Source organism: Pelmatolapia mariae, linkage group LG14, assembly GCF_036321145.2.
Source record: "Pelmatolapia mariae isolate MD_Pm_ZW linkage group LG14, Pm_UMD_F_2, whole genome shotgun sequence".
Lineage (NCBI taxonomy): Eukaryota > Metazoa > Chordata > Actinopteri > Cichliformes > Cichlidae > Pelmatolapia > Pelmatolapia mariae.
Genome location: NC_086239.1, coordinates 1646786 through 1790964, shown reverse-complemented (window position 1 = coordinate 1790964; position 144179 = coordinate 1646786). Strand labels below are relative to the sequence as shown.

At 43.2% G+C, this 144179-nt stretch overlaps 2 protein-coding genes and 1 non-coding gene across 4 annotated transcripts; 1 reads left to right on the top strand and 2 right to left on the bottom strand.

Annotated features, from left to right (window-relative positions):
• The first annotated feature begins 1993 nt into the window (after positions 1-1993).
• On the top strand, positions 1994-2076 carry trnal-gag (transfer RNA leucine (anticodon GAG)). The gene has a single exon. It is a non-coding gene; the product is annotated as a tRNA-Leu (tRNA).
• Positions 2077-26999: 24923 nt separating this feature from the next.
• On the bottom strand, positions 27000-110355 carry sorl1 (sortilin-related receptor, L(DLR class) A repeats containing). 2 transcript variants are annotated; one of them, XM_063493010.1, is made up of 48 exons: positions 110012-110355; positions 87056-87172; positions 82321-82455; positions 81189-81350; positions 80202-80269; positions 71746-71926; positions 60923-61024; positions 59440-59609; positions 57819-58011; positions 56399-56516; positions 51840-51913; positions 51198-51286; positions 50361-50539; positions 49041-49227; positions 48587-48715; positions 47897-47982; positions 47054-47226; positions 46779-46910; positions 46521-46612; positions 45635-45881; positions 45408-45546; positions 45152-45325; positions 44929-45042; positions 44714-44836; positions 44421-44540; positions 42798-42923; positions 42596-42706; positions 42302-42433; positions 41694-41825; positions 41337-41471; positions 40801-40953; positions 40285-40455; positions 39377-39505; positions 39079-39205; positions 38782-38951; positions 38034-38149; positions 36560-36664; positions 36422-36488; positions 36001-36083; positions 35816-35906; positions 35548-35738; positions 34485-34604; positions 32993-33157; positions 31817-31991; positions 30875-30981; positions 30509-30698; positions 29894-30106; positions 27000-29356 (listed from the first exon to the last, which is right to left on the bottom strand). In XM_063493010.1, the coding sequence occupies exons 1-48, from the start codon at positions 110330-110332 to the stop codon at positions 29289-29291; spliced, it is 6702 nt and encodes a 2233-aa protein (XP_063349080.1). In that variant the 5' UTR covers positions 110333-110355; the 3' UTR covers positions 27000-29288. The 2 variants fall into 2 exon arrangements, with proteins under 2 accessions (XP_063349080.1, XP_063349082.1); XM_063493012.1 differs by having other exon boundaries at positions 40285-40452.
• Positions 110356-128811: 18456 nt separating this feature from the next.
• Positions 128812-137123, bottom strand: bco2b (beta-carotene oxygenase 2b). Its single transcript, XM_063493655.1, has 12 exons — positions 137087-137123; positions 136798-136996; positions 136499-136710; positions 136305-136420; positions 136077-136179; positions 135873-136001; positions 135504-135664; positions 130496-130663; positions 130234-130371; positions 129815-129997; positions 129093-129203; positions 128812-128928 (listed from the first exon to the last, which is right to left on the bottom strand). Exons 1-12 carry the CDS (start codon positions 137121-137123, stop codon positions 128812-128814), a joined length of 1674 nt encoding a protein of 557 aa, XP_063349725.1.
• Positions 137124-144179: the final 7056 nt, after the last annotated feature.

Below are 144179 nucleotides of genomic sequence, written 5' to 3'. Positions count from 1 at the left end.
TCAGTAACTAGTAGACTTTACAGTTATTCTGTTTGGTGCTCCAAAATGGTTAAAAACGATGAAAACAGCAGCTGACATTAACCAAACCGTACCCGTCACTCTCACATTAGTCCTCAGTCATCAGTGATCTCATGGATGCTAAGAGGCTAACTGTAAAATGCTGACAGTATGTGACAGAGGATTTACACAGCGTAATGCATTTAAAAATACTGTAATCACTTTACTGTTCTAAATTCAGTAATCAGATTACAGTTATAAATCATTGAATATTGTCATTACTTAAACTGCACAAGAAGCCTCGTGTGGAGGCATAACGAAAATGGCAGAGCACTCTGCAGCTTTGGAGAAGTAGCCATATAAACATTACGTTCATGCTTATTACACAAAAAACAAGAATGTGACCTTGAAGTGCAAAATATGCCCAGGCCAGAAGCAATCTGCTGCTGCTAAAATGGTATCAACACATCACCTACAAACACAGCATGCTAATGAATAGCATCAGTACAGACCACATGCTAACACTTAGCTAGTAGTGAAGAACCTAGAATGATGCCAAAGCTGACTGTATGCTGATCCTGCCAAATACTTAAAGCAGTCAGGCATGTTGTTTTGTAGTATCTGTTTCTACAAATACTTGTTTTTACAATCATACCGCTAAAACCAGTAATGTTTCTCCCACTGAAAACGCTACGTCCAGATGAACACAATCAACCTTTTTGCAGTCTACAGACACAGGGTTTAGCAGACATGTGAGTGCTAACCGTGTGACATTAACTTGTCAGCAACCCGAGCTTGCTCAATAGGGCTGTAAAGACTTTTTAAATGTCTTAAAACTATGTGGGAAGCCTGTTTTCATTAGTAACCCACTCCCAACGCAGGATGCTTCAGCACTCCTTAGCCTCAATACCTGGTATCAGAGCGATAATGTAGTTTTTATAGACAATTTTAATGTAATAATGTATACTTTATTAATCCCTATAGGGAAATTACTCCTCTGCATTTAACCCATTCACTCAGTGAAGCAGTGGGCAGCCACCAATCCAGCGCCCGGGGAGCAGTGTGTGGGGACAGTACCTCGCTCAGGGGTACCTCAGGGTAGCCGTTCAGTGGATTAGAACACTCGACCTTGCGATCATGGGGCGACCACTCTACCTACTGAGCTGTCCCTTCAGAATTATGCCTTCCTTTTTAGGAGTGATGAAATCCACCCCAATTGGTCAGGCAGCTGAATCTTAACTGCTTCGTGTAGTACACTGCGCCATGCAACTGATGTTTACATCCTAAAACCTCTCTCTGAAGTCTTTTTCTTCATTTCCATTTATTGTGGCAGCAAACAGTTCTGTTTTAACTACAGTTCTCACCAACTGAGTAGACTCTCTGGACCTCAACTACATGTAAGTTCTTATAGTAATTTCCAAAGTTCTCCCTGAGGTTTTAGAAAAGACCGTTTCTGAAGAATAAAGTTTTTAAAACAAAAATGAGCTCTAAAACATTAGAGTTGGGTTTTAGAGCAAACCGTAGGTCAGAGACATCACTGCTCAGAGTGATACGTGATGTCCTTTCAGGCTTCTCTTCTGGAACCAGTTCCCAATTTGGATTTGTGAGCCAGACACCCTCTCTACCTTTAAGTTGAGAAACTTTCCTTTTTGATAAAGCATATATTTAGAGCTGGATTGGGTGATCCAGAATCCTCCTTTAGTTACTCTGCAATGGGTCTAGGCTGCTGGAGGATTCCCATGATGCACTGAGTGCTTCTTCTTTGCTCACCTTTTCTACTCACTCTGTAATTATACACCTCTCTGCATTCAATCATTGGTTATTGTTAATCTCTGACTCTCTTCCACGGTGTTCCTTCATCCTGTCTTTCTTCCATCACCCCCAGCTGGTCATGTCAGGTGGCCACCCCTCCTTGAGTCTTGTTCTTCCTGTTTAAAGGGAGTTTTTCCTTCCAAGTGTCACCAAAGCGCTTAGTTATGTCATTTTAGTGACCAGTGTCAGGATGGCTGAGCGGTCTAAGGTGCTGTGTTGAGGTTGCAGTCTCCCCTGGAGGCGTGGGTTTGAATCCCACTTCTGACATTGAGTTGTTACTCTTGGCTGTCAAACATGCCCTACCTCCACCCTGATTGGAGGATAACTGCACTGCCAACACCCATGGACATTACACTTTATTTATAAACCGTATCTCTATGTATACTTTAATGCAACCAACATCCCTACCTCTTTAAACTGTATTTATTATACCACTGTTTATTATAGTTGCAACAGCACCCCCCCCCCCAATGTGCAATATCACTGATCACACTGCACCTCACAATGCACCTGCTGTCACGACCTGCAGGATCAGCAAGGCGCTGATCATAATATCCCTGCTCCTGGCTCTCTCTCTCTTGTTTTGCCGGGGCGGAACTCATGGTGGGTTCACGCCCTCGGTCCACGCCTTCCTGGATTGGGAACACCTGGGCCTCATCAGACCAGCTGGTATTTAAGGGAGGAGGTCAGCTGTTCAACGCTGGATTGTTGTGAAGACTCTAGTCAGTACACGTCAAGCCGAAGTTTCCCGTGCCTCCGTTTCAGAAGTTAACGTGTGTTTCTGTGTTTCTAGATTCCCCGGACCCATCCCCGTGTTTCCCCGTGTGGAGTGTGGAAGGAGTGACTGGTCGCTAGTGGAGAGAGAGAGGTTGGAGTGAACGTGTGTGTGATTCCCCCGTTTTCCCTGGAGCCCTGGAACCCTGCCCCACATATGAAAGTGATGGAGCAAAGATTGCCTTTTTGTTCAGTTACTCCGTGGTCAAGCCTTAAACTGGGCTCAAGCAGTGTTGCGAACCGACCCGGAGATTGCCTATGCTGATTTCCTCTCAAAGTTTAAAAGTGTGTTTGAAAGGGGCACCGGAGCAGAGGCGGCGGGCCATCATTTGCTGAACTTAAAACAAGGAAGACGGTGTATGGCAGACTTTTCTGTGGAGTTTTGGACACTGGCTGAGGAGACTGGATGGGGGCAGCCCGCTTTGATAAGTACTTTATTAAACAATGTTTGTGATGAACTCAAGGGTGATTTACTAATGAGAGAATTGCCCAAAACCCTGTCGGAAGTGATAACCTTATGTGTGAACGTAGATGAACATTTGAGGGCGCGTCGCCGCGCTGGCAACTACAGTTCCCAGAGGCCCGTGGGGCGAGCGAAGACAGCTTCCGGCGGAAACGGAAGTAGCGATTGGGATGTGGATCGCGGCGACGAGCATGAGCAACCCATGCAGATCGGACGCTCCCAAATCTCCCCGGAGGAAGGAGCCTGCCGATGGAGGGCCGGTGAGTGCTTTTACTGCGGCCGCAAGGGCCATATCGCCATTGTCTGTCCAGCACGGCCAAAAGATCACGCCCGCCGGTAGAAAGGAGGGTACGGGTGGGCGAGGTCTCCTTTTCACATTCTCCACCACGTTTCATGCTAGCTGCTAAAGTGACTGTCCACTCTGCCTCCCTGATTGACTCCGGGGCGGAGCAGAGCTTCATGGATGCTTCCCTGGCTCTCAAACTCAAAGTTGACACACAAGCATTGCCCCACTCATTGCAGGTCACCGCTTTAAATGGTCAGCGTCTCCCCAATATAACTCATGTTACAGAACCCGTGTCCCTAACTCTATCTGGTAATCACACTGAAATGTTACAGTTTTATGTTTTTCAAGCTCCTCTCACACACCTAGTGCTGGGATTTCCATGGTTGCGCCAGCATAACCCTGTACTCGACTGGAAAGAGGAGAGGGTTCTAGGGTGGGGAGAGGAATGCCACATGACCTGTTTAAAAGCGGCTACTCCTGTAAAAACATCATCTAACCCAAAACCACATGAGCCCCCTGACCTTTCAGCCGTTCAGTCGGAGTGTCATGATCTCAAGCAAGTGTTTTGTAAGGACCGAGCCCGCTCTCTTCCTCCTCACCGCCCGTACGATTGCAGTATTGATTTGCTCCCAGGTGCACCTCTTCCCACTAGTCGCTTATACAGCCTCTCTCAACCTGAACGTGAATGCATGGAGAAGTACATCAATGAATCCTTGGCTAATGGACTGATTCGCCCCTCTTCATCCCCCGTGGCTGACGGGGGTTTTTTTTTGTAACTAAGAAAGATAAAAGCCTTCGGCCATGTATTGATTTCCGGGGCCTCAATAACATTACCATTAAGAATAAATACCCTCTGCCACTCTTATCATCCGCTTTTGAACTCCTGCAGGGGGCGACCATTTTCACTAAGCTCGATCTGCGAAATGCTTACCACTTAGTCAGGATAAGAGTGGGAGACGAGTGGAAAACAGCCTTCAACACGCACCTGGGCCATTTTGAATACTTGGTCATGCCGTTTGGACTAACTAATGCTCCTGCTGTTTTTCAGGGTCTAGTCAATGATGTGCTCCAAGAATTCATCAATCGTTTTGTGTTTGTGTACCTTGACGACATCCTCATCTTCTCCTGCTCTCTCTCTGATCATGTACGCCACATCAGACAAGTCCTGCAACGTCTCCTGGAGAATCGCCTGTTTGTTAAAGGAGAAAAGTGCAAGTTTCATGTGAGTACTGTGTCATGCTTGGGCTACATCATTGAACGGGGCGATTTAAGAGCCGATCCAGCTAAGGTACAAGCAGTCTTGGACTGGCCCACTCCACCTAATCGTAAGCAGCTTCAACGGTTCCTGGGTTTTGCCAACTTTTATCGGAGGTTCATTCATGACTACAGTAAGATTGCTTTGCCGCTAACCCGTTTAACTTCCCCTAAGGTACCTTTCTGCTGGGATGATCGAGCTCAGGAGGCCTTCACGCAGCTAAAGAAACGCTTTGCTTCGGCTCCCATCCTCAGGCAGCCGGATCTCAAGCGGCAGTTTATTGTAGAGGTGGACGCCTCGGATGTAGGAGTGGGAGCTGTTCTCTCCCAACAACAAGAGGGTAAGCTCCACCCTTGTGCTTACTTCTCCCGTCGTCTCTCTCCCGCAGAGCAGAACTATGACATCGGGGACCGGGATCCACATTACCCCTGCTAGCAATCAAACTCGCCCTGGAGGAGTGGCGCCACTAGCTAGAAGGCGCAGCGGAACCCTTTGTAGTATGGACAGACCACAAGAACCTCGAATACATCCGGACGGCTAAACGCCCGACAAGCCAGGTGGGCTCTGTTCTTTACCAGATTCTGCTTCACAATCACCTACAGGCCCGGTTCTTGGAACGTGAAACCCGATGCTCTTTCCCGCCAATTCACCGCCTCAGAGGATCAGGCCCGTGAGTCTCCTGTTCTCCCTCCCACATGCGTAATCCGAGTCCTGTCGTGGGAGATCGAGTCTGCCATACGGGAGGCCCAGCGGGCGGAACCGAATCCAGGGACTGGTCCCCCTGGATTGCTCTTTGTTCCCACATCTGTTCGGTCACGAGTGCTACAATGGGCCCACGGGGGCAAACTCACCTGTCACCCGGGCATTCATCGCACCATCACCTTCATCCAGCGGTTCGCCTGGAGGCCTACACTGGCCAAGGACGTCCAGGAATACATCACCGCCTGCCCAACCTGTGCCCAGAATAAAACGGTCAACCAGCCCGCTGCCGGCCTACTCCATCCCCTACCTACGCCAAGTCGCCCATGGTCCCACATTGCGGTTGACTTCGTCACTGGTCTTCCGCCGTCATCAGGTAACATAGTTATCCTCACCATTATCGACCGTTTTTTCTAAAGCCGCCCACTTTGTTGCTCTCCGCAAGCTCCCTACCGCCCTAGAGACCGCCCGGCTTCTGTCAACCCATGTGTTTCGCCTCCACGGGATCCCAGCGGAAATAGTCTCGGACCGGGATCCACAGTTCACTTCGCGCGTTTGGAAGGAGTTCTGCACCTCCTTAGGGGCCCAGGTCAGTCTCTCGTCAGGTTTTCATCCACAGACCAACGGTCAGGCAGAACGGGCCAACCAAGAACTCAAAGCTGCTCTCCGCTGCTTGACATCCACTAATCAAACCACCTGGACCCAGGACCATGCGTATCCATAATGTGTTTCATGTCTCGCAAGTCAAGCCCCATTGTTCCAGTCCTCTGTGCCCTCCTTCCGGACCCCCTCCACCCGCCCGAGTCATCGCTGACCGTCTGGCCTTCTCCGTGTCTCGGATTATGGACATCAGGTACCGGGGTCGTGGCCTGCAGTATCTTGTGGACTGGGAGGGCTATGGCATCGAGGAGCGTTCCTGGATTCCGCGGGCGGCGCTGCTGGACCGAGGCATGGTGCGGCGGTTCCATGACGCTCACCCTGAGAAGCCTGGGGGTCGCCGGGAGGCTCCCGTTGGGGGGGTACTGTCACGACCTGCAGGATCAGCAAGGCGCTGATCGTAATATCCCTGCTCCTGGCTTTCTATCTCTCTCTTGTTTTGCCGGGGCGGAACTCATGGTGGGTTCACGCCCTCGGTCCACGCCTTCCTGGATTGGGAACACCTGGGCCTCATCAGACCAGCTGGTATTTCCGAAGTTTCCCGTGCCTCCGTTTCAGAAGTTAACGTGTGTTTCTAGATTCCCCGTGTTTCCCCATGTGGAGTGTGGAAGGAGTGACTGGTCGCTAGTGGAGAGAGAGAGGTTGGAGTGAACGTGTGTGTGATTCCCCCGTTTTCCCTGGAGCCCTGGAACCCTGCCCCTCACGTCTTGTAAATAGCACAATCCTCGCACTGCCTGTAAATACACTTGGTGAAGAATTTGTGTGTGTGTGTGTGTGTATATATATAGATAGATAGATAGATAGATAGATAGATAGATAGATAGAGAGATATCTCTCTATCTATCTATCTATCTATCTATCTATCTCTCTATCTATCTTGTACATATCTTTCTTGTGTAAATGTAAATTTGTCTGTGTTATTGTGTACTTCACACACATGGATAAATGCCAAACTGCCTTTCATTGTTTTTGTAACAATGACAATAAAGAGCTATTCTATCCAAAGTCCAAAGATCCTGAACACCAGATTGCTGTTATGAATGTGATGTGTAATGACAACTTTGATTGCTCATCAGAGCATCAAGCACTAGATAAAAACTAGTCTATTTAGCCTATTTCTCATTCAGCGCCCCGAGGTCTTTATTCATGACAGTGTTATCCACTGTTATTTTAGCACAGTCCTATGGTCAATCTTTTAACAATATGGAAATCATGCAGGAGGTAGTGACTGGAATGTCACGAACCCATTTGGAAGTATCGCCATTAGATTTAGTTAAATAACCTCAAAATGTGAATGTCGTAGCAACGCTGCGTTTTCAAATGTGTCATGTAAGCAGAAACATTTTAGGAAGTGTGAAGCAGTAAGCTGTCATGACATGGAATCAATCTCAGCAGTATTTGGATTTCATTATTATTATGACATTATTGCAAAGAGAATAATATGCACACTGCTGGCTGAATTCACAGCCCGTCTGAAATATTAGTATGTTTGATTTTTTCTTAAAACAGTAAAATAAAAATGTATGTTTGCTTCAGACTATAGGGGGTGGCTGTAGCTCAGAAGGTAAAGCAGGTCAACTATTACTCCATGGCTGCTCCCAGTCTGCATGCCACATATCCTTGGGCAAGACACTGACCCCAAGTTGCTCTCCAGTGCATCCATCGGGGCGTGAATGTGTGTGATGAATGTTAAATAGAAAGCAGTTGTGTGTGCTTGTGTGAATGAGGGAAGTTGTGTAAAGTTCTTTGAGTGCTCAGGTAGAGTAGATAAGCACTTTACAAGAACCAGTCCATTTACCACTCAGGAGCTAATATCTTAACATTTATTGTCCACAGCTTGAACTGAGCCTTGAGGCATACTGGCTACAGCAGCAGACCACATCAGGACTTCTGTGAGCTAAGAACAAGAAACTGATGACACATTTCACCTGGTCTCACCAAAACTAGAAAATAGAAGATTGGGAAAAGATGGTACGACCATGCAGCAGTCGATGGTAAAGTCAGAACTTGGTTTAAAAAAATCCTGAAAGCATGGATCCTGTCTCGTATCAACATTTCAGGTTGGTGATGTAACAGTGGAGGCTGGGGGTCTCACGTCCCACATAAGTACTGCTGCTCGCCGTGTCCATTCCTTTATGACTATAATGTACCCAACCTCTGATGGCTGCTTCCAGCAGGAAAACGCCACCACAGCTGAAAGCATTGTTAACCGGATTAGTTAATATGTTTCCATTTCAGCTGCTGATTGGCTCTTTGGGGAGTACACCTTGCCATTAGAGAATTCTCCTATGGAGAAACTCTGGGAGCCACGCCTCCTCTTTAGACTCTCTGTGACGTGATAGCGTCGCTCACTGAGGTGTTTTGGCACAGAAGTGTTTTATAAACTCTATTTGGAAGAATTTAGAAATAAACGTAGCCATTTCTATTTGATCTAATCGTATTTTGCACACATCATCTCCTTCAGGTCAAACCAGTGTCATTCTGCTTTACTTTGACTAACTCTAACTGCTCTTCAGTGGAGCACGATGCTCCAAGGACCGTCTGACAGGAATCTCTGCTTTGTTCACCTCTCTCCTGTGCTGTACTGTTGTTCTCTCTCGTAGCCATCCACCTGTTCTCGACCCCATGCTGTTGGCCTCCAGTCTGATGAACTTTGACCCTGGTCAATCAGTAACAGTCAGGAACCTCTTGACCACCTCTTGACCTCGAGAGTGAAATTGGTAATTTATTTTAATGTGTGTGTGTGTGTGTGTGTACGTTTGTATTTAAGCTACAGTCTGACCCTATCTGACCTCTGACTAGTGGCTGGAATAGTAACCAGTTGCGTGTGTGTGTGTGTGTGTGTGTGTGTGTGTGTGTGTGTGTGTGTGTGTTACCTCACACTGATCTTTGTTCCCAGGTTTAATAAAGCATACATCCTACAGACACATACTCAGTATACATCCTCTCTACCAATCCTTTGGTCGTGCCGGCTGTGTTGATATTTTTAGTGTCTGTTTGTCAGTTGGTCCCCTCTCTGGTTGAGAGCAGGGTGGAAATATTCTGAGAGGCCTCCTTAATTTCAGCTCTCTCCTTCAGCACCACCAGCAGGTCAGAGTTGTCATTTTTCATATCTTCTTATTTCCCTTAAAAATAGTTAGGTAGAAATATTCACAGCTCCTAATAGATCCTAAAATATCTCGTAGATACATCCCATATTGTGCTCTTCAATCTGCATCAAACCGTTATGCCCAGGTGTGTTATGGTGGCATCCTGTGACACACCAACAGTGCGCGTCATGTTTGGACCGTGTTTTTGTGTGCATGTTCACATGCCCATCAAACAAAGTTTGGAAGTCTGGTCGTGCAGTTCAGATGTTTCCACATAAAACAGAGGTGCAGTCTGAGCTTCTCTCACACAGCCACAGATATTGTTCACATTATCACAACGAAGAGAAAATCCAGGCGTCGTTTTTGATTATCAGGTAATTTAGTTCCTAAATGGTAAAACCACAGAACAGCTACTTTACATACACAGATTCATATTACTGGATGCCTTACTGAAAAATATAGATACATTAAAAAAAACAAACACTTATGACATTATTGTATTATATATTATATTACATATTATTGTAGTGCAATCACTGCCTCTCTGCCCCAGTTACAAACATGTGCTGCTGTTTTAGGTGTTGGTCGGTTATCTCTGTAGGATAACGACAGGAAGACGTCACAGGACTGAGCCTCCAGCCTGATGTCAAATCTGTGATACCATACCCACTACTGTGGACTCACAACTTTACTCCTTTGCTTTGGCAGCTGGTTACAGGTTTCACCTTCCCTTCAGCTCTGGCTGGATGATAGGAAACTGTAGGGATCAGCAAAATTATCACAGTTAATGATATAATATGACAGTTGTGCAATAGTACCAAGTGCAATTTTTCCTGCTATAACAAAGCATTTTATCCTATTTTATCTTATCCTATTCTATTGTGTTTTTCCTCATTTTTACTGCTCTTAACTTTACTTTCTGCCGTGACCCAAAAATTTCCCACGTGTGGGATCAATAAAGGTTTATCTGATCTTAATCATGAAGGATTCATGAGCGTTTTAGTCACATTCCAGTTAATCAAATTGTTGTCAAGACCTTGAATTAAACCCAAAAAAGGCAAATTTTGTGGAAGTGCTACAGGTATCATGGTCTTGGTCACTTTGTGAACTCGTCCTCATTATTTGTGTTGCATTTAGTTTGTTTATTGGTGGTTGGCACTTAAACTTCTTCAGTTCTTGCTTTCAGTTTATGTTTGTTCCAGTTAGGATTTTGTTTCAGGTCTCATGTGTTTCTTTTCTCAGCTTTTCCCTTCTGTGTGAAGTTTATATGTTTAGGGTCTGTGTTGGTGTTCAGCTACTTCCTGTTTTATTTTGATAGTCTCGCTGTCACTGACTAGCTGTAGTTTTCCACAGTTGTGTCAGACTCTTTCCTTCATGTCATGTCCGAGATTTATGAAGATTTAGGAGTTTAATTTATATTATATACATATTATTCTTCTTTGCCAATACAAAGGTTATTTTTTCTTTATTTACTCCGTCATTCGAGCTTTTCACTATGCCAGACGACAGGAAGCACAAAGCATCACAGCATCCACATGATTTAGATTTACACAGTGTTTCTTTGAAACTGGACACATTTGTTCAGCTGAATTTTATTAATATAGCACCATTTCACCTACACTCCATATTAGGACATTAGACAGAAAACCCCAATGATCCAATGATGTAATGCATTAACGCTCAAAGCACTTTAGACAGTCCCAGTTTAACTTTGCATTCATGTAGAACTTTACTCTGTACACAAAACTATTTATCTGCCTCAGTTCAACAGCAAATTTAGAATTACCTCCTAATGTCATGCATGTCTTTAGGCAGATGCCTGAGTACACAGGTTCAAACCACTAATGTTGCTGTGAGGCAAAAGTGCTGACCGCTCCGCCATCTTTGATGTTCTATGAGGAAGCACAGGGAGGAAAAACTCCTTTTACCAGGAAGACACCTCCAGGGAGGAGCAGTCATGTACCAGGACCAGGTGGGTTTGAGGAGAAAGAGCGCACAAGTAGAGCACAGACAGACGTACGAGGTCATTTTTCTAGTGGTTTCTTCATTTTAGACAATGTTTTATTGTTGTACAATAGTTCAAAGTGGTTAAAGTTCATAATGATTTTATTTTCTGCACCAAAACTCTGGAAACTAATTAATTTCTTTTGTTTATAAAATATCAGAAAGATTGAAATTTCATCAATATTCCCTGAAGCATTCAGGAGGATTTCAGGTGTTTTTGCTTCAAAACATTAAATTAATTAGCAAATGTTCTTTTCACCAAATTACCTGAGGTGGACTTTAGTAAATAAGCTGTGACCCAGCACTACATACATGGCCCACAACCCCCTCTGTGGGGTTTTTCTGGCCATGGTCAAGAACATGTTTTGCAACTTTTGTATGGACACAAATGTGCCACCAAAATACTCACTTTACTTGCACACAAACATTCTCACAGACTGTCTTAAACAGTATGTAGGGTTCTGTGATTCAACTGGAAAAGAAATCAAATTTAAATTAAGAATCTCTTTTAGTTTTGGCATCTGCTGTATGGATGTGGTGCACATCTGCGCATCAGTTTAGCATCTATATGAGTGCAGACAGATCTAATCCCATCACAGTGATGCTGTTACTGAGGGTCCCATCTCCATCAAACATCTGTTGATGTAACACAATCCTCATTCACTTCAGTTAAGTGCAAACGTTCATTTTACATTTTCCCACAAACATAAACTCCTCTACCCCGTTAACACTGAGCTGCAGGCGCCAGTAAAATGACTTCGAGGCAACAGACTGAATGAAATGCATTTTAAAACTAACGACAGAGCTGCTGCAGAGTCACTCCTGCCCCCTGGTGGTTGTCCCTGACACTGCACACACACACAGCTGAGATGTGCGTTTGTTCCTCAGCAACCCGAGGCCCGTCTAAGGGGCCCGATGAGATGAGCATAGCCCAGCTTCAGCTCCAGTGCCAGCAGCATTAACACAGTCTCATCTGTGACCTCCACACTGAGTCGACTGGGCTGTGAAGAGGTCAGGTGGTTTTGTGCGAGTTCCTTTTATCCAGCAGTTTGCCCTGCAGTTTTTGAGCGGTCCCTGACCTCCACCTCCAAACGGTCAGTCTGTGTTGGGTAGATAAGCTCTCGGCAGTAACATTGTTCTGCAGGACAACTGTCAAAGCATTGCTTAAAAATCAGTTACACATAGGAAATGAAAAAGAAATGTTTACGTTTAACACATAAGCTTAAATCCAAATATGAAAAGTTATCATTAAAAGGGATCATGGTTTCAGTTTATCAGTTATTTGAGAAAATCCATCTGTTCCTGAAAGACAATCATCCTTCCTCTCTGTTTCAAAGTTGACAGATGTGTGCAGTGTTAAGGCTGGGCCTTTTTGAGAAGTCATTCAGATCAGACTGCAAAACCAAGAGACGCTGCACACTCATTGGCTAAACTCGGGTTTATTGTCCATTTGTGTCTCTAATGGGGGATGATAATTAATAATATTGTATTCAGTAGGAAAGTGCTGCATAAATGCAAGTATACTACATTATATTACATCTGGAAACTGTTTCCTGGGGTAATCGATCCGAGAGCAGATGTCTTTTCCTCATAGATTTCCATACAGCCTGTTTTGTGGCCTTTAACAGGAACGCAGTGATTCCTGCAGTGACTTCACTCTTTCAGCCCAGAAGCTACATCCATCTTTTCTCTACAGTCTATAGTTTGAGTGGCATTTTAGCAGGCTGCAGCCCACAGTGACAGATGTGAGTGTTCATCACGAAGAGGTTTGCAAGTCATAAAGACGTTTTTTTAGGTTTGGCTTTAAAATCAATTAACTGTTAAGTCTGTGTAAACTGCTTATTAAATCGGCCCGTTCATCTGCACCATGCCAACAGTCACTGGCATTTCTGCCAAAGGTAAGTTGTGGGTCTGTCTGAAGTCACCAGATTTCCGAGTGATGAAGAATAAAAGGTCTGTTTCTGTGTTCATTTGTCTCTAATAACTTGAGCTTCTTTGGTTAAAAGTTGAACAGTTCAAGAGTTCACTCTGAACTTTGTGTGATGACTAAAACGTTATCTGTCCCAAGTGATAGGCCTGTCAGATGTGAACACTGTGGACAATCGTGTATTGCTGTGCTTTTCTTTTCAATTACAGGAATCAATACAGACACGTCTTTGTTCTAAAACAAAGGACTGGACTGGAAAGTTAGCCAGAAGCTCACCAAGCCATCGCTGAGTCACTTGTGTTGTTCAGTAATCCTCTCAGCTCTTAGTCATGCTTCCACCCAGAAAACTGACATTAAAGCTTCTCTGATCAATATGTTCGTTTGAGCAATGGAGCAGATGACTATGTATAACGTAACAGGGGTTAGTTGTAACGGTGAACTCACTGAGAATTATCGCCCGAGTCCGTGGTTCCCGTCAGTCCTGTTGACAATTTTGATCCTGTTTGGCTTTCCTGGACAAGCTTTGGATCTTTTATTGCTGCACTGTACAGCTGTATGTTACCATAACATCTATCCATCATATGATAGCATTCTTAAATGTTACTTCACGTGGTGATTTTCATTTAACTGAAACACATTTTCTCATGTCTCAGACTTCTCATGTCTTCACTCTGTGGTTCAGTGAGGAAACACCAGCAGGCCGACTGTTCTGTTACATCTTTATTGATTATTAGAACTTTCATACTGCAGTATTTCTACACATCAGCTCATTGCTGTGCTGAAATAGGGCCTTCAACAGAAATAATCATGTAAATCATTTAAGTAGATTATGTTGAACGGCAACTGTAAAATATCATATGCAACTCTAAATTTGGACAATCAGCATTTTCCATAAAGCCTGCCATCTGTGGAATAGACTGATTACAGATATTAAATCCGTTACACTGAAGGTCAAAGGTTGGTTAAAGCTAAATCAGAGCTGTAGTCATTTTAATTTTTTTACATTGTTTATTAATTGTAGTTGTATTCATGGTGTATTTTGGTTTCATGTAACTGAACCTTGTAATGTTGTGTGCTGTGAACGTCAGCCCAATAAGGGCCAATGGCTGGAAATTAACAATAGCTATAAACGTATGTGCAGTACATCAGTTTCATGTTTTATATTTGGACTAATTTAAACTGTCCTGTCCCTTTGAAATCAAAAATGAATAATATACACTCACCAGCTGGTACATCTGTTTGACTGCTTATTAACACAAATATGTAATCAGCCAATCACACGACAGCAATTCAACACATTTAGGCACACAGACAGGTCAAGATGACCTGCTAACATTCAAACTGAGCAGAAAGTTTAAGTGACTTCATGCCATGGTTGTCGGTGCCACATAAGTTAGCCTGAGTATTTCAGAAGCTGCAGCTCTGCTGGGATTTTCCTGCACGATCATCTCGACTGATGCACAACATGTCAGACCCTGAAGCAGAGAGGCTACAGCAGCAGGAGACCACACTGGGATCTACTCCAGTCTGGAGGAAACTGAGCCCATTTTGCACAAACTGGGCAATAAAAGATTAGAAAACCTTTGCTGGTCAGACGAGTCTCAAGTTCTGCTGAGACACTTGGCTGGTTGCTGCTGGTGCAACATTAATTGAGCATCATTTAAATGCCAACCTGAGTGCTGTTGTTAACCATGTCCATCCCTTTCTGACAGCGGCCCCATTCTCTGATTGCTGCAAAGATGCTCAGGTAGGGGCTACGTGTCAAAGTATCATCACACTGCCTTCTACCCACAATGCATCCTGGTGCCAGGTGTTCCCCGGGTAAGCGACACATGCATGGTGACTAATCAGACCAGGCCACCTTCTTCCATTGCTCCATGGTCCAGTTCTGATGCTGATCATTGGTCATCATATTCTCTATATATATGTTACACCTTGGTCGTATTATTGAAAACTGCAAACTCTCTTATCATTGCTACGCGGATGACATTCAAATTTATTTTGAATTGACTGAGGATGATACATCATCGATGCTTCGCTTCTTTGAGTGTATAAGTGAAGTTAAAGGCTGGCTGCTGAGCAATTCCCATATCCTTAATGACAAGAAAATGGAAATTGTAATCTTTGACAGTCATACCCCTAGAGCCCATCTAACTGGTGTCCTCGGGCCCTTCGCTGATTATCTTTCCGATTCTGCGAGTAATTTGGGTGTTTACCTGGACGGCTCCTTTAAGCTTGACAAGCATGTGTCCTCTGTTATTAAATCTTGTTTCTATCAACTTTGTTTAATGTCTAAGGCCATGCCATACTTACCATGTGGGGATCTAGAAAAGCTTATCCATGCCTTTGTCACATCCAGGTTAGACTATTGCAACCCCCTATACACTGGGCTTCATTCTGCCATTCTTCATAGATTGCAATTTGCCCAAAACGCAGCGGCTCGCCTTCTAACTGGTACTAGTAGGTTTGAGTCTATCACCCCAATTTTCACTGGCTTCCAGTTAAATACTGCATTGATTTCAAAATCCTACTGCTTACTTATAAAATCATAACATCGCACCTAGCTACCTTATTGATCTCCTTAGCGTGTATACTCCCAGTAGAACACTGAGATCGTTTTTGCTTTTGGTGCAACCTGGGTCACGGCTGAAAACCAGAGGTGACCGTGCCTTTGCTTCAGTCGCACCTAACCTCTGGAATAACCTTCCTCATACTGTTCGCACGTCTGACTCGATCCAGACCTTCAAGTCTCGACTGAAATCCCACCTTTTTAGCTTAGCCTTCCCGGCTTCCTAGAGCAGGCCTTTTAAGTGCACTTTCTTGCCCTCCCCTTTCCTCTCTCTTGCTTATTATGTGTGCCTATGCCAAGAGGCACACATATTACTATTCGTCGGATTTATTATGTGTGCCTATGCCAAGAGGCACACATATTACTATTCGTCGGATTTATTATTATGTGTGCCTATGCCAAGAGGCACACATATTACTATTCGTCGGATTTATTATTATTATTATTATTATTCTTCAGTTTCCGCCTGAAATTTTGCAGCGAATCTCGCCTCGCAGTTTTGAGACAAGATTCATATATGTTACCTCATTTTGTGCGGCTGGATCAGGAATGGTGTGCTATGACTTTTGGTGTTTATGACTATTATAGTTTTTTAAATATTAATATTTTAGTGAAAATTTTCCCGCGCTTCTCTGCCAAACAGTTTTGACAATAGGGTTACATATGTTAGATCATTTTGTGCGGCTGGAGCTGGACTAGTATGGTATACACTTTTGGTGTTTATGACTTTTATAGTTTTTTAAATATTAATATTTTAGTGCAAATTTAGAAAGATTCTTCTTTTGGCGCCATAGAAACAGACTTCATTTGTGGTGTGTTGGCTCCATCTTTTGGTCCCACTGATACAAATTTCAAACTTCATTTGTGGTGTGTTGGCTCTCTCTAGTGGTATGCCGGGAGTAGTACGGCCTGTCTACCCTTATTTGGATTACCGTAATGATGACAATATCAACGGTGCGCACAGCGTCGCTGCTTTCAGGAGCCATTGGAATTTTTAAGGTTGCGCAAATCATTCAAAAGTTACGGTAATGCTTGGTGGAAAACTCAATATCCCACAATTCATAGCACGCCTCTGCCGAGTCAAACAATGGCGGCCATCACTTAGTTTTTATTTTCCTCTTAATACTGTTTCTAGGTCACAAAATAAACTTTTAAGATATTTTCAGGCGAGAATATAGGTGTGTAAACTTCAAATATCTGCTCATTTTGTCAAAACATCCCATATTAGCGACAATGTTCTGACGATGTCGTTTCTGCTTGAGGCTAGCTGGCTAGTGTGGCTAGCGCGGCTTTGCTAACAAGCTACAGCCGGCCTGGATGACAGTGAGAGCGGCTTACTCTGGTTTCACACCCGGTCCTTCGTAAAGTCTCGTGGTCACAGCTGGACTTATTTTAAATAAATAAATGATTTATTTATTTATTCATTTTAGTAACGGTATAAACAGTGAAAGGTGGTGGATTGGCCAGATGTAAACTTCAAATATGTGCTCGTGTTACCAAGACATCCCATATTAGCTCTGATGGTTTCGGTGCCTGCAAAGAGCTAGACAGCTAGCTAGCTAACTGGCTGTCTTTTTGACTCAGGGTCATAGCTGGACTTATTTTTCGTTTTTATGAGCCGATGAGGGTTTTTTTTTAGTAACGGTACAAACAGTGAAAGGCGGTGGATTGTCCAGATGCTGGTCGATGTGGAAAAAATAACTGAGTTGTTTGGTGGTCGCTGACGCGGAGCTACAACCGAGGGCAGCTATCCACCGGTGTGTGTCAGACAGAGCATGCAGGGAACGAGGCGGCGAGGCGACCGCCGATCAACCGGTGGTAGATCGTGGATCAGGGAAACCGAAGGCAGGAGAAGCAGGCGGCTGCCGGTCAGAGCGTGAGGTGAACTGAATTTCAGGTAAGAAGTTATGAACTGCACTCTATTTGGGTCAGATATAAACCGAGTTTAGGTGTAGTTTGGTGGAAACCAGGAGATGACCTTACCGAATCATCAGAGCTGAACTGGTGATGGAGAAACAGGTTTACCTTTTTTTTAGGTGACATGAATGAGTTGAAGGGAAGTTATGAACTGTTTCTGAGAGAAATAAACACCAAGCTCCTTTTTTATTTAGCTGACAGCTGGTAACTGTGCAGGGGCGGATCTAGCAAAGCTTTTGCCAGGGGGCCAGGTAGGGCATCTTACAACCAAAGTTTGTATAATAATACACAAGATTGGCTGTAGACCATTGTTAATCATTCAGAACACTGTGTAAAAATAACAAAAAACAAAAAGTGAATGCAAAAGTGCATAAATATTTATTTTACGTGATTGATGTGTGTGGCGGGGCGTGGTCTGCAGTGCCGCTGCAGGGGAGGTGGACCCACCTGAGCGGCATCTGCAATCACGCCTCTCTGGCGTAGTCTGTGCTCTCTCGGCTGTTTTTTGGGTGTGTGTCAGGCTGTGAGTTGAAAAGCTACAGCCGGCTGTGTGGGTACACCAACCACGTGTGAAAAGTGGTCCATAACGTAATGCTTCAAAGCGTGTTCATGCAAACATTGTCGGGTCTGCCGTGGTACAATGGGACTTCTGCTCATGAAACTATGTGCACAGCGTCTGCAAATCGGGGCTGTACAAAGTCACTTCATCTTTACCCAAAATTGTAAGCTGTCATCTGTGAGGTGCGAGCGGTGTTTGTTTTTACCATAGTTCATGGTGGAGAATGGCTGCTCTGCTGAGTTTTACTCTCTGTAGCTGTATGAATGGCAAACTACACTGTTTACCAGCGGCATAGGCACACTTAAAATTTCTTCTGAAATTTTCGCTTTCTAGTTATTATTATTATTCTTCAGTTTCCGCCTGAAATTTTGCAGCGAATCTCGCCTCGCAGTTTTGAGACAAGCTTCATATACGTTACCTCATTTTGTGCGGCTGGATCAGGAATGGTGTGCTATGACTTTTGGTGTTTATGACTATTATAGTTTTTTAAATATTAATATTTTAGTGAAAATTTTCCCGCGCTTCTCTGCCAAACAGTTTTGACAATAGGGTTACATATGTTAGATCATTTTGTGCGGCTGGAGCTGGACTAGTATGGTATACACTTTTGGTGTTTATGACTTTTAGAGTTTTTTAAATATTAATATTTTAGTGCAAATTTAGAAAGATTCTTCTTTTGGCGCCATAGAAACAGACTTCATTTGTGGTGTGTTGGCTCCATCTTTTGGTCCCACTGATACAAATTTCAAACTTCATTTGTGGTGTGTTGGCTCTCTCTAGTGGTATGCCGGGAGTAGTACGGCCTGTCTACCCTTATTTGGATTACCGTAATGATGACAATATCAACGGTGCGCACAGCGTCGCTGCTTTCAGGAGCCATTGGAATTTTTAAGGTTGCGCAAATCATTCAAAAGTTACGGTAATGCTTGGTGGAAAACTCAATATCCCACAATTCATAGCACGCCTCTGCCGAGTCAAACAATGGCGGCCATCACTTAGTTTTTATTTTCCTCTTAATACTGTTTCTAGGTCACAAAATAAACTTTTAAGATATTTTCAGGCGAGAATATAGGTGTGTAAACTTCAAATATCTGCTCATTTTGTCAAAACATCCCATATTAGCGACAATGTTCTGACGATGTCGTTTCTGCTTGAGGCTAGCTGGCTAGTGTGGCTAGCGCGGCTTTGCTAACAAGCTACAGCCGGCCTGGATGACAGTGAGAGCGGCTTACTCTGGTTTCACACCCGGTCCTTCGTAAAGTCTCGTGGTCACAGCTGGACTTATTTTAAATAAATAAATGATTTATTTATTTATTCATTTTAGTAACGGTATAAACAGTGAAAGGTGGTGGATTGGCCAGATGTAAACTTCAAATATGTGCTCGTGTTACCAAGACATCCCATATTAGCTCTGATGGTTTCGGTGCCTGCAAAGAGCTAGACAGCTAGCTAGCTAACTGGCTGTCTTTTTGACTCAGGGTCATAGCTGGACTTATTTTTCGTTTTTATGAGCCGATGAGGGTTTTTTTTAGTAACGGTACAAACAGTGAAAGGTGGTGGATTGGCCAGATGTAAACTTCAAATATGTGCTCGTGTTACCAAGACATCCCATATTAGCTCTGATGGTTTCGGTGCCTGCAAAGAGCTAGACAGCTAGCTAGCTAACTGGCTGTCTTTTTGACTCAGGGTCATAGCTGGACTTATTTTTCGTTTTTATGAGCCGATGAGGGGTTTTTTTTAGTAACGGTACAAACAGTGAAAGGCGGTGGATTGTCCAGATGCTGGTCGATGTGGAAAAAATAACTGAGTTGTTTGGTGGTCGCTGACGCGGAGCTACAACCGAGGGCAGCTATCCACCGGTGTGTGTCAGACAGAGCATGCAGGGAACGAGGCGAGGCGACCGCCGATCAACCGGTGGTAGATCGTGGATCAGGGAAACCGAAGGCAGGAGAAGCAGGCGGCTGCCGGTCAGAGCGTGAGGTGAACTGAATTTCAGGTAAGAAGTTATGAACTGCACTCTATTTGGGTCAGATATAAACCGAGTTTAGGTGTAGTTTATTTCCGTTGTGCTGACTTTTTACAATCAGTTATAATAACTTGTACTGCGTGCTAGCTAGCACGACGGAGTTTCTATACAGCTGTGTGCGCGCTAAGTTACTGATGTTGAACTTTATGACAGCCTCCCCTGTCATTCTCTCGCCTGTTCAAACTTCAGTCATGAAACTGATCAATGATCGGCTTTTCTCTCTTGTTTGTTTATCGCGCTAAACAACAGCAGCACGTTTAAGCTTGATCAGCTGTTGTTAGAATTCATTTGATTTTAATTTCTAGTATCAGCTGATGTTTGCTGGAGCCACAGCTGTAGAAGCGGCTGGTGGAAACCAGGAGATGACCTTACCGAATCATCAGAGCTGAACTGGTGATGGAGAAACAGGTTTACCTTTTTTTTAGGTGACATGAATGAGTTGAAGGGAAGTTATGAACTGTTTCTGAGAGAAATAAACACCAAGCTCCTTTTTTATTTAGCTGACAGCTGGTAACTGTGCAGGGGCGGATCTAGCAAAGCTTTTGCCAGGGGGCCAGGTAGGGCATCTTACAACCAAAGTTTGTATAATAATACACAAGATTGTCTGTAGACCATTGTTAATCATTCAGAACACTGTGTAAAAATAACAAAAAACAAAAAGTGAATGCAAAAGTGCATAAATATTTATTTTATGTGATTGATGTGTGTGGCGGGGCGTGGTCTGCAGTGCCGCTGCAGGGGAGGTGGACCCACCTGAGCGGCATCTGCAATCACGCCTCTCTGGCGTAGTCTGTGCTCTCTCGGCTGTTTTTTGGGTGTGTGTCAGGCTGTGAGTTGAAAAGCTACAGCCGGCTGTGTGGGTACACCAACTATGTGTGAAAAGTGGTCCATAACGTAATGCTTCAAAGCGTGTTCATGCAAACATTGTCGGGTCTGCCGTGGTACAATGGGACTTCTGCTCATGAAACTATGTGCACAGCGTCTGCAAATCGGGGCTGTACAAAGTCACTTCATCTTTACCCAAAATTGTAAGCTGTCATCTGTGAGGCGCGAGCGGTGTTTGTTTTTACCATAGTTCATGGTGGAGAATGGCTGCTCTGCTGAGTTTTGCTCTCTGTAGCTGTATGAATGGCAAACTACACTGTTTACCAGCAGCATAGGCACACTTAAAATTTCTTCTGAAATTTTCGCTTTCTAGTTATTATGTGTGCCTATGCCAAGAGGCACACATATTACTATTCGTCGGATTTATTATTATTATTATTATTATTATTATTATTATTCTTCAGTTTCCGCCTGAAATTTTGCAGCGAATCTCGCCTCGCAGTTTTGAGACAAGCTTCATATATGTTACCTCATTTTGTGCGGCTGGATCAGGAATGGTGTGCTATGACTTTTGGTGTTTATGACTATTATAGTTTTTTAAATATTAATATTTTAGTGAAAATTTTCCCGCGCTTCTCTGCCAAACAGTTTTGACAATAGGGTTACATATGTTAGATCATTTTGTGCGGCTGGAGCTGGACTAGTATGGTATACACTTTTGGTGTTTATGACTTTTATAGTTTTTTAAATATTAATATTTTAGTGCAAATTTAGAAAGATTCTTCTTTTGGCGCCATAGAAACAGACTTCATTTGTGGTGTGTTGGCTCCATCTTTTGGTCCCACTGATACAAATTTCAAACTTCATTTGTGGTGTGTTGGCTCTCTCTAGTGGTATGCCGGGAGTAGTACGGCCTGTCTACCCTTATTTGGATTACCGTAATGATGACAATATCAACGGTGCGCACAGCGTCGCTGCTTTCAGGAGCCATTGGAATTTTTAAGGTTGCGCAAATCATTCAATAGTTACGGTAATGCTTGGTGGAAAACTCAATATCCCACAATTCATAGCACGCCTCTGCCGAGTCAAACAATGGCGGCCATCACTTAGTTTTTATTTTCCTCTTAATACTGTTTCTAGGTCACAAAATAAACTTTTAAGATATTTTCAGGCGAGAATATAGGTGCGTAAACTTCAAATATCTGCTCATTTTGTCAAAACATCCCATATTAGCGACAATGTTCTGACGATGTCGTTTCTGCTTGAGGCTAGCTGGCTAGTGTGGCTAGCGCGGCTTTGCTAACAAGCTACAGCCGGCCTGGATGACAGTGAGAGCGGCTTACTCTGGTTTCACACCCGGTCCTTCGTAAAGTCTCGTGGTCACAGCTGGACTTATTTTAAATAAATAAATGATTTATTTATTTATTCATTTTAGTAACGGTATAAACAGTGAAAGGTGGTGGATTGGCCAGATGTAAACTTCAAATATGTGCTCGTGTTACCAAGACATCCCATATTAGCTCTGATGGTTTCGGTGCCTGCAAAGAGCTAGACAGCTAGCTAGCTAACTGGCTGTCTTTTTGACTCAGGGTCATAGCTGGACTTATTTTTCGTTTTTATGAGCCGATGAGGGTTTTTTTTTAGTAACGGTACAAACAGTGAAAGGCGGTGGATTGTCCAGATGCTGGTCGATGTGGAAAAAATAACTGAGTTGTTTGGTGGTCGCTGACGCGGAGCTACAACCGAGGGCAGCTATCCACCGGTGTGTGTCAGACAGAGCATGCAGGGAACGAGGCGGCGAGGCGACCGCCGATCAACCGGTGGTAGATCGTGGATCAGGGAAACCGAAGGCAGGAGAAGCACGCGGCTGCCGGTCAGAGCGTGAGGTGAACTGAATTTCAGGTAAGAAGTTATGAACTGCACTCTATTTGGGTCAGATATAAACCGAGTTTAGGTGTAGTTTGGTGGAAACCAGGAGATGACCTTACCGAATCATCAGAGCTGAACTGGTGATGGAGAAACAGGTTTACCTTTTTTTTAGGTGACATGAATGAGTTGAAGGGAAGTTATGAACTGTTTCTGAGAGAAATAAACACCAAGCTCCTTTTTTATTTAGCTGACAGCTGGTAACTGTGCAGGGGCGGATCTAGCAAAGCTTTTGCCAGGGGGCCAGGTAGGGCATCTTACAACCAAAGTTTGTATAATAATACACAAGATTGGCTGTAGACCATTGTTAATCATTCAGAACACTGTGTAAAAATAACAAAAAACAAAAAGTGAATGCAAAAGTGCATAAATATTTATTTTACGTGATTGATGTGTGTGGCGGGGCGTGGTCTGCAGTGCCGCTGCAGGGGAGGTGGACCCACCTGAGCGGCATCTGCAATCACGCCTCTCTGGCGTAGTCTGTGCTCTCTCGGCTGTTTTTTGGGTGTGTGTCAGGCTGTAAGTTGAAAAGCTACAGCCGGCTGTGTGGGTACACCAACCATGTGTGAAAAGTGGTCCATAACGTAATGCTTCAAAGCGTGTTCATGCAAACATTGTCGGGTCTGCCGTGGTACAATGGGACTTCTGCTCATGAAACTATGTGCACAGCGTCTGCAAATTGGGGCTGTACAAAGTCACTTCATCTTTACCCAAAATTGTAAGCTGTCATCTGTGAGGTGCGAGCGGTGTTTGTTTTTACCATAGTTCATGGTGGAGAATGGCTGCTCTGCTGAGTTTTGCTCTCTGTAGCTGTATGAATGGCAAACTACACTGTTTACCAGCGGCATAGGCACACTTAAAATTTCTTCTGAAATTTTCGCTTTCTAGTTATTATTATTATTCTTCAGTTTCCGCCTGAAATTTTGCAGCAAATCTCGCCCCGCAGTTTTGAGACAAGCTTCATATATGTTACCTCATTTTGTGCGGCCGGATCTGGAATGGTGTGCTATGACTTTTGGTGTTTATGACTTTTATAGTTTTTTTAATATTAATATTTTAGTGAAAATTTTCCCGCGCTCCTCTGCCGAACAGTTTTGACATTAGGGTTACATATGTTAGATCATTTTGTGCGGCTGGAGCTGGACTATTATGTTATGACTTTTGGTGTTTATGACTTTTATAGTTTTTTAAATATTAATATTTTAGTGCAAATTTAGGCCAATTCATCTTTTGGCGCCAAATAAACAGACTTCATTTGTGGTGTGTTGGCGCCATCTTTTGGTCCCATTGAAACAAATTTCAAACTTTATTTGTGGTGTGTTGGCTCTCTCTAGTGGTATGCCGGGAGTGGTACAGCCTGTCTACCCTTATTTGGATACCGTAATGACGACAATATCAATGGCGCGCACAGCCTCGCTGCTTTCAGGAACCATTGGAGGTTTTAAGGTTGTGCAACCATTGAATAGTTACGGTAAGCACAATGGCTTCTATGCTTGGTGGAAAACTCCATATCCCACAATTCATAGCACACTTCTGCCGAGTTAAACAATGGCGGCCACCACTTCGTTTTATATGTCTTTTATTAGTGTTTCTAGGTCACAAAATCAACTTTTAAGATATTTTCAGGCGAGAATGTAGGTGTGTAAACTTCAAATATCTGCTTGTTTTATCAAGACATCCCATATTAGCGACAGTGCTCTGACCACGTCGGTCCTGCCTGACAGCTAGCCGGCTACCTAGCTAGCTGCCGCACTTGGCTGCAAGTGGACAGCGAGGGGACTCTCTCTCTCGTTTCACCTCCCCGGTCTCTCGCAAATGCTCGCACAGAATCGGAGTTACAGCTGGATGTGGAAAAAATAACTGAGTTGTTTGGTAGTGCTATAATGCGGAGCTACAACAGTGGGCAGCTATCCACCGGTGTATGACAGAAAGGACATGCCGCGAACGAGACATACGAGGCGGGGCAGGCGACCGCCGATCGACCGGTGTTTGCTAACGCAGAGGTCAATCGTGGATCAGGGAAAGCGAAGGCAGGAGCGTGAGGTGAACTGAATTTCAGGTAAGAAGTTATGACCTGCACTCTATTTGGGTCAGATATAAACCGAGTTTAGGGGTAGTTTATTTAGCAACAGTTCTCTTACGTGTTGCTGATAGCCGGCTAGCTAGCTAGCGCCGCTAGCTTAGCTAGCTAGCGCCGCTAGCGACCCTTCGTGAAAAACCACCCAGGCTTGGCTGATAGTGAGGTGGCTAAAATTTGTTTCATCGCCGGATCGCTCGGCAAGGGTCTGTGTCTTAGCTGGACTTATTTTTCGTTTATTTGGGCCGATGATGCTGGTCGATGTGGAAAAAATAACTGAGTTGTTTGGCGGTGGAGCTACAACAGAGGGCAGCTATCCACCGGTGTGTGACAGAAAGGACATGCCGCGAACGAGACATACAAGGCGGTGAGGCTACCGCCGATCGACCGGTGTTTGCTAACGTGGAGGTCAATCGTGGATCAGGGAAAGCGAAGGCAGGAGCGTGAGGTGAACTGAATTTCAGGTAAGAAGTTATGACCTGCACTCTATTTGGGTCAGATATAAACCGAGTTTAGGTGTAGTTTATTTTCGTTGTGCTGACTTTTTCAATCACTTACAATAACTCGTACTGCGTGCTAGCTAGCACGACGGAGTTTGTATACAGCTGTGTGCGCGCTAAGTTACCGATGTTGAACTTTATGAGAGCCTCCCTTGTCATTCTCTCGCCTGTTGAAACTTCAGTCATGAAACTGATCAATGATCGGCTTTTCTCTCTTGTTTGTTTATCGCGCTAAACAACAGCAGCACGTTTAAGCTTGATCAGCTGTTGTTAGAATTCATTTGCTTTTAATTTCTAGTATCAGCTGATGTTTGCTGCAGCCACAGCTGTAAAAACGGCTGTTCCAAACCAGATGTCCTTACTGAATCATCAGAGCTAAACTGGTGATGGAGAAACAGCTTTACCCTTAGGTGACATGAATGAGTTGAAGGGAAGTTATGAACTGTTTCTGAGAGACAAATATACACCAAGCTCCTTTTTTTGTGTAGCTGACAGCTGGTAACTGTGCAGGGGCGGATCTAGCAAAGCTTTTGCCAGGGGGCCAGGTAGGGCATTAACAGAGAAAGGTGGACACAAAGATATACTTTTCTTTCTTACTCTCATATAAAATATTTAGCTTTTATTAAATAGTTATCTGAATCTTACAACCAAAGTTTGTATAATAATACACAAGATTGGCTGTAGACCATTGTTCATCATTCAGAACACTGTGTAAAAAATAACAAAAAACAAAAAGTGAATGCAAAAGTGCATAAATATTTATTTTACGTGTTTGATGTGTGTGGCGGGGCATGGTCTGCAGTGCTGCTGCAGGGGAGGTGGACCCACCTGAGCGGCACCTGCAATCACGCCTCTCGGGCGTAGTCTGTGCTCTCTCGGCTGTTTTTTGGGTGTGTGTCGGGCTGTGAGTTGAAAAGCTACAGCTGTCATCTGTGAAGCGTGAGCGGTGTTTGTTTTTACCATAGTTCATGGTGGAGAATGGGTGCTCTTCTGAGTTTTGCTCTCTGTAGCTGTATGAATGGCAAACTACACTGAATAGCAGCGGCATAGGCACACTTAAAATTTCTTCTGAAATTTTCGCTTTCTAGTATTGTTTTATTGTTTTTATCATTAAGTCTTGCTTGCTTACCTGCGTACTATGCTTGTTTAATCAGTGCCTCCCACCTGCTAGCTTATCTGCCTTTGTACTTTACTACTGTTTTATTGGATTATGTGAAGCACTTTAGCTACCTCTGGTTTTAAATGTGCTATACAAATAAAGTTGTATTGTACTGTATCATTGGTGGTTTCGGTGGTGGGCAGCGGTCAGCACGGGCACCCTGACTGGTCTGCAGCAACCAAACTCTTTGAGCTACAGCACTACTGTCCTAATGCTTTCCCCTGCTTCTAATATCTACTGTGAGGACACCATGCTCACTCGCTCCCTAACACATCCCACCCACTACAAGGTGCCACGATCAAGAGATAATCAGTGTTCCTTACTTCGCCTGTGAACGTTTAAAATGTCATGCCTTATCAGTGAATACAGTCACACGTACAGCGCAGCTGGAGAACATGTTCGTCAGTTTGATGTGTTTTAATAACAGTCCACAGGTTTGCTGCACTGAAAGAAACTCGGCCACAGTTTCATTTTCAGCAAGTTTATTTTTTTTCTTTTTTGAAACAGCTCACAATGTTTTCAAAACATTTGACTTTCCTCGCAATCTCCAACACGAGCAAGCAAGACATTAACATCTTCCAACATGGTCAAAGTTGTCGCCGAATGACATTTGGAAGCAAACTATTTCACGAGAGTCCACTTTAAAAGAAGTGAGAAGCAATCGGGCACATAACAACCAATAAGAAGACTTTGTACATGTGTGAAACCTGACTAAAACACTAAGAGGCCGTCTCGCGGCGCAAAGGAGCAGTGATCTGACAAAATTAACCAAATGCCCTAACAGTGAATTACTCCTCAGCCTTGCATGCGGGTCAAGTGTGCGTGTGTGTGTGTGTGTGTGTGACTGTATGCATGCGTGTGCACTTGTGTTCCACTGTACAAACAGTAAATTACATAGAAACCTAACGTGTTCTAATAAGGCATTATGTGGCAAAACAGAGAAACCAGAGAACACCGAGTCCACAGAGCAAAAAACAGCATCGATGCCAGAAAATTTGTCGTTAAGGCCAAGAAACGGAACAAAGTGCCTCATGAACAGGACGCAGAGCTGCGTGAAATCAAGCTCGAGTCTTGAGGAAAAATGTCAGCACAGACACCGTTTGATGATCCGAGCCAGGGACGAGATGACGAAAGGAAACATCGGTTTGTCGCTCTGGGTCAGTGAATGGGAAGGTTTCAGAACAGCTGCAGTTTGCATGCAGAGACATAAAGGCTGTGTTTCCCCCACTGCAGAGGGGCGAAGAGCAGAGTGTGTGCACTGACTTCACAGGTGGGGACAGTAGCATAACGAGCTGGGACCATAAAAAGAACAGATACATAATACATTCATGAAGACGTCTTTACGAACAAAACGAGCGAGGTCAACAAAAAGCAGAACACCATCAGCTCGAAGGCTCCACGGCAACACGCCGACGTCTGCTAACCGACTGCGGCACAGTCAGGCGAGGAGGGCGGGAGCACAATATTTAACGCATCCATAACACATTATACTTTCTGCCCGATGCAACGCCGGGCTGTCGGACGTGAAAGCTCTGCAAACTTTCTCTGCATGGACTGTTTTATTTTCTCATGATAAAATCCACTATAACTGTGTGGGACCACCCACAGGGACACAGTTCTCTCTAAAAAAGATGCCAAATGAACAATAAAATGACGAGATACAAAGTGAGCCCGACTCTCACTCACAGCAGTCTGTGCCCACGGCCGACCCGGTACCTCTTCAGACTTTTCTGTAGGTATTCAGCAGACGGACGGCGCTGCCTCAGCCACGCCCGCGGTGATGGGCTGGTGTCTGCTCCGACACAGTTCCCTGAGAACCCCAAACACGCTTCCTTGAGCACTACAGCTATGGCAAAATGCTGCGGACAATAAATCGCGGTCCTGAACAACACAAACGAAACACAAAAGAACTCAATTTTACCGAACGACGTGGTGCAGCATTACAAGAAGAGGACATTTTAAAAGCCGATATTTACAAATTCATTCAGGTGATCTCGGCGATGCTAGCAGGCTAGGAGGGCGTCAAAGCCAGGAATCGTCCAATCGCGTGCCGCCTCTACTGACATAACACGGTGCTGCTGGTGGAAAAGAAGAGTGTACCTACGTGATGCCACCAGTCAGTAAAGTCACCTGTGTGCGTCCTGATCCGTCAACAGGACAAACAGGAACCACGATCCACAGTTAGCTCCTCCCACAGGGCACCAACGTTACATCTGCCGCCACAGGACAAACTGTACTCTTACCAAAATATGTTTAAACATTGTGTATACAGCGTAAGTCTATATGTTTGTGTGTTTAAATGTGTGTTTTTTGCATTCTATATTCCAGCCTCGGGATGCTTATTTTGGCTTTAAGCAATGGACCCCTCCTATGGACGGTGAGTTTGCGATAGGGTCACGCTTTCCCTGACGAGCTCCACAAACTCAAATCCTTCACAGTTTGCTCCAGCGTCCACCTTTTCCTCCCGCTCCTTTTTTGACCCCCGTATATATTTTTAACATTATAAAAAATAAGTTATTGCGCATCCAAAAAAAGTGCAATGTACATTTGAAAAATATTTCTCTCTCTTTACACGTTTCCGTTTTTTCTCGACGTTTTTCTGCTAATTGGGGTGGATTCCCACGGATGACTTTGGGGTGGTGGCGAGCTTCCGCCCGGTGGCTCTGCGCTCCGTTGTGCCGCACTGCTGACGGAGAGCGAAGGGGACTAAAGGGTTGAAGGAGAGGAGAGAAGGGAACAGAGAGAAATGGGCGATGGGGACGCCACGCTACGCGATAACCATGGGAACGTCGTCTGAGAAGCCGCTGATCATGGGAGCGTCTTCGTCGTCATCACCTGTTAACAAAGGGAAAACGCGTGTTTAGAAAGTTTCGTGGCTGTTGGAATCAATTTGTTCAAACGTCAACATACACCAGAGAGAAGTGGACCTGACTGCACGCTAGTACAGCAGCCATACGGCGGTGCGCCCTGCTTTATTGGCTATTTCACTTTAGAAGAAGTTCACCATATTGAACATCTGCAAGCAGCCAATGAGAAACTCACGTACTGAAGTAAGAATTCAAGTCAGAATTATGGTCATTTTTCACATTGGGCCACGTTTTTATTGCAGTCAGAGCAGGAAGCTAGCTCCAGCTTAGCAGCGTGTGAGCTAGCTATACCAGCTTCATAGGGTGGGGCAGGCTGACTCTTCTATTGCAACCATGCTGAACTGCTAGGGTCAAAGGTCATGCCAAACTGAACAGAAAGGTGAAACTTCGTGGCAGATGATTAAAAACATGTATCCCTCCGCCAACCTAAAATGTAAACAACTTTTATAAATAACCTCGTTTTCCAATTCGTGTCTCGTTTCTCGAATCGATAAGAAATAATTACCCAGTTCATCCCCGGAGGAGAAGATGGCCGAGCCGAGCCGAGAGTTGTAGTGGGAGTTGGCAAAGGCGGTAAAATTGTTCTGCAGCCGCCGGTGTCGGAGGTACAGAACCACCAATCCACCGCAAACAGCCAGCAGCAGCAGGAAGAGGACGGGAACCACCACGGCCGCCGTGTCGCCTGAGTGGGCCTCACTGCGGGATGCATCGCTGGTCCCTGTGCAGGAGGGAAAAAAGCATTTACAGAAACGAAATGAAGTGTTTGTAATCCCTGGAATACTGTTAGGTTTCTCTGGGCTGCATGAAGGCGCTGCTAACAGCCCAGGATTTAGGAGCCGGGATGCTCCTAAATGGCTCCTAATGAAACAACTTAAACTCACATTTGTGGGTAACTTTCATTCATTTGAACCTTTTTTTGTAGTGATTTTATTAAAAACAATGACAGAGCATCAAACTGAATTTAATGCTAAAAAGCTGGTGAGTGCCTCAAGCAGCTCGACACTGTCAGATTCAGTGTTTAGGGTTTCTTTTTATTCATGCTTTAATGGAGCTACACGTGGAAAAGATGTGAATGGCAACAACACAGCTTTAATGCTCATCAGGTGAGTGTGGGCGGTACCTATCAGCTGGTTATAGAGCAGCACTGCAGGCTCCCCGCACAGCTGCCCGTTGAGCAGGCAGCGAGCCTGGACAGAGAACGTGTAGTTGTGTCCCACCAGCAGGCTGCTGATCCTGAAGAAGGTGTCTGTGGTGTTTCCCAGGAACGACGTCTTGTTGGTCACGCTGTCAAACACACGCACTTCGTACCCCTGTGAACAGCGCCCCCGGCAGTCAGAGGAGCACCGCAGCAGCAGAAGAGCAGAGCATAAATCAACACTTGGAAAAGCTCATTCTGCTGTAAGAACAGTGGCACCTCTCACATTATTATCACTCACAGTCACTGACATTTGGTTTCAAAAGCAGTGGTTAGCTGTAGGTATCTCACCCTGCTCTCATTGAAGCCCTTCTCTCGGACAGCCAGGCTCTTCCAGAAGAGATATATGTGATCCTTCTCCGTCAAAAATTTCAGGGCTTCAGGAGCCGCAAGAGGAACTACGAGCACAGGAAATGCAGAGTTTATGATAAGTAAGCACAGGGGAGTAGAATCTGCTCTGCACGAAGCGACATAAGACATCATATTTAGGGATGTGTGCAATCAGCCAGCCAGATGATTAAATGATGCCGAGTTCATCTAGTTGGTAAAAGAATATTTAGATTTGAAACATGCATAACGCCGGTCGGCATCGCCGGCTGCTGCAGCTCTCTGTGTGTGACGGGAGTAGAACCAGAAGACAAATAAAAAAACAGACACGCGCCACTGTGTCAAAGTAATCACAGTACTGAGATTACTGTGATTACTACTCCTTATTTAAAAAACAACAGCAACAAGCTATCAGTCAAATTCAGCTATAAATGTGTTTAATGTAGAGTTCTTTCTTTATTGCTAATGTTTTTATTTTTAATGAAACTAAACTTATTCAAAAGGAACAATTAGACATCTATTTACAGTAGAATCATATCTACATTACTATTTTAGGCCCGTCAATGTGTTTCTGTCTGATCATTTCAAACAGGCCTTTGAACAGTCAGTGTTAACTAGAACCGATATGCACCTCTGTAACAGTAACAGTTTCCATCCAAACAGAAGCTTTGGTCATTTATAAATCACAGGCTAAAAACATTCTGCCATCAGTGAGGTTACACTTCGTAAGTGTCTGTTTCTTGTTTGTTTGTGATGTACTCCATTTATACTCCACGATGCTCATATGGCAGTCACAGCTCAGTCACACTAGAGCAAGAATATGAGGACAACCTCCTTGGATTAGGACAAGTTGGCGGTTGATCAGTGACTGAAGAGTTTGTGAGTTTTGAAGTCACACAGTTATACCTGTGCTGAGGGTGAAGCTGGCCTCCTTGCTCATGTTTCGCAGGCGCACAGAGATGCTGTATCGCCCTCCAGGCTCCAGGCCTTTCAGCACGTATTCCACTGTGTTGTTCTGGGTGGTCAGCTTGTAATCCCGCTCCACCTTACGAATCACATCCCGCATGTGTATTGCATATGTCTAAAGAAACAAGACGGGAATCCAAGATCAGGTGGATGTTAAAAGCTGTGACGTATCAGGTAATAATATATTTGTGAGGTCATTCTTTTTTATCGGCTGAGTTACAGGATTGTGTTTCATACATGTTTGAACACAGCTGGAGCATCTGCTACAGCACTAACTCACTGCCGTGTTATGTGTTGTTCAGGATACGTAAATAGTCACCATCGACATCTCACACTGTTATCTCTACTCAAGTATGAGTATTATTAGAAGGACAACATGGATGAGACAAAGGAACACATACTGCCATAAACATGTTCTGTAGCTAATTTACAGCTAGCTAGCAGCAGTTTACTGTAATTGTAGAAACAAAGGCAAGTTATAGCTAATATTATACATTCATATGTTGTAGTATTGTCTTAAATCAGTACAGTTTGACATGAAAAATAAGTCCATGTCATGAACCAAGTAATTTGGCAGCTAATGTGGTCTGTCTCCTAAGCTAGCCGCTCAGGATTTTCCTAGCAATACAGCTAGCTAGCTGTAGCTTAGCTTCACTGGCTCTGCTTATGTTCTAACATCAGCTGATTAAGTAATTTTAAAAAAGAGCAGATAAGACACCAGATCAACCTTGGATGATCGTATGAATTAGCTGGCTTTACTCACCCAGGACAACTTTTGCTACAATACGTTAGCAGGCATAATCACTAAAACCTATATGAACTGAGTGCCCTACTGATTTCAGGGTCCCTCACTGACACTGAATCTGACCAAAGTGCTTCACAGAAACGTCCCCCACATGCTGGGGCAGGACAAAAAAGCCAGCTGTGGTCACACTATTTAGTTAAAATAACAATCCTTCCAGAGCCTCGCTGTAAAATACATGTTAATACAAGGAAAACGTTACCTACTCTCTCTTCAACTGTAAATATGAACAAGTTAAAAAGTGTGAAATGAGTCCTTTATATTCCCCATGTTCTGATCGTTTGACATCATCACAATAAGAGACAGGAGTGTACCAAAGGTTTGCTCGGGCTGTCATAGGGGGGCTGCCACTTGAGCGTAGCCTGAGTTTTGTCGACTCGCACACGGTGGAGGTTCCTGGGCGGCAGCTTTTCATTGGGAATCATTTTCACCACAGCGTAGTCGGAGGGAGGACCCAGGAAGGGAGCAACAACCCGCACCTGAACAGAGAACACACAGATCATGGCTAGTGACCGAGTCATGTTACCCATACACAATATGGCCAAAAGAGACAAAGCCAATTGTGAAAATGCTGGAGTGCTCTGTAAAATGTAAATAAAAGCAGAATGTAGCGGTCTGCAAATCGCTTAATCCCATTTTTCTTCACATTAGAAGACATCAAGAAAATATCAAATGTTTAAAGTGAGAAAATATGAATTCATTTTCAAAAAGCTGCGATGTGGCCCTGATGGATTCTTCTACCATGAAGCCATGCTGGTAAACGCCTTCCATGAAAAAGGCTTTGGGAGCAGATGTTACTCTAACACTTGTATACTTCTCTATCCCTCTCACCTGTGATGGTGACCTTTGACGGTGACCTCTCACCTGTGATGCACCACCATCATAGATGCAGTGCTGAATACGACGTGCAAGTATCTGGATGTGCAGTGTAAAAAGTTCATTTACAGAACTGTTCGAATAACAGAAATGACCAGTTTCAGCAAATACACGTAAATGAAACTGTGTAATAAATACGATCATTTTCAAAGTGTTTCTTTCTGATTTTCAGTTTCAGTTTGTTTTTTTCCTCCTCTATGAAATCAGCGCAGATGTCTCTCACTGTTTAAATTTTCAGGGACAACATAAATGAGCTTTAAGGGGAAGGAGGCCTTACGGGGTTGAAAGCTCGTTTCGGGTGGAGGATAACCTGAGGGGCTGTACCAAGGCCCAGATCATTCTGCATTCAGGGTTGGTGACTCTGAATGTTCACGTCCATGCTTCGTAATAAGTCTAACGTGTGCCGGGAACATATTCCCCTTCCCTTCACACTGGGAACGGCAGCCTACGCTGCAGTCACTCAGCAGGCTGGCTCCGTGATTCTGGCGTGCCTGCTTTCAACCCTCGTTATTATTCCAGTTTAGTCTGAAAACTGTGTTTGCATTTTAATTTATTCTTCACTACTAAGCTTAGATCACCTGCTCGCGTCACCACCGTCAAGCACAAACGTGACAGCCCAGCTGTGGAGAAGATCGCAGCTGCATTTGCACCTGCGCTCGTTAAACTTAACGCTGAATAATTTCCACTCCTGCGCTGACTTTTTGTGTTTTCAGGTGGGAGATTTCACCCTTCCCTTTACTCTCACATGTCACACTAACTAGTTCTTCTGGAAGTGATCTGGCTTCGTGCCACGAGCAAACGTTCTCAGAGCAACAGCACGGAGTGGCGCCATGTTCAGAAACGGCAGGTACTCAAACACGTGAAACACACGTGTGAGATTCTGGAATGTTCCTTTAGACAGGCGTGTTTAAGAACGGAGGAAAGACTCACCAGGAAGAGAAACTGCTCATCGCTGTCTACGGTCACTGTGAGGCCGACAGAGGGTGTGCGCACCTGACGAGGACTGAGGTAGAAGTCCAGGAAGGAGGTGGCATAAAACACACCGTACACCTGCGCGCACACAGACACACACAGACACACACAGTTACAATGGTCAATACGTACGTTCAACAGAATGTGAAATAACAAATGTAGGAGGATCTGGTTGGATCTGTATGATGTCCTCAGGATCCTTTGTTCATTAATGTGGTTCCATGCACATGCAGCGTGTGTGCAGTAATGCATGAGTGCAGGTCACTGCCTGCCACACTCAGTCTCCTCATCAACTGTCACCATGACAAACACACAGAGCTCCAAGTGAAAGCACACTACTACACACCATGGTATGTTTTTAACATATTTTTGAGCACCTATGATATAATATGATATAAGCTTAGTGTTAAAGGATTTGTTATGATTGCGATATCAGCCAACACTCCACATCATGACTGAGTGACATCATCTTAATGTTAAAGAAAACATAAACCCAGACACTGTTCTGGATCCTGGCACTCAGATTTCAGCCTTGGTGGATGCATCAGCCTCTCTCTCAGTTACAAAGCCAACTCCACAAACATGGGATGTGGTGTAAATATAAATACATGCAGTGGATGCAGTGGATGTCACATCTCATGAAAACAGACCATAGAAAACATATCCAACATTTGAAATGAGAAAATGTACCATTAAAAAGGGTTTACTGCTGTGCACCAACCTCTCTGCCGTTACAGAGGAACTCAGCTGCTGGACTTTTACCAGAGCAACGCTGTCCCGTGTCTGATTTAGGATTGTAGCTGCTCAGTCCAGTTCATATCACATGTTTTCAGTCAGTGGACGGTTACGCCGTCGGTTAATCAGACTCCATTCCCATTATATTTAACTTTTAGCTCCACACTTTTCCAGAATTGTATTTAAAACGTTTTTAACTGCTGGATTTCTCTGATAAAGTCAAAGATGAAACAACAGGCTGCACACTCTTACGTCATTTCCTATGATATTGTTTGTGTGTGTTTACCTGAGCAGGCGATCCACTGACGGTCCAGCTGCACTCCACAGCTGTCTGGTTGACAGCCTTGGCCTTCAGGAGGGGCCGCTCTGGCTGCTGGCCTTTGGTCTGCTGATGTGTCAGCGTGGTGGGGCTGTCTCCGACGCTGGTGTGAGCCCACACAGCCACCTCATACACCGTCCCTGCTGTCAGGTTTGTAGCTGGAAACAGACAGCACACGTCAACACCCACACTGCCAGAAAAATACACGTGTGACAACAACAGTCCGACTCGGTACCTTTGAGGACCCCTGATGTGACCGTGTAGTTTCTGTTCTCCTTCACGTGTGTGTCAAACTGCCAGGACAGAATCACAGTGTACTGTTCCACCTGAAAGAAACAAAGCAGGGCCATCAGAGACGTTCGCACAAACGTGAACCATCAGCTAAAAACACAAGAAGAAAACCTGAAGAGAAGCTCTTACTTTGTACTGAGAGTTTAATGTAAAGGACAGGCTCATGGAGTCGTTGGTGATGCTGTCGACGTTCACAGAGGGCGGAGGCAGGGCTGCAACACAGGAAGGAGTCAAAGGTTTCCCTGGTTTCACACGGCTGATGACGAGACATTTATAGGACAGGCGGTACGATGTACCTGCCCCACTGTTCATTATTTGGGCGCGAGCGGTTGAGGAAGTGATTCTGAAAATATTTACTGCTATTTAAAGTTATTATTTATAATATGTGTTCATTTCTGACAGTTCCAAACACACTTCTCACTTGTGCTCTTACTGAAGGAACTATCACACACAAAGCTTCAGAAGCCTCCACCTGAAATGTTTCCTAAATACCAGTAGATGGCAGCGGTGAGCAGCTTTTCAAACTGCAGTGAGCCTGAGACCAGCGTACCTTTCTTAGGGGTGATGGATTTCACCTCGGACCAGTTTCCCACACCTCGACTGGTCACCGCAGCCACCTGGGGAAACATCAGCGGTTACACACGCTGCACGTGACGCAGATGTTTGTGAAGCGGTGCAGGCGTCTTACCCTGAAATTGTACTGCGTTTCTGGACGCAGCTCGTACACCTTAGTCGTCTCTGATTTGGATCTCGCCGACGTCCAGTCAGCGCTTTGAAACACGCTGTACTCAACCTGTCGACACACACAAATAGAAGGATGTTTAGCCACAAAAATCCACGATTAGTGAATGTGGAGCCTATAAAGAGCCGAGTCATCTCCTGGCCCAGAGGTGGGTCATTTTATTAAAAGAAGCTGGGCTGCACCAATAAGCTGAACTGCTACAGGTACACGCAGATGTTACAGTCACTCAATGAATATGTAAAAACATCAACACTGCATCTGTTTGATCAACAATCTCAAAAACTATTGTAAACAAAATGTGCAAATTTAAGACTTTTAACATTTTGTCTGTAGTGTAATTACTTTGTTAAAGTCAAGTGAATCCCCTCACTGAGAGATCGGCATCATGTTTCCTCACATATGAAGCTAATCAGCATCTTCTGAGCGTGTCTCCTTATCAAAGTCCAGCAGTGATACTAACTTCAAGTCTTTTGTGAGCAAATCAAAAGTGTAACAAACTCTGTTGCTCTGACAAAGTTTGTTAGTTTAGTTACAACATTGTGCTGAGATTTTAGCAGGGACACCTGCTGCTGTAACACAAACAGAACATAACTGTGTGGTTTCTGCGCTCATTTCAGTCACTTTATAAGCATCTGCTTCTCTGTCAGACGTGGATATACATCAGTTGTAACACCTGCCAGTTTACAGCCTTTCTTACCTTCATGAATATATCACTCCCTCTTAAAGTCTGTCTCATTCTGTCTCCTCTGTAATCCCAAACTGTCCCACATACAAGGACAATGATCTGGGTTGTATCATGGACTTCACAGGTCTTGGTTTGTTTTTCAACTAAAGTTCCAGATTTCCTCCAACGTCCTTGATGATTCTTAGTTTGCACATTCTCAAATTCCTCTTTCTTCTTTTTAGCAGTGAACTAAACACTCTTCCATGAATTCTCCAAAACGACTTGTTGCTTCTGCAGCTCTGCTAGCAAAGGTTCAGACGTCCGTTCCTGCGTGTTTAGCTTCATAGAGGCTTCTGAACTTCTAAGCCTTAAACTCTCCACTAACCAATCACACAGCTTCGCTTCAGTAAACAAACACTTGCTAAAAACTCAGTGTTTCTTTCTCTAACGCGAGCCTCTTTCGGACTTGGAAAGCTCACATCTCTGAAAAACATCAGTTCCAGAGTGTTTATAGTGAACCTGCGTTCACATGCACACCTTGAACTGTCTGATGACGAGTTTATCAGAGTGTGTTTGCTGCCTGAGACGAGACAAACTGACGAGGCCGGGTGAAGCCTGCGGCCGCTCGGGTCTGTTTTGATTTCTAGACTCGTATTTTGAACTCTCCGTGTTTGTGCTTTACCTGCCGGGCTATTGAAGCCATCATCATCATCATCATACTGTGTAAAAACAACAGTTGCTTAGAAAGTGACTTACAATGTACTCCCTGATGAGGCCGTTGCTCTTGTCGGGGGGACTCCAGGAGACCACCACTGTCCCATCCACACCATTATTATCACAGGACAGCTGCAGATTCCTGGGAGGGTCAGGCACTAAACCACACACACACACACACACACACACACACACACACACACACACACACACACACTAAGCCACTGGCTGAACTCCATTAACACCAATATTCATATTACTGAACATCACACATATTTAAGAAATTTTGTAAATGGAAGTTTAGCCCAGACAGTCTAGCCCGTCTCTGAGGGGCAACCGCTGGACCACAGTCTCCACCACAGGGTGGACATATGGGGGCAGCAAGAGATCTGCACCATAGTTATGGGGACGGCGATGGAGCGCTAACACGAGCAGGCAAACAGCACCAAAAGCAGAGGGTGAGGGACAGAAGCATCTGGAGGCAACAGTTAATGGCACTCCACAGGTTTAACCACAACTTCAAATTCAAACTTCTACAGAGCTGACCAAAGCCTCCCTCTCCTGGGTGAGCACTGCTGTGAAGGAAAGGAGGTGCTGGGTTTCTAGCACAAGGCTTTATGCAGGTTCTGCGTTATGCAGAATTGCATGCTTATGTATGACTTTTGCTAGCATTGCATCTGAGAGACCACGAGTGTACCACAGTGCGCAAACACATCCAGATTTAAGTTAAAATGAGCAGAAGTCAGAGCTGCTGTTGGAAGCTGGTGTAGGGTGATCACGTGATACTCACATCCCTCTGGTGTCCTGACTGTGATCACCTCATTGGTCTTGTGCAGCTTGCTGAGACACTGAGTGAGCACCTTCACCTGGTACGTGGTGTCGGGCTTCAGCACGGTCAGTTTGTAGCTGGTCTTGTTGCTGTGGGTATCCATAGGGGTCCACGGCAATGTGCCCACAGGCCTTAACACAAACATGAGTTCACAGGTCACACTGGCTCTTTAATACAAACCCTGTTACCAGCTATAGTGGTGTGTAACACAGCTGGCTGACAGCAGCGTGACTCTGGGATTACTGAGCAGCTTCTTACCTGTAGTAGATGAGGAAGGAGCAAGAGTCCTGGGGAAGGTTTTTAGGCCGGGTCCAGGTCAGAGTGATGCCACCCAAGAAATCTGGTGTCCACTGGAGGTTCTGGACTTTATAGGCCAAGGTGTCCGCTGCCAGAGAGAGAGGAAAAATAGATTCTGATGTCTGAATATTTCGACATTAACATAAGCTGCAATAGTCGACAACCGGCAGCAGCTGGCAGTATTGCACTGGACAAGCAGGCAGACAGTTTCTGTCATTTTAAATAAAGCAAACTAAGAATGAGGTTAGAGTGGACCTACCGGTGCAGCCATCTTCATCACTGTGGTCGGAGCAGTCCAGGAAGCCATCGCACTTCTCACTGTCCAGCACACAGGCTTCACCATCAGAACAGCGAGTCCCATTAACACAGGACAGAGGACCGTGGGTGGCTGCAGACACACAGAGGCTTTAGATGAAATGCTTGCTCACTGCATAGCCTGCATGGAAGCATGATGCTCATGCGATGACACTTGAATCTTAAAATCGTGGCAGAAAGAAGAATGACGGCCTCGGCCACATGAGGACTATTTCAAAGTTGTTTTCTTGGTTTAGTTGTTTCTCATTACATTTTTGTTTTGTTGGATTTGGATGTTAATGAAATGTTCAGGCTGAAAATGCAGATTTATCAATTTTTCCATTCAAAACGTATCCATTTAAATCCTTATGAGCACATCTTACATATAAATATGTAGACAAAGGACACGTGTTCTGTTCTGGAAGCTTTCTGCTTTCAGTTCAGTGCACTTGAAGCCCAGACATGAAATATGAACATCTGAGATTTTTTATCACAGCAGAGCTTAAAAGTGCCATTACACAAAACTTTAGTTCCAACTTCCTGTTTTATGTCAGACCTGTGAAATGATCAAAAATGGTTCAGCTCAACACGGAGATTGTCCCATGGTGCATTTGTAGGAGGAAGTATTGAAATGAAACTTCTGTACTCCACAGAGAGGATTACTCTACAGCCACGGAAAAGCCCAACAGAGCGTCTGACAGGCTTGAACTCATGAGCGAGGCTGTGGGTGAAAACTCGGCGTAATCCTGCTAAAAATCCTTTTGATTGTCTTCTTCATTTAAAACGGCGTCTGTTATATGATTGTTCCTCCGTGGTCCGAGTTCTGTGTGTTTGTGAGACAGTATTTTGCAAATGCATCTTACAGATACTCACGGCAGTGTGCTTCATCAGAGCCATCCTGACAGTGGGCGTGTCCATCACAGCGCTGCCAGTCAGGGATGCAGCGGGCGGGGCGCTGACACTGGAACTGACTCCGGCTGCAGCGATCGGGGGAATGAGGGTTCTCAGTGGGTACCAATGCGGGAGTCACAGAGCCATTAACTGCTGTCAGGAAAATGAGAAGCAAACAATGTTACTCAGCATTATTTCCTGTTATATAAAGTGTGGACACACATCTCTAACCGTGGATGCTCATTATTGAGGTAACAATAACTCAAATAAGCAAAAAGTCCAGGCTTCAGACAGTTTTGAGTATTTTCAGTTCGTGGATGTGTGGATGGGATGGGTACATGACAAAATAAGGTTACTTTAAACTCTGAATCGTGCAAAAACAAAGTTATGTGGACTATTTCAGGAAGATGTTCATTCAGTTTGGCCAAAAGCTGTAAAATATAAACTATTATGTCTTCTGCAAGGAAGCTTGAGCCAATCAGCAGCGAGAACCAGTACCTGTCGGACATCCAAACTCGTCGCTGCCGTCGGGGCAGTCAGCATAGCCGTCGCACACCCAGGTGTTGCTGATGCAAGCCCCTGAGCCACAGTGGAAGCGGTTGGGCGCACACGTGGAGGGGCCGGGGGCCACAGTGTGAGGATCAGCACCACCTGCAGCGATAAGGCGCATAAACTGGTTCATTCAAGAAGCAAATTTGAAACCCTGATTTACTCAGATAGAAACCAAATACTAGAAAACAACATAAAACAGGTGTTCATGCTAATAATCAGACAGGATGGTAGTGTGGCTCTTCTCTTGGACCTCCTCAGCCTCCCAAAAACACACATGGGAAACCTAAAGGCAGGAGATTGGCAGGAACAGCCCCTACAGCAAAGAGCAGTGGCAACAGATAAAGATCCTTATACACATTACACATTTTACTCATGTTTATGTTCACTGCTGCCATCTAGTTTTGTTAAATCAGGGGCGGTGAGCTGCTCGAACTCTGATGTTTCTGATGGAGCTCGACTGCCAGAGCTAACGATGTTCGTACCTGAACATATGTATTCATCAGACCAGTCCCCACAGTCATTCTCGAGGTCACACTTCCACCACGTGGGGATACAACGCCCATTTTTGCACTCATACTGGAAATACTTGGAGCAGCCTGGGACCTCGGTCGGAGCAGCTGCAACGAGCAGAGAAACAGTTAGCCTCAGATTTTGCTGAGTAATCATAAATGTACTTGGTCTTTGTGGGAAAACAAAAAGTTTGCAGGAGTACAAATATAACTTATATATTCAGTGTGTGCAATCAGTGCATTTGTTCCACATGATTCGATAGTAAACGTGTGTGTGTGTGTGTGTGGGGGGGGGGTCTGGGCATTTCTCCATAAGCTTTTCATCCTCACCACAGTTGGCTTCGTCGGAATAATCCCCACAGTCATCCATGCCGTCGCACTTCCACTCCAGACTCACACACACTCCGTTGGCACATTGGAAGGTATAGATGTCACACACTTTGCTGAATTCAGACGGTGCGGCTGAAAGAAAACACACAAGGAATCTACTTTCCACCCAGTCCTGCACAAGCTCTTATTTTCTTTGGATCCATGTAACCCATCTGTACTATTCATCTGCATTTATTGTATTTGGTTACAAAAAGCCAGCCTTCTATGTCATCATAAAAATGACACGTCAGAAACAAGGAAATACCTGGAAAAGTTGGGAGTGCGACAGTAATCAAAGCAATGATTAAAGAGCCTGATGCAAAACATAATTGGAGGGATAAACAGATCCAAACACAAAGCACAAATCTAACGATCCACTGTTCAAGTGCACGGGTGAGTGGAAAACAAACTCAGCCTCCTCCTTTCTCCTTTCCCCTTGTTTGGGATGACGATCATACGACACCTCTGCTTTATAAAGTGGCCTGGTCAGGTGTTACAGGGTGACGGGTGGTCGCAGGAGGGCTGCTGCAAACATGCTAAGTGTCACAGTGGAGATGCTTGGTGCTCACCACATTGTGCATACTCGGCGTCCTCATCAGAGCCATCTTCACAGTGTTTGATCCCATCACACACCAGAGACTGAAACAGGCACTGGGCTCGGTTCTGACATACAAACTCCATGTAGCGAGTGCACAGGGGATCTGTGGGTGACACAAGCAAAGAAAACACAAGGACTTTCACAACAAATCAGACATGAGATGGGATCAGCAGAGCAGTCAGATGATTATATTCTCTCTCATAGTTACGATTGCATGTGAGGGTCTGACTGCTAAACTGTCTCCTAAGCCAACGGGATCACTCACCACAGTTGTTCTCATCGGCGCCGTCTGGACACTCCTTGATGCCATTGCAGTGCGCGGAGGCTGGCAGGCAGGTGTGATTGGAGCACAGGAAGCCTTTACACTGAGTTCCCTCTAATAACAAATATCAATAAAGTATTACTGCTAAAAGAAAACCTCTGCTTCCTTTGCAGGGGTGAAACATCAGGTTCTTGTGTGAGCTTACCACAGTGTTGGGGATCTTCATCCGAGTCATCCTGACAGTCATCATCGCCGTCACACTTCCAGCGCTGAGGTATACAGTGACCTGTGTTACACTGGAAACTGCTGGGCTCACAGGTATGGTGGCCCACTGAGGACACACAAACAGAGTTTAAATGAGTGGAGAAGCTTATAAATGTATGACAGATTTAAACGTTGTTAATGTGAAGTTTTCACAGCTACACACACTGTTACTGGCACTACTGATTATGCATTTATGTATGTCAATGTTTGGCACATGTTAATATATGTATTTATATGGGTGAATAAGCTATATAGTAAATATGTTTTCACCCAGCACTTTGTAAATGTCTATTTTTAGCTAAAGTTGAAACCAAACATCAGAATGGGGAAGAAATGTGATTCAAGTGACTCTGCAGCTGGCATGGCTGGTTGGTCTGAGTGTTTTTGAAACTACTGATCTACCGGGATTTGACCACAATACTATGTCTATGGTTTACAGAGAACGGTGAAAATAGTAAAAAACAAGGGAAAATATCCAGTCGGCAGCATTTTCACTGTGTGAAAATGCTCTGTTGATGCTAAAGGTCACAGGGTAACGGCTAACAGGAAGGAAACCGTAACTCAAATAACCAGGCAGTACAACCAAAATATGCAGAAGAGCATCTCTGAACACTAACATAACATGTCGAATCATGAAGAAGGTTGGCAGGAGGAGAGCACCCTGAGCACCACCCACGATTGGAAAATAAATGAAAAATTGAAAAATGTTCTCTGGTCTAATGAGGGTCAGAATTTGGCAGAAACAACATGAAAGCATGGATCCACCCCGCCTAATATCCACAGTTCAGGCTGCTGGTGGTCTAATGCTGTGGTGGGGGTGGGGGGGCTTAATGCAAACTCAGCAACCCGACAGAGCACGTCTGATAAAAAAGTGTGCAGCCAACAAATCTGTAGCGACTGTGTGATGCTGTCATATCAAAATGGACCAAAATCTCAGAGGGATGTTTTTGAACAGGGCTCCAAGCTGGGACTAGCAAGGCGTAGCTAATAAAGTGAGCGTCAAGCATATACAAGCTAGCCTCAAAACAATAATAACCGTTCTCTAATTGTGTGGGTACGACAACAAAACTATTATGAACTGGAGAGTATTACAATAACTTACAATTTACTGGATGTCTGTAATTTAAAAGTAACTATCAAACCCCAAAACTCACTAAAGCAGCCAGTGAGGACCTGCTAAGCTAGTTAGCTTTAGCAGACGTTTAGCCTTTTGTCCTCATCAGGAACTGATTCAGCTGCTACCTCAGTGAATTATGAGGAATAACAAACTGAATATCCAAAATAACACTATGACTATTGTGCTGTACATTTCAGTGACTGCAGCTGAGTCGTTGTGTGTTAGCAGTCATTCTGTGACTTTAACCGTGTGGTTAGCGGTTAGCGGCTGTGTAATTAGCTGTTTTTATGACTTTAAAAAAAAACACTAACTGCACTGTTAAAGGCTGTAGCTTTGTAGTTTTATTTTATGACTGTGAAGTTTACTGTAATTGTTTAGCGCTTACAGCTCACACCTTCTCTGATTTAACTTTGTGGGACATCATGTATGATGCTGAGTCTTCCTCACCAGTGCAGTTTGTTTCATCTGACCAGTCTCTGCAGTCATTGTCTCCATCGCAGCGCCAACTCTTGCGGATGCAAACACCACGTGCACACGTGAACTCATCGGGCCCACACTGATGAGAATCTGAGAAATACATCAAAGTGTTAAACAATGTTGCTAATCTAAACTAAAATATTTGTGTAATGACCATTTTAGACCCTAACCTAATTAACTTTCTAGTCTTCCCAACCAATGAAAGTGCTTTAATAAAAGTCACATTTAACCATACAATCACACAGAGCTTTATTAATGCGTACCACAGTTCTCCTCATCACTGTTGTCTCCACAGTCATCCTCATGGTCACATTTAAAGGCCAGCGGGATGCAGGAACCTGAGGCCACGCAGCGAAACTGGTTGGACGGGTCACAAGTCGTAGTGGCTGGAGAAGGACGCCAGGAAAAAAGAGCTTTGTTTCTATAGCAACAGTTGATTGTTTCTGTCATGAAGGCAGCAACGCTGCTGAGTACTTACGACACTCTTGTTCGTCACTCATGTCCCCACAGTCGTTGTCGCTGTCACACTTCCAGATGCTGCTGATGCAGCGGCCATTGGAGCAGCGATACTGGTTTGGCAGACAGCTGTGCTCTGGAGTCGAAGAAATATGCAAACATGCAAACTGTTAATCGTCGGAGGCTTCGTGTCCGTACATCTTACGACACGGCGTCTTTCAGAAGCAGTACGTGCTTATTCTCACCCGTCTTGATGCAGGTGTTGTTGTGGAGCTGGTAGCCTTGGGGACACTGACACTGCAGCTCTCCGCTAGGTGTCGTTAGAGTCGGGGCGCCGTCTGGGCAAACGCAGGTGTGCCTGTGGCCGGGCTGAGGCAGACACAGCAGGCTGCACGGCTGGTCGGCACAAGCGTTATGGCCTGACGAGAGCAAGAACGCAGTTTATTTCATTTAAACCTGAAGAAGACTGACAGCATCGTCACCTCCCTCCCTGGTCCTCACCTCTGTTCTTCCCCTTATAGAAGATCTTCAGGTCCATGACTCCAGTTAGCCTGCCAACAATCAGCTCGTTGTTTTGGGAACCAGCCTTTGGAGCTTTGAAGATTCCCATTTTAGACCAGTCATCCCAGTACAGGTCATTCTGAACACAGCATACAGCGCAAAAGTGTGAACAATCCACCCAATCCTTCAAGACTGAAACACACACACACTCATAAACATGTTGTTACCTTGAACACAGCTATGGCGTACGGGTGGGGCAGCCCCTCCATGAGGACACGCCTCTGCCCTCCGATGAAGTCGGCCCTCTCGATGCGGTCGCTGTAGGCTTCGGTCCAGTACAGCCAGTGGTCGTCGGCCGTGATGCCGTTGGGCCAGCGGACACCCTCGGACACGATGCGGGACACGTTGGTTCCATCCATGTAGCTTCGGTAAATGCCAGGCGCTTGGTCTCCCCAGTCAGTCCAGAACATCAGACTGGACATGGAGAGGATACAAGATTAGGAATTTGCACCGAATGTGCCCATTGGGCACTCTTTGACTGTGATTGGGCGTCAGGTCAAATATTTAATACAAGCTTAAACTCTAAGAGAGTGACAATGTACACAGAGAAGGGAGGAAGTGAGTGCAGTGAGTCAACCATACATTCATTTTCTGAAAAAGTGGAAAACGAGGTCAGCAGCAGACCACAGGAATCCCGATGTCTGCTACTCAGGAAAAGCAGAACTATGTTTGCAGAAGTGAAGCCAGATCTGTTTCCAGAGATGATCTTGTGGTCAGTTTGTCTGGTCATCCTTTTTAAAGGGTGATCAGAGCATTGTTGTGTTTTTACCTTAAGATCAGGTTTAAGAAAATAGTCAGAACCACTGGTGAATGATGCGTATTTTATGCTCCTGCTCTGCATGTTTGTGTTTGCTGGAGCTTTGCATGATTCACAGTTTCATTTATCTTGTGCTGCCTGTTATGGAGAGGCAATATCAGCAAACAATATATTTATTATAATTTCTTGTTCTTGACTGGAAATGTCAGCTTTTCAAATCAGCCTGAAGCTGCTCATTTCAGATTCACTCTTTTAATCACACGCTGTATAAAACTCGGTTCCTTTAAAGTCTTCACCTCTCTCCGGGCAGCAGAACCAAAGCTCGCGGGTGTTCGAGGATGGAAGAGTTGAGCAGGGTGTGCCGCAGATCCCCATCAGGGTTTGAAACCTTCAAACATAACAGGGTAAAGTCAACGGTAATGAAGCTGTGTCAAGAAAACAGATTATTGTGATTATATGAATATAATCTGACAACCAAAGAGGAGAACTGGGAACCTCGCGACTCTGATGTGTCTGATATCCTGAGTGACAAACACTGACAATGTGTTCTATACCTCAATCTTCTGCGCTCCAGCATCCACCCAGTATAGCAGTCTACTGATGGGGTCAAAGGTCAGAGCCTCCACATTCTGCAGGTCTTTTCTCACGACAACCTCCTGACCTGTGCTGCCATTCAGACACAGGCGCTGCAGGACCAAAAGACAAACGCAGGTCAGTAACAGCTGAATCGTTAAACTCCCTCTACGTCTCAGCCCCACAGTTAGCACCACGCTGTCCTTCTGCTGTGAGAGAGCACACACCGACTGCATCTTCTAGAGGAGCCACTGACCTGTATGGTGTCCAGGGAGATGTCGGCCCAGTACAGGCAGTTGCGGTCATAATCAAAGTCCAGAGCCACAGCCTCCCTGAGGCCAGCCAGAGGCAGAGCCTGGTCAGTGCCCGTGGCCAGGTCGTAGCGATGGATGGAGTTTCTCACAGCGTACAGGATGAACTCATTACTCTCTGCAAAACCACAGGAGACAGCCTGAAGACAAACACTGGGACTACAAACGTGCACTGACACCGAGCTGCACAGCAAAGAACTTGAACGACTGACACATAAACCGATTGGCTGCTTCATGTCGAGAAAATTCATTCATTCGAAAACATGATCCCTTTGATTCATTCAACACGGCCGTCATGTTGTCATACATACAGTCAGAAACGGCCCAGCTGCTGTTACCTCTCAGAGCAGGTCTATAATCGAGACTCTACTACTGACCCACAGCTAGCAGAACATTAAAAGTCAAGTTGAACTGTTGGACATGACGGTCCAAACATCTTGAGCTGCCCCTCATTTCTTTATGTTGTGAAGAAAATGGGCGACAGGTGAAGCAATGCCAGCACAAATGGAAGCTCAACTGTGTCGAGGTTGATCACGATTTTTGCGCAGTGCTGTGCATCTACAGTTTTTTAGGGTCTCTAATGTATTTATATGTAGGAGAAGCAGAAATGTTTAAAATAATGGATGTTTATTTGGATTTCACTTTCTCCCACAAAACCCCCGCAGGTGACCAAGTCTGTGTGCCAGTCAGTAAAACTGGATGGTAACATTTGTTTGGAAACGTGACACCTTGAGCTGTTCCACAGCACGCTCAGCTGCATCTTCGAATGTTTGGAGAAAGCAGATTACCTCCGACAGGACAAGGCAGCATCTCTCCATCCAGCCGGGCCTCCACATCTCCGCCGCTGCAGCTGTCTCCTGGTACCTTCCTGTAGCTGCAAGAGGGAAATAAAAGAGCTTTCATCTGTCAGCAACTCGGCGGCGTCCAAACAAAAACAGTGAAAAAAAGGAAGAATAACCAGGAAGGACACATTCAGTTACGTTGGTGTCGTTACTGGATCAACAAGGTTCTAATTTCAAGTGACCAATCACATTGTAGTGATGTCATAGTTTTGTGATGTGGAAACATTGTCACCCACACTCCCACGACCCCGACCCTAACCCTAACGTCCAGCCCCGACCCTAACCCCCTCCTTTTTGGGATTTTTTCTTGAGTGGACATCGGAAGGTTTTTTTTCCAAGTCGCAAAACTATGACATCATAACAATGACCAGGATCAACATTACACATGACAAATCACAGACGTCACCACGTTGATGCAGGAACAACATGAGGATATCTGACAGAATCACTACAGTGTTCATAGCATGGGAGTTTTCTTCCAACACAGTTTGATTAAAAATATACGGTTTAATAGATTTAGATTCCTCTTTAGCATCCATTACTCCATTACTGCTGTGGACGACGGCATTATGCTAAGAAACTGCAGAAGAAGAACGGCAGGCTCTGCATTCCTGCACGTTAATAACAGCAGTTTACCCTTTGCTGCGGCGGTAGGTAGTACCAACAGGACAAGGAACGGGTGGAGCGTAGAGGTCGCCCAAGAACTCAGGGTCAGGCACGCACACCTGAAGGGACAAGTCCTCACTCAGCTTAAAGCCATAGTCACTGAAAGGAGGAAGAGGAGGGGAAACAAACAATATAGTGAGTTTCAGCACGTCCCAATAAAGAAAAACAACACAGTATTTAACCCACGTATACACAGGGGGGTAGTCCTGCTTTTCTTTTCATTATTCTTGTTAATGCATCCTTTCAAATGAAATTTAACCTCTGCATCATAACATCAAGTCCTGGTGATATATCATTATGAAATCAATCATGAAAAACCTGATATGTTCAGATATGGAGTAGAAAAAGAACTGATTAAAAAATGAAGACTTCTGAAATCAAAGGCCTGGAGAGTTTGTGGACTTTGCAAAGGCGTTCCACTCACCACTCGTAGTCCTGGCGTGTGCAGGAGCAGTTAGAGACGGTGACCGGCCGGTCAAAATCCTCTCCATTAAAACACGTAGCGTGAGGCGCTCGCCTTTTGAACGTTATCTCTCTGCCCAGCAGACACTCATTACCGTGCTCGTCAGATGGGGACCAGTGCTTGTAGTCCTTCTCAGAACAAGGCACGCCTAAAGAAACATCCAAGGAAAAGTAGACATGATGTGGATCTGACAAATGAGTTGAAATAATCTTGATGGTATATTTATAAAGTCAGTATTTCTAGATAAACCTTTCTGCTAGTGTGTGTTGCTAAGTATTTATCCTTTGCCTTTCTCCTAGCTTTCATTGTTTCAAGTTACATATTTACTTTTAGAAGTAAATTAGCATTATAGTTATCTTCTATTATTAAATTGGAATTTTGGTGATTAGAAATGACTTGGCTTGTTTTTGTACGACTTCCTTCTTTGAATTTTATTTAACCTTTAATTTTATTTATTTATTTTTTACACAGTAACACATTTTTAAATGATAGAAACTTTTTAATAGTGTTAGCTGCTACTAGAATTTGGTGATTATACATTAATTTATTCCCAAGTTAATAATCAAGTGTCTCTGTAAACCATTACTCCTTACTAGCCCTAGGGTCTTCTGTAATTAATGAAATGTAGTCCGCTTAGTTAACAAAAGCAAACAGCTAGCATGTGCTTTCTGGCTATTTTAGCTAAAGTACAATCTTTGTAACAAAAATGTAAAGTAAGTTTATTTTTGGTGCATGAACAGTAGTTGTGTGCAACATTGCTACAGTGTATTACATTTTGTTACAGTTCATTCTCCCTAAAAACTCTGGATGCTATGCTATCACTAGCTACTGTCATTATATGCTAACCAAGCGCACGTTGGCTACATACATGAACTTTAGGTGCTACAAGCAAATGTTACAGATCTTATAACAATTTTATGATTAACGAAATTCATTTCTGTCATCTAAATTATTTCATGTAGCTGCTGAGTTATGCTAGTTTTAGCTACAGTTACTACATGAGGTTATTAATCAGCGAACCAACCTGCAAGCATGCATCATCACTCTACAGCCATCTGAAATATCTCTGGACACTTGTTTGGACGATTATACGGAAGCACTATATGAATTGCTTACTTATTTTCGGTTTATATAAGAACTACGTGTATAAAATCAAAAGTTACAGATGACTACAAATCACCCCTACAGTATTGGCTTTAGTCTAAACTTAGAAATAACTGTTTCTGCATTTAGCTGTTGTTGCTAAGAACTGAAGATCTCCATTCTCAATCGTGGACCTACCCAGAACGTCAGAGGTGTTGACCTGCAAGATGAGCCAGCTGTGTCTCTGCTCGGCATACGAGCCAAAAATGGTGAAGATGGTGCTCTTCTCTCCGGGCTCTGTCAGCAGCTGGTAAACGTACACTTCCTTTTCTGAGAACCGAAAGTCGGTCCACGTCTCGCCTTCATTGGTGCTGAACCTGACAGGGGTGTGGTATTATTAATGACCGTATCTTCTAAATGTGTTTGGTAGCAGCCTCTCACGTACTGTCGACTAAACATACTGAGTAATGTTTGATCACCAAGGTTACCAAGTTATCAGCTCATCTGCTGCATGCCCACTCACTCACCGAGGGAACAACAGCAAGACAGAGAAGACGATCAGATGAAACAAACAAACATGAGTTAATATCAAATTAAAGTGGGAGCACGACGTGTATTAAAAGTCGGGCTTAACCCATAATAGTGACATTTGTATGTATGAAGGTAAAATCGGGTTACTGAGTAATCAGGGAAAGATAAAATGAATTATGGAAATGAAGCCAACTGGATACATATTGTTATAATACATCACTTTCATGAATTAAAGTTGGCTGCAAGGTGTTGGCACAGAGGTGTTTTAATCTAGTTCTGTTTATTAGTGGAAGGATTATTCGCTGTTTAACTCCAACAGGCAGCTTCACATTCACACAGTCTGCTCCTGCTGGCTAATGGGCACGACCACACGGTAGGTGCCGTTTATGTGCTCCGCCTGCCAGATTTCTTAAAGCTGTCACAAGTTAACCTCTCTGGGTTTGAAGCTCCTGTCCGATTCATTTCCTCGGCTAGAGGAAGTTTAGGGAAGCCATCTGGACTTACTTCAGTTGTGTGGTGGGGCCTCCTTGTGCAATAGCCATCAGGATGCCGCCATGGTCACCCCAGGTGTAGAAATGAGGGCCTGCCAATGCCTAGATTACCACAAGCAGTGTCAGTGAGACATACTGTGCTTCACAGGGTTGAAGAAATTTAGTGTAAAGACATCAGTGCTGTTGTGTGGACTAAACGGTAGAGCTTTAAGTGATATCGACGTTCATCTAACAAACAAAAGATTCCCAGTTTGATCCTGGAGGGGGAGACACATGTCAGATTCATCTGACACATAAGGAACCTGATTATAGTGATGTGTCTGATGTCAGGCGGCAATAAAACTACTTTAGTGCTACTTCTAAATAATCAAAGTCATAACAATCCCCATCAATCTGCTACTAAAATTAAAGACCGTAGAGTATGAGACTAATGAAGCACTAATTACTTTTAAAAATATCATCGATGTCCTTTGAACACTAAATGAATTAACAGTAACGTCCTTTCATGACATGTGGGCATGAGAACATCAGTCGTCAACGAAAGCTGAATAAAGCTCGACCCTGTCTACAGGACGGAGCCTGAATGTTGACATTTTCTTTGACACACAGTTTAGCCGTCTCCACTGTTCTTGTTGTTCTCAGACTCTGCACTGACCTCTCTCCATTGGGCTCCAGCGCTGCTGGATACATACACATTGGGTTTGTTGGCCAAGTTCCTGCCAACAGATCCTGCAATCAGAAGACAAAAAAGGCCTTTAACACACTCTGACTCCATATGATCGCTGCTTTTGTAACTCCGGAGTTTAAGCCAGAGCATTTTGAATCTTTTCATGCATGTGGCATTTGTATCTGCTGGAAATGAAATCCTCCAGGAACAATCTGCTTAGAACATTTTATAAAATACACAATGAAAATAAAAAATTATAAAACATGAGAGGCCTGCTTGAATCCGCCTACAGATGCTGAGATCCATCTGTAGTTCTGGAAACATCCACTAGGGAGCCAACATTGTTGTCCTGTGTTGGGGCATTGTTCTGATGCTGAGTGTCACATAGAGGCTGACATGTTTTACTTTGTCGTAGCCTACCGTGATGAAACTAAACGTTAGAAAGTTAAAATAATTATCTGCTTAGCTAAAGGCATTAGCTATTATTTAAAATGTAGCATGTTAGCATTATCAGCGACACAAGCAATGTGACAGCTAATACAACCTCACACAGCTGCTACAGCAGCGGCACTTTTTAGTGTTTCTTTAGATAACAACTGCAGCTTTATCACAGGGCTAATAACGAGGAAGCAGAGATTAGAAGTAGAGTAGATTTAGAAAACTTGAATATAGAGCAATAAAAAAAAAAACAAGAGTGTGAAAAAGAAAATGTGAAGCAGACTGAAAAGACTTTTTTACGCTTTTTTACACAACGTTTATTTGCTCCAGCGCTGTTACACATTTGCACGACAGGTAAAATTTACTTTGGAGTTTGGAAGTTGGGAAGAAATTTTTATATCTTAGCCCAAATGCCCTCCAACATGCGTGTTAGTGTATCCCCCCATCTATCAATCAGGAAAAACCGGCTGTGTGGACTGGATCAGGACCATCATTCTCTGTGTTTGACACTCGAGAACAGACAACATCAATCATATTTAACAAATATTTCAGGGTGAATGACAGAAGCACAGATGAGATTGAGAGCAGCATGGCTGATGTGTCTCTGCTCAGGGCTGTAATAATGCCTCTGAAATGAATTTGGTTCTTTCTCCCAGTAAAACGGGCTGATGAAACAAAACATTAAATATCATCACAGAAAGTGTCAGAGAAAAAATAGCTGCCACTAATTACAGCATCCTGCACGTCTGCGACAGAAACACAGTGGGTTTTAAATCAACCAATTTGTGATTAAAGTGCAGATTTAATTAAAACAGTTTTACTAAAGTTTTACACGACCTGTATAAGAATGATAATTTTATACACAGCGCCCCATTTTCACAGGTTCAACATTAATGTGAGAACTGAATGACAAACATGACCTGCTCTCTTTTTGTTCCACAAATGACTTTTTGGTCAGTGCTGCAAAACCAGTGACCTTTGTAGCACCAGTGCTATAAGCTAACACAGTTAACGTACAGTCCTGCGCGCAGACACACACACAAACACACAAACTCATTAATATGAACACAAACCAAACCCAGAAGATAAAACACTCGTGTTATCCTATTAACATCACAAACCCTTTCAAGAAGACAGAATAAAGGTCATTTTTATGCCTTTGTTTAGATTGCATATATATATTTATTTTATTTGACTTTGATTGTACAAGGAGCTGGAGCACTTTGTTATTTTAGCGTGAAAGCACCACGAGGTAGAGGCTTTCCTCGGAGACGGGAGGTTCCCCAGCATCAGTTCTTTGACCCTGACTTCTGTAGGAGACCAGATTATGCCTGGACTCTGGCATGAGCTCTGATTATTATTGCGTAGAAGACAACTGCAATGAAAACCGCTGGAGATTTAAGACAGCAACAACTGAATATGGATTTCAGTCCCACGAAACTTGATACATAAAACCTGAGCGTAACGATGACCTCGAACAACTAATGAAGGTTTTAACAGGACCGCAAAGCGGGACCAGCTGGTCAGCTTGATTAAATTGATACTGGACTTGGCTGCAGACCAGTGCATCACACCCTTGGAGGTTCTCCAGCATCACTTCTTTGACCCTGGACTCTCTAAGAGTTCCCCTTACATGGACGGGAGGACACAGGAATAAAACCCTGTGATCTCTCAGCAATCGTCTTTGTTGTTTGTGTTGCCAACACTCGAGGGGAACCGGCAATTCTAGTGAACATTATTTTAAAAATCTTTAAAGAAAGCCACCAAACAAATACAGTCTTGAACTTCAGTTCGGCACAAATCCATCACCTAATCACTGCGTCGAGGTCTTACTAATATCAAAGGGAACAAATATTCCCGGGAATTACTGTGGGACAGTCAGTCCTTGTACACCATGTTAACAGAGATAAGGTGGATACAAAATATATCTTAAATAAACCAGCCTTCAACATCAACTCATTCTTTAAACATACTTGTTGACGTCAGAGCTACTCGTCAGCCTCTTAGCACTTACACCTGTGGTAGGAGTCTGCGTATTTTCAGAAAAGTTTCAGAATGTTAGTAGCTGCACCTGTGGTATTGATTTGAAAATTCTACATCGCCTTGTTCTGGAGTTATCGCATTCATTGGGTGTCCAAATTAAATCGCGAGTTGTCACAAGATTTTCAGAAAACCTGGCCTCTGTCATCAAGGTCACTAAGATTTGAACACCTGGTGTCAATTTCAAAGTCCTATTTCACCTCACAAACTCACAGATCTGCATGACCACCCACCTGCCTGGCGGAGTGAAAACAACCTGTACTCAGCAGAGACGGTAAAAACGATCCGAGAGTTTTCCAAGGTAAAGAAATGAGATATTCTTCAGTAGCCAGGGTGTTTGTGTACAGCTGCAATGTTTCTGTGTTAACTTTAAAAACGAGGTGACTTTCGCGATAATTTTAAAGAGGAATGCACAACTTTGTCATTTAAAATTCAAACTTGCCAACATTTCTATGTCGTGTTGTGTTTCATCTTGATTTTATCATTTTTTGGTTTATTTAAATTTTCATATGGTGTGTGTTATTCTCTGTGGTTTTTCTTGGTTTCGTCAGTGTTTTAACAGTCTGACTGTTTACTTTGATAGTTTATGCTTTTTCTAAACATTATCGTGTTTTATCTCAGTTTTTTTTTTTTTTGTTCTTTTGGATTCTCTTGATAGTCTTATGTGTTTTGTAGACGTTCTTGTGTTGTGTAAATGTTCCTGCATGCATTTTAAATATCATTACAATATCTTTTCTTGTATTAAATAAATTGAACTACAAAGACAATAACAGACCGACCATAACTGACACCAATCGAAGCCAACAATAAAACAATGAGAAACTTCGACAGTGAAACAGGACGGATGGGGGCGGGATCCAGGTGGGATCTACAGCAACTGAAGGATTTGTTGCCAACATCATGATTCCGTACCAGGAAAACTGCGACGGTTTCATGTGAGGACTTTGGGCTCGGAGACGTACCCGATGTCACTGAGGTGGTTTTAATGTTGGTGTATACTCACAACACAGACTAATCAATGATATTTAATATTTTGTAAATAAGAAGTTAAACTGCATTTAACTAAAGTGTTTCCTGTGGTGGTCGTGCATGTTCATCCCTGCACTCAGGACTGTGTTTGACCCGTCAAGTGCCCGCCGGGTGCTGCAGCAGTAATTAGCCCATCTATCTAAGAGAGCGATAATGAAGCACATGGTGGCAGCAATTGGCAGTGCTCCTTCCTCCTGGTCCGCTCACCCTCCCTTTTTCTTGCATTCTTTCCATGCCCATCATCTAATAAGAATTTAATTAAAGAGACAGGCTGGTTTCAGTCTCCTAAACACTGCAGAGTATCAACAAATCAGTGCTCTCGACCAGCTGTGACGAGGCAGAGACAACTCAAACTGCAGCCATAATTTCTCTGCAGCACTGAGATTGTTTCCACTTCGCTCTGAGGAATTCATCAGAATTCAACATGTGGTAACAGTTTTCACATTATTTATGTCTTTGAGATTTAAATTGCAACTGTGTAACTGTAATGAGAAGCAGGACAGATGTTTCAACAATGACGCATGAAGCAAGTTTCTAGCAGATATGTCACAAGGTGCAATCCTATTTCCTGTGTTTTCAGCAATACAGGAAGTGGCCACATACTAAGAGAGACAGAGGCATCTCAAACATGACAGACTTGTTGCCTTGCACTGGATATTTGTATCAGTGTTATCATAAACCAAGAGGAAGTTACTGAAAAGTACAACAAGCCATCCTCCAACAGATGGCACTGAAACTCTCCTCATCTAGCTCTTAGGCTTTCGTCAAAGCTCGGGGACATTTCTTCCCTGTTCACAACAACCCCAGAGGTTTCTAGTAGTACAACTATAATTTGACTCGAGTTTGAAAGTTTAAGGTCACCATCTGTAAACTGAGTGTGAGACAAAAGTGTTAGACCCATTAAAATCTGTCAATGTTTTACTTCACTGCTTGTAGTCTACGTCCTACACAGGAAGGTCGAATGAGCTGGGGGAAAGAAATCTATTCATAATGAGGAATCCATGAAATCCAAGAAAAACTTTTATTCCGTGTTATCCCACCTGTGGCCATAATAAGTCCAGGTGCAGAATCCTTGGATAAAATGGGTATTCTTCTTAGCTGGATGTTAAACAACTGGCTCCAGCGCTGAGCCAGGTGAAGGGAGCAACCTTTACTGAGCTACAAGGGAAAAGCAGAGGAGAGAAAAGTTAGATGACACTTAGCTGTTCAATTCACAGGATTCATATCTACCCGATTTTAGCTTTTCTGCGACATCAGCAGTTCACTTTGGGGGATTGAATCTTACCCTAAGATTCCTGCTCGTGGTTAAACTTAGCTAACACTAGTATGCCTGCTAACACGAACGATTCAATTCAATTCAGTTTTATTTATACAGCGCTAAATCACAACAGTAACCTCAAGCCGCTTTATATTGCACAGTAGACCCTACAATAATCAATACAGAGACAAACCCAACAATCATATGACCCCCTATGAGCAAGCATTTGGCAACAGTGGGAAGGAAAAACTCCCTTTTAACAGGAAGAAACCTCCGGCAGAACCGGGCTCAGGGAGGGGCGGGGCCATCTGCTACGACTGGGTGGGGAGAGAACAAATTCCAGTTTAGCTCACCAAGCAAGTCTTTAGTGGTTAGCTAACTCCCAGGGCTGACCTGTTAGCTTAACTGGCCTTTTTCAAATTGCTTTATTAACTAATATTAAGAACTAACAATCGGCAAACTCATGCAAAATATATTATAACTAGCTGGTTAATCTTCTTGTTTGCTAACATGTCAATACTGAAATCAAGTGTGAGTGGAAATTTTAGTTGGCTAACCCACCAAACTGTTTCACCAGCTAACATGAGATGTGATACAAACTTGTGTTTACTGATTTTAGGTAGCAGTAACTGGATGCTCAGTCATTCATGTAAGGACATCCCAGAGACTTCAAGCTGTTCCTGCAGTCTGCCATCTGACATGACGTTTGCTCTCATGTACTAGCTTCAGATAGTTCTGGACTGAAGAGTCACTTGGGTGAGTAACAAAACACTGAAGATGCAACGTCCATATAAACAGCTTCAGCTTTCTTGGTTTATGAATGTGAGATTTTGTCTAACTTGGGAAACGAATTGGACTGAGAAAAATAATTTTGTTGCATCAGGTCAAATTCTTAGTTCAAATCATTATCAAGACATACAGAGGACGTCTACAGCCATCTGTAAGACACGGTGGAGGCTCTGTCATGGTTTGGAGCTGTGGTGTTGGAGAGCAAGAGAAAAGTGGAGAAATTATGAACACAAGACGTTCCAGCAGATTTGAGCTTACTGGTTCTGTTACTAGTCAGACAACAAAGTAATGTAGGACTATTAGTGGCAACTAATCAATCCATCAAATGGAAATCTGATGAAGTAATAGAAGTTTATGTTCCGTGCTTCAGTGTGAAAGAAACAACTGAAAGCAATAAGTTAAACTTGGCGTACCTGGCAGTCTATGGTTCCGCCCAGGCTGTCGGTAGCAGGCGACTGAAGCAACTCCCACGTCCCTCCCTTGTCGAACGTGATGACAGATCGCATGTTGTCCTCGCTCACAGAGCCGTTGATGAGCGTGGCGATGTAGACGCCCCTCAGCCCCTCCACACGGTGCAAGTCTGCAAACGGCTCATTGGCAAAATACCTGCGCAGCAAATGCAAACATGGTGGCAGGGTCAGAGAGGATCCAGGAATTCTATCTGAGGTGATTCTGTAATATTTAATGTCAAGGTAATTATCTATTTCTACAATACAAATTATCTACAATATTTAAAAGGAAGGAAGGAAAGATGTTTTTATTCAATGTGATCATATTTTCATTATTTTATTTCAATGATAGAGCTCTGGTTTGCCCCCCACCCTGTCCACTAAACACTGCTGTCAGTTTGTTTTTCTTAACTGTAACTTTTGCACACTTTCTCCTACCAGTCCTCCTAACACCTAATCCCAGGACCACCCTTTGGACCCTTTAAAGATGATTTCAGTCAGAACCACAGAAGCACAGAAAGTAAATTCACCAAGTTGTTCAAACGCAGAACATGAGGCAACTTTTACACACAGCAGAGAGAGGTAAACAGGAAGCATGAAACTCACAGTCTGATGCTTTGTTTCAGAATGAGTCATGAGAAACAGAAGACACAGAGAAGTGTTAACAGCAGACACTGTTGGATAAACAGAAACAATCAGCTTTGGCAGATAGCTAAGCCAACACTGCCTCTGCAAAACTAACACCAGATCTTCCTCGTGATTATGTAGAAGGCAAACAATGACTACAGCTATCAGTTGAATGCACTATTAGAAAAGGATGTACTGCTTTCAAGTGTTTGCAAAACCTATACTGTGACCAAGCATTTGTAAAGAGAACAAGAGGCCTTCCTGTCAGTTGCTGTGGTTTCTATGGGAACAACTCAATTACTGGCAAGGCTGCAGATAGTGCTCGATTTGTCCTGCAGGTACAGACTGCATTCATTTTTATCTGCTGGTACAATTTGGTTCATCATGTGATCTGCTCATTTACTTTTCTAAAGGAAAAGGGAAAAAAATCACTAAAGCATTTAAAGCAAAGAGCCAGCTGAGACGGTCCAGGCGCCTGTAAGGAGGCAGACTGGATGAAGGTGTTCCAGACACATTCAGCTGTGGGACCCAAACCCCTACAATGGTGAGCAAACGCATTCAGACCATTACATTAGTACCTTGTAGAGGCCCAGTTACAACTTTGAGTCTATTTACATCAGTCTGGATATGATTCTGCACACCTGGCTATGGCAAGTTTATCCCTCATGCTGTCCACACACTCTTTGTACTTGTGCAGTGCACAACCAACAGAAACAAAGAGTGGCAGGGAGCGGGTGCAAACAAAAAAAAAAAATGACATGGTTCATATAAGGACCCAGCAGGGACTGAACAGATCTCAATATGTTCCAAATCCACTGCAGTGCCCTCACCAAAGGATTTTATTGAAACTGGATTATGCGTTTTTAGTTAGCCTGACAATTTGTTAACGAGAGGTTTGCCCTTTTGTATCCAAACAGGTGTGTGTGTGTGTGTGTGTGTGTGTGTGTGTGTGCAGTACCTGATGAGTGTGTTGCTGCCAGAGCTCTCAGGACTGTAATACAGCACGTTCTCCAGCGACAGAGAGAAGGCGAGACCCTGTGTGTCTGAGATGTAGAGGTGTGTGACGTTGTTCAAGTGGTTCACACACACGAACACTTGGTCCTCAGATGCATCTGCTATGTAGTACTCCTGTGGGGGGGAAGGGGAGAGGGTCATCTATAGTTCACCGACTTAAAGGTCCGATTAGACTCGATGCTCTGAAATGGGAACGTGTTGTGTAATGTTTTTTTTAGAAATGGGAACAACGAATGCTCAGCTGTTATGTTTCAGTGTTTTTATTGCTGTTGCTGTCTGTGTGTGCTCCTCAAACATATGCTGACAACACGCATTTAGTCTTATATTGCGCCTTGGAAGTCTTTATTTCCAGGAGTTTCACCTTAATGAGTCAGTTTCAAAGTTTTGTGCTTACAGCCTGAGGCCTTTGGGTAATCGGTCACATGGCTCTCTGATGGATCAAATATGCATTAGTATGAATCAGCATCAAAGGCTGCATGCATGTAGCTGCAACCTGGAGCACAGATCACACATCCTGTTTAAAATGACAGAGCTGAAGCTGCTTTCTTAGCAAACCCTGTTTATAGCTGTGAACACACACCGAGTGGAACTCAGTACTTATTCAGGTACTCTCTGTAGCAATACTTTCTAATATCTACAGTTATTTAACCAAAGATCTGATAATAAAACATTTCATGAATAAATAAAGAATATCCTTATGTTTGTTCAAACTGACACTGTTACCATCAGCAGTAACAGCATAAAGACTTTGCACCACAGACTTTATATAAAAGCTGTAGCTACCATGACATCACACATAGTTTCAGGATGCATGTGTTGAAGCCTCAGCAAAAGATTTTGGTTCCCAACATGTTGGTTTTTGAAGTTCCTAGTTATTAGTTAACAGCTGTTTCTACAAACTGTGTCAGGTTAACTAAGTTCAATCAAAAACGTCTGAAACAAACAGTGACTTATGTTATTTATCAGTTTAAATGTTCCAGCACTACAAATACAGTTCAAAGTTACGAGTTGAGTCCAAGCAGCTGCGTGCTCCAGCCCACTGGTCGGTTAAATCAACCACTCCCATAATTTAAGCATGACAAATTTTTGAGCGAGTTTATAAAATGATAAAGCCTGTACACTTGTTATAAATTGGGAAATTAGCTAAAGAGAACTAAATGTTTTTTGTAGCAAGCTGTAAACATGTTAGCTTCTTGGCTAAGGTTGGGTATTTTAACATGACAGTCTAAGGTTTCACTTTAGGCATCAGCCTCCAGTGGCTGCACGTTTGGAAATGACACATTGGCTAACTTCTGCAGTCCTCAGTATTCGCTGTGTGCTTTGTACTACGAAACTGATTTAAGACCATCTGACAGGACTGTACCTTTGCTTTCTCACAGACAAATCTGTTGGGTAAAGCACTTCTGAACACAAGAAAAAACACTCACTGTGATTGGATGGCGGGTCATAAACTGGGCTGCTTTCATTGGCTGGCGGTTGTAGGACACCCAGAGCTGAACAGATGACGGTTCGTGGCTTCCCAACAGTTTCTGGACACAGATACAAATCAAATCACTCAACGTCTCCTCAGATTTAGTTTCTCGGCAGCTACAACTCAGAGTTGGCACACAGGCTTCATTCTAACGTAGAACTTCATGATGAAATCCCAACAGAACAAATGTAAAAAGCTTTGACGGCTTTTGGAAGACTGAGATGAACCGAAGAGGCTCTTCAGACCCCGAGGAACTTTGGACTATTTATTTTGCACGAGTGCCGTGTGTGGGCAAGGCCTGGAAAATGACCTGAAGAGACTCGGGATATGTGGACTGTCCTGATAATGTTTTGCTGCTTTGACATCCCCGCGGTACAGAGCTCAACAGCTGAGAGACAAATCATTAAAACGAGCTGATTTAAAAAGTCTCTCAGTGTAGAGAGAAACTCCAAGGGCACATCTTCACTGTCATGACCGTGTGTGTGTGTGTAGGCGCACACACACTGGATTAAAGTGTAATTGTCCTGACTCCTGTTGTCACAGTTGGTTCGTTATCGATTTGGCCTTTTTTAGGAGTCACACAGAGAAATCAGGATCTTTCTTTCAGTGATTTCTCGTCCGTCTGAAAGGAGAAAATAACTTCATGGACGGACAAACAGCATATTTTACATCCCACATAAAACTACTGGCTGCACTCATATTTCATAGTTTTCAAAATAATATTACTGTGTTAGTAATGTGCACCTCAGGCCTTCTGTAAATGACTCCATTAACATGTGTACAATATTAGGACTCCAGTATGGGCTGCTGCTCCAAACACAGCACTGACAGAACGCTTCACTTCTGGACGTCAGTGCAGATGTCCTATTCAAAATGAACAACTGAAATCTACAATATACATTTCTTCACAATGACACTTTTTCTGCCATCCTTTCCCGACTATCTCAGGTTTCCTGTTCTATGTTCACTAAATCAACTGTCCCTCGATACCTGACGATATCTTTGTTCTTCCAGGAAATACAGATCCTGCTTTGTTTTTCCTCTGGTAGCAAACAGAATGATCTCCTCTTTGCTCTAGTCTATGCTCAGAGATGTTTTCCTTTCTGTTAATAACCCAGCCCTCTGTGCCTATTAACGTTCCACTCTGTACTCCTAATTTCATTGTCTCCACAGCTCATGTACTCTGTACCTTTCCCGTCTCACCCTCCGCTCTCCTGGCTGTAAATTCAGTTTGCTGTTGGATGCAGTTCAAGTTTGCGGAGAGCCGAGCAGCTTCGTTATATTATTTCTGATTAGGCTGGACCACCCGGCTATAAGAGAAACGTCCTCTAGAGAAAGAAGGTTTTAAAAGAATAGTGAAACGAGGTAACTGCAGTAAGAGAGGCAGGGAAAAAAGATTCTGGAGTTGAAGAGAAGAATAGTGGGAGAGAGGAGCGAGCAGGAGCTCAGCTTTAGAAAGCAATAAAGACTGAACAAAGAAGTCAGGATGGAATTTAGAGAGCAGAGCTACACATGCAATATTCGTTTTGTCTGGACTGTCAGAATCCATGTCATGCACTGCTACACGAAAAAAGAGTCAATCCTAGATTTGTACCAGCATGAACGGGATGAGAACCTCTGACATGTTTTTGGGGGCAATAAACACTGAATGACTCATCACACCAAGTTACCAAATGACAGATAACTGTAGCCTAGCTTAATGTTCATAAGCTGGAAATGACATGAGAATCATAAAATATAAGCTTATGCATACAATGTAAAATTTTCTAATGTAAGAGCTAAATACTCAGTTTAGCTCAGCATGAAGATACAAGTAGCAGGAAGCCTGGCTTTGTCTGCAGGTAGAACAACAAAAAATTATAAAATGAATGTGTGCATCTATCAATTATAATAATAATAATATGTAAATAAATGATTCCAATCCATCAAAACTTAGATTTTTGTTTCAATTGTGGGTTTGGAAATGAATTTAGTTTCCTTCTTCACACTCCGTGTAATCACAGTTTTAATGTCAGTTTACTTTGTGAGTCAAGAGGAAAATTGGACTGTAGAACGTATTTTCACATGTAAGTGGCATGGCAACTATATATTTTTCCACTGTAACCACATATTCCCCTCCAGCAGCAGCTGTCAGCAAGCTTTGCATTACACACTGTTCCTGTTCTCTCAGATCCCTGAAACGAGAGATTCTTGGACCTGAGATCAACTCGGACCGGATGGCAGACACTAGGACAGCGTGAAATGGAACACAGTAGTCTACCAGAAGAATAAACTGTGACATACAGGAAGACTAAAATGTTATCCAAAAAAAGCCAAAAATTCACAAGAATTCTATCCTTGTGCCACATGTGTAATGGTGTGTTTTAAGGATGGTGGCGGAGTTCCACAGGGCTCAATTCTGGGTCCTCTACACAACACAAGGACTCGACTGTGTCCATCTACAATGGGTATGCTACCCAGCTATGAGCTTGTTGGGTCAACAAAGGGGGACCAACAATTTTTGTAACTTCAGAAAACCAACAATCCATCATGTACAGATACTCAGCAGTTCTCATGCTTTACCCGACTTTTTAGGTGGTGAGATATTCACCCGCCTTCAAATCCATCTTAATCAGCTGCTGTTAATAATAACAGACCAATAGTCTTGTCTATTAACATGTGTTAGCCCGAATATAATTGTTTTTATATTCTTTATTAACTTTCAATAATTATAAAACCAACATTAAAATGCTGTCAGCTAAATACCATCCAAAACTGCACTGTATGAATACTGATGTAGGTGTTTGTGAGGTCACAGTCTCTATTGTGTTTACCTTATGATCACTTTTACATTTGAAATGTTACGTTATCGTTGTGAAATATTAACAGAGGTTAAATAAAGTAGCAGAGGACAGGATCCTTTTATCCAGGACAGTCTACACGGACAATGTTATTATAAATAAATAAATGGGCAAAGCAATCTACTGACACTCAGACATATATTCAGGTCATGTGAGCCTGACCTTGATGAAGCGATACCCTCAGAATCTCCCCGTCATCAGAAACTACCCTCTGGTATTAAGGAAATCCCAGATGCTGAAAACATGTGTCTGAGTCTCAGTTAAGTTGCAGTGTTTGGCATTTATGTTAAATCTCACAGTTTTTTTCATGAACCTCTCTAAAAATAACACTCAAGTGCAGCCCTAACATGTCCTCGTACTTCCTGTTTGAGAAAACAGCCACAAGGTGACGTTTGTTAAAGACTAGATCAGAGAGAGAGAGAGAGAGAGAGAGAGAGAGCACATGTTCACTGTTGCGCTTTTCGTTGTTGTTTTAAGGCTGATATTTGATTACAATGAAAGCACCTGCACTGGCTGTGAAACGAGCTGGAAATGTCACGAGTAAATCCTCGGAAGCAGAAAACCTTCTGTTTGTTTCTCCAAACGCCGTGCACGAAGGCGACCAAAAACTTTGCTGCTTCGCTGTTATCCCCCCCCCCCATCGCTCAGGGATCACTGTTACATATTCATGATCCTTCACCTCGGGCACCGCCGTTATTCAGATTACACAGTGTAAAGCCAGCATGTTTGTCCTTTTATATCTGCAAATTCTCTGATCGAGATGGTTTTAAGTGTTTCTGTCCTTTTTAATGCAAATGCATGAAAACATCTGCGTGTATAGCATTTTAAAAAAAGATGAGAGAGATGAGCAACAACAACAAGTGCAACAATTAGTGTTTCTTTCATATCAACACCATCTGTGTACAGCTGGACAATATTGTTTATCCCCCTATGAAATCAAAAATCAGTGCTTTTTTAACACAGCAAGGGATTTTTAACATAGCATGAAGGGTTACCAGTTTTTTTTAGAAATCGTAATGTGGACAAAATAACAGAATTATGCCAGAAAGAAAATATGAGGTTCAATATTATTAGCCCCTGTGCAGTTATGTGCTATGTAATGCTCTACGCTTCGATAATAAAGATGAAACTGACGTTTTTTTCCAGTTTACACAATATTAAAACTTCAGCTGTCATTTGGTACAACATGCCAAAAACAAAAGAAATGACGATGCTCACAAAGCAAGAACTGGACGCGTCATCAACAAACTCAAAGCGAGCCGCTCGGTATATAAAACAAGGAAGTGAAAGAATTCAAATTTCTGGCGAAACGTGTTGAAAGACCCTGATGACTGACTTAGCCAAGGCAGGAAATTATAGTCTCAAAGAAAACAATCACAGAGACACAGACTGAGAGGTTACAGATGGAGAAAAACTCTGCAGCAGAGACACTTTCAAGCCAGGCTGAAGTATGTCAAGGACAAGCTGGAGAAAGATCATGACACTGGAAGCACATTGCTTGGTTAGGTGACTACACTAGAGTTTTTTTACTGCTTATTTTTGGAGAAAGAAGGGAGAGGTGTATAACCCAAAGAAGACCCTCCCCACGCGGTGGTGGGAGTATTACAGTGTGGTGCTTCAGTGGTCTGGATCTAGGAATCTTGTCAAGGTGGAAAGAATCACCAGGAAAGGAGCATGTGTGCAGATTTGAAAAGAAAACCTTACGGAAAACTGGTCCTGGGTGGCTGCTTTGTCTTTCAATGTGGCAACAATCCAAAACATCCTGGTAAAAAACTACCTACAGAAGATCAAAATGGGAGCTGTTGACTGGCCTGCACAAAGTCCTGACCTGAAACCAACTGGGATGATCTGAAGGCTAAAGTCTCTGCCAGAAGACCATCAAATCTGGAGGAGAGACTCAAAGAACAACAGGCTGGGATTGCTCTGCGTGAGACTTGTTGACAACTATAACAGCTGACTGCAGGCTGCTGTCCAGCAAAAAGGAAATCCAGCTCTTTGTTTACTGTAACTGGATTAATCCTTATTTATGTCATATTGTGCCTTGGTGTAGCCGCCCATGTAAAACGTTTGGAACAAGCTGCTTTAGCTACTTCCCTTCAAGCTAACTTCCTCCTGATTGGCTCCCCCTCACATACAGCATTTTTGAACAGGTGGGCGGGGCTTGTGTGCTCACAGCCTGAGATACGTGCCTGAGGAGACCAATATCTACTCTGTGCCATCATACAGAGACAGGGGTAGACAGACCAGCCTGAAACAGAGCAGTCTGAGCTCATGGGGGTCATTTGTAAATATACACTGATATTAATCACTCTGTATCAGCCACTGTAACAACTGCACATGACAGAGAGTGAAAAGAAAAGCATAACAGATTTAATTAGCTGGCTTTTGCGTGACGACTCTCCACACTGTCAAACTGAAAGCCAAATAAAATAAACTGATACGACGTATGGAGATGAAGGGTACGGACTAATGTGCAGACACTTAAACATGAGTAATGCCAGTATATTCAGAGGTAACATTAAAGACTGAAACACAGCTCTGAACAGCAGCTCATCTCTTCTGTGAAGTTCCTGTAGCGACTACACTAAATATGAGCTGAAGACTTCAGCAGTCCCAGCTACCACCAGCAGACTGGGTTGTAATGGGAGGCATCATTCCTCCACGAGGCTCCTCTTCCTGTTTCCTCTCTCTTTCGTTCCAGACAGAGTAGCACTATGGTGACCAGATAACCGCGGGCCTTATCGGTACTGCAGTTACATCTGCTAAAGCAGTTATCTTCCATGGCTCTGCTCAATGGGAGCAAAGGCTGAGGGCTCTAAGGTCTGATTAGCACTCTTTTGCTCAGGATCCCTATTGTTAAATAAAACCCTCCATTTCTGCTTCTTCAGTTAGCTAAAGCAGCTTGGTACTGCCCAAAGCACTAGTGATATTCAATTAATTTAATCCTATTAGTCCCAGAAAAAGAGAGACAAGGAGAGAAAGTAACTGAGACAAGACCCAAAGAGCGGGTCTTTTTATAGGTGGAAGATTTCAGATGCTAGCAGCGAGGGGCGAATAGAGCTGATGCTTTGTGACGGATTAGTCTGTATCTCCTCCATCCACATTATCCCCAGGGGTAGTGGCTGTACTCAGACCAGTGCTAGTCTATCTGACAGGTCCCATCAGCTCTGGAGGTCAGATGTCAGATACAGAGCTCGGAGAGGAGGGAGGTCACAGACAGTTCAATCACAACAACACAGCCCACTGTGCTGCTGAGAGAGTTAGTGTGTGATATCTGGTTAGAAGGAACAATAAGGAACAATCTTTAAACACTGCTTTGATTCCATAAAACAGCTGGGTTGTAGAGTTGTTTCAAAGATTTCTCCAACAAAAGCAAATAGTTTATTAATTATTACCATGACCGGTCGCCAGTCACCCAGGGCTAACACAGACACAGACGACTATTCGCACTCACACTCACACCTGTGGACAATTTATTATCACCACCTGACCTTAGCCCACTCGCTGCACGTCTTTGGACTGTGAAGCAACAGCGCTAACCACTGTGCCTAACTCATGATCGTGACTCACTGTCGTCACACCTCTGAACTGTTGGGTCAAACACACCTGAGCTTATCAGGAAGGATATCAGGCACGTTAGTCAGGCAAGTGGTCGAGAACATCGTGAACATCATACTTCAGCAAACACGCCCTACTAGCACTCCGACTGATGGCAACATTATTCTGGCCTGTTGTCCTCAAAGGCTTTCTTATCTTTTCCATGTCAGCAAATCCCACATGGATCAGAGTCGGGTCACAGACTCATTTGAGAAAACTTTGTTCTCCAATCTGAAACATTTTTTGGATTTAATATAATTTCTTTTGTCAGATGGGGAGACGCTGTTAAAACTAGTTCAAATGAGGCATCTGTTGTTGTCACTTGTTGACTTACTGTGTGACCACTAATGCTTCAGACAACACAGCCATCTGCAATCCTGACTTCCTCGTCTGATTTGTTGGTTACATGCAAAGATGTTTCGCATCGTGCGTCAGAGTTCATCCTCGAAACCCTGAGTCTGTGCGATCTGCATGAAATCAAAAGTGAAAACGAGTGACACCGCATCTGTAAAGTGTTTAAAACACTAACTTCTTTTTTAAAATCAGCAGTGGTGGAGATCTTTTTCAGTGGCAGCCACAAGTTTCATTTAGTAGTTTAGGTTAAAAAGAGTAATTGGGGCAATTTTTTTGAAGAAAACCACGTGCGTGGCTTTTCCCCAAACTCCTGTTTCCCATTCAGAACAGTAAATAAACCACAACAGTGTTTGAGGTTAACCCCTGGCCCTAATTGGACCACATCAGTAATTAGGAATAAGCATTAATCATTAGTTTTGACCGTGTTGGCCACGGGGAATTAATAAAGGGACTCCACGCTGCTGTATTTGATCACCTATAATCTGCATCAGCTGCATCTGTAATAACACAAGACACAAACAGACTGCGTTGCTAAGATCGTTTCATTCTCAACCAATCATTAATTTTAATAGCAGAAACCTGCGTACAGCTGCCCACAAGACCGATTCATGCTCACCGCTGCATCGACTGACAATGAGCACGCAGAGAAGTGAGAACACTTAAAACATGTCGGCACCGAATTACAGCAGCAGTGAGGCCTCGTGTAACTCTGGGGTGCAGCTACGAACATGAACTCAGTGTGATGAACCATCTGAAATCCTTCATGCCGACCTCCTTTGACAATCAACAGTTATCTGAACACTGCAGCTACAGGCTGCCGTCAGCCCACGGAGACGACACGGGACAAAGCCAGTCTGTTAGATGCAGGCTGCAAAACTCCAGATCATATTCACCATCTGCTCTGCTATCTGTCAGCAAGGCTTCCACTACACAAACACTGGAGATGAACAATGACAAACATACTGCGCTTCACATGCACCCACAGCCAAATATTGATCGACAGCGTGTCGTTATGCTGAGGTGGGAAACTGGCTGCTTAGTGCTCATTATACTGCAACAATTGTATGCAGGTGCTGAACAAGTAATGCAGCAGCTACCTGCAGCTGATGCACATCTGCCTAGTGTAGCTTGCATAGCTAGATTTAGATGTTAGTTGTTATTGGATATTTATCGATGAGTGACTAGTGTAGTCTGTGGTTTTTACAGTGTTATATGACTGGTTCACATTTCCTGCACAAACTGTAGCATCATTTCCTCCTTTTCTTTCATCTACACTCTGACAAGTACAGAGATGTGCTTTAATCAATACAAATGATCCAAAATGTAGACAAAGGGTAACAAGATCTTAGCATTTATGTCATCACTACCACAAAGGCAGATGTGCATACTATGTGCTGTCAATGTGGGATGAAGGTCTTTAAATTAGAGATATGTCATTCGTGTATCTCTCAGGAGACTGCAAACTTTTAATTATTTATTATTATTATCATTATCAGTAGTAGTAGCAGTGTTATTTCACTCAGAAGCTTCTCACTAAAACTACCACAAGGTTCTGGCTTCTCTCTTTGTGGAGTTTGCACGTTCTCCAGGTACTCTGGCTTCCTCCCACAGTGCACAGACATGCGTACGAGTATAAACTGTACTGTCCATAGGGGTAACTGTGACTATAATGGACTGTCTCTGTGTTAGCCCTGTAATGAACAGGGATCTCTCCAGGGTACGTCATTTTTTGTCCAGTGTGAGCCGGGATGGGACCTAGTCACCCAGCGACTGAGTTAGGAAATCGTTTCACGCCCAAGTTGGTATCCGGCCTCTTCAAAATGAGGTGGCTCAGTATGACACGTGAGAAGAAGGGAGTCAAACAGATTCACTGTGTGATTTAGGGGAGTGACTCACCTATGCTAAAAGGCTTGATAATTAAACGATCACCGTAAGTATAGGTTCTCTGCTTAACTTGTTTAAAGCATCGTTATTAAAGAGACCCACAGCCCTCTGTGTGCAGTAGTAATGAGACAACATTGTTGTATATACTATGTGCTGTACAGTTACTGACATACTCTACATTAAACTAGCCAGCTTATAACATGGGACCTGTCTTATTCTTGATTAGAGTAAAGAAAAAATACTGGAGTTGCCTTATGTAGATCTATGTATGGTATGAATTTCAAAATCCTGCGTCACCTTGTTCTAAATTTATTGCATTCATAAGTTTTTCAGAAAACTTGACCTCTGACCTGTAACCTTGAAGCAGAGGTCATTGAGATTCGAACTCCTCTGAGATTTTTAGCAGATACACCTATGATATCAATTTCAAAATGCTAGATAACTTCCTTCTCAGGTTTTCCATTCACAAGATTTTCAGAAAACTTGACCTCTAACCCTTGACCTTGAGGCCGAGGTCACCGAGATTCAAACTCATCTGAGATTTTGAGTAGATACGCCAATGATATCAATTTGAAACTCCTACGTCACAGCGTCCTCAAGTTATTGCATACACAAACTTGGGTGTTGCCCATCCGACACGTCGACGACATTGCCCCATCAGCCTTTTACACCTTACGGGTACCTGTTAGTGATTTGCCTTTGCTTTGTAGGGTAGCTTATTGAGTCAACTCAGTGTTACACTACAATAGATGGTGTTGTTATCCAAACTTTGATCACCCGGCCGGACCAGTGTTGTTATTTGGATTTCCTCCAGTACCCCCTCCTTAACTTTGAATCTTAACAGATTCTAGTCTGAGTAAGGTTATCTTTCCTGCTGACCCAATCAAGCCACTAGCTACCTAGCACAGCAGCTAACAGGCTAACCTTAGCTTGCTTCCTCTTTAATGGTGTTTCTATCAAAATAAAACCTGAAGCATCAATAATTCTTTTTCTTATAAGGAGTCTGTGTCTGGGTACCTGTCAGGAAGAAGGGCAGTGGTGCATAAATGACAAAATCACACTTCAGGCTGTTAAAAACACCCAGAATCCTCGGGGAAGGTCTCAAGTTTAAGCTAGAACCAGAAGCTTCTGTATTGTTAATGTTTGATGTAAAATGACTCCTTGGTGGAACACTACAGCAAATGATCAACTGTTTTCTAAACAGCATGAAGCCTGGAAACAGGTGGAGCAGCTAGCCTGGCTCTGTCCAGCCTGAAAGACGTACACCAGCCAACTCTTTTAAAGTTGTGCTGTGCCCAGACCTGACTGAGAAAGGATAAGGTGGCAGGAAACAGTATGGCTGTTTTTAGCTGTACCGTCTTACCAGGTTGGCAGCAATACCCGAGGAGCACAGAGCTCCCGCCTGCTGCCGCTCTAACATACTGTCCCCACGGTGAGCCCAAGGAGGGACACGGTTCCACCAGTCAGTTCATTGTTTACGGGAAAAGACTTTTCTACCTCGTTTAGTATTGACATGCAATCTGTATGCACAGATTCAAAACCTTTTATGTGCCCTGGAAAACACCATGTTTGCTCATGTGTCAGCCCTGACCAACTCATTTGTACGTAAAGATTAGATCAGGCACAACTGACCTGGTACAGGCACGTCTATGCTTCTAAAGGGTAATCTGATCTGCCTCTCCACCCCATTATTACGTTTGGTCATGGTTTCACTGCCGTTCCTTTTGTTATATTAATTTGGACACGTTGGGTCTTCTTAACTTGTTTCATTGTAGAGTTATAGTTCTGGTCTCAGAACCTGGAGATTCTGTTCTGTCTTATACATTTGTTATGAATACGACAAATACACATCAGAATGTGGTCAGTTAGCCAGACCTTCTGTGGAGCACGTTTCCTGCCAAACCAAACGAGTATAAGACCATTAGTAGCAGTAAGGCTAGCTTACAAATGGAGGACAGTTCCCTGGATTATATGATGACGTTTGCTGACAGCTGAGCTATACTTTCATCTGGTTTTTATTGTTATTTTAAATATCAAACTGCTATCGCTTCTCTGTCCACTAACAAACCAGTTACCAATCACTGGAACACAATGGTCTCCTTACCCGTGTGGTGGTGGCAAACATGTACTTGTCTCGGAGCTGGAAGCTGTCCACCTGCTCCAGGATCAGTCTGCGGTTCTGTTCACTCTGGAAGAAGTCAGTGCTGCTGAGTATAGTGGATACACCCTGGGGCTCATTTCTCTGGACCAGGACTGTGGTTGGGGGGTCGTAGGGTTCCACACCCCTGGGTTTAGGAGACAAGAGCAGGAGGTAAGAGACAAAGATGTATCAGAGGGAGATATTGAGAGAAAAGGTGAGGATAGGCGGGGAATGGAGAACATGAGAATAACACAAACACTTTTCATACTTAAATATATCCATTTATAATTGTAAATAGGCCTTAACAGATGGACATCAACCAAAGGTTAGGCAGGGCCTGTTCTGAAGCCTCACGCTGAATCATTTATCGATGACAGAATTACAGTTACAGCTGTTTCTGAATCTGAAACAAATTCACGTTCAGGACAACATTACTCTTCAGAGACGTCAATCAGAAAAGCAAGAACTAAACTCAGCTTTCACCCAGTGGTCTCACAGGCTTCACACAGACAAATGATTCCTTGTCAGTTTGTCATTTAATAATCCCGTTTTCAGGATAATAAATGTCAACACAAAACACTCTCAGGCTCTCAGGAAGTTCAAACTGAAAATATCCATCTGTGCGCCAACCTTGAAAAACTGCGTGGTCGAGCTATTTACGGCCGTTTCTGTTCCAGCTCGTGGCACACAGAGCCCGAATGAATGAAGGAGGTTCACTGCATCTTATCGTCTGCCTTCCAAATCAGCGCGTTTCCTGCCAGAGTCTCGAGAACTAAACAGAGAGAGCAGTGTCTCGGCTCGGCTCTGCCTCTGTGGCATTCATTCAAAGGTCCCTGTTCAACTGATGGACACTGTCTGGCCTGAGAGTGCGTGGAGAGCTATTCGTAGTCTGTCTCTGCTCCTTCCTTGGAATTAATCTGTGCCCTTTCTAAACACTTCCTAAACACCATTCTTACCCTGTTTTGGTAGTTTCTCTCTTTGTGTCAGGTCCGTATGGCATTCAAACCGAGCATTCGGAATGACAAGGACACTTTATCTGAGATACGACCACCAACAGCAAAGGTTTCTTTTAATAACAAATCTTTTCTCAGACCAGACATTTAGCACTGCAGGCCCAATTCTCCCACTAACATTAGAAAGCCAAAGTATGATTGTGCACACTGGATATCCCAGGAATGCAGCATGGACACGGACCCACCACATAACCTCCGTTGGCGATATTGCTCAACTCTCAAAAACAATGAATTATGACATGTAGTCAACCAGACTGTCAGGTTTTACAAGTTAACCGTAAAAGAAATTCCACGTCAATCAAAGCTTCATTTGATTTGAAGCCATTAAAAATGCTTCAACATAATCTGGCGTCATAGGTCACCGTGGCTTGTTCTTCAATCTCGCACCGGTTAGATTCCTGAGCGAGTAACAGTCCACATAGTGGTGAACATTTCAGCTGGTCTGTCTCTTAGTTGGTTTTGTTTCACAGGATATACTTTTTGGTTTTGTTCTTGCAGTAAAATTTGCTGTAATTTTACCTCGAGAACTTCAGACAGTTTATGGAGTCTGGCATTGGCCTTTCTCGCACATGGCACACTAGATGCAATTACACTGCAGAAAACACACATCGCAGGTCAGGTGGCTCCCCTGATAAAACTCGCGCCAGCGGGAAATGCACCCGACCTTTAGTTGCACTATTTATCAGCACAACCCGTCATAACAGAGGGGGAGGGCAGGTTAAAGACCATCCCACTAGAGACTGTGGATACCGCTCACCTGGTTGAGCCTGTGACCCACGTAGCAAAGGTACTTTAGGGGTCCAACCCAGACCAGCTATAATCTGCACTACTGTCGGCCTAAAAATGTTCAGAGCTGCAGCGCTTCTATGTGATATCTATTCAACGCCCCCCATTCTCCCACAGATCTTTGGTTTCCCTGTATATAGAGTTGATACTCCTTTTATGTGGGATTTGTATCATTCGTTGTAATCCATATGGCAGAAGAGATTGTACTTCTTATTGTACAAAATGGATTTTGCTTCTCAGTCTGTCTTCTAGCAGTGCGATCATAGGATTACCAGTTATGTGAGATTGTGGGGGGGTCCCACTGGTTTGGGTGGTTCTGAACACACCCAGCAGTAGACTGATAGTCAGGCTCAGATCGCTTTGGCTTACAGAGCCTTCAGACTGATGTGCAGCACAAAAGCAGCAGCCTCTTCTAAAGCCACAACAAACAGGATTAAACCCAAATTGGATGGAGCACCAGGGGCGAGCGTAAGATCAATCCTTATTTGTGTTGCTTTGGTCCTCAGATAATTTGCAGTTTCTTCTGGCCGGTTTGTACCTTTAGCAGCATTTTCAAATCTTATTTTCTGACTTTTAAAGGCATCAGTAGTTAAATACATCTAGAAATCCAGGGACCAGATCATTTGGGCTGTCAATGATAAAAAAGATGACTCAGATAAAACCATTACCTTTAAGTTTTGTATTGTGTTATGAATCAAGCACACTGCTGCTTCTCCTTAAAAATCCAAAATCTATCACAGTTTAGTTCAGCTCAAACTAAAGTGACGGAGGGAGAGCCCTCGGTCAACAGGAAGTAGAAGATATAACAGGATTCAGCATCAGGACCCATGGAAGGAAGCTGGCTTGTTTTCAGTCCATGCAGCACGTGACAGATTCAATTCAACTTTATTTATACAGCGCCAATCACAACAACAGTCGCCTCAAGGTGCTTTATATTGTGAGGTAGACCCTACAATAATACATACAGAAAAACCCAACAATCATATGACCCCCTATGAGCAAGCACGTTGGCGACAGTGGGAAGGAAAAACTCCCTTTTAACAGGAAGAAACCTCCGACAGAACCAGGCTCAGGGAGGGGCGGGGCCATCTGCTGCGACCGGTTGGGGTGAGAGAAGGAAGACAGGATAAAGACATGCTGTGGAAGAGAGACAGAGAGTCGGATGTGTTGGTTTACACCATAACTCTCCCCACAGCTACTGTGCAGCTCTGTTAAGGTTGGCCAGTCCACACCTCCTGGACTCCTGTTGCTCTTACTTACTAACTGACACTCCCTGTTATGGTGGTCCAACAGAAGCTTCAAATGCTTTAACTATTCATACTTCTACTGTAGTGCTGGGCGATATGGAAAAAATATTTATCACGATATGAATTATTTTATATCACGATAAGGATATATATCACGACATACCACCTGACCTGTGGTCATCTGGAAAGTATGCAGTCTGTAAACAGCGAGTGGAGAGGGTGCAGTCTTTGTTTTGAGTTACCGTAAAGCATGTCGCAAATCCGGGTGCACGTAAAGCAGCACCATGTCGCAAAACCACAAGACGGAGTTTCTTTGCGAAAAATATCATTTTTTTATACTTTATTTTCTCTTGCATAAAGTTCAGAGTATGTATAGTGAGAAGACAACACTAATATATTTGTCACAGGCTATTAAACCCTTTAAGACCTACCATAGAACCAAGTCCGCCAGAGTTTATCTTTACATTTTACATGCTGTAGTGCCATTTGTGGGAGCATTTCAAGTTGCTATACATCAATACAACCATTATAGCCCAAATTTTAATAATATGTATGTTTTGTTTTTTTTTTTAACATATATTTCTAGTTAGAGAAATTTAAGAGGCTTATCACTCAAAACTGTAAATACAAAAAAGTTGCACAAAATAGTTTCCAACCATGAGAAATTTATTTTGAGTGTCGTCATAGTTTTATGTTTGAGATACACTAATTTTTATATACTACAGGAAAAATGAAAATAAATAAATGCAAATTTGCAAGAACACAGCATGTGCATCAAAATAAACTATTTCCAACAGTGTAATTTGACTTCTAAGCATCCCAGAAACGATACAGAAAAGCATAAAGTCAAACATGACTTTTAAAAACACCAACATAGGCTTTGAAGGTAAAAAACAAAATTTTCCGCGAAAATGACATCACTTCCGGTTTCGGACGGGTAATGGCGGACATGCGATAGTTCGCGCTGACTTATATTCCAACGTAGGAAGTGCTATGAACAGCTGATCGGATCGGCAAAGCGTGTTTCTGGAATATTATGTTTTTGTTGCTGCAAGTCTGGAATATTATGTTTTTGTTGCTTGAAGTGCTTTTTATGCAATTTTTGCAAAGCTATATGTGGAAGGAAACCGTGACCTAGGGCAAGCTAATGGAATAAGATGTAAGTACAACTCCTCCGGTTTCATAGGCAAAAAAAATTATTGCGCCACCTTACGTGGTTCCAGTTCTACAGGGATTTAAAAATAGTTAGGCAAAACGGAGTGTGCCTGCTCCGACCGGTTGTAAAGGGTTAATGATATATTTTATGTAATAATTTATAAAATTAGGGTTAGAAACGATAGAAACGGTAGAAGACAAATGGCACGATAGACACTTTTCTATCGTCCACACGATATATATCGTCATATCGCCCAACACTATTCTACTGATATTAAAAGTCACCAGTTCAACTGCTTTTATTGACTAGCCATCAAACCAATTAGCTGCTTCTTACCAATAACCAGCAAACAGTTGAGCTGCTGCTGACAGAAATTCATTCACAGAGCAAAAAGGTTTTTTTTTCCCCACATAGACAAACGGTGAGGGCAACCTGCCTAAAAGAGCGTCAGTCTAGCATCCACTCAGAGTGGAGGGGAAGCATCACAGATCAACAGGTCTGACTGCATTGTTCAGAAATGCTTCCACTGGTCCCTCGACCCCACAGGACTCCAGTTGTTTCTGATTCTAACTTACAGCAAAAATCTAAGAGTGCTGAAGCATTTGGAACAGATAAGGAGTACATAATGACTCATTTCATCATGACTGCTGGCAGCAGCATAGTACAAGGGCTGCAAAGGAAAGGATACTTCTGCACCAAAGCTATAATTCAGCTTTTACCAATCACCATGAAATGTAGTTAAGGGAGGATATTGATTACATATTTTGGCACACAGCAAGTATAATTCTCTTTGGAGAAGGTAAACATTAGTGCTCTGTTTATTCTATAATATAAATCAGTCCAACAGAGCTTGAAACCAGGTTTCACTGCAGCGTTGCATGTTGTGCTTTATAAAAAAGAACTAAAGGAGCACTGCATAAATCACAGTTAATGACACCTGCAGCCCTGTAACGCTCTGCAGTCAGCATCCTGTTACTCACTCTTACATGCAGCTCTTGGTTAGTGTCACTGATTTATACCACAATCCTGATGATGGTAATGACAACAAAGCTGACTTGCACATAACTAAGCAACCAATGTCAGATGTGTCTGTGTAGATTCTCAGTCATCCAGGTCATGGTAGTCTAAGGAAACTGGAAAGATAACAGCTGGACTGTTTAAAGTTTCGTCAAGATCCTTCACCTCTCGTCCAACGTCAGTTCTAAAACCAAACAGTGAAGAGTCCCAGATACATATGGAAGAAGCTGGCTGCTATTAGGACAGAAAGAAAGTCTTAGTTATGCACATTAGCTTAATGCCAATGCAACATTTATGATGACTAAGACTCTATAGGTTCAACAGAGTCATAAATCTCTTTAGCTGGAGAATTAATTTGGTAAGCTAGCCATTCAGCATTTCCACTAAAAGGGCTTCCGTGCAGGAAGTGATTCACAGGTACACATACCAAAGAAAGTTAATCAGATTCAGCACCTTCGATTGGCTTTAAGTTCTCAACTTCAAGGCAATTGATTAAAGCAACTAGCCGCGAGAGGAAAGTTTACCACCCTCCATATGGCAGGGTGGTAAACGCATTAGGTCAGACGTCCACCACCCCTAAACATCAACATCCTCTCCTACCAAAGGGAGAAACCCAGCTGTAGACGTTGCGTGGGGGTGCAGATGTAATCTTTATTTTGTTTAACAAACAAAACAAACCCAAAATATCCATCTGTGTATTTTAGCTTGTATAACCCACAGACGTGAGGCTGAAGAGCTGCACGCCGTTCGTGAGCCGCGAGGTCTAGGCAGTCGGAGCCTAGAGCGTCTGCTCATGTCGGTGACATAGTGATGCACAATGCTTGTAATGTCACACATCTCGAATGTGTCCACATAGGAAGCAACACACAATTTTGCTAGTAACAACATTAGCAACCAAGCTATATTAGCTGAGGAAATCATTTGAAAACAGTCAGCTAAGCTACCAGATAAGCATCAGGAGTCGGATGAATTTGCTAACTGTGGATTTTGCTCCATTAGATGGCTTTCATTCTTATGTATTAGCAGACATGCTAGCATTAGCTAACAGTAGCCAGAAAAACAACAACAAACAAACAAACATCAAAAGGTTAAAACTTTTAAACAACATTATTTACTTGATGCCCAAGTTAACAGCTGGCAGGCTAACACTAGCTTGGTTAAAGTTAACATGAGAGATGGCGAGCAAAATGCTACCTGAAGCCATGTTTTATTGGTTGACTCGTTTGTTTAGTGCTGGGAGTTGGTCATTTGTTGACTTTAGCGATCAGTGAACTCTGCCTTTCTTTCATGGCTGCTGTTGCTCACTGATGATGCTGGGAGCAGAAGCACTGAGTATTTTACCAGGAACTATTTTACCTTTCAAACCTTTCATGTTTACATTGAAATAATGAAAGCACTAAATACTGTATCAAGTTTCCAAAAGTAGCAGTTATCCTGGCAAACCTGATGTAGTCCAGGTAGAGTCCATTCAGCCGTCCATCCTGTCACTCGGTTTTCTGCCTTGGTGACAACATGTTACCCTGCTCAATAAACATCTAAAGGCTCCTGGCTGCAGAGAACCTGCACCAACATAGCCAGAGTAAAGTGCTGTCTCATGTTGTTTCACTGCCTCGATTAAAACACTACAAACACAACAGGGGAGGCTGCCGTCTCTCAGCCACTTACATGACACTGTGAATTTATCCCAACCGAAGCGCACAGTACAAGCCAAAAGTGTTAAGTCATGCACTTAATAACAGGACAGCAATGACTACACATTTTTCCAAGGTGCAACCACTAATGTTCAGGTTTGACAACTATCAACAGCTACACAAACACAAGCTTGAATAAGATAAGAGTCCATCCTGAACCCAGAAAACTGACAGAAAACCCTCACAGTCATGTCAGGAAACAGTTAAATGGAGAATCGTGGTTCATTGAGGAGTTCTAGTCATCTTCATGTGGAAGAAAGTGAGGATGCCTGGTGTGGGGACAAGGGGCTGTCACAAAGGTCTGCTTTACACAGTGGTGTTAGTGAGGCTTCCTTTATCGGTCAAGACAAGTTTACACAGCACTCACAGCTGAATGGAGACACCAGCAAAGCCCAGATGTTCCAGACTGGGCCTCACTATGCTCACTGGATTCATGATCAGCCTTACACATCTGAATGACTTTATGCAGAAAAGCTTAAACTGTTACTTCTTCTTTGCTTTACGTCAGTGCATTATTGATCTTTTATCAAATCCAGCCAGTAGCCAACAAATGTTAGAGCTGAGATAAGCTGTATTGTATAAAATCACAGGAAACACTGTGCGGACAATCATTAAACTGCCTACAATTTGTTGGTTGTATTTTCATATTAATCAAATAAGAACAACACAAAGTTGAGGGACTGGGTTTCCATGACGATCCAAGATAATCTGGGTCAGGTTCCATCTCGTCCGCTCCCAAAGCTCAACACATCTAATTAACAGTCTTAACTTTATCTTAACTTTATCTTTTACAACAGGCTGTTTACTGTTGAAGCCTGCAGCCTATTTATATTTAATTACTTTAGATTTTGTCAAACCAATCACTGAATAACCACAGACCTGTGATCATAAATGCAGCCACAACTCTGAGTTGTATCATTTCTAATACAGCTCGACTCTTCTTTCAACATTTAACGGAGTCAGCTGTGAGTGTTGTCACATCCACAGCTTCTGAGTGTGGGCTCTGACCTCTTTCTGTATAGAAACACCAAACACCGTTGGATTATTCTTTTGGATAATCCAACAATGGAAATGACAAAATTAAGCAATTTATTTTTTAATGAAGGTGTTTAATTTCATTAAACAGACTTAATGTTAACTGACTGTCCTGACACTGGATTAAAGCAGAGCTACTTTGTGTCAGATAAAGAAGAAAAGCACATTTTCATTAATGTGTCAGTCTCTGTGTTATTGTGTTAATGTCTTTCATGGCAGCGACGTGCTATCGAGTAAGGATGAACTCATCTGTGTATCAGAGATGTTGCCTAGAAATATCAGACAACGCAGCGATAACTTGTAGAATAATTTATCTATTTATGTGCTTGTAGCTAACGCCTGAAGGCCGAGGAGATGCAGATTTAAAAGGAGTTTTCTGGAAGGTTATATTTCCTCAGCATTGTGTTGGTGACAGTTCTCCCTCACAGGATAGATACACCCTCTGATGCCTGTTGTACTGCTTCAGCCTCCTTACCAAAAGTAGGTCTTCACGTGCTCTTGGATCAACACCCACGTCTCCCCAAAGTCGTCCGATTTCCACAGCTAGAAAGGCAGGAGAGGAGAGAGGGTGTAAGGAGAGAGCAGGAGGAGGAAGGGGAGAGGAGGAGGAGGAGAAGAGGGGGATGGTGCACTGTAAAAATGTAGGTCAAGCTCATTCCTTCGTTTTGGCTCCAGCACACATGTAAAGGAGAACACTGGAGAGACGTTTGCCACTGTTATGTTTGAACTCAGGAGAGCTACAGAAGCTATGATGCAAGGACATCACTTCCTGTCCCGGTTAGAATATCCTGCATGTGAATTTCTGAATCGAACAAGCGACGAGTACTTCATATCACGCACACGTGCAAGAAACAGTCACGATTTCAGCCTTCGTTTTAGGATTTTAAAAATCCCGAGGAACAGTCGGTGAATGCTTTGGAAACACCAAAGCATTCACCGACTCATAAAATACTCATAAACTATGGTTACTGTGGCAGCAGCAGCCTAACTGAGTGTTCAGATACGTCCCAAGTTATTTACCTGGCATACACTTTTCTACACGTTTCCACAGAGCTGTTAGACATTTGTAAGGAAGACACCGTCCTTCTGTTTGTATCAAAATATGTAGAATACTATCAATAACTGCATTTTTATCAGTAAGCACCACAAGTATTCACATAAGGAATAATAAAATCCATCAAGTCCACATTGTGTGAATATTCAGTGCAGAAAGGCTTCATGAAATGTTTTACTACACATGCACATGACTGGATAGCTGAAGTCATTTGAATGCAAACCTACAGTCATTTAATCAGGTCAAATTTTGGCTGTAACAGGGAGTCAAACTCACACTACAAATGCTTCATCATATCTACAAGCACCACTCAGTAAAAAGTGTGCAGCTATCGCTGAGGCTTCATACTAAACAAAGTGCGTCATTCTTTTAAACACACAGCACTGTAAAGTCAGAGCATCGCTTTACCTGTTTGTTTGGATGGGAGCCGTCGTAGCCGAGCACCAGGTTGGCTCGTCTGCTGTGGAGCAGCAGGTCGGTGGGTTTGAAGGGGAGGGAGAAGCCCTGGACGTTCCTACAGAAGTCAAAGGCGTTCCAAAGGTAGTTGTTGGTAGAGTCCACAAACAGGTACTGAGGAGGCAGACAACAAACAGAACCCTTAAATAATAAATCTGACAAATCCTAGAAAGGTTTTCTTTGAGGGGAAACAAAGTTTAAGGTCTATTAGGCTGACTTTGTACAAACTCAGCTCCGAAGAAACGTTGGGAAACGTTTTATTAGGAACAAAATGCAATGATTGACAAGCTTAAGCCCGTGTTTACTTCACCATCGGGCACCAAGGTTTAATCCTTAAAAAAGTATCAGTGAAGAAAACGAGTTTGCAACATAAAATCATGAAGAGCAGCGGACTCAAAAGAATCAGCTGATGGTGCCTTTCCAGATGTGGACGCTACCAGTTCCACAGCCACTGATTTTAAACTGAACACTGATAACACTCCTGATGGTCCCACCACATTCACACAAGGATTCGTCGTTGCATGATTCAGATTTTACCTGCACGATGTGTCCCAGTTACTTCCTGACAGTTAATGCAGTGCTGCCTGAAGTCTGCCTCTTTGATACGCTCTTTTTAGACCTGATGTTACCGATCTGCTGACAGTTAACTTAATTAGTTTCAACATGTTACTCCAGCTGTTTCCTTTTAGTAACAGTTACTTTTCCAGCTTTTTGTTGCCTCTTTCCCAACTTCTTTTGGGAATGTGTTGCTGTATGAGCTCATATTTTTCTTAAAATTGTACTTTTTCTGTTCAGATATTTGGATGTTTGCTGAGTTTTTCAGCTCTACTTGACAGAACAGTTCAGCTCCACCAAAAGACGACCAGTGACAAATCCACAGACACTGAGATATGTGCAGGAGGAGAAGCTGGATTAGTTTCCACAATTCTACCATTGGATCTTAAATTTCCCATAATGCAACCAAAAGCTTTATTTCATACCTGACAGTATACAGCTGACATCACAATGTGTGCTGTGTAGAATACATACAGGAAACTTTCCACTTGTCTCTCGTGTAAATACGGATCAATGGGACCAGACTCACCCTCCTGTTGTCTGCAGGGCTGTGGTAGAACTGCGAGATGACCTGCTTGCTGCCGTCCTTCATCTTAGCCCCCGAAAACTTGAACTTGTGTGAGACGGGTATGAAAGTGGTGCCGTAGTCATAGGACACGTAGACCTGAAGACAACAAGGGAGGTATGAATGCCTGCACCCGGCGGTCCCTGAGAAAAGGCCTGGATTATATTTTTTTTAATCAAAAAATTCACTCGGCAAACTGCAAATTCTGCCATTTTAAAAACACTAATCTGAAAGGTCTGCAGGTCTTAATGCTCAATTCCGATTTTTGATCAAATCCGATTTTTTTGGCTGCTTCTTCACACTACAAATAAAATGTGATGCGCTCTAGTGTGAACCCTCAAAGCGGCCCGCATGGGCAAAAGAAGACGTCACACACAACGCGCTCTGTTTAGACTAGGGCTGGGCGATATGGCCTAAAATCCATATCACGGTATAATTTGAAGCATGTGCAGTAACAACATATATCGCGATATATTCTTTTCTTCTGTATAACGTATTTTACACACTATAAGGCGCACTTAAAATCCTTTAATATTCTCAAAAATCGACAGTGTGCCTTATATATGAATTCTGGTTGTGCTTACTGACCTCTAATCGATTTTATGTGGTACACGGCGCTCAAACATCTGTCAAAAATGTTTTAGTACGACTTTGGTAAGCTATGAAGCCGCACCGCTTGATGGATTGTCGGAGCATTACGGCTACCGTAGTCAGGAGCCTCGCTGAGTAATCTGGGTCCTAAACTCCGTCATCTTCAGGTCCCAAAGTCAAATAAACACTGCGGCATCACTGAGAGTTAAAAACTGTCTAAATTCTTTCATCTTTAATAAAATGATCAGCGTTGCTGCTTTACCAGGTGTAACAATTAAGTTTAACATCCAGGCATCCAAGAAAACAGAATTTATTACATTTAACAGAGTTAGCAGGAAGTTAGCTCGCTAGCTTCCACCTAAACATGATATAGCATGTTCTGACTGAGAGATTTCTGAAACAAATTCAAACGTACAGCTCTGCTATCACTTCCAACATAAATGAAGACAGAAAACTAAACAGCAGTGATGTTTGTAGGGTTACTGAAGTTGGGCTAGCTGGTATATAATGATGTGCTACGTGATCGCTAGCAAAACAGCTACTTCAGCATAACATTAGCACAGTGAAGCTGAAGGATGGCCGCTAACCTTTTTCCACTCGATTACAGTTAACGTGAAGGTTCCCGATGGTTAGGGACAAATGCAATCTCATGGCAGGATGCTGTAAACGGACCAAACTTCAGTCAGGAGAACAACTGAGATAATCCATCCACAATACGAGGTTAGTCATTAATATACTGCAACAACACGGGAATAGAGCAGCTGCCAGAGAATTCAGCATTAATGAATCAATGGTAGGGAAGTGGAGGAAGCACAGTTTTTGGTTTTCCTCATCTTCCAAAAGTGCTTCATCTCTTTGCTATTACTGTCGCCCGGCATAATTTGCAGATGATGTTGTTTGCAGCCGCTGCAATGCTTTCGACCAAAACAGGAGCAGCTTGATGACACCATCAACATGCACTATCGCGGTAGAGCGGTATAGTCAAACTCTCTACCGTTGGCCAAATTTATATCGTTTCTACCGTATACCGTTTATACCGCCCACCCCTGGTTTAGACCCACACCAAACAGTATTGTTTGACTGATGGCCTTAATATAAAGACTTGTTTCGGACTTTACGTTTCCCAATTTTGCTTTAAGTTATAAAGTTATTTTGTTATTTACATTTGGCCTAATAATGATCCTTATTGCTGTTTTAGAGAGGAGCGGTGCTTCAAAGGATAGTTGCAGATTTCTGTCAGAATCTGCAGATTATACAAATAAAATGTTCATGTTTCTCCAACGTTGTCTTCCCAACAGTTTCACTGGATGGCCAGGAAGCGTTCACCATGTCTTCTCCGGTGCTGATAATTGGCGTCTGTCTTGTGTCAGTGACATAAAAGACGGATTTAATGCGACATGACCATTCAAACAGCAGTCGCTTTCTAAGACATCAGATATGTATCGGATTCAGGACCACATACAAAAGTGACCCAGGTCGGATTTGTGCCGTTCACACTGTCATACCATGATCGGATATGAGTCGCATAGGGTCAAAAAAGTCGGATTTGATGCGCTTTCGCCTGCAGTGTGAACGTAGCTTTTGTGATCCACAGTTTCAAGGAAGACAAATTTCTGCGCCTGCTGTGTGTTGGAGAGGATGAAGGGGTTCATTAATGACTGAGAAACAAGAAAACCAAAAATAAGAAAATATCTACCACATGTCCTTAAACACAGAGTTTCTCAGCTGTGTATTTAGGAACCTTTAGACGTCCTAAATTTAAACAAAGCCTTGTTTCAATCTAACCCTGTTTGCTATCTTAAAGTAATGCATCACACTCATAATAGCTAACTCCATAATAATAATTTCCTGAGGTACAGCAGTAACTTACTGGGGACGGTTAATCATTAAAGTTAAAGCTCTGCTCATTTCATCTGTGAGCACACGTGGACACCACAGTGCCAACTTAAATCCAAAGGTAGACCATCTGTGTGCTGTTAGCATCCTTCAAAAGCACTGTGGTGGAAAATCATGTGAAAACCAGAGCCATGCATCGCTGTTCCTTAACACAGACTGTATTTTGTTACCTCCTTTCGACAAGCAAGAACGCCGACATGTGAGACATGACCGCTGTATCCAAAAATGAAAACAATCCATTATAACTAACAGAAAAGCATTAAATGTCCTCAGGAGACAGTTTGGCATTTAAAAGCAGAGCCCTGTGCTTGTCGGTGTGTGAGATAGGCCATAATTAAAAAATGTTCATTTTCATTTAAGGCTTTATGCCCCAATTAAAAACTCTGTGGCATCTTTAAAGGACAAGTGTTACTGGTTGGCTGCAGAGCCTTTCAGTGTTTGTAAATGGTGACGTGTGCTTGGTGGGTGAAGATGAACTGAATGCAGACACGCAGCATCTCCTTGTAGAAAACTCAGCATACATGTGAAAGGAAGTCTAAAGGTGCGAAACTCTGTCTGCACTCTACATGCCCCAGACATTTCAAAGCAAACGTGTTAAACTGATGTACGACCTTCAGTCACACGCAACTAAACCTGAAGTCATGAAAAATGAGGGGACCAACGCCTCCGCTGTAACCACAACGTTAGCTTGTGTTTGGCCACAGCAAGAGGTCAAAGGTCCCATGTCACATATGTAACACTACCATATTAAATCCCTGAGTTGATGGAGAGATGACAGAATCTGTCTTTTAACAGTCTGGTTGCCTCCATGCTGCCTGTGCACACGCTAATACTCCTAACATGATATCTACTGAAATAAGAGAGCTTTGCAGCGGTTTATCTTTATTAACTCTGACAGTGACTTTGAAGCCGGAATCATTTCAGCCCAGTTTGTCTGCTTTGTGTCACAGGGCATCTTCAGAAACCAGACTGTGTATTTGTGAGAGTCAGCTTTTCTGGATTTGAACAAAAAGACGTTTATTTGGATTGTGTGTGTGTTTCCTTTCACTTTCACCAGAACACAAGAAGAACTGCAGTGACATGAAAACAAGCTTAATTCAAAACACAACCTCGCATATGCATTTTGAGCAATTTCAGAGAATAATGGAAATTAAACACATTTTTAATAAATAACAGCCAATAATCTATAAACCTGTGCTATCAGTATTTACAATTTTGGCTTTAGACACTTTGCAATCACTGGGGAAAAAATCCGTTTGAGACTATTTTTTAAAACTATTATTTATATTTCCCTCTGGCTCTGACAGCACACGGACACAAATCCTCGTAACCACAGTAATGTCTGGTCAGTGGCCATTATCCTCACATAGCTGTGCTTGGTAAGTAGTGAGCATGGAGGAAATATTCAATGCTGAGGTCCTAACTGTCTACCAGCAGTTCAGCTAGCTGGCCTAGACTGCAGGTCAACATGAAGGTGTTTGAGTAATAACTGCATCGGTCATTATTCCAACCAGCTATATAAGGTTGATGGTTCTGCCCAACATGGTCACTGTTAAGGACTGGCATGATGAGATAAATCTTTCTGAGGAATACAGAACAACATCCATCCCATAATGAGACAAAACAAATGCAGGGACAGAGAACTCTTCTTTTTTTGTCCACATGCAAACCCTTTTTAGGCCCAGTCCACACATGCATGTGTGGACTGGGCCTAAAAAGAGCCCAAAACAAAAACTCTCACAAGCGAAGGAAAAGCAGTATTCCCCTCAGCTCTCCGTCTGAAAGTGCTCAGTCATCCCAGGAAGTGAAAACAGAAGCGGCGTGCTGTTTAATGACTGTGTTTGAGGCTTTCAGTTTCTTTTTTCTGTGTGTGTGTGTGTGTGTGTGTGTGTGTGTGTGTGTGTGTGTGTGTGTGTGTGTGTGTGTGTGTGTGTGTGTGTGTGTTGAGGTAGCAGATGGGACCGATTAATGTGTAGCTCAACACTTGTACCATCATGAGAAACATGTTAAACAAGTGTGAACACAAACCTTCTGCCACGCTGCTAATTTACACAGACAGTTTACAGACTGGGATTTAACTGGAAAACCAGGCCTGAGACTAACCTGAACACTGTATGAGGCTACTGGAAATAATCCTGGGCTTTCTGGTTTTAGTATTGCCAGGTTTCCTACCCTACATGTTACATGCATGGATGTTTTCAGGCGTACTTACCGAGCTGGTTTTGGACCCAGTGGTTCCTGCACTGTCTCGAGCCAAGGCTACAATGACATTACTCTTCTCTCCTGCCCAGTGGACGACCATCTGGTTGTGAGAGTCATTCAGGTTGGCCTGCAGAAAAAAAAAAGTGAACATAAGGTGCAAGAAAACCTTACCAATCTGAAATTTAAATGGGCTGAAATATCCACCGATGACACGGATACAGAGCTGTGACGGGACTGAAGGTCGGTTTGGAGGCTTTTCTCTTTAATAAGTAAAATAATCATTTAAAAATTTACTGAAGTTCTCTTTGTCTGATATTAAAATTTCTTTGAATATTAGAAACAAAAAAATGTGACAAATATGCAAAAAACTGAAATGAGGAAATTGAAAAGGGGCCATGATTTCAAAAGCTTTCCCCTCACCCGGTCACAGCAGAGTTCATCCTCCCCACCATCACCAGTGCTGCTAACAGGGCCTGTTTGCTGAGGTCCACTCTCCGATACTGTAGAGGGTTTACCTCACAGTATATAAGGAGACAGCTGTGGTTGTGAAGTGGCGCTATGCACAGAGCTGACCCAAGCTAACAGCTAACTGCACCAGCAGTGAGGCCCCTAAAAACACCTGAAAGTACTCACCACTCACTTCTGTCCGTGTGTTAAAGCGATCAGCTGTAACTATACAAACCTAAATGAATTATTGAGATAAATATGTTAACAGACCAGTTTAACCACAGCCTGTGTCAGAGCGTGGGCCACATTCATGCACGTTGTGACTGTTTGCAAGTAGATCGTAACACCGCTGCTTAAGGCCCCATAAAGGCTCAGGACAGCTGTAGTCATATATTAGGGTACCCATTTGCACAGGCTGGTGAGAACACCATTGTTTTTATCCCTGTGGACACGTGGCACTCGAGGAGACGGATGACTTTAACACAGTATCCTGATCTGCTGACAGTCACAAAGATGGATGCAGACATTTCTTCAGGCCAGCATATGGTTTGAATCTGAGGCGCTGAATCAAAGCCAGGCACAAACTCAACGTCTCTGACTCCTCACACCGAACACCGACTTTCTGTCTTCGGCGGCCGGACTGTCAAACGATGCAAAAAGATAAGGATCAACGGAGCTCCCAGATCTGAAGCCGCTTCCCAGTTTTATGACAACTCGGTAAGGAATTCAAACAAACCAGGCCGTGACCTGAGATAACCCCAGGCTGTTGAGCCCGCGTCTGTCAGAACATTTCCAAAAATGAGACAAATCACATTTAATCTCTGAATCCAGATACGCCGTGCACAATCTGAATGATTTATTTAGCAACAACATCAAAGTAGCACACGTCAATATTTCATGGGAAAAACTGGCCCATGTGTCATTCAACGGGAGTCACCGGGCTGATAGTCTCCGTTTGTAACACACTGGAGTTATTTATATGTATTTATTTGTATTTAACAAAGAGTCAGTTTCCAAAAATGTATTTTGGCCACTCCTGACATGGATCTGCATCTTTGCAAAGGCTGCTAACAGTCATCACAGCACACCAGCTGATCTGCTGTTCTCATCATTTCAACTGACAGCAGAGCAAACTGCAGCTGCAGAAGAAAAGGACGCAAGAGAAGCAACAGGGGGGAAGCCCCGCCCCGTAGCAACACACAACCACAAAGCAGATTCAGATTCCACCAGTTTAACCAGTCTAGCATCCACTGGGTGTTTTGGAAGGTTTTTGCAATTGTTTCTTTTAATAACCTTGTAGCAGGACGGCGGTCTGTCGTCGTGTCTGCTGCCACCGTGTTTGAAGAAGGGACAAAGTGTTTGTCTGTGGTCACACAGGTGCAGGACCACCGTCCTAAGGACAGTCAGTCCAGAGGAAAAACTGGCCAGTGCACGTCACAAACTTCAGGACACGCCTGAAGTTCTGCTCTGCGAGTCACTGTCAGGACAGTGAAGCTACTCGTGATTTTTCATCCTCTCTGTCCGTGGATCTCAAAGTAAGGCGCTTTGGGCTTGAGCACAACCATCCATCACAATTCTTTCGTGCTTTTTGGGAACACTGTGGACAGCAGGACGGTGTGTGTGGAAGCACGTTTAAAATAAAGTGCAGAGGGCCTGTTCGTGGTGCTGAAAGGACACCCAGCGAGACGGCGTGTCTGAACGGTTTCTTGGAAGACGTTGCGGCAGCGTGGCACAGAGGACGGAGCTGCAGCACAGAGCAAAGCACGCTTTTCTTTTACTCCATAAACATCTGGCTGATCGTGCTCCAGCAGTGCGTCTGCACAGGACCGACCAATAACTCGCTTTAACACATACTCCATCTCCTTCGGTGCACCTCACGTCGCGCCTGGATCAATGATAAAACAAACAGGCAATTTCATCTCTTTCTTTGTCGCTGGCTCTCTCTGCTTTCCTCTTCTCATCTTTTATTGATGATGTTAAGAAGGGCCCGGCTGCCTGAAGGGCTCCGTTTTGCTTCAAAGGCCTTTCCCTGCATTTTTCTAGCAGTTCTCAGTGAGGAGCAAACAACAAGTATCGCTGTCAGCTGTGATCAGACACGACCCTCTACCCAGTCTGCCGCCACCGCCGCAACAACGGCGAGGACGACGATGCCAAAAAGGTAAAATTATGACTGCACGAGGGACTTGGGCCTAATGAAATATTCAGCCTGGGACTTTTCAGCAGTAAAGAGCGACTGCTGGCAGTGTAGCCCGCACTGCCGCGCCTCACGTGCTGTTAATATTCACACGTCTGTGCCAGTGTTCGACGGCATTCTGCCAAATGCAGCGATACTAATATCTCCACCTACAGCGGTCTAAAAAATCTATAGAGTGATGCAGCAACAAGGCTCGCTGTGCGGTTAAGGGGGCGGCCTCGAAAGGCAGGATGTACGAGGATAGATTTGTCCTTTAGCATAATTTAACCAGAAAACAGCAGAACAGATGTGCTGTATGTCGCCAGCAAGACACAAATTTAACCTTTTCCTGATGTAAGGTCCAACAAAGGGCCGACTATGAGGCGCTGCGACGCAGTCAACTTCACTGAGACCCGCTTTAGTCATCTCCTCCTCCTCTCTGTCTTCTTCAGCGTGCCTCCCTCAGGTAAAAGTCCGGGCTGTGTCTGGAGCCGAGGTGTTGCAGCGATAAATCTGTATTTTTGGCATCGCTGGTCCCTGTGAGGGGGTGAAGGGGCTCTCGGGACGGACACATGAATCCAGAGAGCAGCGATGAGTCCAGAGATAAATATTATCTGTCAGGTTGCAGCAAATTGCAGGAAGACCGTCAACACTGCGGGTGGTCCCGCCATGGGTGATTACTGCTGTGCAGCTCCACTGCACATGTCGCACCCACCACAACGACAACAACATGTGTACCGTATACACTCCCAGCAACACAGCATATTTGTTCCAAGCTGCATGAAGTGGTGGTGAACCCCTGCAGAGATCTGGCTTTGTGGTTCAGGCTCAGCTGACCGTAACGTGACCCGTCACGCACGCTTCACGTGGCTGATAGATCAGGGCTTCAACAGGCATATTTGAGGGTTCCCAGAAACTCACAGTAAAATGTTTTTATAGTGTTTTTTAAGACACGCCGATCCCTCCACAGAGACCCCCCCCACTGCCATTTCACCGCATGTACAGCCGCACTGTTTACCTCCAGCTGAGATGGTGGAGATCGCCGTTGATCTGACTCTGCGACAGGAAGTCCAACAATTTACACCAGGCTACAAAAATGTTGTGGAGCTGCCAGCCGACTGATTACACGTGAGCGGGCTGCAGTCTCGAGAGAACTTCATGCAAGCTTTAAAAATTCTTATGGCTTCAGTGCTGACACTTAAGCACCTTTTTACACAACAAGAACGTTGCTAATTGGGCAGCTCCGTTTCCCACGGTTACACAAAATAAAAGCCTCGCTTCTAATCTGACCCATGTCAGTTTTCGGGGTTAGCGGTAAGAGTCGTCATAACTGTTGCGGTCACTCTGTCGTTGCCCTGCTGTAGCTCTGCTGACGGTGGGGGCGCACAGATTTACTCCCCCAGCTTTCTGCAACACTAATGAAGAGGATTTATATTCAGTACCCACCTTTTACCCCACCCACCGCCATAGCTTCATTGGATGTTTGTCATACTCAATAGCACTTGCTGTTACCATGGTTACCATGGTTACCATGGACTTAAGTTTTAACATTTTTTTTAATTGTAGGATTTTGTCCTTTTAAAGAAAGCAGTAATATTTCATAGGAATAGTCCGTGTCATGTTTTTGTCCTACAGGACATTGCGTAGAAACAGCTGATGGTAAGTCTCCTGCTCAGTTCCAGTTCGTATCTGTCCAAGAAACAAAAACACCGTCAGCACTGCCTCAGAGTTTTGACAAGGGGGCAAGCTGTAGCTTAGTAACAGCAGAAAAGAGACATCCCATCTTTATGTTGTTATTTAGGACACTGATGAAGCCGCCCTGAGGTCAGTGAAATGTCACGACTCACTGCCTGTCCTGTTTTTTCTTCCTCATTGCAACACGGCCGGCAGTCCTGAAGCGTGGAGCTCCTTAAATGCTCGCTTCCATCAATCTTTCTGACAGTTGTGTAGCCACTTTTTGTGGGATGGAGAGGAGAGGGCGTCGCAAGCAGCCATCAGGGGAACTGTACTGCAGCGCTCCTCGTCTCAGTGTTTCGCAGACAATACGTGATGTTTTCCATATTTAACCCTCCACATTCTGTGAAACAGGATCCAGTAAAACCAGCAAACCAAATCATCGTAACGTGCAGAAGGGAAGGAGCTCACGCTTCTCATCAAGCTCCAGCGCTCCAAGGTGAAACCCTGAGAGCTAACAGACCGGAGCAGCTCCGTCACTCACCCTGCAGCATGAAGCACCAGGTTAACATCAGCACTGTAACGCTTTACTCACACTGCAAACCAGCGTTTGAATCAGACTGTGCTACTATTACCAGAGCTGTGTTTAATAAGCAGAACCAGATGCATCTTCATTTATTCCAGAACCACTTCTTACTCATGCCTACATTAGGATTTGGGTGGGTTAGCAGAGATGATGAGCACGCTCCAGAGGTCTGTTGAGCTCAGTCACTTTTTAAAATAAGGCCCCAAAATCATCCAACTCAAGTGACAACACTCACAGACACCCATAAGGCTTCAACTTTGTTTTCCTCATATTCCACAATACTCTGAACAACCTGGATTTACTGCAGCTGCTGCTGAAATTCATTCTTTACATTATCCACACATATATACTAGGGGTGCAACGATACTCGTATCGATATTGAACCGTTCGATACAGTGCTTTCAGTTCAGTACGCATATGTATCGAACAATACAAAATTTTTTATTTATTTTATCAACTTTTCTTCTGACGATGCTGTCTGTGTTGAGCGCTCAGTGGATCTGCGTTTGACTACTCCGCCTAGGCTGCACTGTTGAGCGCAGATCCACTGAGCGCAGCGCAAGGTAGCGAGGCAGAAGCTATGCTCATTGCAACATGGCAACTACCCCAACGCTACTCGAAATTGAACCTCCCCCACCCTCATTCAGACCTGGCCTTTGGACCTATTTTGGTCTTCATGTGAAGTATGACCCTGAAGGTAAGCGCGTCATGGACAAAAGTAAAACAGTATGTTGGATGTGCCACGCTAAAACATACCCTCTTAGATGAACCTTGGCTAGATGTAGAACAAGCACTTTGCAATAATCTAGAGATTTCAGATCTACCATTTATCAGCTCAAACATTCAACGACATGAATGCTTCAAAAGCGTCAACATTAGCTCTTCTCTGACAGCGTGGTGGGAGTTTCTGAAGTTGACAGAGTCTTCATTAATCCCATGCAAACGTACACCTATCTGGAACAACCCTGACATATTACAAAACAATAATATGATAAACTTTTCAGATTGGAGTGGTAAAGGAATCAAATATTTAGAACATATACTAGAAGGAACAGAATTTATTTCATTTGACAGACTAGTTACACAATATGGGATCAACAAGAAAAGATTTTTAGAATATCAACAAATTAAATCCATAGTAAAAAAGAGATTTAAACCGGGTCAAGTTGAACTACAAACACCACCAAGTGTGGTTCATTTTCTTGCTCTTAAAACCCCCAAATTACTATCCAAAATATACAGAATGCTTTCTAAAATAGATGAATCAATATCACTTCCTATTGCAAAATGGGAAGCGGATTTATCAGTTAACTTAGACCAAAACTTCTGGTCTCAGATTTGCTTAAAAACCTTTCATCTAATTAGAAATCCCAGTCTTCAATTAATTCAATACAAAATACTACATAGAGTGCACTATACAGGTCATCGGATGTTCAAGATGGGCTTTACGTCTACCAACAACTGCTCACACTGCCAAACCAACTCACCGGACAATTATATCCACGCTCTTTGGTTCTGTCCACCAGTTCAGAAGTTTTGGCGCGAGATATGTGAAGACTTATCGAAGTGTCTGAAATGTAACATTCCAACTTCTCCTTTAGTGTGTTTGTTGGGCAGCTTAGATAATGTCACTTCAGAAAAGAATATAGCCCACATAGTCCAGTCCGGTGCATCGAGCCACCTGGGGGACTCTTCAACTGGTGGGGGAGGTTGTCACATCTTGCAGGAGCTTTCCTCTCCTCAGGAATTCTCTCTGCAGGAGGGGGAGATATAGGAGAGGTGGAGGAAGATCTCAGCCTGGGCGTCTATTGTCTTGTGTAGTCTGGAAGATGAGTGGATGATGGGGTGGGTGCAGTTTTCTCTGTAGTGGGGTCGGGTGGGCTGTCCCGGGCTCTGTGGGGCCGGGCGGCGCTGCTGCACTGGGCCCTGGTCCGGATGGGCCTGGGCCTGGGCCCCCTTTCCCTGGCGGGTCACAGAGCATGGGGGTGCCTACTGGGGTCAGCGGGGGAGCTGGCCCCAGGGAGGGGTCACTTGCCCCTCCCTTTCTTCCCTCCCCATCTCCAGCTGCCTCCCTCTTCCCGCTCCACCACAATCACCCACACATGCAGGGCCTTGGGGTAGGGGTGTGTCATCAGGGTGCAGAGGAGGCACCCCCCCCCCCTCTGTCCCCTACTGGCTGCCTTTGCCTCAATTTTATCCCACAACTTAGACATTCACATTACTCACACTCTCATAACACATACATATAGGATCTTGGGGGTGGGCTCACAACACGGACTCCAAATTACTATCAGGGTGTACACCTCACCCCTGGCGTCGTTGCCCACCTCTCAATTTTAAATACACGTAGACATTGAGGGCTAGCAGGAGGGGCTATGCGCTTACCTGCTGCTCTCTGGCAGGTAGCTCCATGCCCTCCTGGGTTTTAATTGCACCTTAGAACACATATACATCAACACTACATATGAGCGGGTAGAGGGAGGTTTGGAGTCTTCTTACACCCCCGGTCTCTGCGGCCTGCTGGAGCGGGGGGGCTAGGAGGAGGAGTTGGCCGTCCGACTGGGGTCTGGTGTGTGGGGCCTCCCTGCTGCTGCGGAGTCGGGGCAGTCTGCTTCTCCCCACTGCAGGGAAAAGGGTAACAGCACCTGGGTCTGGGTGCAGTTTCCCCCTCCAGGGGCAAGGGTACCTAGACCCGGTTCTTAGAGTACGCTTGGGGAGTGTGATTGTGTGTACAGCGTCTCTTTATGTCTGTCTCCACGTTGGTTGAGTGTGGAGTAATTGTTTATGAGAGCATGAGGGTGGGAATGGATGTTTGTATTTGAGTGTGCCTGTATGTCTGTGTCTATATGTCAGGTTTTGTATCAGACGCCACCTCTCTGGGGACATCTCAGGCCCTCCAAGGTTTGGAGGCCTATCTCCCCCCACCACTTCCCCTGCCGGTGGCAGACGCCCTCAGACATCGATGCGTTGGTGGTTCCTTGTGTCCGGGGGTGGGCGTCCGGGTACACACCGGCTCACTCCTTGGTGGCTGCTTATCGGGGCCTGGAACCTGGGGCTCGCTCAGGCCACTTCGGGGGTGGGGTGCCCTCGGCCTCTCGGCCTGGGGCTCGGTCACTCAGGCGCAGCTGGCTGCCGGCGGAGCTCACGGGCACGTCACTGCAACCCCCCCTGGCTTCTGCTCCGCGGCTGCTGAGTGATCCCTCATCTGGGACTCTCCTCAGCTCTTTCTGGGACAGTGGCGCGGCTGCCCCTCTGTTGGTCTTCCTTGGTCTCTTGTGTTCTGGGGGCCTCTGGATGTCTGGAGTTTTGATCTCCTCCATACCTGCTTCATGCCCTGGAGGATGGGACTGTGGCCCCCCCACACCCTCTAGCAGATCATTACATGAAGGAACCTTTTAAATACAAGCGCGCTCATGCTCACAGGTGTACACACAGGTGTACACACACACAAACTACACCCTTTTTGGCTCCTACCTCAAAGCACACTGTGCGCTGTCGATCTTACGTGCTGCACAATAATGTTTAATATTAAGTATGTAGTGTTATATTCCCATATATCATTGTGATGTTGTTTATTCTATTACTCTCGTTTTCTTCTGCTTGTTTTCTTTTTTCTTTCTCAACAGGTGATCCAGGTGATCGATATATGTATTTTTTGTCTGCTTATTTTGTTGGTTTTTGTTTTTTGCCCTTTATCCCCGTCCCTCTTCTCCGCTGTTTTTTTTTTTTGTTTTGTTTTGTTTTTTCCCCCCTCTTTCTTTCTCCCTTTTCTTTTCCCCTGTCCCGTATCTAGCAAGTAAAAAAAAAAATAAAATAAAATAAACAATAAAAGGTAAATCAAATGGACCATTACGGCAAGGCTGGGATGGTCCATTTGGTAAAGTAAATCCGTTGGGCATCTTTCTTCGCCTTTAGACAATAATTCTGATGGCAAAAGAACCAAACGGGACAGGTTTAAAAAAAAAAAAAAAAAAAAAAAAAAAAAAGGATGTGCCACGCAATGCTCAATTACATGGGTGGGAACTAGTGCGTTAGCGCAGTTTGCTCGTTAACGTGTTGACGCCGTCCAGCCCCACGCACGGGGTGATCCGCGGTAGCTCGTTAACGGAGATTTGCCGTGTTGTGGCATTAATGTCATTTCAGATTAACGCTGACAGCACTAGTGGGAACACAACGAATATGACTGCACATTTACTCCGACATCATCCTAGTGCAAAGACAAGTGGAAGCAGACAAAAACAACAAGCACGCATGCTACAGACTTTACCCGAGTCATTTAGACAGCCGTTAGCACATGATTCTCCTTATGGGGACCTGATATGTTTAATATGCTGCTGAGAATATACCCCAGAAGAAGCGTATAGTATAGCTTTTATTTTGGAAAGAGCCATTTCTCTGTAATAAACTCTCTTTTCCAAAGATGAGTGATTTCTCGATCAGATAGATTTATTACTTTGTTGTTTCAGCAACATTAAATTTAAAAACTGTACTTTTGAGTTAAAATATATATATTTATAATTTTAATAAATGACAAATTAAAAAGGCATGAACATTATTTTGTATTGAAAAAAATATCGAACCGTGACACCAAAGTATCGAACCGAACCGTGAATTTTGTGTATCGTTGCAGCCCTAATATATACATAAACAGTGGTTCAACAGACCGCCTGGCTTCTGAGTGCTGTCGTTAGTGCAGGGAAACAAGCAGCACTGTATCCTGACACACCTGTACTGGCAGCAGACAGAAAAATGTGCCACTGTTACTGAAACTTGTGTCAGCAGCTGTTTTTCAATCTGCTTAAACACACTGAAATCTGGGAATTAGGAGGCCTGTTCCTGTCATGTTCCTCTAAACACTCCTGCCTGGTTCAGTGTGCCACACATCACGCTGCTGAATGAGGCCATCAGGGAGTACACTTACTACGAGCCCCGGTTACATGTCGAACATTCACATGAACGCAGCAGAACATTGCCCCGAGCATCACACCGACTTTCATAGCACACTCCTGCTGCCATTTCATCAACTACACAACACACACAGCCAGCAAGATGGAAAAATGTACTTTGTCCTTTAGGCCAGTCTCCTTCCTGTCATTGCTCCACGGTAGGGCTGGGCCATATTATACCATTCACGGTAATACCGGTACAATGTTAGGCAACAATAAGAAAATGAAATATCATGATAGAATATGGGTAAAACGCGCATGTGCAGTGCCTTTGTTTTCATACGCACATGGCCGAAAAAGCATCGCGGCAATGGAGAATGAGAAGGGAGAAAGCGGATCGTTGAGTGAAACGGATGAACCAGAACTGATTTGTAAAAATGCTGCAACTTCAGTGATGTGGAACTGGTTTGGTGTTTGTCCGTCAGATACACAACAAAGCACATTTTTTTTGTAGAACATGCAGGCGGGCCGTCGTTATTGCCGTATTTGTCGGACTAAGGTGCTCGTAAATCTGGGAGTAATCTGGGTCCTAAACTCCCTCCGCTTCAGGTCCCAAAGTCAAACAAACACTGCAGCATCACTGAGAGTTAAAAACTGTCTAAATTCTTTCATCTTTAGTAAAACGATCAGCATTGCTGCTTTACCAGGTGTAACAATTAATTTTAACATCCAGGCATCCATGAAAACATAATTTATTACATTTCACGGAGTTAGAAGTTAGCAGGAAGTTAGCAGAAGTAGTAGTAGCTAGTTTCGCTAGTTACCTAAGCATGATATAGCATGTTCTGACTGAGAGATTTCTGAAAATTTTAAAAGATACAGCTCTGCTATCACTTCCAACATAAATGAAGACAGAAAACTAAACAGCAGTGATGTTTGTAGGGTTACTGAAGTTGGGCTAGCTGGTATGTAATGATGTGCTACGTGATCGCTAGCAACACAGCTATGTTAGCATAACATAAACAGTGAAGCTGCAGGATGAACGCTAACACTTTTCCACTCAATAAAAGTTAACGTGAAGGTTCCTGATAGTTAGAGACAAATGCAATCGCATGGCAGGATGCTGTAAACGGACCAAACTTCAGTCAGGAGAACAACTGAGATCATCCATAATCACAATACCAGGTTAGTCATTAATATACTGCAACAACATGGGAATAAAGCAGCTGTGATAGAATACAGCATTAATGAATCAATGGTACAGAAGTGGAGGAAGCAAGAAGAATGAGTTGAATAAAGTTTGATTTATCTGACTGCTTTGTTTCTTGTGTCTTATAATCCCGTGCACCTTATGGTCCGAAAAATACGTATTTGACTTTTTTATTTGGCACACTGCAGTTTAATGTTGCAAAGCACCTCTTTTTAACTTGTGTGGATATTATACATGGTTATGCTCAGGATATGTATATTTAAACCGATCACATTATTCTTTTTGCTGCCATGAGGATTTCTATAAACGTGAACAGTGATGGATGTTTGAGTACAGAGGAGACATTTGTGGCTGAAAGCACAATAAACTGAAATTAGATCATCCTGTGTGCAGCTGAAGGTTTGTGAAAACACTGAAGAGAAACCTTCGTGTTCTTCAGCAGCTGGTGATGTTCAGAGCTGCAGGCCCAACCCTGAATCTTCAGTAAACGTGACTCAGCCTACACACTGAATTTTTGGATCATCTGGAAACACAATCAGTCCTTTGTGTCTAATACAACACCTTTTAATTGGATTCGCTTTAAAAACGTGTGCTAGTCTGTTTGTGCCACAACTTGAGGAACCAAGCAAGACTTTCCCTGCAGACGGTGAGTTAGGATGCGACTGTGACAGTCGTCAATCTGTCTGGCAAATCGCCTCTAAAGCAGTCAGACAGACTCCAACGTCACCTGCTTGAACTGCAACTCCTCACAGTAGCCCTTGCTCTGCTCAGAGATCTTCTGAAAAGAAGAAAGCCGGGGTGGCTATAGCTCAGGTGGTAAAGCAGGTCACCTACTGGTGGTTCGATCCCAGTCTGCAAGCCAAATATCCTATCTATGATGCTCTCTGATGCATCCATCGGAGTATGAATGCGTGTGAATGTTAGACAGGAACACTTAGAAACAGCGTAGAAGAAAGTGGTTCTTCGAATGGGTGAATGTAAGCTAAAGCGGTGCGACTTTGGTAAGCTACGAAGCCGCACCGCTTGATGGACTGTCGGAGCATTACAGCTACCGTAGTCAGGAGCCTCGCGGAGTAATACGTACTGTGCTTCAACATAATATTACCGTATTGTGTGTATAAGGAGCCCAAAATGGCTCCTGTTAAGAGACATGCTCGCAGTCACGCAGTAGAACATGGGAGCTGTGAGAGAATTCAGCATTAATGAATCAACGGTACAGAAGTGGAGGAAGCAAGAAGAATGAGTTGAGAAAAGTTTGACTTATCTGACTGTTTGGTTTCGCTTAATGCGCTGCTTAATTTGCACTGTTACATTTTTATATAACTTTAATGCACATAAAAAAACAGCTGCTTGTTTAAGTGAAAAAGAATTGATGGTTTTGCACTAATAAAGTTGTGGAGTTAAAGTATTTTGTTTTTGTCTCGCATCAGTTATATCGTCAGTTATGTCGCAAATTTTCAAATATATATTGGGATAAATAGTTTTGTCCATATTGCCCTGCCCTATTGTGTACTATATATAAAAACCAGTCTATTTATCACATCATCCAGGTGGAGAAATGGTTCATGTGGCACATGCTGTTGCAGTGTTTGGTGCTCTGTATGAGACGTGTCAGCCTCATACAGGCTGAGGTGAAATACAGCAAACCAGGCTTATGCATGAGTCATTGGGAGCAGGCCACACACACATCAGCAGAGCAGGATTAGCACCGAGTGAAACATTAACATTCAAATCAAACAAGATCCAGACAAAGAGGTAACCCAGTGTAAAGACTGCTCCCTGGGTAAATGCAGACACGTGCATATACTGCGCTCTACCACCCAACATCTGACTACAGGACACAGCTCAACTTGATCCCTTTGCCTGTTTGAAAGCCGCTGTGCAGTTTTACCCATGTTCATACATGAACATAACTCTGCAACCCTACACCAAGAAATCCATCTTTAACAGTCCTGACAAAAGCTTCAGGAGCTGGAATGTACTCAAAACAGCACCATAAGCGGTTCACACGGAGATCAGGTTCAGTTACTCACTTCAGCTTTTTTTTTTTCTGTCCTACAAAAGATATCATCAACATTGTTCCTCATAAACGCTCAGCAGCAGCTGAACATTCTGAGCTTCTCCTGGACAGACGATCAAGACTCTGATGGAGAAGACTCTCGTCCACGGTTAGACAGAGTGCAGCTCCACAGTCTTGAACCGTGGATAGAGACAGCAGCTCTGGACAGAGAGCTGCACTAACCGGAAGCTACAACAAGTGGAGAACATCCTGTGCCACTATACTGGGGTCGAGTGCTGCACTTCAACATGGTGGAGCTGGACGAGACCGCCGCTCTGTTAGTTATTGTCATAAAGTGGATGCTGAAGTATATAATTATAATACCGCAGGGCCTCGCGTGTGGGCTTTATCACAGAAAGCAGTCTGCATGGCACTGATATTCTTGTGGTGCTTGTACATACCTCATCTTTTCAGTCAAAATTTGGATTAAGAAATCACACACACAAAAACAAAGTATTAACTGCTCCAAGTATCTCGTCACCATGAAAGGAAAAACATGAAAGATTTCTATTAAACTCTCACATTTGCTTCCCACCCTTCTAGTGCTTTCATATTTCTTTGGAAGGATGGAGGCGGTCGGCTCGGTGTCTGGTAGTACCAAGGAGTGGATTGCACCAATGATATGCACGGGCATTCAGCCCATTCTCTACCCTCCCCACTCCTCAGCTCAGCTGTGTGTGTGCGTCGGGGGGTGGCAGCGTGGCCAAGAGAGTCGACGAAGCCCGACTGAAACAATGACATCATCTCTGCAGGACTGGCAGGCAGAGAAGGCTCGCTGCGCTCTCACCTCGAGCCGACTGTCCAGTGTCCATGCTCAGGCCGGCCGGTGGTTTAGTGCAACAGGAACGAGACACAACTGAGCCCCTGTTCTCCTCCCAGCGTGACTGCAGACCTCCGAGTTCTTTGCAGACTCACAAAGCAAGGTGTTCCAGAACTTCCACACCAAAATAATGCATGAAAGCAAATGAAAGGCAGGCAAGTGATAATGTTGAACATCCTTGTTACTGTGTGGCATGCCGCCACTCGATAGAAAATGATGAATGCTACAAAGACCTACTGAGACATGGGCCCAAGTTGGCCCACACCGAGAAGGCTCCGCTTGATACGTCTTACGGCAGCTTTACAAACTCGACCAGATAAAAACCAATGAAGTCGTTTTCATACCGGAGCAGATGCACACACAGTGGGCTGCGTGCAGACAGCTCACAGTGAGACAGTGTGGTGAATTTTAAAGAGGGTTTGAGCACCAGAATCAGCACACGAGCATCAGAGCAGAGCGTAAAGAGGCGCGCTGTTGCTCAGAGGACAGCGTCTACTGCTTTCAGGGTGGAGAGATCGATGCTGCTGTAAACACGACACCAACTCCAGCTGATCGGGCAGCTCACATGCACCATGCACATTTCTGTCACACACTAGTGCAGTTTGAAGACATGGGCGGTGTGGGGGCATTGAAATGTACGGGATGTCTAAAGTGAGAAAGTGAGCGCCCCGTCAGTTGGGTTGTGTGACATATTTATTGGTCTCTCTGTGCACATCTGTCCAACTTCTCCTTAAACAGAACAGTTGTGTAGAGCAAAGTCTCAAAGATCAAAACTGTGGTTATTGTCCCCGATTGTTGTTTCTGAATTATCTACGCTCAAAATACCCACAAATCGCTTGACAAAGCACATTCCTTGTGTTCCTGTGCTGTGTGAGATACAGCTGATTACGTTTGTCTGGATCAACTCGAGATGGAAAACGTAGCCTTAAAATCCACAATAAAAATCAAAAACTTTCAAGGACATTTGCGATAATTATATTTATGATGACATAGAGAAAGAAATTGCAGTGACTGCAGCTTGCAGATAGCAGCATTGATTTGTGCTAACAAAACAAACAGCATTATCCATCTTTGGTTTCCACTGTCACTGATGCCACGAGGTGCTGGCAGCAACAGCAGCAACACAGCATAAGCTAAAGTTAGGCAGTGTTTTCCCTGGAAGTGTTGGTAAATCCTGTTTTACAATAACTAAAGTAGTTTTTCCTTGTAATTCTCCAGGAGCCTGCACAATGTTGCCTCATAATAAAAGTGAGAAATATTTTCTACCTGGGACGTTGTCGAGCTTTTTAACCAGCTGCTTTTACCACCACATAACTGCATCAGTAATTTCCATCCACCATTTGCTCCGCCTGTGATTTAGAGTGTAAATAGTAAATGCTACAGCGATGTTTGGTTTACTCTTCAGCCTTACATCGCCAGCTGTTAGCAGCACCTCCTTCCTAGCTTGGTTGCCTTTAGCAGTGTGTTTTTTGGCTCAGCGGTTGTCGTTTCCCCCTTTAACAAAGAGTTTTCTTGCATGTTTTGTGCTTCATCACAGGCTGTAGAAGCAGCTCAATTTTTACTACACTGAAGCCTGAAACATGGCTCCTGCTCTCAGACATGCCTGGGCTGGTCTTATTGTGTGGCACTAGGTAACAAAAACACACACTGGATAATACAGGCCGAGATTTTTATGTGTGCATTAATCAGAATTTTAAGCAAGTCCTATCACTGAAACGCAGGCGGCTCATTGGTCAGATTAGTTTGCTGAGTGTGACTAGCATGAATGCTAGCAGCAGAAGCCTTCTTTGCAGATTAGCTTCCAGCACTGAATGAGGACCAGCACTGTGCATCAATTTGGTTATGTGGTTTTAGTTTTGTTGACTTTGCTGCAGCCTACAAAGAAAGGTTGATTTTCTACATCAAAGCACTGCCGACCAACACTGGTTACTGTGGTTCTCATCTGTTTTACTTCACAGTTTTTTTCACAACTTCCTGAGACAGAGGCTGCTGCATCCTGCCGTACAGATACATAACAATCAACAGACATTAAGAAAATATGAATAATCACTTTAACTGGTGAATATCTCAGGTGAACACCAACAACTGATCATCTAATGGACTAGCCATGCACACCACCAGACAGTAATCTATGAAAACATGTTTTATTTCCTCTCTGTGTCAACGTCTCAGTGTATGTTTAAAAAACAAAAAACCTGTGACATGGGTGTGGGAGAGCCCCACTGCACCTCAGTGGGGTTTGTAAGTTTGATGTTTCCCTTACTCTCAGCCTGAAATTCAAACTAACGATCCAGCTGAGCACAGAACCATCCAGGAAGTGAATTGCAGGTTGTAGTGCATGCTCATGTGAGTCCTTAAAATTATGTAATATTAGATAATATTAGATGTGTTTTTAACAGTTTGGCTCATTGCTGTGCATTGAAAACGAGACTGTTGATGGGAGCATCAAGTTAAAAATGATTCTCAGCAGACGCAACAGCAAAGCTGGTCAGAGAAGAATAAATGCAGAGAGACCTGCAAGGAAAACCAGCTCCAGAGTGTACACGAATCACACTGGACCAGTCCTGACCAGTTTGGCCATTTCAGTATCTGATGGGTCCCTTATCTTTGTTAAACTCTGCTGCATTGATATCCCCTGAGAAATAAGAAGCATTTGAGACTCTGCCCCTCTCCAGGCAAACCATAAGACGGATCGAGGACGTTGCAGGAAATCTGGAGCTTTGTTTAAAAGCCAAGCAGATCATTTTGACTTTTTCTTTTTGGCTCTGGACGAGACCTGTGAAGTCCATGACTAAACCCAGTTACTCGTATCCCAGCTTGCACATGTGATAACAATGAGTTTGATGGCAGAAATGCACTGAATCAAAGGGACTGTGACAGCATGCTTGGTTACGCCTGACAAACTGTCACGTGTTACAACCGATGGGTGAATGTTCGACTTTTCAACCACGTGAAAGGTAAAGAGACTGAAATGAATGGAGAAATAAAATTGGTGTTTTTGAACCGTATTATACATGAGGAGGTGCTGTGTCAGTCAGTGCTAAAAATTAACCATGGTGTTGGTGTTGTAATTATAATAATTCACTTGATCAGGACAGAGCACTGAACCACAGTCTGGTACACTTTGGGAGACAGAAGCCACCCCTCAGCTGTTAGACGACTCAGCCTGGACAAAGTGTTAAACAGAGTGTCGAAAAGTACATCGTATGACATCGTCTTCTGCTTCTGAGCACTACGCAGATTTGGTATTTCCTGTTGATACGACTGTGCTTTGAATTTCCACATCAGACAATGAAGCTGACTTTAAAGCACTTGTTCAAGCCCAAAACAGACTAAAGAACAGCGATAACAATAAAGCTTCTTAAAGTTAAAAGTCAGTCCGATGCGCCGCTGGACTATCACCTCCCTTCCTAGTTAGCGTCGGAGTCCACCAAGGATCAGCTCTATCACCCCTCCTCTTTATCCTTTGTATGGATACCATCACGGCCGACCTCCAGTTACCTCATCCATGGTCTCTCCTCTTTGCCGATGAGGTATTCCTCGCCAGAGAACAGACAGAGAAGAGACCAAAACGACGACTCAACTCTGGAAGACCCGGCTCGATGAATATGGTATGCGGCTCAATACAAAAAAGACCGAATACCTGGAAGGAGGCCCCCAAACTGATGGCACCATCATAATTGACAACGAAGAGTTGATGAAGACAGAAGAGTTCCGCTACTTGGGCTCAGTCATCAGCTACGATGGAAATATCACCTCCGATGTCCGAGCACGAATAAATGCAGCCTGGTTAAAATGGCGACAGGTAGGGCTGGGCCATATCATACCATTCACAGTAATACCGGTATAATGTTAGGCAACGATAAGAAAATGAAATATGGCGATAGAATATGGGTAAAACGCGCATGCGCAGTGTCTTTGTTTTCATACTCACATGGAGGAAAACCCATGGCAGCGACGGAGAATGAGAAGGGGGAAAGCGGATCGTTGAATGAAACGGATGAATGAGAACTGGTTTGTAAAAATGCTGCAACTTCAGTGGTGTGGAACTGGTTTGGTGTTTGTCCGTCAGATACACAACAAAGCACTATTTTTGGTAGAGCATGCTAGCGGGCCGTCGTTATTACCGTGTTTTTGGAAAACACAGCACACTTAAAATCAATCCTTTGATTTTTCTGAAAATCGACAGTGCCCCTTATAATCCCGTGTGCCTTATGTATGAACTCTGGTTGTGTTTACTGACCTCGAAACGATTTTATGTGCTACACAGCGCTCACCGCTTGGATTGTTGGAGCATTACGGCTATCATAGGCAGGAGCCTCGCGGAGTGATACGTACTGTTCTTCAACATAATATTACCGTATTGTGTGTGTATATAACCTCTTTTTAAGTTTTGTGTATATTATACATGGTTATGCTGAGGATATGTCGGCCAGTTTCCACTCCAAATGCCTTTTGGTTAAACTGACAGCAAGGAATTTGCATTTGCACTGTTTTTTTTTGCACTAATAAAGTTGTGGAGTTGTAAAGTATTTTGTCTAGTGTCAATTATATCATCAGTTATGTCGTTAGTTATATCGTTATTGCAAATTTTCAAATGTATATCGTGATAAATATTATTGGTCATATCGCCCTGCTCTAGTCACTGGTATCCTTTGTGACAGAAGAGTGCCAGATCGACTCAAGGGAAAAATCTACAAAACGGTGGTCCGCCCAGTAGCCCTGTATGGCTCCGCATGTTGGCCCGCATTGACCACACATGAACAGGCCCTAAACACCATGGAGATGCGCATGCTCGATGGAGCCTGGGAATTACAAGATGGGACTGTGTTACGAAACAAAGACATATGGAAGCGACCAGGTGTAGCCCCAATTAAAGAAAAGATGCTCGAGTCCCGCCTGAGGTGGTATGGACACGTGATTCGAAGCGATGAGAACTCTGTAGCAAAAACGGCTATGAGGACCGACCCAGAAGGACGCCGGCCTCGAGGCAGACCGAAGAAACAGTGGATGGACAAAATTTAGGAAGACATTAAGACCGTAAACGCATCACCCAAGGACGCCTTGGACAGAACCAAATGGAGAAACCTTTGCCGAAGAGCGGACCCTGCACCAGCGGGAACAACGCCAGTTAGTATTTAGCCATGAACGCTAAGTTTACAGCACAAAGCAAGAATGAAAACCAGCACAAACAGACTTCAAAGCCATCACCATGGTGATTCTACTTTAGAAACCAATAGAAACAGTTTGTTACCTGTTGAAGTTGGAGGTGTGTCTGCTGGGCTGGGTCAGCTTTAACATCACTCTGGATTCTTGGCTAGCTTAGCCTCAGCATGCTGTCTGTGCAGACGCTTGCACAGAGCGTTTGCACTTCACCATCGTGCTCTAGACTGTCCCACTATTTTCCTCCACTGGTACATGAACTGAAATCACTTGTAGTGCACAGTGAAGTGCAAGTGGAGCGGATAAATCGATAAACAGACTAACAATTCCAAGAAACTGAACTACCGAGAACTGGGTCGCTACAAGAACCGGTTCTCGATTAGCATCCCTACCCGTGATCAGGGTCCTGCTGGCTGTGCAGCATATGAGGCTGAAAACTATAAGAGACAGAGCAACAGTGGCCCCCAGACTCTGGAACTCTCTGACAGCAGTTTGTACAGTTTTATTTACTTTAACTTTACTTTTAATCCTGACCTAAAGCAAACAGCTAGAAGAAGAGTGGAATAGCTTCAGGACAATGAGTGACAGTCCTTGAGTGGCTGAGCCAAAGCCCAACCCACAGAGCATCCGTGGAAAGAAGGGTTGGCTGATTTAACCTCAAAGTTAGATCAAGTTAATTTTGGCAAAATCATAATATTACCATAATGATATTTTGATATGACATTTTTATACCATGTAAAACGGCGTAGTGCTGTTATGATGGATCATAATAACAGAGACGTGACTAATGCTGTTCACAGACAGACAGAAGACACTGCTCAGATCCAGATGTGTGAACCATGTAGAGACCTGCAGCGCCTCAGGTGCTGAATTACGCAACATTTTTTTAAACTTTGACAAAAGTGTAATTCTACATTGTTTAAGTGTCCCTTCAGTGGTTTTAAAACCAAATATACTCTAGTTCGAGGTTATTAAATATGAAAAAACAGAAACCTAAAGACTAAATAAGTGATACTCTGCAGATCAATGAATAATAAAAAAAATACCTTGAACACATTTGCAGCCTAATAAAATCTTAGCATTTTCTATTTTTTAATAACTTGAGTGCTATCGTGAACTCCTGGGTGTATCTGCATTTTTATCAATTATTTGATATCAATTTTATCAAATCAGACAAACTGCAGCTGTTGGAAGTGATGCACTTCTAGGACAACACACTGTTTCAAGAGAGCATGTGAGCGCTGAAGCAGGTGGGTTGTGTAAGAAGTTTAGTAGGAATTTTGCCCAGTGAAGGTCCTTAGATATGAAGACGTACTAAGACTGGGAAATAATGGTAGCACAGCTTTCAAGGTTTCACCATTCTAGCTTGGTCATGGCTGACACAATGAGGGAAGCTTCCTGCATTCAGACACAGAGAAAATACATTGAAACATCCTGCCGTAAACTTTGGTTTGACATAAAGCTGCCATCGTCCACAGCTCCATCTGACCTTCACATTACTGGCATCATCCAAACCTGCGACAGTCTCATCTTCCAACAGTTGAGGAGGATTAGGTGAACAGATTCACGATCAAGTATGCACACTGCACCCAACTCAGACAAAGTCATTACCTCTAATTACAATGCCCGCTCGAGGTCCTTAACAAGTTTAGTCAAACCACTAAGAGCCAACGGGGACAGCGAGCTGAGGAGCAAACACTCGACAAGCCACCCTCTTCCAGCCTTATCGTTCACCAGTGACGAAACATGATCCCGATGTGACTCTCTGGAGGCTATAGCTGTGTTTTGACTGCAGGCATCACCAGAAGTGTCAGTCAGCACGAGACAGCAGCTCGATGACAACTCATGAACACGTCCACTTGCCTCTCTTCTCTGGTACAAAGCGTTCGTTGGGTTTTTAAACAGACACAGATACTTTTGTCTGTTCCTTGACAACCAATATATAAATTCTGCCACCTATTAAACACTAAACAATATTTGTTTTCTTACTCCAACGTTTTTACAGCCATTTAATTCTCTGCATCGTTTACATTTATCTGTATGCCTCATTGGAAAATGATCCTTATGCATCTTATAGTGAGCCTTAGCAGAGCCCCTCAGTTGATCCACTGTCTGACCAAAGGTGTTTTAGCTCTCTTCCCCTCCCTTTGTTCTGATTGGCTGCCCCACAGAAAGAATGATGTGGCAGGTTGGTGAAAATATGGAATATAATGAAAAGTTTTCTTTAAACAATGATGTTATGTTGGTCATCTTTCAGAACTGAACCCAAAGTTTTCCTGTCATACAGCAGGACGACAGTCTACAGATTTTTACCTGCAGGTGTTCAGACTCCTGGACACTCAGTGACTGGGATCACACACACACACACACACACACACACACACACACACACACACACACACACACCTTCAGGCACCAAGTTACTTTTTGCACAATACTCAGTGTTTTGCACATTTCCATTGCAAGGTCTTGTCTTGTTTTTTTGGTTTTTTTTGCAATTTTTGCACATTGCACTTTACGTAGTCCTGTGTTCGTCTGTTGTATGTAATATGTAGCGTCGGGGTCTCGGAGGAACGCTGTACTGTACCACTGTACATGGTGGAGATGACAATAAAAGCCAGTTGACTTGAAAAGGTTTCCAGCAAAGTTCATCATACTTGAAATAGAGAACCACGGTGATGAATTCCTAATTCTGACTTCCTTCTTCTTTAGTTGGAAGTGAGCTGTTTTTTCCTGTCAGTTGTGTTCCTTTGGCACGACTGAAGCTGTAATGCTTCATTAAACAACCTTCATCATGCTGTTGTCTGTGCATGCTCAATAGCTGTATAATCCCACAAGACAACAAAGAGTGCAACAGCATTATATTCATTACAATGCATTGTAATGAATATAATGGTATAATAGCACTTAAGAGCACTGTAGTTAACCATTACTGGGCTCCACCTTCTCCTTAGCAAAGAATACTATGGGTGAGAGGGGCAAGGACACAGATAAGTGGACAAACCAATGCAGCAGCTGTGGAAGTGGCCCAAAGGTGCAAATCACCAGGAAAACATTTGCTTTTACATTTATCCAAACTGAGGTCAGTGACCTGGGGTGTGGAGAGCTCCACGCATAATTCCACTTAAAATTTGGACATTTTTATTCACTTTTCAGCCAAAATCTTTGGTTTGTTGTTGTTGTTTTTTCCAAATTAATCTCTCTTAGTGCTTTCACATTCTTTTTGGACAAACTGCACACTGGGGCATTATTAAAGGAAGAATGTTTCATGCCCCGTTTTTGCTAAATAGAAATGTTTTCATTCACTTTCTGTCATGTGTGCAGCATTTAACGATAAATACGGATCCTCGTGTATGTCTCCTGCTCTGTCTGCCTCCGTGGGCTCTTTGTATGGGATCCACGTTTGATTTCACTTCAGCCCCCCCCCCCCCCCCCCCCCCCCGGAGACGGCAGGTAAGGAAACGGACATTTGTTTCGCACCTAGCATTAGCCCCAGTCCCCTTACACTGACACCAAACCCTCTGCCTAATTCACTTTTCTGATCTTGTTACGCTTCCGTTCCCTAGCACGACAAAGGAGATGTTTTCGGGAACTTAGCCATCCGTTGAACATACGCAGTGTCTTACTTTTGTCTCGTTTCTTCAGCGACAGTTGAAAGTGTCGCGGACAGGTTGCCGCTGACCAATTACACTCATTTGAATGAACGTTTAGTGAATTGTAATGTTACACTGCCAGTGTGACGTTTAAAGGCATCAGGTAAACCGACGGGGTTTGCGCCCCCCACACAACAGCAGCCTGCTTCAAGCATAAGGTGCAGGAATTGATGCTACTTCGGAAACAACAGTGCGTAATTTCTTTACGCCACCCATACCAGTAAGGTCAGGCTGAGGTGAAGCTCGATGTGCGCGTCAAAGTGAGCGGTATCACGCAGTTAATGCGTTATATTACCTGGCCGTACACCTTTGGCATCGCCGGTTTACCAGCGCTCCGGCGACTTCGATGCTGCGGGTAGACGCTGGAGACCGACCCGCCTTCGATTCCACTGCGAGCGGGCAGATGCAGCGCTCGAGCCGCGGAGCCACCTCCATCTCCGTGCAGTAAAGCCTCACTTGCTTCTATTGTGAAAAATCCTCTGTTTTGCGGCAGCATGTAACGCTGCTCAGGATGAAGACGAAGAGTCGACGAGTTTATTCCTGCCACGCTGAGGACTAATAAATACAACAAACAGCGAAGAGAGGACAGCATCTCGCCCGCTCGTGATAACGCCATGTTTGTGTATGTTTTGCCTTTTGGATTAGGTAAGACCGAAGAGCTCCTTCTACTGGCAGTCACTGCTACATTCGCAAGCCATGGGAAATTTCAGGAAGTACCACATTTCTCAGCTTCAAATATGCTTCTGCTGGCTCGGTATCACACGCAAAGGCTGTGAACAAGCCGCCCTGTGTCCACGCCATTTGTTTAAGGAGGCAAACGAATTACACAACGACAACTCTGACAAATACAAATAAAAAACAACGCAACAACAAACGTTATAGCCTGCCTAGTACATGAAAAAACTGGTATTGTAAATGTAGAAAGCCCGAGCCAAAGCCGTGCACATATAAACACACACTGCTATGTAACACGTATCAGCAAGCAGTAATATCGTGTAAATTCTTTACTTCGTACAAAGACATCAATATCGTTTTTATTACTGAAAACGGTGTTTTACAAAGGGGACATTTATGACGACGTAGCTGAAAATTTACCTTTATTACGATCGCACACAAAACATTACAGAAATACAACCAGACCGTAAAGGTACCACTTACACCTCAACAATAAATATATTGTAGCTGTAGCAGATAACAGGTCGTTTTAACACATTAAACGTTCTGGTGGTAAATTAATCTGTGACTAGTTGAGCTCTCATTAGTGACACAGTCTCACATTCACATTGTGCTTTTATTCATGGCTAAGGGCTTTGCCAAACATTCAAACACACTCACAGCACCCAAAGACATTCAGTGTAATTTAATTCAGGTTTATTTGTATAGCACCAAATCACAACAACAGACACGTCAAGGTGGTTTATACTGTAAGGTGAAGACAACAGTATTCTGGAGAAATCCCACAACACTCAAATGAGCCCATAAGCAGGCTTTTTGCTATGGTGGGAAGAAAAGGGAGAAATCTCAGGCAGATCCAGGCTCAGGGAGGGGCAGCTATCTGCTGCCACTGGTTTGGGGGTGAGGGGGAAAACAAGAGAAGAAAGAGATGCAGACTTACGTTCCACGATACCATCCACACAGCAGGCCTTTATCTTTTGTCTTATTGCTCTGAGTTAGCTGTAGGGATCATTGCTACTCTCACATTTACATATAAAGCTCCATGGGCACCCAGCATTGATGACCATTGTCCTCACGCTAAGCAGCTATTGTTGCCACACAGTAAGAAGGTCCTGATATTGAACTCACACAGACAGGGCCCGTTTGTGTAGACTTGGATGTTCTCCCTTAGCTTTCATTTTATGCAGGAGTTCCAGTTCTCCCACTCTCAGTAAATGAACACAGTATAGTTAAGAAGTGAAACTGAGTGGGGGTAATCTTGAAGGAAGAAAAATGTGAACAGTACTATGGAGGTGAAGAGAGTGTCGGAAAGGATCACGAGTTTGAAGCTGGAAATTGAAAGGGTGATGTTGAATGATGTCAGCATCCGTGCCCTGCAGGTTGGATGTTTGATGAAACAGGAATTCTGGAGAAATCGGATAAAGTGAACAGAGGTGATGAGGAAGTGTTGGATAGGTACGGTGTTAAGGAGAGTAATACAGAAGGACAGATGGTTGTGGATTTTACAAAATGGGTGGAAATGGTTGCTGTGAGCACTGACCTTAAGAAGAGGCAGAGGCAGGATAACATAAGAGTGGAGGAGGGTGCACACAGGTGGACTATATTTTTATGCAGAAGATAAAATCTCAAATAGACAGGAGACCGCAAGATGGTATCAGGGGAGAGCTCGCTTGGTTGGTAGTCTGTAGGATGGCTTTCAATTCAAGAAGTGAAAGTGAATGAAAGCAGAGGAAAGGATTAAATGGTGAAAGCTGAAGAAAGACGAATATTACACAGAGTTCAGGGAGGAGCTGAAAAGCTCTGGGTGGGAAGAAGTAGTACAGGAAAGAAAAAGTGTGACAATCAAAGAGATGAGTAGACGTGAGTACTGGGAAGCTAGGTGTACAACAAAGAGAACGGTGACAAAAGCAGAGGCTTATAGTGAGAGGTATGTTAGACTGACACTAAAGAAGGAGAATAGGATTCACTGGCTAGACAGAGAGATTAAGCAGTTTAGATTAATGATGAAGATGGAAATATGCTAACAAGTGAATAGTTCGAGGAGCTGATGAATATAGAAAATGAGAGAAAGAGAAGGATGGCTGACAGACGAGGTCAGGCAGGCGTCTCTGTGGAGGGTGATATATGAAGATGACACTGAGATCTGTAATGAGCCTAAGGAGAGGATGGAAGAGAGTCTGGAGAGGTGGAGGTATGCTCTGGGAAGAAGAGGAAGGACAGTCAGCACGAGCAAGACAGAATGGATGTGTGTGAGTATCGGGGAGAGAGGTGAAAGGTGAACATGCAAGGATAAATATAGTGAAGGTCTAAATAAAGTGCCCTCCATGAAGTTTGGAACAACTTCTGCTTTTGTAAACATCTACAGTGGTAAAGTGCACGCTTTCAGCTTGAATTTAATTCATTTTGCAAATATTTTGCAGAACCTGTTAGAGAATTACAAGAATGCTCATACACAGTGCCCCAATTCAGTGACAAGCTGTCTGATGGCCTGCCCTCTCGTTTCTCATGACAAATGAAGCAGACATAATGTCAGAATTTACAGTGTTGAATTTTGCATTTTTAAAAACCCAAATAAACCTATCAGAGAGGCAGCAAAAACTTTAGCTTGTTAGAAAGAATGAAAACAGTGACCAGCTCAGCAATGCCAAGAAGGACTGAAAGACCACAAAAGACAACTAAAGGACATGATGACAGAATTACGGTTAAAAAAACCCAACATCTAACCAAATCAAGAACACCCTTTAGCAGAGGAGTGTATGCCTGTCAACGTCTACACAATCAACAGACACCTTCACGACTGGAAATGCAGAGGATTTTTAGGAAGGTACAAACCAGTGATTAAGACCAGGAAGGTCATATCAGACTTTGCAGTGAACATCTGCACCGTTCTGTAAAAGAAATCTTTGGACAGATGAAACAAACGTCGACTTGTAGAAGAGCAATGGGAAGAGAAAAATCTGGAGGAGTGACACGGCTCATGGTCCAAAGCAGACCATATTATCTGTGTAACACAGCAGCGGCAGCAGCAGCAGCATTGTTGCATGTATGGGCATGTCATGCTGCCAGTGTAACCAGGCCACCAGTGTTTATTGATGATGTGACTGCTGATAAGTAAAAGGATGAAGTCTGACGTGTACAGAGATAAACTCCAGGCTCAGGTTCAGCCAAATGCTGCAAAACTGAAACTGAATGCAGAGAGAAGCACAAACAAGGAGCAGCTTCGGGCGACTGCAGTAAAGGCCTGGCAGAGCAACTCAAGGGAGGAAACAACATTTGGTGCTGACCATGGGTTCGAGGCTTAAGGCAGTGATTGACTGCAAAGTTTTGTCATCCAGATATTAAAAAGAGTTTTTATATTTAAAATTATGTTTAGTCTGTCTCATTAATTTTGATCTTCTAAAAATGGAGAACAATTTATAAAAAGTCTGCCTTAAACAGTTTTTGAAAAACAGTTCATTGAAGAGTTAAAACTAAAAGTTGAATCACATATTGATTGATTTACAATCCAGTGTGTCACTGCACCAAACATTATAGAGGACACTTCCCTGGGTCATCCATCCCAAGCAATGGACAGGACACTAAAGAGTTGAAGACAGGTAAAGAAGTGCAGGTGGCACAGAGTGGGTGGAGACGAGTGTTATCCAGAACACTGAAGATGGGTTGTGGACTGCACTTCACGATGACAGGAACGCAAAGCATACCACCAAGGCAACAATGGAGTGGCTAAAGACCTCAGTCCTATGGAAAGAAGATCAAGTTGCCGGGGGTCAGCCAAGAAACCTCTGGAAAGAGGGGTGGACCAGAATCCCTCCTGAGATGGGTGCAAACCAAGAAATGTTTTACTGCTGTTAAGCGTTTCTCAACCAAGTATTAAGTCATGTTTTGCTTTGCAATCAAATACTTATTTCTCTCAATGGCATTCAAATCCATTTATAACTTTTATGTAATATTTGGGTGATATTCCATCTCTCTTCATTAAAATCAAAGTACCATAAATATATCATATTCTAATAATAATACTGTTCATTTCTTTGTAAGTAAACAGTTGATTGTTTCCCTGTAAAGCATGTTAGTAAATTACTTTTAGATGTGCAGTTGTGGTTAAGCTGCTTTAGCTCTCAGCTGTACCTTCATATTCTAAAATGAGCAAACCATCCTTACTTTATCAGCATATAATTTACCTAAATTTGGGATTGTTCCCAACACCAATAATATTGCCAATATTAGCTAACAGTAGTACAGATGTTTTAGGGAAAGCCTACAATACATTTGCTGTGCCAACGTTTAGTGTATATGCATGTTAAATTGTCATTTTCACTAGAAGAATTCAGGTTTATGTATGGCCAGAGACATTGTGTTGCTTCCTATAAAAAGAATGCACAATGAGCAAATCACTTTACATGTAGACGTGTAGATGTTACCAACAGAAAGTCTCTGAGACGGCCAACCCTGAACAGAAGCTACACAGACTCTCGTGAGTCAAATCCTTACATAGCCGTATCCCTCTGAATCTAACGTGGCTCTGTTCTCTCTCTGGTATTCTTTACTACCACTCAGTCTGGATTGTGATGGGATAAATCTGTGCTTCCCCATCCTCTTTAAAGTATTACTGTATGCTATGTGTGCAGTCAAAGTGCAAATTGTTTATACAGCTCTGCAATATTACCACATTTCTCCACAATATCTCCAGTTGGTGGTCAATTTCCTCCACTTTACTTTCATTGATTTCTTTCTTCAGAGATTACTTTCAGAAACATCCTCCAAGATTCTCCTTTTTTTTCTGCACAATCTTTGAATTATTTGGATATCGACTGGGTTCCCACTGGACAAAAGAATTAGTCTTTGTTATAACAATATCACAGGTATAATGTGCAGCCAGGAGCAGGGTTTAATCATGGTTTAAATGCAGATTAGAGACAGGCCTATTGTTTTTGGTTTGGTTTAGTTTGAATCAGGTGTAAATGTCTTAACTTCCACCAAATCGAGTATTCAATTAACAAACCTTTCACCTGTTTGGAAATGCCATCAAAAGAAAAGTGTAAAAAGTATGAGAATTCATTTCAAATATCTCATCTTCTATTTTCTGAAGAATGGCTTGTTTAGCATGTGGCTTAAACTAAACCAAGTCTGGACCCTAGATTGTCTTTGGTGTCTTGGTGGATGTTAAGAGGTTAACTGTGCGGTTGGGTTTTGTGTGTGTGTCAAGCTGCTGTCATTATGAAGCAGCTAACTTCTATTGTAATTCCTCATTACAAGAGCGGCTTCTCCCATCCACCTTCAGACTGCTCAGCTGCTGCAGTGCTAATGTTAGCTATACTGTTGTTTCATGTGTTGAAATTGTAACGGTCGCAAGGTAATGTGAAGGGGACCAGATGGGAAAAAACCCACACGAGCCTTCAGTCGTTTTTCAAAGCTTTGAATATATTCTTTTTTCCACGTACAGAGGTTTAACATGCTCACCAGCGACACATATAAAAATGAACAACCCAGCCTCTCAAAAAACCCAAATAGATGCTGGTCATACCGCCACCAATAAAATTTAAAAGATTTCCCCCCGACACTGCCCAGCTACAAAAAACCTATACAGTGAAATACTGCAGTTATTCTAACACACCTCACATGTATCTGATTACAAACACACCCCAGCTAAATAATATACAAACTAACTAAATCAAATCAAACTGAAAATAATTTCCTGATCCAATCAGCCTCTGCAAATAAGTCTTTTGAGCTAATGTTGCTGTTTGCATGTGGTTCCATTCATTCCAAGTTTATTCTAATGTTGAGACGTTACCATATTTGGCCATATTTAGTAACTGTGAAATGGATAAGTGCACAGTACTAAACAGTGTAGGCTAAAGCTGAGGAAACCCTTTTATTTGTCAGATAATTCCAGTTAATTCTATTAGACCAGTGTTTACCATATCTGTGTTGAATCAACACATTTCTTTTCTTCTTTTCGTACAGCAAACAATCAGCTCTAGATGTATTATCACTCCTGGAGCCTCCTTTGTAGAGCACGCAGGAAGTAGAACATTAAGGAGATGATGGGCTACAGATTGTTTAATGCCTGATCTGGCTGTGATGTTTGCCTTCTCACTTCAACCTCCTCAGTGTAATTTCTCCAAAGGCTGGGCTGCAGTGCATGTGTAAACAGCTACAATGTGAGACACAGCCATGTTTGTTTCTCCATCAAATGCACCCGAGTGTCAGCTGAACACTGATTCAATGGAAGAACAGAACTGAAGGAAATCTGAACATTTATACAAAGACATTGATGTGGTCTGTGCCACCAATCTGCTCAGGTTTGTTTGCTGCTACAAACACCACTAGTTCTTTATTCTTCGTGTCAGGAATGTCTGTTTATTTGAAAGTTCTCCTCCTCCTTTCCTTCAGCTTCTCTTTCTCTCTTCTGATAATCGGAAGGTTAGCGGTTTGATCCCTGGATGCTCCAGTGTGCTTGAATCAGTACCTTGGCACAAATACTGAACATCAATATGTTGATCTGAGTATGAATGTGTGTGAATGTGTGTATGAAACATGTTGTATAAAGTGTTGTTATAAAGAGTAGAGAATACGGTCCATTTTATATTTACTCCGAGGGAGTTGTGGGCGCTGCAGGTGGAGCCTCTCCTTCCCGGGGCTCTTGGCTTGACACCTGTTCTGCATTCGTTCGTGACCTTTCCACTCCACCTTTCTGGAGACCCCTCTGCCTGTCACCTCGGAGTCATCTGCTCAGGAAACAAATGCCATTGCAAAATTTACAAGATCACCTTGGCCCTGACTAACCACTTCTTTCCTCTTAGGCACACACTCCTGCCCCGTGCTTGTAGAGAAACATGTTGGTCTCATCTTTTGTGCACACTTGTGTTTTGAACAAGGTAAAAATGTTACCACTCAAATATTAATGAGTGACTGACTGTGCTTTGGACAAACAGAGGAAATCAGAGATGAGAAGAAAAGTGCTTGTGTGCATGATGGAAACAGCGCTACATAAGAACCAGTCCATTTACAAACAGCTAACTGAGTCTGAGTCTTGTTTTGCAGCTCAGGACCCGGGCGCCTCGTAGTGGCTGAATAAACCATGAACTCCTCTGTATACCAAAGTGTTCTAGAGTCAAATGTGGGGCCGTCTGTCTGAGAACTAAAGCTTGGCTAAAAGTGGGTCATGCAACAGGACAACGATCCCAAGCACAGCAGCAAATCAATAGGAGAATGGCTGAAAAAGACTAGAATCAGAGTTGTGCAAACAAAGTCCAGACTTCAAACCTGACTGCAGTGCTGTGGCAGGAAGAGACATGATGTAATATATAATGTGTTATTATTGATCTCATTTTAAAACCTGGTAATGACTAGAATATTTTTTCATTATGCTCTGATATAAAATCTTTGAACTGATGGAAGGTATTACTTTTTTAAAACCATGTTTTTTTTAGTTTTTGTGATTATTGATTATTTCCACCTGATCATTTTAAATAACATTTTTAGCGTTTTTTTGCTGTTGTTGTTTTTTGTTTGTTTGTTTGGTCTAAGTTTGCTTTTACAGTTCCAGCTACAACATAATAGAAAGTTTAGCCGAATCAGCAGCTGCATCCATCCACTGTAACAAGGCAGCGTTTAACATTCTCCTCAGCTGCCTGGCAACAGCAGCCATGTTGTTAATATGAGTAATCAGGTAGCAGTTACAGAGAAAGCCAAAGATCCAAAGTAAGCAAACATGGAGTCAGGAAACAAACACAGGGGAAGCAAAAAGTCCAAAAACAGGTCAAAAGTCTCTAAACACGTCGAATAAACATCTACACAAATATGAGACAAGCTGAAATTACATGCATGAATCGCTGGAATACTTGACTACAGAAAATACTAAGTGGTGACATAATAGCACTGTGTCTTACATATATAAATATGAATAAATATAAAGTGGACAACGACTGATCAGATAATTGTATTCAGCCGCTGCACAGAACTTTACGTTACAAAAAAGGGATGTGAAATAGAGACAACGGAGGTCGTGGCGCTTGTGTGAGTGAGAAGGTGCAGATGTCAGCAATTTCACACCTGCGAGTGAGAACAGGTGGTCATTACAGCTGGAAACACAAGACACCATCTGCTAATGAAGCTGGCCAGATAACAGCTGCTACTGTGGAAATGTACTACACGTCCCTTTGAGATACACGCTATCTCAAGGTTTTTACAGGCTTCATTAAAAAAAAGTTACTCTATTTCTCTGAAAATGAAATATTACAGATGCTGGGTTTTCTTTGGTGGTGGTGGTGGTGGGGGATTCATTTGTACTTGAAATGTACTTCATTCCTGCCCAATTTTGCAGTAAAGTGAGTAACAAAACTACTGTGTAACATAACTGTGAGAACCATTCCTTCTTTGCTTTGGACACATAGTCGTTGTGGGTCTACATTGAAGAATTAAAATATAAAACTGCAGAGTCTTGGGTGGAAGTCCTGTATCTGACCCCCGACCCCACCCCCTCAAGAACTTGAGAGTGACATGATATTGATCCCAGTCAATAAAGAAAGGCCAAAATACTACTAATAATAACAACAATAAAAGGATAATTACATGAAATATTACATCAGACATTGAAGAGACAGAGACCAAGAGTTCCCTCTAAGTCTAAGTCATGTTTACTGGTGAGTTTTGTTTAAAGATGGAAAGAAGCAGTTGAGCATCATTACCACAGCCTAGCCATTTTAAAGCACATCTCTAACTGTACTTTTTTCTTTGCTTTATCTGTACAATGTCATAATCTACTCTCCTGCCACAAGGCAGCAGCATTGATCTGCACTTAAATCCACCACCTCAGCAGCTTCATCCCATACACACTTCACTCACAGGCAGCTCTAATCTTTTTCTGTATAATTCCATTGATTTGATTCACCCAGGCAAAATGAAGAGATTTGAAGGTACCCCTCATGACAAGCAGTTAGCAGACAGTTTGTCTTTTTTAGCTTAAATTAATGGTTGTTAGCTTTGAATTAGAGCTTTGATGCGTTATCGCCATATTGGGACGTTACAGTATGTTATGAGGAATCACTAAACAATGATTAAGAAGAATGTGACTGTAATTACTTACACAGCTACACTGAAATATATACTGGTTTGTCGCTTTTTCCCACTTAGAGTTGCTCGTGGGTCCTTACATAAGTAATTTCAAGCACTTGCAGTATTTTGGGTCATTAATTTGAAACATTACAAAAATAAACTTTAATTTTAGGGTTCAACAGGACATGAAAACTTCAAAACGTTCATGATTCTTTGAGTGTCATCTCTCCCTCTTAATGTCTTTGATGTGATGAAAGTTCTTTAATTGACTGATTGAATGTGTGATGTCAGCAGTATATTTGTGGAACAGGCAGAAAAGATTAAGGGCTACAACTATATATTACATTATAAGCAAAATAAGCAAAGGATGTTAAATGAATGTGTTTTTCAGCATTTCTTAATGAAATTTCACCTCCTTCACACTCTTAGTCTGCTATTTATTGTTTATGCTACATTTTGGACTACATTTCCCAGGAGCAGCGAATGTTCGTCAGACGCGCGCGGTACAGCTTTGACTCTTACGTTTAAATTGACAGCAACTTCTAATTGGACTATATAGAAATTAGCAGTGGAGTAATTTACTTTGCAGTTCTTCTGACATCTTTTCAAGGACTACATGAAGATATTTAACTCTTCAACATAGATCCTGAACATCTTGTAAGTGCCTGTTACCTCTATTTTATTTTATTTTTTAAATATTAGCAAAAGTAGCTGTTAAGCAGCTATTAGCAGCTAGGCTAACTCGGTAAACCAGAAAAAACAAGGTTTTGCTAAACAGAGTTTTAATTAATAACTTCTCACAGTTGAATTTGTGATTAATGGGGAAGGTGAGAGCTGAGAGAAGAAGGTCCCAGCTTTCAAAGGGCCTGAGCTGGAGCAAAGTGACACCAGCTGAAGCCTGTAATGGAAACTAAGCATTGTGTAAGACAGGGCTCTGCAGCTGTGGGGACGGGATATACAGGCCTTGGCCTTCCATGATCTCCTGACAAATAGAGACACAGCCTTGTTGGTCCGTTTAAGAGAGGCCTCACTTTCCAAAGAGAATTACTCTTTTCCCCTTATCAGAGGTCGCATTTGTTAATTTAATCTTGAAGGTCTGTGTCCATTTAATGAATTTGATGTATCAAAGGTGCGAAAGTACCGATACTCTTTACTGAAGATACTTAAAAAAAATACTTTGGTAAATAGTGAAGTAGTGATTAAACTTTTTCAAGAAGGTAAGAAGTAGCTCTTTGAAGGATGTTTCTACCAGCTAATTCTGTACAAAGCTAACTGAACCTTGTGCTTTATTAATGTCACTATAAAATATTATTATTATTATTATTATTATTATTATTATTATTATTATTATTATTCTTTGACTTTTCCTCCACACCCAAACAGAAAAATGAGTGTCATCAGGAGTTTGAGTGGGATTCAGCAGGTGGGGGAACCCAGAGATCAGGTGTAGTGGCTCAGTTTGGGGAAAAGGATCACAACTCGCATTCATTTCTATTGAGAGCTCACACAGATTATTTTTGTACAGGCTGAGATCAGCTAACCCGTACTGCTGCTCCTCTCAGGTTTACTGCTTTTTGGGGATTTACACAACTGAATTCAACAAGATTTAACCAAGTATTTCACCCTCTACACCACACGTGTTGAACTCCAGGCCTCGAGGGCCAGTGTCCTGCAGGTTTTAGATGTGTCCTTGATCCAACGCAGCTGATTTAAATGGCTGAATGACCTCCTCAACATGTCTTGAAGTTCTCCAGAGGCCTGGTAATGAACTAATCATTTGATTCAGGTGTGTTGACCCAGGGTGAGATCTAAAACCTGCAGGACACCGGCCCTCGAGGCCTGGAGTTTGACAGCCCTGCTCTACACTCAGGGTATACTGTTTATACTGTCTGCATACGAGGCAAATGTACACATTATTTGCCACATACACAGTAAAACTATGTTTTTACTGTTTATTTACTACAATACAGCAAGTTAACCTGTTTATCCTGCGCTAGACTGCTGGGTGTTTTCATACAACCACTGAATAACACAAAGTATACACTTCAGGTTGTTTCACAATATTTAAAAAAAACCCAAAAAACAACTTCACACCATACGGATCCAATATCTGATTTAAAGCTGATGATAAACAGGAAATGTAAAGCTTAGGTGTAATACCTAAGCTCTACATTTCCTGTTTATCAAACACCTTTAAACAGAACTTTGTTCTTCCTGTCATCTCCTGTCTTTCTCCATCTCTGAGTAAATTTAGCTCTCATCTCCTTGTAAATACAGCGGCGGTACCTTTAGCTGAAACTTTGCATTTTAATTACATGCCACTTTAAAAGCCTTACTCCTTTTGGCCTACTTTATCACCTCAGCCCTGTATAGCGCTTTAGATTAAGGATAAATTATCTTTATGCCTCTTTCATTCCTTTCTATGTGATGAGCACAGGTGATGGAAACACCAGTAGGATTGTCTTTTTATGTGTCATTGTTCCTTTCGTTTAAGATGCACACATATGTTTGCATATACCTCTTTTAAAGCAAAGTGCAGATACCAGAAAGTTCTTAAGTACAGTAACAGAGTATTTTTACTTTGTTACTTCCTGCCTCTGCCACTTCCAAATCAGGCCATTGATATGAACATACGAGCTTAAATATGCTTAAGAGTTTTCTGGGCTGTTTTTACAGAGAAGCACCTCCCTGTGGTTTGTGCACTCTGACATTTTCAGAAACCTGGTTACCTCATTAGTGTTTAAATGTAATCCAGTGTTGGTTACTGTGGCCAGTTTCTCCTGTTTTCCTGTTTGTGTTAGAAAGTCTTTCAACCCAATTTCAGCAGAGTTGAAATTGACTCTTTAAAATAAAGAAAGGTACAGTACTGCACTTCTAGCAAATATTAATTCTATAAATCAACAGAGTAAATAGTTTAAGAAATCATGGCCTCCTCCACCTCATTCCCTGCACACTAAGTCCTACTCCCCTTTTACAAATCTGAGTCAAATCCTCTCTGCCTTTCTCAGCCGTCTGCTTCCTGAAGCATGAACATGGGTTGGAAACGGGAGTTAGGAAGTCCTGCCGTCCACCATAATGGATGCTGAATGAAAGTTTTAAAGGGTTAACATTATTGTACATTTCTGAATCCCTCTAAGCTGAAGCTAACAATCTCATATTTTAAAAACCGTACAGACATAATATCTGAAAAAAAGTCTCACTTGAGAGCTCCTGATGCTATAAGCTCCAATGCACAATGTTTGGGGGAAAAAAGCTAGTGTCATGTGTTATTTAAACCAACACAAATATGGGCAGAAGGTTCAGGATGTCCTCGTCACAGTACAGAGGAATCAAACAGACTGACTACATTGTGCTCGACATGCTGTGTTGGTCTCAGACTCATGAATTGTTAGCCAAAAGCAGCATTTGCAAAGGTCACCTTTTAAACAGACAGTGGTATTTTAACACTATCTAAGAAAGATACCAGTGTTTTTCATCGTGGGATGCAGTATCAGTAACATGCTGAACTGGGTTTAATTAGTAGTTTTCTGTGTAAATTTCAATTAAAAGAAATGCATAAATATTAATATATAAGTAAGCTGGGAGTTTATTTAATTTTATTTGACAATATTTTAATTGGCTGATTCTATTATGGTGTTGCTGATTTGTCATTTTTATGTATTACAACACAAACCCACATTAATTCAAACTATACTTTGTTTGATGCTGACAAAGCTGAGTGTTTTTTGAATGTCAGATTTTCCATTCGGAGTTCTGTCGTCTCACAATGGAGGACGCAGGAGCAACGGCAGGAAAACTGATGCCAGCAGCACTAAACACGAGGATGGTGAACAGCAACAACGGGCTGAGACAGACGAGCTCTCAGGAGGTGAGGATAGCTGTCCAATAGCAGCCCAAAACTCGTTTCTTTAAAAAATGGAAATCCAGAGAATAATTTTTAATATTTGTGTCCATTCAAAAATGATAGCAGACCCACCGGTGCATGATTAACATGAATCGGTTATTAGACTGACTCGTTATTACAGCCACATCTTTCAAAAAGGGTCCTGAAATCTTTGTTTTTGTCTCTTGATATGCATGTAATTCTTTCTAGTGGAAGGTTTGACATCAAATTTGACTGCTCTTCCTTTCAGTGTGTTTTTAGATCCTCTGTAGAGGCACAAGATAATACCTTCAGTGCATGCTGTGTCTCCTTTAGGAGATAGTTTTGGTTTCAGTATGGACCGATCGTGGATACAGTCAGTCTCCAGAGGCCCATTTGAGCCTGGAGGAAGCCTGCTTTGATGTTTGGAAGCATTAAATTATTTCAGTGTGATCAGTCTTTTCCTCATTCACACAGAGTGTGTGACGTTAGTGACATTTTAAAAGGACTTTCATTTCTGGTAAGTGGACAGAATGAAAAGGAACCAAATCTGATGAGTGGTTGAGATGGTTGTTCCGGTGTGGTCCGTCTTCCTGCATGACGATGCTACTGTGGCACACGCTGCTGTTCAGGTGTTGCCTTTGAATTTCCTCCCTCAGGTCCTTGAGGCTCGATGACTGTGTCAATCTGGGAAACAAACCCTTCACATGAAGTTCAGGCCAGTTTAAAACAGAGGTGATGTTGCACAATGAAGGACCGTCGTGAAATCAACAAGCTTAAAAGAGCTTCACGGTAGCAGTCTAAAAATAGCAGCTGTGCTGGGATCTGCGTGAAGACAGTCGTTCATTAGGCCGTTCTTAATATTCTGTATGTGTAATTTTGATGCAGTAGTGTCAGTAAGATTGTTCATCTCAGGCTGTTTTCCCACATGAGCTCCTTACAGTGGCAGGAGAGTCATTGTCCAGAGTAGCCTTAGAGACTGGAAACACTCTGCTTTTGGTGAGGGAGGCAGGTCACATGATCAGCACTTATTCACCGCAAATTTCTCACATTCATGGTGTTGGACCTCACAGAGCCTCTGCTGGCAGGATCATGCTCCATTACATGGAGAGATGTGGATCTAGAAAAGTTCAGGGCTGAGGTGTGTGTGAAAAATGATTTGTAGATTGGGAGTGTTATTCCTCCTTAAAACATTTCACTGCGGACAAATTGTGCTTGTGTATAAGGCAGGACAATATAGCCAAAAATATCTATCACGATATATATGAAAATTTGTGATAACGACATAGCTGACGATATAATTGATGCAAACAAAATACTTTACAAGTCCACAACTTTATTAGTGCAAAAACCCATCATTGTATTTTCACTTACACAAGCAGCTGATGTAACAGTGCAAATGCAAATTCCTTGCTGACTGTTTGCCCAAAAGGCATTTCCAGTGGAAATGGGCTGACACATCCTCAGCATAACCATGTATAATATCCACACAAGTTAAAAAGAGCTGCTTTGCAACATGAAACTGCAGTGTGCCAAATAAATAAGTCAAATACGTATTTTTTGGACCATAAGGCGCACTGTTGATTTTTGAGGAAATTAAAGGATTTTAAGAGTGCCTTAGTGCGAAAAACACGGTAATAACGACGGCCCGCTTGCATGAGCTACCAAAAAATGTGCTTTGTTGTGCATCTGATGGACGAAAGCCAAACCAGTTCCACACCACTGAAGTTGCAGCATTTTTAGAAACCAATTCCGGTTCATCAGTTTCATTCAACGATCCGCTTTCCCCCTTCTCATTCTCCGTCGCTGCCGTGGGTTTTCCTCCATATGCATATGAAAACAAAGGCACTGCGCATGCGCGTTTTACCCATATTCTATCGCGATATTTCATTTTCTTATCATTGCCCAACATTATACCGGTATTACTGTGAACTGTTTAATATGGCCCAGACCTACTTGTGTACATAGTCACTCTGCAGAGCAGGAGAAACTCTGCTGGGTTGATGTTTGAATGCATGAAAACATTTTAGTGTCATCAGTTTTTTTCCTCATTGCAACAGATGGAATGTGCAAATGTAAATGAAGAGAACTCTCCACAGAAAAAGAAAAAGAAGGCCCCCTCTTTGGAGTCAGCCAATCCATTTGAGACTATAGCTGCAGGTATGCCAGTTATGCAAAAGTGTGAACGGTGTAGTGTTGTGTATGGTAACGTTTTGGTTACTTTAGTGGAAACAAAAGCAAACACATTTCTTTTTTTTTTTTCTCTGGCTGGCAGCATGATGCCACAGGAAATTAGAGTGAGGCTGCTTCATAAACAGGATGTGATTGTGTTAAAAAACAGGATATAATTTATTGACCTTTCAGTGGAAGTAGTAAGACTCTAGATATTAAATGATAACAGCTCGCATCTTTTAGCTGCTCTGAAATGATGTCAGCAGATACGCGTCTTAGTGCAATTGTTCTGTTAGTCATGCAACCTGATTTTAAATTTCTGCAACGAAACCTGCTCGTATTTATATACGTATTCACATTAAAAACATACTGAAAAAAATGGTGAAATGACAGCTAAGCAAAGACATTTGCAGCATGCCTAACATGGATTTGCTTTCTTGTTGTGTTACAGGTGTGAGCAAGGTGCTGAGCGTGCTGGTTTCTGAGTTTGCTGAAACTTTAAGGTATTTACACAAGTCAAGACCGATTCTTTCTCATGATGCCAATTAAACATGGCTGATCAACATTTTCTCATGAAGAAGGGGAATGTAGTACCCTACCAGCACCAGCTTTATCCTGATGGGTGTGTCCAAACCTTTGACTGTTACTGTAGCAGAACAGCACTGGATGTTTGGCAGTATCCAGATAAAAGAATATACCTTTGGTGCCTTTACCGCACCAAGGCCGTTCAAGTTTAGCCACAAGCAGCAGCTCATTACGTGACCTTTTAAAACGGGGATGTGATGCTGATTTCCATTCGAATAGAATCAGTGTTTTTGCAGTGATCGTGCCCGACCTTGGAGCTCGCCTCTGAAGGGACGAGAAAGACACAGTCTCGTCCGAGCAGTCAATTTTGGCCAGGTTACAGTCCAGGTGAACGGGCGAGTCGCACTGTTTGGGGAAACAATCAAATATGTCCTGGCCAAGACCACAACACGCGTGACTGTGCAATACTACATTTACCACACAGGGAGGAGACAGAGGCAGAAATCTGTTATGAAGCCTATACAAAACTTTAAATTGCTTTAACCTGGACCTGGAATTGACAGAAGGACTTAACAGTGATCTGAAATTGCACCACCCAGTTTACTGAGTCAGACTTCCCTGAATTGACTGGCAGTAACTGGTGTGACAAAAACTTTGATGAACCAGGAAATTAAATGTTTGGATGTACCAAGAATAGAGCATAGAGTGTATAACACATGGGTGCCAAACTTACGGCCGGCAGGTCACATCTGACCTGTGATACAGTTATACCCGGCCCGCGAGATAATTTCATATGTCTGTTATTATGTGGGAGCCAAATCTTCAGCCCTGCTGAGAATCCATGCAGACAGAGGTGAGGCTTTACTTTGATGGGCACACCATGTGGCCACACGCAAAGGAATCCAAACTCGTCCAGGTTTTAAAGCTCATGTGTGTTCTCCATAGCAGTAGCAAATCCATAGAAGGCTTTTATGAAAACACTGAATAAAAATGGCTTCCTTTACAAAGACTAAAGTTACAGTTCAGTAGTGAAAATGACATAAACTATATACAAAGTCTTTGATGACAGAGATGCAGAAATGTGTGCATGTAGCACAGAGCCATGGCTCAGTGTCAAAATGAGTCTCAGTGGCTGAATGTGCACATGAAGCCATTTATAATTCTTGTTTGATCTGCTGCTCACCACAAACACAAATGTTGCACTTTTAACTGTATTTTTGTAAGTTTTAAGGCTTTTTGCTACTAATAAAAGCCTCCACTTCATTCTGCACAAATTCATTAAACAGTGAAATGAAAAAAGTTTGTTTTTAACTTTCCACCACAGTTTTTTATAACTAGACTTAATAAAGTAATTCTGTAATATCATGTAGAAAAATGGCTAAACATGTAACTTGACACTGACAGAAAGGAGAGTTTCACTGGTCCGGCCCACTTAAGATCAAAGCGGGCCGTATGTGTCCCGCTTAACAATGAAATTAGGGACACGGACTGATACAAAATGTCTAATTTGAAGGTAAAAATGTGACTGAGGAAGAGGAACTTAGCTTAGAGCTCAGAGAAGCAAGTAAATTTATCATAAATGACAATGTCACTGAAGTGAAGCGTTTCATCCTGTCCCAGTCTAAACCAAAATTATTGCTGGCTTAAAACAACTGATTGCTTTTTGTTGTTGCACAGCTTCATGGTTAGTGTTTGCCCACTGTTGTAGGGAGAGTGCTGCTGCAGACACCTCACAGATGAAGGAGCTGGAGGCCATTTTGGCTGAAGCACGAAACCTGGAAGGTCACCTCAAAGAGAAGAAGAAACATCTGAAGGAAACACTGGCTCTTATTTCTGATAAACTGGAGGGTTAGTGTGCTGCCTGCCCTGTCACCTGTGTGAGGGAACACACCTTTTTGTTTGACTTTGTGAACAGCTTTGTTTGTGTAGTGTACTTATTCATTTACTAAAGTAGAACCGGATTCTAAGATTTATGTTCTTTCCCAGTGTTCTGTGCTGCTGTTCAAATACATTTAAGAAATATGTTATTGTTCTGGGTTTGAGTCAAATGTGTCCTTAGTGACAATTTGATTATTGAAGGTTTACAATTCAGTTCGTTGTAAAACTCATCTGACCAAATGCATCATTATAAAATATCTATTTCAGAATTCACAGCATAAAAGCGCAAAAAAAAAGCATAAATGAAATTTAATTTAACCTCATGACTGTTTATAAAAACAAACAAACCCTGTACACAAAACTTTGCTGTGTTTATCTTCGTTCGAAGCAAAATGCTGCAATAATGCAGTTTTGTTTTCTGCGTTTTTGATCTTAGGGTGCCCCCAAGCATTTCTTATGAGAATAAATGTTGTTACCAGGTGTTTAAATGCAGCTTTATTTATTGACAAAATGCTCAGTGAGTCATGAATGTTTCTGAAATTGTACATTTTAAAGTCACAGAGGTTTCTCCAAAATGTGTTGTGTTTGTGCATTACCTTAACAGTATCATAAAATCAGTTTTACTTTTTTATATCAATGCATGAAATAGCAGATATTAAAAAAACCCTCACTACTTTCATGTTGATGAAAGTAGAGAGTTACAGAGAGCTGAGGAAAAACAATAGAAACAAGGGATTTTATTTCAACACAGATTATATCGACACTTAATAAAACCTTAAGTCTGAAAAAAGGCATGTATGCTTTAACATATCACTATGCCATGAAAATAAAGGAATTCTTTAAGTGAGGGTCTTTGCTCTTAAGTCAACATGTACACAGTGTAGGTGTGTCCCTGTGAAGTCACATGTACATCCATCAAAAGTCTAAGCCGTGGCACTGAATGTCCCGTGGAAGCCATAGGGGATGTTGACAGGTACCACCGCCCTGCCCAGCTCCTCGAATGTCTTGGCATCTAACACCAGAAGGAATGTACTCTTGTCCTGGAGGGAACAGAGACATGGGTAAAGAAATACTTGGTGTACAAGACAGTGTAGAAAACACAACGGCACGATCTCCAAGCTCGTGCTCAGCCATGTTTTACATTTGTATGAGGAAACTGTATCTATAAAGAGTACCCTGTCCAAAATGGCTGAGCCTGACTAACCTCGTCTGGAGTGATGACCACAGACATGATGACACCATCATCCTCCTCTGTAGCATTAGGAGAGGGAACAAAGACCGGCTCAGATGGATACTGACCAGGATGTTCCCACACCTGTGAGGGAACATTTACACACCAGGGCTGTCACATTCATGATGATAAAAGAAAAATCACAATAACAATGCTATCTCAATACCTGTGGGACAGTCCTCTTTAACTTTGTTTACTGTTTGTTAACTCCATATTACCCACAATTTTTATGGATTGTCTTCAGTCTTATACTAGTTATAGTATAAGACCTCGGGGGAGGCCTGGTATATAACTAAGGCCTGTTGTTTTTCAATACAACATTATATAATTTCACAATGACACAAAAAGTTACTACATATACATACTACAATATACTACACTAGATTTCTATCTTACCAGGGCTGACATCAGCACAAAATGCTTTAATATAACCCTTTCCCCTTTGGGGTGAGTTGCGCTCTCTGAATGCTTTTTTAAATGTCACAGTTGTCACTACACAGTAAGTGTGCGATACATTTTTTATTACGACTTTAAATCTCAGCAAATTTACTTTGTGAATGAAAAAAAATGAACTAAAATATAAACAGATATAATTGGTTCTATCTGGAAACTGTTGATTTCATTTGTGGGGGTTAACTTGTTCCACAGATTGGAAATGTGAGCTCTCTTTTCTTTGCTCCAATAAAACAACATGCCTTCATGCGTTTTCCGTGGAGATCCATCTTAATCAGCGTGTCCCCTACAAGGTGTCTAAATCCACAGCCATAGAAGTAGCGGTAGGGATGGGTGTTGAATTTGTGATAGTTGATCTGAGGAAACTCCAGACCTCCGTATTCATGGAGATCCTCCCCATGGAGGTCCTCATGGGTACAGAACACCTGCACAGGTTTTAAAAAACAAAAAAGCAACACAGGTAATCACTGAGATTCAGGTAGTGAAAGTGCTACATGTTGACATTTTAATAGCAAAGTCCAATTAAGCATTTATATAGAATAGACTGTAGACTGTAAAATCCTACTGTTTTTGCGGGATAGTTACATTAAAAAACTGAAACTATAAGAATGTGCGTAGTAACATGTTGATACATGTACGTTAATCATGCTGTTTGCCCTACCTTGTTCTTTGCAATTCTTACAGAAGTAGCTATGCTGTTCGGCCGGGTAATCAGGTTCTGGTTGTAGGGTGTGTCAGGGCCCACATTGAGAGGCAGCACAAATCGCCGGGGGAAGGCTCTACTCAAGGTGTTGTACACCTGACGAGGAAGATCTTGTTAACTTCAACAAGCAATCTTTTTTTCAGATAAACCAAAAGCAGCATAAGAATTTTCCATAAACTGCACAGGAAAGTCAGTAATGAGCTTTACTTAACTAACTTACCTCATCAAGAGCTTCTCCAGACTTGCGCATGTTCTGGATGTTGTAGTTTGTGATTGCCTGGCCATCATCTGATGCACACAAGTCTATGATCAAGAATCCATCCTCCTCAAATGCATTGATCTGATGGAAGGTTGATAGTGGCTTTGCAAGATACTCGATGGAGCTTACCTGAAACACAAAAACAACAATGGAAATGCACTGTGGCACTGTTTACATTCATTGATTACATAATAGTTCATATTAAAGTAATTTTACTTAATATTTAAATTAATCTGACTTTTTTTCCACTTTTCTAATGGTTCCAAAACTTACATAGAAAAAAATGTAACAAACCATCTTAAGTTGCTAAATATTCAAATGGAAATCGTCACTTGTAACTTTAGCATTTGCAACATTTATGGAAAGCAGTTATCATCTCTAATAGTCATAATGAGAGGTTTCACATCACAGGTCTTCACACGAGTTTCCAACCCACTACACCCATGGTGTCACAGCTGTAAAGGTCAATCAGGACCTAATATTACAGGCTAGAGCAGAGCACCAGGTGTCAGGTGGGAATTGGCATTCCTTTTGCAAGTTTCACTCATACTACAATGTAGGGCTGGACAACTATGGCCAAAACTATTATCACAATTATTATGATCAGTATTCAGATCACAGTCATTAGTTACCATTATTCATTGATTTTTAATGACAAAAACACTTTTCTTGCACTGTTATGGAAATAAAGCTGTGCTTTTACATCTTCACATGAAATGTGCTATATAAATAAATTTTACTTACTTACTTATACACATTTCTACAAATCTTTGCGTCCAAATATATCTTTATTTTTAGTATATCTCTTGAAGAAAAATTAAGACACTAATCACCTTTACATTGTGCTACATTCCTGCAAATTATTCTTTATGAATGAACCTTTACGAAAAAATATGTGTTTATTCACTTGGCCTTAGTGTGTCTCCTAAAAGCTAAATATAAAGTCTTTCACTAAATTCCTCAGCTGTGACATATACTCTGCGATGTGTTGCAGTTTTTTCACTTTAGAAAAATATATGTAGTAGGTAGGGGATGACATTATTTGTCCAGTGTGTTGTTTGGTTTTTTCAGTACGTCTTTGTGAGCTGGATGGATCTGCTTACATGATTTTGGAAGATTGACACTAGCAACCACTGCATTGTGTTTCTTGGGGTTAATGCATTAATTGCACCATCCCATTGCACTCACACCTATCATGAAGAAGTGCTTCGAGAGGCTCGTCTTGAGGCACATTAAGAGCCGGCTGCCACCCACACTGGACCCACAGCAGTTCACCTATCGCCCCAACTGGTCAACAGATGACGCCATCGTCACCACCCTACGTCTTGCCCTCACCCACCTGGACAATAAAGACGTATGTACGAATGCTGTTCATAGATTTCAGTTTAGCATTTAACAGAATCATTCCTCAGCAACTGATTGTTAAACTGAGCCTGCTGGGCCAGAACACCTTCCTCTGTGGCTGGATCCTGGACTTTCTGACGGAGAGACCTCAGACAGTCCGGATCGGTAACAGCACTTATAACACAACCACACTGAGCACTGGAGTCCCTCGGGGCTGTGTGCTCAGCCCACTGCTGTTCACTCTGCTGACTTATGACTGTGCAGCGATGCACAGTTTGAACCACATCATCAAGTTCGCTGATGACATGACTATGGTGGGTTTCATGCGCAAGAACGACGAGTCAGCGTACAGAGAGGTGGTGCAACAGCTAACAGACTGGTGTAGAGTCAACAACCTGTCTCTGAATGTGGACAAAACAAAGGAGATGATTGTTGACTTCAGGAGATCACTGTCCACTTAACATCAATGGATCCTCTGTGGAGGTCATCAAGAGCACCAAATTCCTTGGTGTCCACCTGGCAGAGAGCCTCTCCTGGTCCCTCAACACCAGCTCCATAACTAAGAAGGCCCAACAGCCTCTCTACTTCCTGCGGAAGTTGAGAAAAGCCCATCTCCCACCAGCCATTCTCACCACCTTCTACAGGAGGACTATTGAGAGCGTCCTAAAGAGCTGCATCACTGTGTGGTATGGTAACTGCACCTTATGGATCACAGTACCTTACAACGGATAGTGAGAACAGCTAAGAAGATCATCGAAGCCTCCTCTTCCCTCCATCACAGACACCTGTTGCACCCGCTGCATCTGCAAAGCCACCAGCATTGTGAATGACCCCACACAACCCTCTCACACACTCTTCACCTTCACCTCTGGCAAGAGGTACCGGAGCATTTGGGTAACAGAGCATAAAACACAGAAAAACACGAAGGAGATTTTCCTGGCCTGTCTTTTTATAGCAGATAACCACCTTAAAAATATTCTGCAGTAGAATGAAAACAGAAGAAAACCATGAATCAACATATAAACATTAGCTGATGCTGCTGAAGTGAAGCAGAGCGAAGTTACAGAGGTTTTATTAGAGACACAGCCAAGTGTTTTGCAGTTTTGCATAATTTTAAAAAGTTTAAATTTCTTCAGTATTGAACAGCAGAAATGAGACTTTGTTGTCGGAAGTCAGTTGAATTAAAAACAAAAACAAACACACAGCGGCCGACAGCGCTGTGCATAACGGTAGACTGGTGCGTAATAAGCAAGCGAATAATGCAGAAAACAGAGTTTTTAGATGGGAAACTATTCCTGAGAGAGAGAGAGACAGAGAGCTCTGCAGGAAGTGTGATTTTACCGTGGTGGAAGCAAAGCAGCAAAAGTCAGAGGGACCTCCTAAGACCTGGCGTCCACATATGTGGACATCACATTTTGGGTTGTCTAGACCAAAATACTAAATTTTGCTCTACAAGGGCCTGATATCCACTTACGAGGACAGTATACTGCCACTGTTCCATCAAAATTTAAAACGAATATCCTCATACGTGGCTCTCATTTTTCTTAGGAACAAAAATCGGGTAAAAAAAAAAATAATCTGGTGATTCTTTGTTTTTACATTCATCGGGTCCCAATATGCCCAAATATCAAAGAGAAATTAAAAATGCATGCCGTGGAAGAGTTCGGGTCTTAGGAGGTTAAAGCTAGAATCGATTAAAATCGGAAAATCGATAATCAAAACCTACCCCTAGTTCCAACACTGCTTTTATGCAGACAGAGGGGGCTGTGAGTAATCCAGAAAAGTTGGAACACCTGTGGGAATTAGTAGCACCAGCTTTCAAGTCTTGATCAACCTCCATTGCTGCAGAACCGCTTTAAATCAAATGCAGGACCTCTCAGACCGCTGCTTTTGAGTCCAGCCAGTCCTCACAGACCATGCTTTTCCGGCTTCACCACATCCCAGAAGATGCCGTGAAGCAGCCCCAGGTCACTGTCATAAGGTTTCCACCTGCAGACCGATGGCCAAACTGAGCGACCAAATCAAGAACTGCACTCAGATGTGTCACTTTCGCCAACCACTCCTTCGGGAGTTCTCAGCTATCCTAGATAGCGTATGCTCACAGTATGACTTCATCTGCCACCAGGCTGTCATCATTCGAGGCCTCCCCTGGCTATTAACCACCAGTCTTAAACACAACTGAAAGTGAGCTCTCTGTTCCTTCTGACCTCCACCATCTCTGCCATTGCCGCCACCTTTGAAAGTCCGCCCAAGCTTCTCTGGCCAATTGTAAACATACATCCTACCACGTAGGTCAAAAGATTTGGTTGTCCGCTAACAGGATTCCATTATGTACTGAATCAAAAAAGTTCTTTCCAAATTTCATTTGTCCCATGATCAGTCTTGTTTCTGCTTACCTAAATTTTTCCAGAAATATGAAGATTCATAATGTCTGAGGTCCACGAACCAGCTGCTCCTGGGGATTCTGTTATCCAGGTTTATAACCAGAGGCAATAGAGCCTTTTCAGTGGTGGCTCCTAATCTTTGCAACAACTTACCTTTTCACACTGGAGCTGTCCAGTCTCTCAATCATTTTAAAACACTTTGAAAACCCATTTGTTCTTGCTTGCTTTTAGGTTTAGTTGAACAGAATACTGTGGTTTTCATGCAATTACAGTTTTATTTACTTGTTTTATTAGATTTTTTGTTTATATTTATTGTTAATTTAGCAAGTGTTTTTATACAGTGTATATTATATATAACTTGCACAGCACTTTGGTCAAAAAAGTTGTTTCAAAATGTGGTATATAAATAAAGTTTGACTTGAATTGATGTTCATGTTTCCCATATCAAACCTGTCCACACCCGTCCATTGGGAACCAGTATCATCACCGTAAATTTGTAAAACTTTAGTTGCAATATTTTCACTGTAAATAAATTCACTGTTATATTTTAAGTTTTAGTCTTTTAGTTTTTAGTTTCCACCTAAATCCTGCTGTTGGGGCTCTGTGACACCATATGGGCACTGGAGTTAGAGATTTGGCTGCACTGACTAACAAGTGCCCCAATACATATGGAGCATTTCTTAAATAAATAATATAGCCTAGAATAAGTTATTCAGAAAAACTTTAGGCTTCTGTTTGGTGGGGGAAATTATATTTCTTTGGTGTTACTCACCACTTAAAAGCACTTGAGTGTCTTTGTGAATTACACCCATGCAATTTATAGGTGCAGTTTGTTAATGTTTGAAAATGTTGTACTCCATCTTCTTGTTAAATATGGAATCTATATTGGTACTTATTCAATTTGAGCACTCAAAATACTTTTTATGTACGTTCACACAGAGCTGTAGTCTATTGACCAAGTGCTTTGTGGAATATTTAAGCCATACTCGAATGAGTGGGGCAAATTCAAGGGCAACTTCTGATCAGTAGGTGAGCAATTGTACTTCCTCAACCACAGTCACCCACTAAGTAACTTATTGTTCCACAAAACTAACATGGTAGCAGACAAAGTGGCAAAGGTGATGCTTCAAAATAAAACCAGTGCATGGGATTATGATGTATGTGAATACATGGATTTACAGAGTTAGTTACAGAATGGCAAAAAGCAGTAAAGATAAACTCCGTTAGAGTTAGAGTCCTACCTTCCCAGTGTGTTTGTGGATCAAATGGAAGATTGTTTTGCGTTTCGGGTCCCAGAATAAGCCATCACTGATACTTTTTCTTCGTAGCTTGCCTGTCATAATCTTCAGCAGGTCCAGCTTGATGGGCTGTTCAATGAACACCACGTAGTTCTCAGACATCGCTATAACGAAATGAGAAGAAGTTTCTATTTATGATTCTTTGCAGCGGGACTCAGCTCCAGTAAGACTATAGGACTATAAGAAAACCAGTGATTGAAATCATTTTCATTCCATACATCAACTCAGAGTACCACTCCATTGTGATACCTGTGCTTTTTTATTCCCAAATTCAAGATGTGCATGCTTCACTGCGTGAGACTTTTTGCTCACCAAAGCTGTGATAGTATGAAGGTTTGGTCTTGTCCACTGAAGGAATCGAGCACAGCACTGTGGCTCCCTCCAGGGTTTCATCTTCTGTTTTCTTGGTTGGTGGCACTTGGATAATGTTGTAGTATGATCCTGTCATGCCAGATACTGTTAGATCTTTGATCCGTAACCTGTAGTGTGGAAATGGATCTGATGTTTCTTAAATACCTTTCGAGGTGTAGGAATTTCCCATGTTGTATGTCGTACCATCAGGCTCAGTATGAGGGTGTGCTGTGGCTCCATTCACAGCAATGAATTTGCTCCAGTCCACCTAATACAAACAAATGCAATGGCACAAAAGGTTTGCAGTTTTTATTGCTTCTATACCTACTTTTACAGTTTGATACATGTGCCACTAAAACTTCAGCTGCACGTATATCATTACACTCATGGTACCTTTTCAGTCGTCTCCAGTGTCTCAGGGTCCACCTTGTGCATGATGTTGGTTTCTGTACTGACATAATAGTCACCTTTGTAGGTCACAAAACTCATGTTGGCATTGTCTGTGGGCTCTAGAGGGAAAGAAAGCTTTGAATTACTTATTCTATAGCAAGTGCATCAACAGGCTGCTTTGTCTTCAAGATACTCACTGTGTGATTCAAATCTTGACAGGAAGCGCTGGAAGACATTTTTACAGGGGTCCGGCATGGTTACAGTCCCAAACTCAGATATCGCAATGCGATTGTGCTCCTTGTTGGTCTGGTAGCTGTCGCTGGACAGGAAGCGGCTTTTGTAAGTCACTTGCCCATTTGATATTTTGAACTGGTGCAGGAGAGCCATGCCATCAACCCAGTGGTTAAATCTGTAGAGAAATAGATGCAATGCAAAGGGGAGTGAGCTTCATGATGTCTGAAGCAGATGGATAAACACACAAAGATGCAGCACTCACTTGTGGTTTCCGATCTCAAACTTTCCGGGCCCATTTCTCAGGAAGTTTCCTTTGATCCATTCTGGGATTGTACCAATGATCTGGGTGGTGATGGGCCTGGGGGTGTCCTCCACTGAGCTCACAATCTTCTCGATAGAAGGCAGACCGCGTACATTTGTGTAATGATTGCTGTTCTTCACAGACTTAGATTTTTTGAGTGCTGTTGGAAAAAAACATAATCAGAAAGGACATTGTTATAATTTAAGTAAAATAATGTTAGTGTGTGCAGCTAGTAGCATTTAATGTTTACCTGAAGTATTCTTTTTCTGATGTTTGACAGTATCCATGGCTGTGGCTAAGCCTTCTGTAGCTTAGTCTCTCTTCTGAGATGCTGCTGGTTCGTACACTGACTCCTGATTTTATACTGTCCTTCTGACACGTACCATAGAAACAGCAAAAAGGATGCAATCAGACATTTCATGCTTGTTTAACTCTGTGCAAAACAGAAGCAAACGGCAATCAAAAATGTAAGCAGTAACAGATGATCACTTTATCTGACTGGAAAAAACAGCAAATAACCGTGTCCAGTCTTTCAAATCATTCCTTTGACTCTTTTAGTTAAGCTTAATATGCATGGTTATATATAGCATAGTGAAACCAGATGAACTTGGATGGGTGGCTTAGAGGGATGATTTTTTAAAACAGATGCACATAATCAATCTGCATATGAAAATATTTTCTTTCTAAAAGGGGTCTTTTACATTTGGGTTTTTCTTAAGCACAAATAAAAAGAGCGTCTGTTGTGTTCTTGTCACGTATCATGTTTCACTAATGTACTCAAAAGAATCAGCCATGAACAGGATGACTCTGCTTTTTCTGGTTTCAGTAAGGACACTGTGAGTGTCACTGATGGAAGTTCATTTGGTTCCTCACAAAGCTAGCAGACTTGTAGGTTTTCTGTATTCTGACACCTGATATTAAATGCATTCTCTTTTCTTAAATTTGCTGTTAATCAGCTTTAAGTTTTACATTTGAAGATGATGTTTTCTTAAAGTTTTAATGTAGAAAACCTACTGTATTGCGGTAGGTACTGCACCTGTATCTCCTTACTAGGAATAAAAACTTCTAACCATTTGGAAAACATATTAACCAACATCAATCCACATTTTCCTTTCAGTTTAGTGAACTTCACTTATCGGTTATCAAAACCTTATCTGAACATGTCTGTACCCCATGTAGATGTTTAATACCTGTACATGAACTGTTAATCCCACAAATCACAGTGAAAAGCCATGGAAAAATCATCATGAAAAACTCATGGAAAACAGTTTCATGTTAAACCTGGAATCCCTCGTTTTGACACTTGGTCTCTCCCATGAGTCAACTCATCAGAACTAGGAGAATAACAAAAGGAAAAGGTTAGTTAGATCATGTCTCAGACAATATCAGGGCTTCTCCTCCACAGTAACTTCACTCCAGCCCAGTAAACCCTGTGTTAGAGAATAAAATTAGTATTAATGTCATGTTTAGTGGGTCTAACTCTTGGCTCCGCCTGGAGCCATCAGCCACACCACAATTACCTAGAAACCAAAATCAGTGAGCAAATACAAACTTCACACTTGCAAACAACTGTAGGGTCATAGGAGTAATAAGGCATCCAACAAAACAGACACAAGTGTGCCATGTGCAGTTTATTTCCCCAAATCACTAGAAACACTACTGTTGCCATAATTTGTCCAAACCATGGATCATCCCATGTGTTTAATCAAAACTACTGTAAGCAGTGACTTTTCTTAGGTAATGTCACTCACTTGTTTTCACACTGTGAGCTCAGCAGTGATATGATAATGGGCCCAATACTAAGATGTTCTGTGTTCACTGCACATCCTGCTTCATCTTCACTCATGTCTGTGCCAAATCCTCCACAAAGACCCTCAGACAACAAAAACATTAGCAGTGGAGTGTCAGGATGTCAGGTCTGGATCAACAGATTCCAGAGGTGCTGCTGTAAATCAACCCTCCTTTTCTGTGAAAGGAGTAATACTGATTTTAACACAGTATGTGTTTCACATTGAATACATATTTTCCCACTGTAACATTTAACATTTTCTCAACAACACAGTGTGATACTATAACCAACAAGCAGCCAGTAAAACACAGTTTCCTTCACACAAAATCAGTAACACAGAAAAGTAGCAGCTAAAGGGTCAAGTCTGCAAGGCCCACCCACACTCATGTGAACCCACAGGTCTCCCCCTCCTCTGGTCTCTGTCATCCTCCTGCTCCTGCAAAAACAAGCAAACAAAAAACACATACAGTGGCTCGCAAAAGTATTCGGCCCCCTTGAACTTTCCCACATTTTGTCACATTACAGCCACAAACATGAATCAATGTTATTGGAATTCCACAAAGGGGTGTACACGTGAGAAGTGGAACGAAAATCATACATGATTCCAAACATTTTTTACAAATAAATAACTGCAAAGTGGGGTGTGCGTAATTATTCAGCCCCCTGAGTCAATACTTTGTAGAACCACCTTTTGCTGCAATTACAGCTGCCAGTCTTTTAGGGTCTGTCTCTACCAGCTTTGCACATCTACAGACTGAAATCCTTGCCCATTCTTCTTTGCAAAACAGCTCCAGCTCAGTCAGATTAGATGGACAGCATTTGTGAACAGCAGTTTTCAGATCTTGCCACAGATTCTCGATTGGATTTAGATCTGGACTTTGACTGGGCCATTCTAACACATGGATATGTTTTGTTTTAAACCATTCCATTGTTGCCCTGGCTTTATGTTTAGGGTCGTTGTCCTGCTGGAAGGTGAACCTCCGCCCCAGTCTCAAGTCTTTTGCAGACTCCAAGAGGTTTTCTTCCAAGATTGCCCTGTATTTGGCTCCATCCATCTTGCCATCAACTCTGACCAGCTTCCCTGTCCCTGCTGAAGAGAAGCACCCCCAGAGCATGATGCTGCCCCCACCATATTTGACAGTGGGGATGGTGTGTTCAGAGCGATGTGCAGTGTTAGTTTTCTGCCACACATAGCGTTTTTGGTCTCATCTGACCAGAGCACCTTCTTCCACATGTTTGCTGTGTCCCCCACATGGCTTGTGGCAAACTGCAAATGGGACTTCTTATGGTTTTCTGTTAACAATGGCTTTCTTCTTGCCACTCTTCCATAAAGGCCAACTTTGTGCAGTGCACGACTAATAGTTGTCCTATGGACAGATTCCCCCACCTGAGCTGTAGATCTCTGCAGCTCGTCCAGAGTCACCATGGGCCTCTTGGCTGCATTTCTGATCAGCGCTCTCCTTGTTCGGCCTGTGAGTTTAGGTGGACGGCCTTGTCTTGGTAGGTTTACAGTTGTGCCATACTCCTTCCATTTCTGAATGATGGCTTGAACAGTGCTCCGTGGGATGTTCAAGGCTTGGGAAATCTTTTTGTAGCCTAAGCCTGCTTTAAATTTCTCAATAACTTTATCCCTGACCTGTCTGGTGTGTTCTTTGGACTTCATGGTGTTGTTGCTCCCAGTATTCTCTTAGACAACCTCTGAGGCCGTCACAGAGCAGCTGTATTTGTACTGACATTAGATTACACACAGGTGCACTCTATTTAGTCATTAGCACTCATCAGGCAATGTCTATGGGCAACTGACTGCACTCAGACCAAAGGGGGCTGAATAATTACGCACGCCCCACTTTGCAGTTATTTATTTGTAAAAAATGTTTGGAATCATGTCTGATTTTCGTTCCACTTCTCACGTGTACACCACTTTGTATTGGTCTTTCACGTGGAATTCCAATACAATTGATTCATGTTTGTGGCTGTAATGTGACAAAATGTGGGAAAGTTCAAGGGGGCCGAATACTTTTGCAAGCCACTGTAAATTGCATATCAGCTCATAACCCACTAAGTTGACCTGCATGTTCAAAATATTATCACAAAAGAGAATTTCCTTCATACAGTAAATTACTTGTGTCGCTCCAATCAATCAGAAAGCATATCACAATTTACCATATTAAAAACTAAATTTATTGTCTGATCTCTGGTTGGTCATACCAGAATATCTCTTTTTTTTTCTTCCTTTTACAAAAGTTAAACTATTGTCCTGCAACCTGGAGAGTTAGTTGTCAGCAGTGGATACACTCAGCATTTGATAACAAGTGTCTGTTAAATTTACACTATTTTAACACTGATGAGAGGTAACAAGCTGATCTTCATTGCATGTGTGTGTGTTAGTAGGCAGGTTTAATGGATGTGTGTGCAGTGGAGCTGCAGATTCAGCAGGGCATGTCCTTAAAGCTGCCTTTCCTTCACATTTCTCTGTTTATGTGTGTTTGTGTGCATTTTATTTTTACCTTTGTTGCGATCCTATGGACTCTTTCTCAGCATCCACAAGACAGTCGGCCACAGTTTTCCAACCCAATTTTCATGTGCTCTCACATTAACAACAACAGACTTCATTTTTTTCTCCATGCTCTCTTCCCCCCACTTCTCACAGCTTCTGTCTCTCTCTTGCGACTGCAGCAGTTCACAGTTGTGGCGTGTCAGAGGCCCAGTGGGCCGTTCTTCTTCAGCTTTGCCTCATGTCTTTCACTCTTTTCAGTCTCTTCCTTTGCCATTTCAACTCCCAGTATGGCAAAAGTGAAACTCAGACAGTCTTCTCAAGTCCATTCACACACAGTGATGTGGCTGGTGAACCTCCCAGCTTGTGATTGGGAGAGCATGCTTCCATCCATGATGGTATTTGTACATGCTGCGGAACCCTTTAAGGTTTAGGGCAGTGTTGCTGTCTGTTCACCTTGTTGACTCTTGAAGTCAACTCCATTCCTCTCGAACTGCCTTTTGTCTTCAGGGAGAGATTGATTGTCCTTGTTCTTCAGGTTAAGATGTACATGGAGTGAAGCTGTGAAATATCCAGCCAAAACACGCCCTGGGTGTGGCTCCAATTATGTTAATCTATCATTTTGCTCTGTCTGCTGTGCTGGTGGTGGATGTTAATCCAGTTCCATAGCCACCTGTACTAAAACACTAAAACATTTATTTAATATCATTGTCATCTGTTAAGGTTCAATGCAGGGGACTCAAACGCGGGACTCCTGAATCAGCTGAACACAAGGATTTATTTACAGAGTTCACCAGGTGTATATACAGGAAGTGCAGGGCAGTGCTATATACAACAATGTGAGGGACAGGGCTCCAGGGAAATCCAAAAGGGGGGAATCACTCGCTCTCCAACTCTCCACATACATGACTGCAGTTCCTTTCTTCACACTTGACACCCAGATTCACACGGGAAAGGTAATCCAGGAGGTGCGTGGTAGACAACGATCCAGCGAAGACCAGCAGTCTCCTCCTGGCTTAAATGCCATTCATCTTGATGGGCATCAGGTGTGTTCTTTTCCGTGGGCGTGGGCCGAGGGCGTGAACCCACAATGAGTTCCGCCCCGGCAACAGAGAGGAGGAGAGAGAGAGAGCGAGAGAGAGAAAAGGAAGAAAAGGCCGATTAGCATCTCGCTGATCCCCCAGGCCGTGACAGTACCCCACCCCCCCAACAGGAGCCTCCCGGCGATCCCCAGGCTTGTCAGGATGGGCCTCGTGGAACGCCCGCACCATGCCATGGTCCAGTAGGGCAGCCCGCGGGATCCAGGACCGCTCCTCCATCCCGTAGCCCTCCCAGTCCACCAGATACTGCAGGCCACGCCCCCAGCGCCTGACGTCCATAATCCGAGAGACGGTGAAAGCCGTGGGCCATCGATGACCCGGGCGGGTGGCGGGGGCCTGGAAGGAGGGCACAAAGGACTGGACAGGCAAGGTTTCACTTGAGACACATGAAACACGTTATGGATCCGCATATTTCGGGGCAATTTGAGACGGACAGAAACCGGGTTAACCAGAGAGTCTATAACAAACGGACCAATGAAGGTGGGGGACAGTTTCTTTGACTCAGCCCGGAGAGGAACGAATCTGGTAGACAGCCAAACCTTTTGTCCCAGGGCGTAGGCAGGTGTGGGGTTCCGATGATGGTCCGCCAGGCGCTTATTGCGATCAGCTGTGCGAAGAAGGGCGGCCCGGGTGGCTCTCCAGGCACGTCGACACCTCCGTAGATGCTGCTGGACAGAGGGGACAAAGTGCTCACCTTCGGCCGGAAAGAGAGGTGGTTGGTAGCCCAGAGATGCTTCGAAGAGGGATACCCCGGTGGCTGAGGAGGCAAGGCTGTTGTGGGCATACTTGACCCACGGGAGTTGCTCACTCCAAGTTGACTGATTGGTGGATGCCAAGCACCGGAGAGCCACCTTGAGTTCCTGATTGGCCCGTTCTGTCTGGCCGTTAGTCTGGTGGTGGAAACCAGAGGAGAGACTGACCTGCGCTCCGAGGGCGTTGCAGAATTCTTTCCAGACCCGTGATGTGAACTGCGGCCCCCTATCAGAGACAATGTCCGTGGGGATCCCGTGAAGGCGAAACACATGTCGAGTTGAGCTGTCTCCAAAGCAGTGGGGAGCTTGGGAAGGGCGACAACGTGAGCAGCTTTAGAGAAACAATCAATGACAGTAAGGATGACTGAGTTACCTGATGAGGTAGGGAGGCCCGTGATGAAGTCAAGGGGGTCGGTAGAGGTTGGAGAAGGCCGGAGGATGGATGATTGACGTTCTTATTTAGAGCGCATGTAGGACAGGCGGCAATGTATTCGCGAACGTCCTTAGCTAAAGACGGCCACCAGGCGAAGCGTTGGAGGAAGGTAATGGTGCGGTGGACCCCAGGGTGGCAGGTGAACTTGGCAGTGTGTGCCCAATGCAGAACTCGTGATCTGACAGTAGAGGGAACAAAGAGTAAGTAAGTAAGTAAGTAAAGTTTATTTATTCAATTCAATTCAATTTTTATTTATACAGCGCCAAATCACAACAAAAGTCGCCTCAAGGCGCTTTATATTGTACAGTAGATCGCACAATAATAAATACAGAGAAAAACCCAACAATCATATCATATGACCCCCTATGAGCAAGCACTTTGGCGACAGTGGGAAGGAAAAACTCCCTTTTAACAGGAAGAAACCTCCGGCAGAACCAGGCTCAGGGAGGGGCGGCCATCTGCTGCGACCGGTTGGGGTGAAAGAAGGAAAACAGGATGAAAGACATGCTGTGGACGAGAGACAGAGATTAATAACAGATATGATTCGATGCAGAGAGGTCTATTAACACATAGTGAGTGAGAAGGTGACTGGAAAGGAAAAACTCAATGCATCATGGGAATCCCCGGCAGCCTACGTCTATTGCAGCATAACTAAGGGAGGATTCAGGGTCACCTGGTCCAGCCCTAACTATATGCTTTAGCAAAAAGGAAAGTTTTAAGCCTAATCTTAAAAGTAGAGATAGTGTCTGTCTCCCGAATCCAAACTGGAAGCTGG

What these genes read in the sequence shown, in the direction of transcription:
- sorl1 (XM_063493010.1), bottom strand. Translation starts at nt 110,332, where the DNA reads ATGGCGTTATCACGAGCGGGCGAGATGCTGTCCTCTCTTCGCTGTTTG. An exon ending in GGCCCCACCACACAACTGAA is followed by an intron (nt 50,540 to 51,197) that starts GTAAGTCCAGAT and finishes CACCCCTGTCAG; the next exon opens with GTTCAGCACCAATGAAGGCG. An exon ending in TTCCGACGAAGCCAACTGTG is followed by an intron (nt 41,472 to 41,693) that starts GTGAGGATGAAA and finishes TGCTCGTTGCAG; the next exon opens with CTGCTCCGACCGAGGTCCCA.
- bco2b (XM_063493655.1), bottom strand. Translation starts at nt 137,123, where the DNA reads ATGGATACTGTCAAACATCAGAAAAAGAATACTTCAG. An exon ending in TAAGAATTGCAAAGAACAAG is followed by an intron (nt 129,998 to 130,233) that starts GTAGGGCAAACA and finishes AAACCTGTGCAG; the next exon opens with GTGTTCTGTACCCATGAGGA. An exon ending in TCCACGGAAAACGCATGAAG is followed by an intron (nt 129,204 to 129,814) that starts GCATGTTGTTTT and finishes GTTCCCTCACAG; the next exon opens with GTGTGGGAACATCCTGGTCA.